The following is a 144,179-nucleotide window of genomic DNA, read 5'->3' on the forward strand; positions in this document are numbered from 1 at the left end:
CTCAGTAGCATGGGACCAAACACTTTCTTTCTCAGAAGCACGATTACAAGCATTATTAATTAGAACTTCAATCTTTGAAAGGAAAGAAGGGATCCAACAGGATCAATGGAACTTGGTAACAGCCACACACAAAAGATTGATACACACTGAACTATATGCAGGTACATTCATAATTGCAGAATTAGTCAGAAGAAATTTGTCTAAGGAGGAACATCAGGCTCTATGGGAGTTACAGGCAGACTATTCTCCCAAAGAATCCCCAGAGGGCTCAGAATTCAAAAGGAACCTCAGAATTCAAAAGGAACCCAGATCAGTCCAGTCTCCTGGGTTTTGCCTTCCCTCCAGCAGATGGAGACAGAGAAGTTTTGACTGACACTGCTACTTATCACGAGGTGCCACCTGCAGTCCCTCAGTATTTTTCTGTCTCCAGCAGATGGTGGAGGTGCAAAACCTGCAGTCTGGAAGATTAAAAAAAAAAAAAGAAGATTGAAGTTCTCTACAGCCTCCCAGGGGGTAGTTAGGTCCTGGGTGGACCATCCCTCCTGGTATTTGAAGCAGAAGGGCTAACGGTTGGGGACCCTTCTTCAGCCCACAGCTCCTTATCACCGGTCAAGGTTGATACCGGGGGTCCCGGCTCACTCACCCCGCAGGGGACGACCAGAGCCTGCTGCCATCTCAGGGAAGTTCTCTGTTTTCTTTCTTATAAAGTTTTACAAAAAAAAATCAAAGACAATTCCTTTTGGGCTACAGCACACTCTTCGGCACGGCTCGCACCCCTGCTTATCCGAGTTGCTCTCCGGATCCTTGTATCTCTAGCGGCTTGTTTTTTGCTCCTGCCCCGCTGCAATTATCCGCCCGGCCATTCAGTGTGGGGAGGGCCCATCGAGGAGTGGAGCAGGGGAGAAATTAGGTGGATACCATGAGCCTGGACAGCTCTCCCCAGCGCTGCATCCCCCTGGGGACCCCTTCCTGCTTAGAGTGGGAACGGAGGCTATTTTGGCTGCCTTTAAGTCTCCTGTGCGGGCAGCAGAGGGGAAGGGGGAATCTCCTGCATCATTATCGCTGCAGGCTGGGGCCTCCAGAGGGGGTCGAATCGCTCAAGGACCTCATGTTACAGATGGGGAGGAATCTGAGGAGGGTTCAGGCTTTTCCTTCTTTTCTTCAGAATTTGCCCTGCTGATTCATAAGGCCTTTAAGGCCAAGAAGTCAGCCAAGCGGCATTTGGACAAGGGGGTCCCCTCCAGATCGGTAAAAAGGCCCAGGGCCCCAGAGGAGGTAGGGGCCCAAGGGCCCCGTGGCTTCTGAGGTCCACACCACCCCCACCCATGGCAGACAGTTCTTCGGAGGATTCGGTTCAGGATGACTCACAGGTGCAGAACCCTCAAGGGGCTGACCCTGATGTAGGGCAATCATGGTCCGGACCAAGCATCATTACAGGGGCCGGCGGTCGAAGGTGATGATCCCACAGAGAGGAGCTGGCCCCTCTTATACCCACGATTTTGGAAGAGCTGGGTATTAACACCTCCCAGGAGAACACCGGGTTGGGAGCAGTGGATCCAGTCTTAGAGATCCTACCAGGTCCTTCCCATTTCACAAATCTGTTACTGACTTCCTCTTCAGGGAGTGGGATACTCTGGACTTGGGATTGAAGGTCAGTCGAGCCATGGACAAGTTATATCCACTGCCCGAAGAGGCACTGGACATCCTCAACGAACAAAAGGTGGATGCTACGGTTTCAGCGGTTACTAAGAAGACGACCATTCCAGTCACTGGGGCTGCCCCACTTAAGGATCTTCAGGTTCAGGAAAGGAAGCTGGAGGTGCATCTCAAGAAGATTTTCAAAGTTTCGGCTCTGGGAGCATGGGCGGCTATGTGTAGCAGTTTGATGTTGAGGGCTGGCTTTCGCTGGGTTCAACAGTTGCAGATGGATAGGTCCTTGTCTGCTAATGGAACTTTCAGATCCAACCATTGCAGGGTGTCACCAACACCTTGCCACTTAATTTTCACACCGTACTTGCTTATTCGCAATTCTAACAGTCATTATTCACCTTTATATAACCGTCTACTGCAGACCATATTCGCTACTAAAGTTCTTTGTAAAAAAGGTTAAATCTGTTAAATGCTATTGTTACATTCTATGTTACTTGTAATAATGTTCAATGGTTTATTGTTATTGTTCCATGTTCTATGTAAAAAAACCCAGGTCTAACTTCCCAGACCAGGGCAACCTCTTTCGTTACTTGTAAACCGGACTGATTTGTATTGCATACAGGAATTCCGGTATATAAAAATTTAAAATAAATAAATAAATACTGAGTCTGTACAGGCCGGCGGTTGGAGGCGGTAGTGGCCTACAGTGCAGATATACTTTATGACCTTCTAAGAACTTCTTCCAGAGCTATAGTGGCAGCAGTTTCCGCTCGCAGGCTCCTCTGGCTGAGGAATTGGTCGATGGGCATTTCCTCCAAGATGCAGCTGGGTTCTCTGCCTTTCAAAGGAGGCTTGCTCTTTGGAAAGGATTTGGAGGAGATGATCAAATCCCTTGGAGAGAATAAGGTCCATAAGTTACCTGAAGACAAGCAGAAGTCAAGGAACACCTTTTCCCCTTGCTCTTTTTTCCGAGGAAATCGGAAGTTCAGGTTGTCTAGATCTTTGGGGTCCTCCTCGAGACAAAACTCCAGTCAGCAGCAGTCTTGGAGTCAGTCATTTCATGGGCACTGGTCAGGCAGAGAAGGCTTGTCCCAGGGAGCAGGGGGAGTTAAATCCTCCCAATGATGTGAGGCCGGTTCACTCCTTGGTTCCAGTAATCGGGGGCCGACTGGCTCTCTTCTAAGAGGAGTGGGCCAAAATCACATCAGACCAGTGGGTCTTAAGTGTAATAAGACACAGTTATGCTTTAGAATTTGCTCGGCCTCTAAGGCCTCACTTCCTGGTCACCCCGTGATCTTACAAGCAGAAGCGGTTAGCAGTGCTGGACACTGTCTGCCACCTCAGCGAGTTGGGAGCCATTATACTGGTGCCCCTGGAAGAGCGAGGGACAGATCGCTATTCCATCTATTTCATAGTGCCAAAAAAGTAAGGCATGTTCTGTTCCATCCTCGATTTGAAAAAAGTGAACAAGGTGCTGAGAGTCCCTCGCTTCCATATGGAGACTCTACGTTCCGTGATTGCTTCAGTGCACAAAGGAGAGTTCCTATCATCTCTGGATTTAACAGAAGCATACTTGTACATAGGAATCTGGTACGATCACAAGCAGTATCTGAGGTTCATGATTCTGGGGCAACATTTTCAGTTTTGTGCCCTGCCCTTTGGATTAGCGACAGTACCCAGAACCTTTACCAAGATCATGGTCATGGTGGTGGCAGTTCTATGGAGAGAAGGGATCTTGGTCCACCCCTATCGGGACAACTGGCTGATTCAAGTAAAAGCAGCATCCCTGTGTCAAGCGGCCGTGGATTTTGTCCTTCAGCGTCTGAGATTGCTGGGGTGGATAGTCAATCTGGCCAAGAGTCACCTGGTTCCTTCCTAGAAGCTGGAGTTCTTGGGAGCGTTTTTTGACATGGCGGTAGGAAAGGTTTTTCTTACCGAATACAGGATTTCCAGGTTGCAAGCTCATGTTTGAGCACTACTGGAAAAGCAGTTACCCAAGATCTGGGATTACTTACAAGTGCTCGGATCTATGGCTTCCACCTTAGAGTGGTGCCATGGGCGTTTGCGCAAGAGATCTTTGCCAGGCATTACCATTTGGATGTCCATGTCCCAGACACTATGGGGTTTGGAGAGTGTGCTTTGAGTGGGACTCTCAAGGTCCCATCCTGGGTAGGGAAGCTTTGGTACATCCCAGGAGTCTGGACTGATCTGGGTATGTACAGGGAAAGGAAAATTGGTTCTTACCTGCTAATTATCGCTTTTGTAGTACCACAGATCAGTCCAGAGTCCCGCCTAGTGGGAGATAGGGAGGTTAAGAGAGTCTGCTCGATCCTTGTTTTCTGTATCTTTTTTCAGTGTTTTCTCTGAAGAATGGTACAGGTTCTTGTTGGTTCTACTCAGGGTTTTATTTGAGCTTTAATGGTTCCTCTCCCCACTGTTCCATCTGGGGGGCGGGGGGGGGGGGGGCTAACTGCTTATTACCCTTGTCTGGCTTAGATACATTTCAATACTGAGAGACTGCAGGTGGGACCTCGTGATAAGTAGCAGTGTCAGTCAAAACTTCTCTGTCTCCATCTGCTGGAGGGGAGGCAAAACCCAGGAATCTGGACTGATCTGTGGTACTACAGGAATGAAAATTAGCAGGTAAGAACCAATTTTCCTTTATATAGCAAAGACTAAGAATTTGTTCAAAACTGGAATAAAATCCTCAATAAGTGTTCACTGAATCTTATGATCCTGATTATTGAAAAAGCACAAACAGTGGCAGTGCAATTGAAAGTGGATATAGATATAGCTTTGAATGATCTACAAAAACAGGAAGGAGGAAGACATCTATAAGAAATCTTTTGAGAGCCTTCATATCCAAATGGACAAATTCAGAGAAGAGATTAAGACAGCTAAAATTGATCAAATTTCTACGAAATGAGGTAGACTATAAAAGAGGAAACGTATACATTTGGTCATCAACAAGAACTCAGAAGTTAAAGAAAAATCGAGTGATGTTTGCTGGGTCTTCTGACGATTCCTCAGGAGATGAGGTTCCTAAGCATTATCAGGAGACAACAGATACAGACATGATGGGGGCCACTTCTAATGTCTGTATAAACACAGTCCCATAATCGACATTTTTTAGGTTTGGGACATCCACCCAGAACCACCAGGTGACAGCAAGATACTGCTCCATCAGGCCATCGGCCCTATTTAAAGATGAGATAAACATGGAATCGGTAACATGTGAAGGTGAGCCCATGGAATTGGCAGTGATAAATCTTTCTAGGAGACCTTTAACTCCAGCACAAGAGTCACTCCTGAACAAGGGTCTTTCTTTTGCACCAACAAACACTTATTCAGGTTTTGAATAGGAAAAATGTTTACAGAGATTTATTAGGCAACTATGTTTGAAATTGTTCTTTTCCTCACAACCAGAGACAACAGATATGTCAGTAGTGTCCAGGCCTTCCAAGTGGGTGCCACCGGGCACAGTGGACGCAGCTATTTCCACATTTGCAGAATTAGTCAGAAGAAATAGCTTTTACCCCTGTGGTGGGCGGCTTTAAAAGCACATAGTAATTTGTCTAAGGAGGAACATCAGGCACTGTGAGCATTACGGGCAGACCAATCTCTTATTATAAAACCAGCAGCTAAAGGGGGTTCAGTAGTGGTCCAGTATATATAAGATTACACTGTAGAGGCAGAACGACAACTTAATATTGACACTTTCTATTAGAAGTTGTCTATTTTATTTATTTATTTAGGCGTTTTATATACTGTTGTTCCAAAAGAAGATCTCAACAGTTTACAATATCTGCATTCATATTCACAGTCAACGATCACATACTGCGTGTTAACATTCACCTTCTAGTTCAACACCACAGCATAAGAACATAAGAAAATGCCATACTGGGTCAGACCAAGGGTCCATCAAGCCCAGCATCCTGTTTCCAACAGTGGACAATCCAGGCCATAAGAACCTGGCAAGTACCCAAAAACTAAGTCTATTCCATGTTACCATTGCTAATGGCAGTGGCTATTCTCTAAGTGAACTTAATAGCAGGTAATGGACTTCTCCTTCAAGAACTTATCCAATCCTTTTTTAAACACAGCTATACTTACTGCACTAACCACATCTTCTGGCAACAAATTCCAGAGTTTAATTGTGCGTTGAGTAAAAAAGAACTTTCTCCGATTAGTTTTAAATGTGCCCCATGCTAACTTCATGGAGTGCCCCCTAGTCTTTCTATTATCCGAAAGAGTAAATAACCGATTCACATCTACCCGTTCTAGACCTCTCATAATTTTAAACATCTCTATCATATCCCCCCTCAGCCGTCTCTTCTCCAAACTGAAAAGTCCTAACCTCTTTAGTCTTTCCTCATAGGGGAGCTGTTCCTTTCCCCTTATCATTTTGGTAGCCCTTCTCTGTACCTTCTCCATCGCAATTATATCTTTTTTGAGATGTGGCGACCAGAATTGTACACAGTATTCAAGGTGCGGTCTCACCATGGAGCGATACAGAGGCATTGGTCTTTTACGTTAAATCTAAGATTAAAGTGCTTTAGAAGTGGGTTCGACTACTGCCAAAAAAGGCAATTTTCTTAAAGTGCCATATCCAATGTGTCCAGTTTTCTATCTGATACCAGAGGTGCACAAATCCTTAGTTAGACCACCTGGACGCCCCATAGTAACCTCTAAAGGATCTCTGTTAGAGCCTCTTTCACAGTTCATGGATAAGTTTTTGAGGAACTATATTTCACAGATACCATCATACATATGAGACTCAGCACATATGATCACGATTCTATAGGAGTACCATGGTCCTTTGGAGGACATATTTTTGGTAACTATAGTTATCACAGCTCTATATACCAATATTCCTCAACAAGAAGCCTTAAAAATTGTTTAATAAATGCTATCTGTGGAAGAGGATATTGGTAGAATACCAAAAGATTTTATAGTCCAACTGGCATCCATTGGATTACAAAAAACATCTTCAGTTTTCAAGGGCAGTACTATTAGCAAATCAAAGGAACAGCCATGGGGGCAATGATGGCCCCAGATTTAGCTAACCTTTACATGGGGGAATTTGAGAAGAAGTGGCCACCCGAGAGTCCTTTTAAAAGGAACATACACCTTTGGAAGCGTTTCATGATTGACATCCTCTTGATATGACATGGAAAAGAGGAAGATCTTTGATGTTTTATGGGTTGGCTGAAAACTTGCAGTAAACATTTGCAGTTCTCTTTTAATTATAGCAAAGAAAGAGAGAGGTTCTGAAAGCCAAATTTAGGATTTTAGGTAGGAAACTAAAATCCAGATCCTCCAGGGTGGCATTCTCTGAAATGCTTCCTGTTCCACGTGCAGGTCCCCAGAGGCAGACAGAGCTCCAGAGTTTCAATGCGTGGATGAGACGATGGTGCAGGGAAGAGGGATTCAGCTTTGTAAGGAACTGGGGAAACTTTTGGGGAAAGGGGAGACTTTTCCGAAAGGATGGGCTCCACCTTAACCAGAGTGGAACCAAGCTGCTGGCACTAAATTTCAAAAAGGAGATAGAGCAGCTTTTAAACTAGAACAAGGGGGAAAGCCGAAAGTCACTTAGCAGTGCATGGTTTGGAGAAATGTATTCTTGAAGGATACTAATGAAACAGGAGAGTTAGGGCATCCCAACAAAGAGGTTCCATTAAAAGCAAATATAGTCCATGTGCCTATATGTAAAAAATCACCGAAGCTAATGATTTCCAAATTATCCCAAACAACTGAAAAGCAGGTTGTTAAAACAAACAAAAAACACACTTTGAAATGTCTGTATGCCAATGCCAGAAGTCTAAGAAGTAAGATGGGAGAGCTAGAGTGTATAGCAGTAAATGATGAGATTGACATAATTGGCATCACAGAAATTTGGTGGAAGGAGGATAACCAATGGGACAGTGCTATATCAGGATACAAATTATATCGCAATGACAGGGAGGATCAACTTGGCGGGGGTGTGGCGCTTTATGTCCGGGAGGTTATAGAGTCCAACAGGATAAAGATCATACAAGAGACTAAATGCTCAGTAGAATCTATATGGGTAGAAATCCCATGTGTGTTGGGTAAGAGTATAGTGATAGGAGTATACTGCTATCCACCTGGACAAAATGGTCAGACAGATGATGAAATGCTAAGAGAAACCAGGGAAGCAAACCAATTTGGCAGTGCAATAATAATGGGAGATTTCAATTACCCCAATATTGACTGGGTAAATGTAACATCAGGACTTGCTAGAGACATAAAGTTCCTGGATGTAATAAATGATTGCTTCATGGAGCAATTGGTTCAGCAAGAGAGGGAGCTGTTTTAGATTTAATTCTTAGTGGAACGCAGGATTTGGTGAGATAGGTAACGGTGGTGGGGCCACTTGGCAACAGTGATCATAACATGATCAAATTTAAACTAATAACTGGAAGGGGGACAATAAGTAAATCTGCAGCTCTAACACTAAACTTTCAAAAGGGAAACTTTGATAAAATGAGGAAAATAGTTAGAAAAAAACTGAAAGGTGCAGCTGCAAAGGTTAAAAGTGTTCAACAGGCTTGGACATTGTTTAAAAATACAATCCTAGAGGCGCAGTCCATATGTATTCCACGCATTAAGAAAGGTGGAAGGAAGGCAAAACGATTACCGTCATGGTTAAAAGGTGAGGTGAAAGAGGCTATTTTAGCCAAAAAAAATCCTTCAAAAATTGGAAGAAGGATCCATCTGAAGAAAATAGGATTAAACATAAGCATTGTCAAGTTAAGTGTAAAACATTGATAAGACAAGTGAAGAGAGAATTTGAAATGAAGTTGGCCATAGAGGCAAAAACTCATAATAAAAACTTTTTTAAATATATCCAAAGCAAGAAACCAAGGGAAGTCTTGCCTAACAAATCTGCTTTATTTTTTTGAAGGGGTGAATAAACATGTGGATAAAGGTGAACTGGTAGATATAGTGTATTTGGATTTTCAGAAGGCGTTTGACAAAGTCCCTCATCAGAGGCTTCTAAGAAAACTAAAAAGTCATGGGATAGGAGGCGATGTCCTTTCGTGGATTACAAACTGGTTAAAAGACAGGAAACAGAGAGTAGGATTAAATGGTCAATTTTCTAAGTGGAAAAGGGTAAACAGTGGAGTGCCTCAGGGATCTGTACTTGGACCGGTGCTTTTCAATATATATATATATATATAAATGATCTGGAAAGGAATACGACGAGTGAGGTTATCAAATTTGTGGATGATACAAAATTATTCAGAGTAGTTAAATCACAAGCAGACTGTGATACATTACAGGAGGAACTTGCAAGACTGGAAGATTGGGCATCCAAATGGCAGATGAAATTTAATGTGGACAAGTGCAAGGTGTTGCATATAGGGAAAAATAACCCTTGCTGTAGTTACACGATGTTAGGTTTTATATTAGGAGCTACTAGGGATGTGAATCGTTTTTTGACGATTTAAAATATCGTCCGATATATTTTAAATCGTCAAAAATCGTTAGAGCCGCGATACAATAACAATTCCCCCGATTTATCGTTAAAAAATCGTAAATCGGGGGAAGGGAGAGGGGAAGGGGGAGGGCAGGAAAACCGGCACACTAAAACAACCCTAAAACCCACCCCGACCCTTTAAAATAAATCCCCCACCCTCCCGAACCTCCCCAAAATGCCTTAAATTACCTGGGGTCCAGAGGAAGGGTCCCGGTGTGATCTTTTACTCTCGGTCCTCCGTGCTTTGTAGAAATGGCGCCGGCGCTACCTTTGACCTGTCATATCAGGTCAAAGGTAGCGCCGGCGCCATTTTGTTTTTTTGTCCCCCGACGTCAGGAGCGTAGGAGATCGCTCCCGGACCCCCGCTGGACCCCCAGGGACTTTTGGCCAGCTTGGGGGGGCCTCCTGACCCCCACAAGACTTGCCAAAAGTCCAGCGGGGGTCCGGAACGATCTCCTACCGCGAATCATTTTTCCGTATGGAAAAACAATTCGACTGCAGGAGGTCGTTCCGGACCCCCGCTGGACCCCCAGGGACTTTTGGCCAGCTTGGGGGGGCCTCCTGACCCCCACAAGACTTACCAAAAGTCCAGCGGGGGTCCAGAACGACCTCCTGCAGTCGAATCGTGTTGCCATACGGCCGGCGCCATTTTGCGCAAAATGGCGTAGTATGGCAACACGCCATTTTGCGCAAAATGGCGCCAGCCGTATGGCAACACGATTCGACTGCCGGAGGTCATTCCGGACCCCCGCTGGACTTTTGGTAAGTCTTGTGGGGGTCAGGAGGCCCCCCCAAGCTGGCCAAAAGTCCCTGGGGGTCCAGCGGGGGTCCGGAACGATCTCCTACCACGAATCGTTTTTCCATACGGAAAAACTATTCGACTGCAGGAGGTCGTTCCGGACCCCCGCTGGATTTTTGGCAAGTCTTGTGGGGGTCAGGAGGCCCCCCCCAAGCTGGCCAAAAGTCCCTGGGGGTCCAGCGGGGGTCCGGAACGATCTCCTACCACGAATCGTTTTTCCGTACGGAAAAACTATTCGACTGCAGGAGGTCGTTCCGGACCCCCGCTGGATTTTTGGCAAGTCTTGTGGGGGTCAGGAGGCCCCCCAAGCTGGCCAAAAGTCCCTGGGGGTCCAGCGGGGGTCCGGGAGCGATCTCCTACGCTCCTGACGTCGGGGGACAAAAAAACAAAATGGCGCCGGCGCTACCTTTGACCTGTCATAGCGCCGGCGCCATTTCTACAACGCACGGAGGACCGAGAGTAAAAGATCACTCCAGGACCCTTCCTCTGGACCCCAGGTAATTTAAGGCATTTTGGGGGGGTTCGGGAGGGTGGGGGATTTATTTTAAAGGGTCGAGGTGGGTTTTAGGGTTGTTTTAGTGTGCCGGTTTTCCCGCCCTCCCCCCCCACTGGACCCCAGGTAATTTAAGGCATTTGGGGGGGGGGGTTGGGAGGGGGGGGGATTTATTTTAAAGGGTCGGGGTGGGTTTTAGGGATGTTTTAGTGTGCCGGTTTTTGATTTACACGATTTACACGATTTACACGATATTTAAAAAACCCAAACTGCGACGATCCGATTCCCTCCCCCTCCCAGCCGAAATCGATCGTTAAGACGATCGATCACACGATTCACATCTCTAGGAGCTACCACCCAGGAAAAAGATCTAGGCATCATAGTGGATAATACTTTAAAATCGTCGGCTCCGTGTGCTACAGCAGTCAAAAAAGCAAACAGAATGTTAGGAATTATTAGAAAGGGAATGGTTAATAAAACGGAAAATGTCATAATGCCTCTATATCGCTCCATGGTGAGACCACACCTTGAATACTGTGTACAATTCTGGTTGCCACATCTCAAAAAAGATATAGTTGTGATGGAGAAGGTACAGAGAAGGGCAACCAAAATGATAAAGAGGATGGAACAGCTCCCCTATGAGGAAAGGCTGAAGAGGTTAGGTCTATTCAGCTTGGAGAAGAGATGGTTGAGGGTGGATATGATAGAGGTCTTTAAGGTCATGAGAGGTCTTGAACGAGTAACTTCCATGAAGTTAGCAAGTGGCACATTTAAGACTAATCGGAGAAAATTCTTTTTCACTCAACGCACAATAAAGCTCTGGAATTTTTTGCCAGAGGATGTGGTTAGTGCAGTTAGTGTAGCTGGGTTCAAAAAAGGTTTGGATAAGTTCTTGGAGGAGAAGTCCATTAACGGCTATTAATCAAATTTGCTTAGGGAATAGCCACTGCTATTAATTGCATCAGTAGCATGGGATCTTCTTAGTGCTTGGATAATTGCCAGATTCTAGTGGCCTGATTTGGCCTCTGTTGGAAACAGGATGCTGGGCTTGATGGACCCTTGGTCTGACCCAGCATTGTAATTTCTTATGTTCTTTGGCAAGCACCCAAACACCAAGAAGATCCCATGCTACTGATGCCAGTAATAGCAGAGGCCATTCCCTCTGGGAACACCAAGATGCTTTGCTGCAAGATCTGCAAAGGTTCGTGGATCATTTTAAACAAACTTTTGACGAACCGGCTCGCCAGACTACCGCCACTACTGAAATTCTACAATTGAAACAAGGGCCTCGCTCATTAGCGGACTACGCTATTGAATTCCGCACCCTGGCTATGGAGCTAGAGTGGCAAGATGACTGATTGCGAGGCATATTCTTGGAAGGTCTCGCAGGTCGCATAAAAGACGAACTGATGACTCGGGATATTCCTACTACCTTGAACGAGGTGATAGACCTGGCAGGGAAGATCGACCGACGCCTACAGCAGCGAGCCAAGGAGGGCCGAACGCTTCGGTGACCAGTTTCCCTGGCACCCACCTTTTCAAGACCTCTGACCTCGTCTCATAAGTCACCATCCACTCCCACTCATAACTCCTCTGAGGAGCCCATGCAAATTGGGCGAACGCCGTTAACCGAAGAGGAGAGGAGGCGACGGCGCACCCTAGGATTGTTTCTGTACTGTGGTACCAAGGGTCACTTACTGGCTCAGTGCCCCGCGAGGCCGGAAAACGCTCGCGCCTAGGGAAGAGGGAAGAGATCTCTCTAGGTTGCCTTAATCCTGCTCCTCAATGTACGGTACCTGTCACCCTGGATTACCCAGGAGGCTCCTTCCAGTCTCTGGCGTTCATCGATTCCGGAGCTGGGGGAAACTTTATCTTCAAAGAACTGGTCTATCAACTGGAGATTCCCACCATACCCCGAAAGCCTCCGCTCCGAGTCACCTCTATCCAAGGAACTCCGTTACCGGGAGACATCTCGGAGGTCACTGGACCCCTCACTTTTCGGACTGGGACGCTCCATACCGAAAGACTCTCCTTCATGCTGTTGGAGAGATCAGTGCATCCTATAGTCTTAGGCCTTCCCTGGCTGCAACAGCATGCTCCGGTCATTCACTGGGATTCTCTTCAAATCGCCCAGTGGAGCTCCTACTGCTTCCAGAACTGTTTGAACTTGCCTCTGAGACCGACTGTTCCTCTCTGCCAGGCAGCCTTGGAGCTTCCTGCTCCCTACCAGAACTTTGCGGATGTATTCTCTAAACAGAAAGCGGAACTTCTCCCTGCTCATCGACCTTTCGATTGTGCCATCGATCTGCTTCCAGGCACCACTCCTCCGCGAGGCAGGGTCTAACCCTTGTCTATACCTGAGACTCGGGCGATGTCGGACTATATCACTGAGAACCTTGCCAAGGGCTTTATTCGGCCTTCTCACTCGCCGGCTGGAGCAGGCTTCTTTTTTGTGGCCAAGAAGGATGGCACCCTCAGGCCATGTATTGATTATCGAGGATTGAATACTATCACTAAAAAGGACCGGTATCCGCTTCCTCTAATACCTGAACTATTGGACAGACTCCAAGGAGCCAAAGTACTGTTATGAGAAAGTCTGTTTAGTGAACCCTTGGCCCGACTGTCTGGACAGAGGAATCCAGACGATGGAAAAGGAGCCAGGAGGCAGAACGGATCTGGCGTGAAGGAGGAAGTGTTCGCCCTGGAAACCCGAGACCCCCCCCAGGAGGAGCCCGTAGGGGTCCGGGTCGCTGGGACTTAGGAGGTCCGGTGGTCAAGGCTGGCTGAAGACGAGAAGAGTCGAGCAGGGGTCAGAGGATCAAGGCTGGCTGAAGACGAGAAGAGTCGAGCAGGAGTCCGAGGGTCTAGGCTGGCTGAAGACGAGAAGAGTCGAGCAGGAGTCCGAGGGTCAAGGCTGGCTGAAGACGAGAGGCTGGAAAGGCAGGAGCGGAACCACAGGAACAAGGACTGGAACAAGCAGGAACGGAGCACGGCAGGAACCACAGGAACAAGGACTGGAACAAGCAGGAACGGAGCACGGCAGGAATCACAGGAAAAAGGACTGGAGCAAGCAGGAACGGAGCACGCTGGATCCAGAAAGGCAACTAAGTACTCACAGGAGCGACCTCGTTGCAAGGCAAGGTAAGAGAGACTGAGGCAGGTTTATATAGCCAGCCGGCCTCCGACGTCAGAAAAGGGGCGGTTCAGCACTTCCGGGTGCTGGACCTACAAGTACCTCGTGGAGACGCCGCTGCCATGCGGCTGCACAGGCCTGAAACTTCGGTGGAGCACGGCAGGAACGGGAGCCTCGGCACGGAGGTAAGCGCCCGGTCGCTAGCCTGGCGACTGGGATAGCAACAGTACCCCCTCTCTTACGCCCCCTCTTCAAAGGACCAGGCTTGTCAGGGTGGTCCAGGTGGAACTGTCGCAGGAGAGATTTGTCTAAGATGTTACGAGCTGGCTCCCATGTATTGTCTTTGTCTCCACAACCCTCCCATGCTAGCAAATACTCCCAATGTCTATTAACAAAGCGAGCGTCTAGTACCTCATGTACTTGAAAGGTGGTATCTTACCGGTTACGACTACCCACTTCCCTACGCATTCACAATGTCTTTCACGTCTCTCTACTGAAGCCAGTCATACTCTCAAAATTTCATCCTAGGCCACCTGATTCTTCTCCGGCACCCACGGCTGAAGATCCCACCTTTCAAGTACGTGAGGTACTAGACGCTCGCTTTGTTAATAGACATTGGGAGTATTTGCTAGCATGGGAGGGTTGTGGAGACGAAGACAATACATGGGAGCCAGCTCATAACATCAAGTAATTTACACAAAATTATTGTTCCTTCTCTGGTGTTTGGACAATGTACTGACTGTATTTATTGATTTCCGCATTCAGCTCTCCAGCCCCAGAGGCAGACACCAATCGTCAAAACACTGCCAGTATCGGGCAGACATGCATTTAACTTCTATTACAGCTGAGAAGTTCTTGATAGGAACAACAATCACTCATAGCGTTAAGCGAGTTAAGTTCAATGATTTTCATTTGTTAAAAAGTTAAGCAAGCTCACATTGGGGAGTTGTGGCAGAAGATTGACCAACATACAGTCATGAAAGATTTTATATGCATAAAAAAATATTTAAAAATATCAAAAAGTAAGAAAACATATTAAAAATAAACAGCTGCATATAAAGTAAAAATAGTAGAGCACAGCTTGAGTTATAACCAGAAAGATGGTTATTACCCATAAAAGCAGTACCAGACACCGGTGTTTGGAAATTAGGATTTGTTCTCCATCTTGTTGCTTATTGTTTGTTGTAGGGGGATTCACAATAGAGACCTGGATTCATTTATAAGTTTTGAGAGTGACAATTGTTAAGACCTGCTAGCTTTATGTCTGGAACTTGCTTGATGTCAAGTGATTGTTTTTGCTTTGCACTGTTCTTCGTTGTTTCTGAGATACCTGAAGCCAAGGTGAGCTGCCTGAGTTGTTTTGTTTAGTTGTCCACTGTACTTTTCTTTGTTTTCACTGTAAATAAGCTGCACTTAAGGAACAGCCAGAGTCTGCCTCCTGCTTTCCTCTGGCTGTCCCCAAGCTGCTACCGCTCGAGTTACCATACAGGCTCTTGTTCGGTCATTGTAAATCCAGAATTGGTCTCAATTCCCTGACTTCTTGGGGATAAGGAAATAGTGGGACTAGAATCCCTTGCTCTGTTCTTTGGGAGGGATAGGTCTTATCATCTGTTGGCTGAGAAGTGACTCCACTGAACAGAGCTAGGTCAAGGGAGACAGATGAATATTAATGCTAAATATTCATGCTGCACTGAAGGATTAGAGAAGCACAAACAATAACCAGATTCCACAATTTTGAGGATCCTTGGTGATCTGCCACTCTTCAATGAACAGGTGAATACTCCTTCCTCCTGGAGTTGCTGCAGATTGAGAGCCGAGTTTTGTCAAAAACTAGGCCCTGGTTTAGGCTGAGCCTGTTCGGGTGTCTAAGGCTGACATTTCTCACGTGGCTGTACACATGCCAGAAGTTGCTGCTGCGGCCGATCAGGTGGGGTGCGATACCACTGAAATTGGCAGTATGGATGTCTCTGGAAAAAGAAGCACTTAAAAGCAAAGTAAGGATGTTTAGAGGAAGAAGGCTGTTCAGCTCCTGCCAACAAGGACTGAATTGCCATATGCTTGCTGCTCCATAATCTGGGCTACAGTTTCCCTGACCTTGTCTTCAATGAGATAGTCCCTGCCTCAAGGGATGGATGCTGACTTGTCATGAACGTCCTCCCGCAGAATGCTGGCCTCAACCAGGCCATCCGGGGTGCTCCAATAGCTGCTGCAGATGATCTTGCCACAGTGCCAAATGCTTCAAATATCAACGAGCATCCAAGGGAGCCTGCTGCTAACCTTCCTGTTCCCTGTCCAGACTCTACAAGAGGAACTCGGTATCTAAGTCCAATTTCCTGCTTATCAGGGGACAGGAAACCAGGTTCTCATTTGTAAATCTTGCAGAATCTGGTGGATTGGGATCACTCAGGGTTGGTGCAAGAGTATTAGGTGCCCTAGGTGAACCTAAAAGCCTCCCCCCACACACAATTATACTTTCAAATTTCAGTTTTCTGAGATAAAAATAACACTTGTAATATGCTTATTATAGCTGCGTGCACTGCTGTGATGCTAACCAGAAAACATTGCAAAGAAAAAGTATAAAAAGACACCTGGAACCCATATGGTATTAGGCCTATTGTCAGAGCCCCCAGTTTGCTGTAGCAGATTTTTCAATATTCTGTGGCAAATACGTGGCAAATTTGTATAATTTTGTATATATTTACAATAATGTAATTTTGTTTTACTTAATAAAAATAAAATCATTTTCTGATATTTCTGTATACAGTTAATTTATTTGATTCTTTATTAGAAGAAAAGGAATCTTAATGATTGGAGCTGGAAAGGAAGGAATGGAAGGGATCTGGGAATGGGAAGAGAGGTGATCACAGAGGAGGGAAATGAAGAAGGAATCTTAGGCAGTAGGGGTAGCAGGATAAAGGATGGAGGAGGATAGAGACACAGGGACCAAGAGAAGAAGATGGGAGATTCAGGGAGGATAAGGAAAGGTAACGAGAGGGGAGGGGAAGGAATTGATTAGGAGTGAGGAGGTGGAAAGAAAGGAAGAATTGGGGATAGGCTGGAAGAGGAGGGAAGATTGGGATGGGGTGAAGAAGGAAGCAAGGAAGCCACAGGGCCCCTTTGAGTCCCTCACCCTCCTTTTTTCCCTTCTCCACCATCCTCTCACTCTCCCTCAAGCACTTCTTCCTCCTTTCCTCCCTCCCACGTACCTAACAAACCCTGATCCCTTCCCTCTCCCTCCCAATAAACCTCTCCCTCACCCTGGTTCATTGCCTTACCCAGCCCATGAACCTAGGTTCATTCACTCCCTGACTACCCTACCTTGATACCCAGTTCATTCACCGCCCTCTCACCCTCACAATAATCCCAGGTACATTCACTTTCTCCCTACTTCCCCCCATGGTGATCCCTACTCCATTCACTCCCCAGTTCATTCATTCCTTCCCCCCCCCCCCCCCCCCCACACACACATAGATATCCAGTTCATTCACTCCTTTACCCCTTCCCAGTGTTCCTCAGTTCTTTCACTCTTCCCTCCCTCCTTTAATCCCCATTTTATTCACTTATCCCCTCTCTGCCCCTCTCCCCTGCTGATAGGATGACTCCTTCAGGAGCAGGGTTCCAAGCTGCTCTGCCTACTGCTCCTGCTGATTTCTTCCGCCACACAAGCTGACTCTGCTCTGTCAAGACTCCTCCTCCTTTTGCCCATGCTGTGGATGTTGTTCTGCTTGCTGCTGTGGGGTCTCCTCTTTTTGGCCAGCATGGACAAAACTGCTGTGCCTCCTGCTCTTTTCAGCCTGCTCAGCTGATGCTGCTCTAAGGCTTCCTCCTTTCCACCACATGGACCCATGTTGCAGTTGCCACTTCTGGCAACAGCATTGTCTTCTTCCTGCCAATGCCAGGAAAGAAGTTGCCGTTGCCACTTCCCCCAGAACTGTGGAGCTCCAGGAGGCTGCCTAGTCCACCTAGTTCTTCCACCAGCCCTGGGATCGCTGCTGGTTTGAAAGGCATTTCTAAAATTCAAAGTAGTATGAAGATGTCAGTGAGGGGATCGTTGTCCCTGTGGACGTTGACCCCGATAGCCTTACCTAGCTTTTGCAGGAATTTAGAGTACAAGAAGTATTCTGGTGGAGATGAATGCTCCAGCAGGTCACATAAAATGTCTGAGGGAATCCCCATAGACCTTTCCTCTGAACTGAGCGGTGGAAGGACACTGACCCATGACCCTGATGAAGATGATGACAATCTTGGCAGGATCCTTGATCACCTCAGACAGGAATACTCCTGCAGTATGCTCCAGATGGTATTATCACTGCTTGATCCCTCCACAGAAAGGGATGGTTTGTCCAAGTGATGAGGGCTAGTTTCCACCACATGAGATCTGATGGGAGCTCCTGAGCCATGAAGGCAAAAGGGACTTCTCCTTGGGGGAACAAATCCAGTATCCTGGATGGGAGAGGTTGAAGGGTGCCCTCCTTATCACTGGCCGCCAATGAGATAAAGAAAGCACCAGTTCAGTCACCTGGTGTATGGACTATTGTGTCCTTTGACCCAGATTCAGGGACAAGAAATCCTCCTCTGAAACTAGTGCAAGGTCATTCTCTTGACTCCAGAAAGAGAGTCCCTCTTGGGCTAACTGCGCTGATGCCCAGTGGATCATATCGGATCTCGTGTCTCCAAATGAAGCCCAAGGATAGATGACAGAGAAGGAGTTCTGGAAGGTCTGGAATCTTGAAAGAGGATGCAAGATTGAGATAAGGGCACAAACATGTAGGAAGGTTTACTTCAAGCAGTCTCCTCCATGTTCACCAATGCCTGTTCCTGTACCAATGGCACTAGGGACTGGTGCATTGATGGCTCTAAAGGTTGCTACATCAATGGTGTCAAGACCTGAAGCATCAATGGTGCTGAAGGCTGGTGTATCAATGAAATCGAGGCTTGATGCACCAATGATGCATGCTTCAGCACCACCAACTACACCGTTGGATCCAATGAATGCACTAGTTTTCTGCGCAGATGAGCCACATGAAGAAGGGGAAGCAATCCATGAGTACGCCAAGGAGCTCACTGGCTCCTGCACTCAATGGTTACTTATCTTGCTTGACCGCTGAATTGTAGTGGATTTGGAACTTGGCATCGCAGTCAGGGGAGCTTTGCTCAAGGAGCTCCTGCTTGACTTGGTGCGGAGGGAGTCCAAGTAGTCCCCGCTTGAAAGGAGGAAGGGCTCTGAATTTTCATCAATCTGTGAAGTGTCTCCTTCTTCAAGGCCCTGTTCTTCTGGGCAACATCTGACCACAGTCATAGCACTCAGCTGAGTTGTGATCAGGTCCCAGGCACCTGAAACAGATATTGTGGGTGTTGTTAATGGACATCTTGAGGCTACAAACATAGTCCTTGAAGCCACTGGAAGTGATCTTTTTGGAGCTGGATATCTCAAGTTAGTCACATTTTGGGGGGAGGGGTAGCACTGAAAAGTGCTGTTGAAGGGCTGCTGAGGCAGTAAGGCAACTCAAAAGGCGTGTTAGTGTTTTGAAGAAAAACTTCAGACACTAAGAAATAAGAAAAATGACGTAGAGAGAGACAGAGAGAGAGAGAGTGCAGGCACAAACAGAAGCGCGGTCAAAAAAAGACTGAGGGGTTCACAACACAGCACATGTGTGGGAACTACCACTCATGCTCAGTATTAAAACTGTATTCAGCTACAGAGATGGGTTTGCTCGGCGCCGTCAGATGATGTCACTCCATGTGTCCTGGCTAATTCAGCCCTGCTTGTCAACAGAAAAGATTCCCTTTTCCTTTGTTGGTGGACAGTGAGGCTAAAATTGAGATAGATACAAAGGTGAGACAGGAAGAGCTAAAGACATTTCTTCTTTCTCCTAATCTTATTACTTTTCAGCTAAAATACATCAGAAATCTTCCAAATGAACTGTGAAAGTGGCTGTACTTTATTTTACAGACTTGTTAGTGTAAAACAGTACAGGAATTTGCAGACGCACAGAATATTCTATTCCTAAGGGACAAGTATCTATTTCCAGGAACCTGGTATTCTCTATAAATAATTGTATTTTTTTTTAAGCTTGATGTTCTGACAGCCTCTTACTTTCCACGCTTTCACTCAGACACGTACTCCCCATAGCTTTGATAGCTTTCCCCATTTGCTCTCTCGCTCTCTTTCTCTGTCACCTCTGCTATTTCTTCCTTTCTCTCACCCTCTCTCGATCTCGTTGCCTCTCCTGTACACAGTGAAGTGCGGGAGGGAATTACTGGGGCCTCTTGATATACCCTTGTTAAAATTAGTATATGAAAAAAGAGAGTTACTCATCAAGTGCAGCAGAATGAACCAGCACCCCTTCATAAACTATTGGTAGCACATTACTGCTTATACACTTCCCTATTGTACTTGATAAATGCCATAGCTGCTCCTCTAGGCTACCTGTACAGCATACTTTATCCAAGCTTTTCTAGACAGTTTAATATGAGATGTTTACGCCTCAGCTGAGAGGTGGCCTGCCGTGACAGGTTCTGCCCGAGTCAAGGTGCTCATTTATAATTGTTTTTAGCTTAAATCAGCAAGCAGCCTAAAAGAGAGAGGTCTCAGATGAAATGCTGGGTTATTCCTGAGGTAGAATGTCATTTAAAATGATATTTGTATCAGTTGTTAATTTTAGCACTAGAGACACAATACTGAAAACAGAATCTCTCACACCTCAAAGTCTGTATCCCATGTCTTACTAAGTGCAACTGAAATTCTGCTGAAGAGTGGTCTGACCCAAAGTAGCACAGTTCCACCCGGAATCCTGCTTTGTCATGTGGCACTAGTGCAGCCAGGGCTGGTGCAAGGGCATTAAGCACAATAGGCCAACCTTACAGTCTTGCGCACATGCCTCATGCCCTGGCCTTACTCTCCCCACACAGAGAGTGCCAACCAGAAGACTCTGCAAAAAGACACTTGGAACCCATATGCTATTAGGCCTATTGTACTGCGTTTTGAGTGTGGGCTTGACCCTCAGAAATCCATGAGTAAACTGAATTACAATTACAATATAATAAACTTCCCATAGCAAAACAGCACTATCTCCAGCACTCAGACAGGAACAACATGCATATGAAAAGATAACAGTGCAAATATTATATCAGGCCCTAAAACACCAATATTCCTCCTATTAATAAAACAGAACAAACCAGGCTGTTATAGATCCCTACATAGAAACTACATATTAGCAGAATATCTCACTTCAGTCACACATGCAGAACATAAACAGACTCTCACCAAATACAGAATAGGGAGATCATAAAATATAACTAGAAACATGCAAACAAAAAGTGAACTGTAAACCACCACAAGCCAGATTAGGTGTGCAATACAAAAATGGAAAAACAGAAACATCACCATTCCTCAGAACATCAAAACAATAAAATCAAGAAATACAAAACATCAGTCATAATAGTAAAACCATACTACTAAAAATATTATTTCAAAATGACTGATGAATAGAACATCCACTAATAAAAAACTTATATAAAGTTTTTTAAAAATTTCTCAAACACCAATAAAATATTTCTTAGCTTCCAGTCAGATGAAGCTAGAACAAGAGAGTTATCCATCTCTACCAGCAGATGGAGACAGAGTAAACTGATGTAACAGTATATACATCTCTGGAGTGACATCAGCCTGCCAGTATTCTCTGTCTCCAGCAGATGGTGGATATGCATCTCCCTACTGGGGATTGCTTCAATTTGAAAAAGGAGAAATAAGGAAAATAAATTTGCCCCACTCTCCTGCGGTGATACCAAATGGTCCCTCCCACAGTTGAGAATTCCTGAGGTGATTTCCATGGTAGCTGGTTTTCCAGCAAGCATGGACTTAGCTGTTTTAGCAGCTGAAAGGCAGCAGGTGCAGGAAGCCGAGTGTGCCAATGATGCATTGGCCTCTCCCACCACAGCCGGAGACTGTCTCTGTACTCAGCCAGGTAAGGCTGAGCTCAGGTAAGGTTTAATTAAAAAAAAAAATACAGAGACAGAGATGGAGTGTTTTTTGGTGTAAGGATTTCTCCTTCCCCCAGTCTCTGTTCTCGGCGTGCCGTTCCAACCTTCATCCCGCTCCATGGGAGATCTAGGATGTGGGTAGCCTGGTGGGTTGAGCAGCCTCTGTAGGCTAGGCCCCAATCTGAGGCTTTCTCACTGCACACCACGTGGTAGGCCTCAACAGCATTTTGCATGCTTTCTTTAGGCTGCCCTCGATAGGATTCTTGGATTGGTGTGTAAGTCTAGTGTGTCCAGGCTGTGTGTCCAGTTTTTAGACTCTTAGTCGGGCCTCGTTTAGTGCATACAAGTTAAGCAATGACTTTAGTGGCCACACGCTTACCTATGCGCACAAGTTGAGCATTGCTGAACACTTACATTTATGGTGGCGCCTATCACAGGGACGCCTAAGTTTTGGACGCCCAGGTATTGGGACGCCCAGGTGTGAGACGCCTAATGGTTGGATGCAATTTTTTGGATGCCTAGGTTGGATGCCTAGATTTATTTTTTTTTGGACAGCTTAAAAAAAATTTAAAAAACAGCTGGATGCATGCCTTCAGTCACCGCTCAGTGCACTGTCGGCCTAACGGTGCCTATACCTAAAATTCTAAGCACCTTTCTCTTTGCGCTGCTTGTCATATTCGGGCATCTTAGCCTGGAGTGCCTGCTAACTTATGTCAGCGCTGTTTGAAGGCTCAGGGATAATTATCTTCCTCAGATTTCACTAAGCCTGGCTCTTTCCAGCTGGATGTGGGCCTGGGTAAAGACATGTCAGGTGGGCCACCAGATTTTGGAACTCCCCTAACTGGTTCTTCAGCAGGGGAAGGTAGTTCAGTGAGTACACCTTAGGTACCTCCTGGTTTTGGTATGGATACTTCTACTTTTTCATGGGTAGAACTTTTCCAGGGATCGCAGTCCTTTCTTCAGGCACAGTCCTTAGCCCTGTCCAGGGCAGATTCTCAGGTAAGAAACTTGCCTGGACCTACTGTTAAGCTCCTGAATTCACCTCGATTGGCAGCGGCACTGCCCAATAGGGATCCAGATGGCACGGATGATGAAGCTGATCCTTATACTCTAGAGCAGGGGTTTTTAACCGCTGTGTTGTGACACACCAGTGTGTCGCCAAGTACACACAGGTATGTCACCACTCTTCCCGGTCCCACGCTGACCCAACTGCTCCCCCTGCTCCAGCGAAATCGGAACTCTTCCTCCGCCCGGGCTTAAAATGCTGATAGTCCAGACGGAATGCGGCAGGAGAACTGGAGTCAGTGGCACCAGCATGGTCTCTTCTTCCTGCCTCCCCCACGGCCCAGAAGAGGAAGTGGTATGCAGTGGCGCATGCACGGGAAAAAGAGACCAAGCTAGTGTGTGCAGCATCGGCCTGAAGAAGAGAGGCATGGCCTGAAGAAGAACAATGTGGGGCAGAGCAAAAGAGGAGCAACGACAGCCCCCTCATTGAATGGGACTCCTTTCTTGAGGCCGCAAGGGCGGGAAGTGGAGGAGGCTGCTGCTGCCGCTATTTCGGTAGGGGGAGATAGTGAGTGAGTGAGCAAGCATATATGTTTGAGATCCTATGTGAGTGTGTGTGTGTGTGTGTGTGTCTGTGTCTGTGTGAGAGAGAGAGAGAGACAGCATGTATGTAAGTGAGTGATTGAAAACCTGTTTGTGTGAAAGAGAGTGTATGTGATTGAGAGCCATTGTGTGAGAGAGATAGCATGAATGTAAGTGTATGATTGAGAACCTGTATATGTAAGTGAGAGAGATCATGTATATGTATGATTAAGAGCCTATGGGGCGGATTTTCAGAGCCCTGCTCGCGTAAATCCGCCCAAAACTGGGCGGATTTACGCGAGCAGGGCCCTGCGCGCCGGGAAGCCTATTTTACATAGGCCTCCCGGCGCGCGCAGAGCCCCGGGACTCGCGTAAGTCCCGGGGTTCTCGGAGGGGGGCGTGTCGGGGGCGTGTCGGGGGGGCGGGCCTGGTCGTCGCGGCGTTCCGGGGGCGTGCCGGCAGCGTTTTGGGGGCGGGTACGGGGGCGTGGCTACGGCCCGGGGGCGTGGCCGCGCCCTCCGTACCCGCCCCCAGGTCGCGGCCCGGCGCGCAGCAGGCCCGCTGGCGCGCAGGGATTTACGTCTCCCTCCGGGAGGCGTAAATCCCCCGACAAAGGTAAGGGGGGGTGTAGACAGGGCCGGGTGGGTGGGTTAGGTAGGGGAAGGGAGGGTAAGGTGAGGGGAGGGCAAAGGAAAGTTCCCTCCGAGGCCGCTCCGATTTCGGAGCGGCCTTGGAGGGAACGGGGGGAGGCAGTGCGGCTCGGCGCGCGCAGGCTATACAAAATCGATAGCCTGGCGCGCGCCGATCCAGGATTTTAGTGGATACGCGCGGCTCCGCGCGTATCTACTAAAATCCAGCGTACTTTTGCTTGAGTCTGATGCGCAAGCAAAAGTAGGCTGATCGCGCTTCTTTTAAAATCTACCCCTATGTGTATAAGTAATAGAGAGAGCATGTGTGTCTGTGTGTGACTGAGAGCTGGTGTAGATGAGAGAGCATGTGAGAATGAGATTGAAAGCCTGTGTGTAAGTGAGAGAAAGAGAGAGCATGTGTATGAATGAGGCGTGGTCAATGTTAAAAAATACCATCCTAGAAGCACAGTCCAGATGTATTCCACACATTAAGAAAGGTGGAAAGAAGGCAAAATGAAAACCAGCATGGTTAAAAGGGGAGGTAAAAAAGCTATTTTTGCCAAAAGATCTTCATTCAAAAATTGGAAGAAGGATCCAACAGAAGAAAATAGGATAATGCATAAATGTTGGCAAGTTAAATGTAAGACATTGATAAGACAGGCTAAGAGAAAATTTGAAAAGAAGTTGGCTGTAGAGGCAAAAACTCACAGTAAAAACGTTTTTAAATATATCCGAAGCAGAAAGCCTGTGAGGGAGTCAGTTGGACCGTTAGATGATCGGGAGGTTAAAGGGGCACTTAGAGAAGATAAGGCCATCACAGAAAGATTAAATGATTTCTTTGCTTCAGTGTTTACTGAAGAGGATGTTGGGGAGGTACCCGTACTGGAGAAGGTTTTCATGGGTAATGATTCAGATAGACTGAACCAAATCATGGTGAACCTAGAAGATGTGGTAGGCCTGATTGACAAACTGAAGAGTAGTAAATCACTTGGACCGGATGGTATACACCCCAGAGTTCTGAAGGAACTAAAAAATGAAATTTCAGACCTATTAGTAAAAATTTGTAACCTACCATTAAAATCATCCATTGTACCTGAAGACTGGAGGATAGCTAATGTAACCCCAATATTTAAAAAGGGCTCCAGGGGCGATCCGGGAAACTACAGACCAGTTAGCCTGACTTCAGTGCCAGGAAAAATAGTGGAAAATGTTCTAAACATCAAAATGACAGAACATATAGAAAGACATGGTTTAATGGAACAAAGTCAGCATGGCTTTACCCAAGGCAAGTCTTGCCTCACAAATCTGCTTCACTTTTTTGAAGGAGTTAATAAACATGTGGATAAAGGTGAACCGGTAGATGTAGTGTACTTGGATTTTCAGAAGGCGTCTGACAAAGTTACTCATGAGAGGCTTCTAGGAAAAGTAAAAAGTCATGGGATAGGTGGCGATGTCCTTTTGTGGATTACAAACTGGCTAAAAGACAGGAAACAGAGAGTAGGATTAAATGGACAATTTTCTCAGTGGAAGGGAGTGGGCAATGGAGTGCCTCAGGGATCTGTATTGGGACCCTTACTTTTCAATATATTTATAAATGATCTGGAAAGAAATACGACGAGTGAGGTAATCAAATTTGCAGATGATACATTGTTTAGAGTAGTTAAATCACAAGCAGATTGTGATAAATTGCAGGAAGACCTTGTGAGACTGGAAAATTGGGCATCAAAATGGCAGATGAAATTTAATGTGGATAAGTGCAAGGTGATGCATATAGGGAAAAATAACCCATGCCATAGTTACACAATGTTAGGTTTCATATTAGGTGCTACTACCCAAGAAAGAGATCTAGGCGTCATAGTGGATAACACATTGAAATCGTCAGTACAGTGTGCTGCGGCAGTCAAAAAAACAAACAGAATGTTGGGAATTATTAGAAAGGGAATGGTGAATAAAACAGAAAATGTCATAATGCCTCTGTATCGCTCCATGGGGAGACCGCACCTTGAATACTGTGTACAACTCTGGTCGCCGCATCTCAAAAAAGATATAATTGCGATGGAGAAGGTACAGAGAAGGGCTACCAAAATGATAAGGGGAATGGAACAGCTCCCCTATGAGGAAAGACTAAAGAGGTTAGGACTTATGTTCTTATGTGTGTGAGAGAAAGAGACAGCATTTATTTGTGTGATTGAAAGCCTGTGTGTGTAAGTGTGAAAAGACTGATAGCATGTGTATAAATGTGTGATTAAGAGCCTATATAAATGAGAGAGAAAAAGCATATGTATATGTGAGCGATTGAGAGCCTATGTGGGGGAAAGAGAGAACATGTGTATATGTGTGTGATTGAAATGTGGCAGAGAGAGGAGAAAGTTGCAAGCAACCATCCCTCCTCCTGCAAATTCAAACCAATCTCAGGGCACCTGGATATCAAACGTTTCCAGGTATGCAAAGCATTTTTTTTATCCTTATTTTACATTATTGGGTCTTTGTGTCTGCTATTTTTAAATATTTTATTGGTATCTAGAAAACTTTGATGTGAGTTTTTAATTATTTGCTATGCCATTCATCAGTTGTTTTGAAATAATCTGTTCTTTTTGTTAGTATGGTTTACTGCTATTGATTTTATATTTCTTGATCTGTTTTATGAGGCCTGGTAATGTTCTCTTTTTCCTTTCTTACACACTGTATGCAGTCTTTTTGGCTTGTTGCGGTTTCCAGTTCAGTTTTTGTCTGCATGTTTCTATTTATGCTTTATGATCTCTTTATTCTTTGTTAGGTGAGGGTCTGGCACATGTGACTAAGGTGAGGTGTTCTGCTGGCGTGTAGTTTCTGTATAGGGCTCTATAGCAGCCTGGCTTGTTCTGTTTTCCTAATAGGAGGTGTATTGTTGTCTTAAGGCCTGGTGTAATATTTTCAGTGTTGCCTTTTCTTAGGTAAGGTGGTTACTGTTTGAGTGCTGGAAATTGATGCTGTTTTGGTATGGGATGTTTACTATTTATGCAATTTCTGTTCAGACAGAGTACTTGTCTTTCCCTTGTGTCATTCTTAACAATAAAAATAATACTGGACCTTTATTTATGTATTTATTTATTTATTTAAATTTATATGCCGATATTCTGATTCAATCATACCGGTTCACAGCAACGTATAAATACAATTTAAAACATACATAAATAACATAACATCGCTTATATGATATCTAAAAATATCATCAGATATTTAAAATCTAAATAACATAAAATTTTAAAATAAACAAAATAAAATAAAATGCTTCAATGTAATTCTGTCATGTATCAAGATGGTGTGCTCAAATTAAAATGCTCAAATTTGTTCACTCTCCAAATGCTTGTTTAAACAACAGTGTTTTTAAGTTCTTAAAGGTTTGAAAATGAACTTCCAATCTCAGTTCCACTAGGAGTGAATTCCACAATTTGGGACCAGCCAATTACAAGGCTCTTTCTCTTACTTTATTCAAATGTGCTGATCTGAGTGATTGGATAGTTAAAAGACCTTTATTACCTGACTGTAGGTTACGCTGTGGGATATGAATATGTAAAGATGCATTTAGCCATTCATTATTTTCATTATATAATGATTTATGAATTAAGACATTTTGGATAATTTTCCTTCATCCTACTGCCCTCAGAGGCAATGAGTATGGGGACAGTTCACATTTTGTTCCTGCATTGGTGTTTGCTAAAATCCTGCTGCCATAACCAAACTTCCCGAGAGAAGGCAGAGAGCAGCCAGGACTAAGCAGCACTCCTTGCCTTCATGCTGCAGGAATGAAATGATTTCTTTCTGTTCTTCCTTTCTGCATTAGTGTTTGCTCAAATCTCTTTTGCAGCACCCACCAGGTATTCCAGTTTTTAGGGCAAGCTTTCACTTTACTTTTTATTTCCGCCGTGAATTGGAAGGAGCAGTGTGTCACACACAGCGTGGTCTGTCAGGTGTGTCACAATGGGAAAAAGGTTGAGAACCACTGGGTTAAAGCTTTCAACCCACCAACCAGGAAAAAAAGATGCAAGTCTTAGCTATGCAGGAATTCAGTACAGCCAAAGAAAGCCCATCTCATTCTCCTTTCACACATTAGAGAGAGAGGCCAAATCAGCTATCCCTTTCAGACTCAAACTGCATCCCCTCAGGAAGGAGGAGTCCAATATTTAAAAAAATTAGCTGGATAAATGGCACCACTGAATATCCTGCTACGGCCAGCAGGCACCACTTAGCCAGATAAGTGACTTATCCGGCTAAGTTTTTAGTTGGATAACTCGGAGGCAGAGAACGGTCGGATCGGGGAGGAGTCGAGTTAGTCAGGTAACTTATCTGGCTAACTCTGGAGGGCCACAGGACTGTCCTAAAGTTAGCCAGATACATTTATCTGGCTAACTTTAAGATAGCTGGGTATATTCAACACTGCTGCTGCAAGCCCTGAATATTCAGGCTAAGTTAGCTGAATAAGTGTATCCGGCTAATATGCTGAGCCACACAACAGCTTAATATGGACCCCCAAAATAACTAGCAACATATTTCCACAAGGGGTAGTTAGTCTGTGTGCTACCCATGGACGTCCTACAAGACAGCTCTCAGATTCTGCTTTATATACGTGAAGGTCACCTTGGAGAAGGTAAGATGACTTTTATGGATGCATTTCACTGGGCATCGGAGATCATGGATCTCAGCCTTTTTGAAAGAGGTTGCAAACGTTGGTGTAGCTGAGTTTTCCCCAGGCTGGCTGAAGGCCTGACATCATCACATATATTTCTGCTATATCAGGATACTATAAAAAAAAATGGAAACAGTGCAACTGAAAACAATCAAGTAACTTGACTTCCAGACCAGGCAGGCTTGTTTTATTTTGAGGTATATAAGTTAGAAAATAATGTTCAAAGTACAGTCTAAGAATCAATATAGTTTCAATAAGATTGAAAACATCCAATGGCAGATTCTAAGTAGCAGCCACTGATAAATTTAAGCAAGTAAAGTCCAGTATAAATCTAATGCAAAAGGTTTAGGCCTTGGGTGTTGCAGTTGACTCAGATTTCTCATCTTTGATATATCTGACCCATTTTTGAATAAGTGCTTTCCAGTAGTATCCACTCCAAGCCGTTAACTCTAGGAACTAATCACAGCTGGGACAAACCCTCCAGTGTTTTGAATCTTCATCTTCATCCAACGTAAACATAGCTATAGATCAGGTGTGGCAAACTCCGTTCCTTGAGAGCCACAAACAGGCCGGGTTTTCAGGATAACCACAGTGACTATGCATGAGATAGATCTGCAGGCACTGCCTCCATTGTATGTAGATCTATCTCATGAATATTAATTGAAGATATCCTGAAAACCCGGCCTGTTTGTGGCTTTTGAGGACCAGAGGTGGCAACCCCTGCTACAGATGGTTCAATCCCATCCCATAAAGGAATTCTAATTCCTGAGACCATCAGGTGATTGGGGCAAAGGATGATTGTAAATGAGAATCTCTGCTTCTGCAGTCTCCAGAATTCTTGGACATGACCCTTTTCAGATAGATTATTACAGTTTATTAGCTTTGCCAGTAGCACAAAGATAGTCTCTCTTTGCCATTTAACTGGTTCCAGTTCAAGTCTGGATTCACTGCAAAATTTCAGTTCAAACAGAAGATCTATCCTCAGACCAAACCACTCTCTCAGTCACACTCAACAGAAAGCAGACCAATACTGACTTTCTGAGCAACAAATGTCCTCATACTGGCAGTATATATCAGTGGTTAATAGGGGGAGTTCTGAGTTAACTTATAACACTTTTCCAGTTTTTAAAAATGATAGGCAAGATTAAGAATCCCTCCACTGGGGAATGCATTTTCTTGTGATAACCTAAAGCCCTAGTTCCTAACAAAGGGTCACATAATGGCAGGCTAGGTCAATTCAATTCATCCCCAGACCTTGTTCCTTAAACTAAAAGATAACTTGGTGAGATTTATCCAAGATACATTGAATAATTACCACTGGAAAACCAGCAGAAAAAGAAGACAGACAATGGAGGAGGTTGTACTGATTCTTCAGCGCTGGATGTGGATGGTACGTCGGGGATGATTTTTAAAATCTTCTCCATGCAGTCTCCAATATTTGAGTCTCCACTGCTCAAAAGCCTTCAATTTTCAATGTGTGCTCACGATTCTGCAGTACTCTTATCTTAAACGGGTAGAACTCTTTATCCATACTTTCTGTAATACATCTCCTAAAGCCTCTTCTATCTCTTGGCCTGTATGCACCTGACTAGATTGTAAGCTGTCTCAAACATGTATCTGGCCAGGTGGCCTACATCTAGTAGTGATCTATAAAATATAAGTAGTAGTATTAGCTGTAGACTATATGTTGACTGGAATCCAACCACCAAGCAATATAACATCTGCTTTTCAAAAATGAAAGCTCCAGCCTACTGAAGAAGGCTTCTTTTCATCAGTGGGAATGCCTCCCAGGAGACCACAGTATGTAACATTAACATGCCACTGTTAAAAGAAAACAGACTTGGCAACTTTTTTCAAATACTTGGGTATTAATGTCCCTGGTAATTCAGGTGACATTTACAGATTGAATTATGCCCTGGTTGTAACCAAGATTAAGTAAAACTTACAGGATTGGAAGGGTCGTTAACTCTCCTGGGGTGAAAGGATCAATACGATTAAAATGAACATCTTGCCTCGATTATCTTATTTGTTTCAGCATATTCCATGTTTTCTCCCAAATGTTTTTTTCTCCTCTCTTAATAGTGCTCTCTTAGAGTTTTTATGGGAGGGGAAGGTTGCAAGGGTTGGTATGCAAGCGACAATGTTATCAAAAATGGATTACTGCAATTCCTTACTTCTAGGCCTTCCCTACTCTACTATTAGCCCCCTGCAAATGTTACAGAATGCTATGGCAAGAATCCTTACAAATATACGCAAAGCCGAAGTCCATTACCTGCTATTAAGTTCACTTAGAGAATAGCCACTGCCATTAGCAATGGTTACATGGAATAGACTTAGTTTTTGGGTACTTGCCAGGTTCTTATGGCCTGGATTGGCCACTGTTGGAAACAGGATGCTGGGCTTGATGGACCCTTGGTCTGACCCAGTATGGCATTTTCTTATGTTCTTATGTTCTTATCACCCCTATTCTTAAGGAACTCCATTGGCTTCCCATCTCCTCACACATCAGATACAAAACACTCACCATTATTCACAACTCCCTGCACAATCACAATCACTCCTGGCTTGAGGATGCTCTTCGATTCCGCTCCTCCAATCGTCCTATTAGAACCGCACTTTCAGGAACCCTCTACACCCCTTCTCTTAAATGTGCTCAACACACTTCCACCAGAGAAAGAGCCCTATCCATTTAAGGCCCCTCCCTCTGGAGCACTATACCACTTAAGCTCAGACTAGAACCATGCATTTGGAAATTCAAAACAAGGGTTAAAACATGGCTCTTTAAAATGGCCTACCCTGATCCAGATCCTACGTAGTCCCCCTGCTCCCTCTACTCCTTCAGAGAAAGAGACTTTGTCTTTAACGTACTCATAGCCTTCTCCTTTATTCCTTTAATTATACTCTGTTTTGTCTCCCATTTCTTTGCACCTCCTTATATACCTCCATTTATACCCCTTTCCCCCTTCCCCTGTCCTTAAACCCTACCTTTTTCCCTACAGTAACCCTTTTATTCCCCTCTTATTTACCCCCTCCGCTATCCTTTAAACCTTACTTTTCCCTATAGCAAGTCTATATATAGACTGCTAGTCTATATATAGTTGCCTTTCTGATCGCATAATTTGTAATGTCATATATAGTGTCTGTATGTACTAGTTAAAGATAATGTATATTATTGTTTATAATACTTTTTGTTATTACTGTATATAATACTTTTTGGAGTGTATAATGTATATAAGGTTAGCCACAGTGTATAAGGTTATACACGGTCCCTTACTGAATGTATAATTTTGCAATGCTACTTATTATGTTCTTCTGTTGTTTTCCATCAGGTACTGTTCCTTTTCTCCTCTTCCTGTTTTTACCTCTCTTCTCTCTTCTCTCGCCCCTTCTCTCTTCCTATCTGCTCCTTCTCCCCCCACCCTGGTTTTTTGTAATTTCCTCCTTCAGTTGAATTGTAAACCGGCATGATGTACTCATGAATATGTAAAAGCGAATAAATAAATAAATAAATCCAGTGCAGACCCAAGGAGCGAGGTGGGATAGCATTCCTGGACCTGCAGGCCTATTTTTGGGCAGCCTGTTTATCTGGCATATTCACGTGGATATATCGGGATTTTACCACGCCATGGCTTGCTCTTGAGTGACATCTGGTGGAGGGCATGGATCTTGTCTCCCTTCTTTCTGGGGGTCCCATCATGGCCGGGGGCAGGAGAGCTTGTCACAATTGTCCCCTTATAGCATATACTATTCAGATGTGGAGGGCAGTATGTAAGGGATTACATATTAATAGGCGGGGGCCCTTGGCCTTCTCTCTTCTCTGGAAAAAACCTTCTCTTACGATCCACTCCTTTAGTGGTGCAGCTAAACAACAGTGGGAGACAGATCTACATTGTTTAGGTAATGTGTATGTGTTATGACTATGGACCCTTGGACCGGGACGAGGGTTAGCACTACCGCAGAGGGATGGCCCTCAATGGTTCTCGTCACCGGCTGGTGGTACAGGTGAGGACAACCCGGCTGGAGCTTCACCTATACCAGCCCTCGTTCCCCGCAGGTTGAGCCCTTGGGTGTTGGGGCCGGCAGGTCTTAGGTGTGGGTCGCCTCGATGAAACAGATGTGACGATGGGTGAAGGCAAGGTCAAGAGTCCGGGTCATGGCTGGCAGCAGAGGTGCAGAACGAGTGTCCAATCTGAAGATCCGGGGAAGGCAGCAAACAGGCGAAGATGAAAGAACCAGGCCAGAGGTCAAGAAGGGCAGCAGACAAGCGTGGATAAGGGACGAGCCGAAGTCAGAACCAGGAGATCAAGCCAAGAAGGAAGCACAGGAACTGGAGGACAAGGAGAGGAACAGAGTCAGGAACACAGGCACGAGCACGAAAACAGGAACTGGAACACCGGGACAGGACTTCAGGAACGAAGGACAAGAACAGAGCAGGATCAGGACCAGGATCAGAATCAGGAACAGGATCAGGAACTGTAGGCAAGAACCAGAAAGCGACTGTTATAAATCTGCTGCTCGGAGTTAGCAATCTGTTATCAAGCTCCTCCTGGAGAGGGAGGAGTTAGCAATCAGTTATAAGTCCGCCAGGGAGTTAGCAATCTGTAGAAACTGCTCCCCAGGTGCGGAGTTAATCTGTAATAAATCACCCCGCCAAGGGGAGGAGTTGGCAATCTATTATAAGTCTTCCAGGGACTTATAATAGTTAGCAATCTGTTATGGATCACCCTGCCAAGGGGAAGAGCTAACAATTGTAATACTCCGAAGGCGGAGTTAATGATCTGTGGTGGGTTGGCTTCCCACAGAGTGGCTGCCTGTATAATACCGCTCTAGTAGTGTAAGGAATGAACACTTAAAGTAAATTGGAGAATCCCTGGGCCGATGGCAGATGACAGCGCCCCCAGGAGGATATCCTGAAAGGGACCACCAGCTAGGCTGGAGTATGGAGACAAACACAGATAGTTCTTTATTAGACAGGAAGTAGAACCACCAGAGGTGGCAGTAGTGAGCTGATGTGCCCGACAGGGCTGAGGTCCCTCAGATACTGGAATTGTAGTCTCTGGGTTGCTGAGCTGTAGAGAGAGACTATAGGTAGTGAGTAGACAGGGTAGTAGATAATACACTCACAAAATGGCACCGGCCGTATGGCCGGCGCCATGCAATATGGCAATACGGCCATACGGCCGGTGCCATTTTGCAATACGCCCAAGTGCAGGGAGGGTCGCTCCCGGACCCCCGCTGGACTTTTGGCAAGTCTTGTGGGGGTCAGGAGGCCCCCCCAAGCTGGCCAAAAGTCCCTGGGGGTCCAGCGGGAGTCCGGGAGCGATCTCCTGCGCTCGTGACGTCGGGGGACAGGAACCAAAATGGCGCCGGCGCTACCTTTGCCCTGTCATATGACAGGGCAAAGGTAGCACCGGCGCCATTTCTATTAACGCAGCCGTGGCCCAAGAGTGGAAGATCACACCGGGACCCCCCCACTGGACCCCAGGTAATTTAAAACATTTTGGGGGGGTTCGGGAGGGTGGGGGATTTCTTTTAAAGGGTCGGGGTGGGTTTTAGGGTTGTTTTAGTGTGCCGGTTTTCCCGCCCTCCCCCTTCCCCTCCCCCCTCCCCCGATTTACGATTTTTTATGATAAATCGGGGGAATTCCTATTGTATCGCGCCTCTAATGATTTTTGACGATTTAAAATATATCGGACGATATTTTAAATCATCAAAAAACGATTCACATCCCTAGTTTGCACTGTGGAGACCCACAGTGAGTGTCACAGCCGGGAGGCGGCGCTGAAGAGAGACTTCAAAGAAGGCTTCACCACTAGAAGACCGAGGTCCCCCCAGGAGGAGCCCATAGGGATCCGGACCTCTTGGACTTAGGTGGGACCTTATGCGACCAAGGATCCAGGAGGCGGCCGAAGAGATGGTCGATGAGGAAGGCAGGGCCCAGGAGGCTGGAGAGTCTTCACCCTCGGAAGCCCACAGCTCCCCCGGGAGGAGCCCGTGAGAGCCCAAGCCGCTGGGACTTAGGAGAATCCTCTGGGCCAGCAAGAACCGATACCTGTGGAGGCGGATGAAACTGAAGTCAAGGTCCAAGAATGAAGCCGGGTCAGAAGCCAGAAGTCAGAGATCTGAAGCCAAAGCCAGGGGCGGAAGCTGGAATCAGAGTTGTTGGACGGAGCTGGGTCAGAAGCCAGAAGTCAGAAGTCCGAAACCAAAGCAAGGGGCGGAAGCTGAAGACGGAGTCAATGGACGAAGCCGGGTCAGAAGATAGAAGAGACGATCCAAGATCCAAAGCAGCAATTAGAAACTCAGTGAACTGAGAGAACCTCTTTGCAAGGCACTGAATATGTCCAGAAGCAGGGTTTAAATACCCTGATAGCGTCTGACGTCATCCAAGGCAGGGTTTGAGTTTTCCCGCGCTGGCCCCTTTAAGAGGGACTCCTCCCCGCGTGCGTGCGAGCGTCTAGGGGCGGGGCCAGCTGCAGCGGATTGACAGCATCTCTCCCAAGGAGGGAGAGACGCGCAGGAGGCAGTTCAGGCCAGAGGAGGCCTCGAAGCGGCCCAGGCTGTCCCCGAGGTAGGTGGAGGGACCGGGGCACAATATTTATGTACAATGCACTTTAAATTGAATATGTTGGGGAATCGGTACCCAGTGTAGGTCATACAACACCAGAGTGATATGGTCAGAACTCTTTAAACCTGGGCTGTCATATTCTGAAACATCTGCAGTCACTTAAGTGCAATCCCTGGCAAACCCTAATATAACACATGACGATAACAAAAGCCCCTACTAATGTCTTTATGTCCTGAATAGGCAAAATCTGACGCAATATACGGATCAATCACAAATAGCCAAAGGAAGCCCGAACTACTTTAAAAATCTGAGTATGCATGAATAACTGTGTATCCAGCAAGTCTCCCAAGCTACAAACCATTCACTATTTCATAGTTCAATTCCTTGAACCATTGGGAAAACTGAAAGGGCATGATTCGTCCTGCTGAATCATAGTAATTCTGATTTATCTGGGTATAGCTATAATTTTTGTCTAAACAATCAATAGGCTATTGTTTTCCAACACTATTCAGATTATTCATGGCCCCAACTTGATCTACTCCCACATTTACCAACAGTTATATGTCATCTGCAAAAAAGAAGCATTGAATGCCAAAACTTTGAAATAATGATGCTAAGGGAGTTAATTCCATATCAGATGCTGGCTGAGTATAGCAATTTTTGAATCACGAATTGGTGAGGTATTATAATTCTGTATCACATCTTGGCTGGTTTATAGCAATTTCCACATCACATGTTGACTGGACACACTTGATCTGTTTGGCTTGATACACAATTCTGGATGCTTGTAGTTATTTTGTACCATCTGTAAGCTGTGATTTTGAATCAGATGTTGGCTGATACATATATTCTGTGTTAGACATTGGACTGATATAACTGAGCGATGGCTCTTAAAAGGAGGATCTCTTCAGTTCAGGACTTTGGTGACCTGGAGTGGCAGCCACAGACAGGAGGCCTGTGATCTGCTGCTTAAAATTTATATATCATATATTGACATGCAGTATTCTTTCCTGCTTAACATGCTGGTGGTGGGAGTCTCATCCCAGCGTATCATATATGCTCTGTCCCTCTAGCATGTGAGTACAGTCACTTCAGACAACCTTCACCATCTGCATCAGGAAGTCACTCCTACTTACCTATATCGCTGCCACCAGATCCCTCTGCTCTCTTTCAACAACCTCCTCAAGGAGCTCCCAGGGGTCTTAGGTCAGAATGACTCAGCTTTGTGTAGGTCCCAGCACTTCATGAACCTCAGTGCCAGACTTTTCTGTATTGCTGGCCTAGTGTCTCTCTCATAAAATACCAAAGAGACCAGTGTTGTTTCCCATCAGCAACCACCAATGATACACCATCCAAACTGCCTTGCAACAATAATTTAGGGTTTTGTTGGCACCAGTAGACGCTCTCTATATAAATATAGCCTCTAGCTCCTAAGTTTCATCCTGAAAACATATTACTGCCAAGGTATCTGTAAATTGTAGAAATTCTTTTTCTTGGATTTTTTTGTTTTTTTTTTTAAATGAACTGAGATGATTCAGAAAAAAGTGACATAAAACTCTAAGGAAACCTAGTCTACGTCAATAATGTAAAAGCCATGGGTATATGAATATCCCTTGTTATTTCTAGTGGCACATCATATGCATACATATAATAATGTATCTAACATAGTAACATAGTATTGATGGCAGAAAAAGACCAAATGGTCCATCCACTCTGCCCAGCAAGTCTCCCATGGCAGCAACTGATGCTCCATTCAGGTTAACCCCAAGCCTTATATAGTAACATAGCAACATTTTTACTGGGTTAGGAGCCTTCTTGAAAATTTGAACACAGCTACTTAACGTGCTTTGCTTAACGTGTTGTAATTGCTTTTGGACAAAGCCATAGAAGCAGTCCTGTGCTTTTTTTCCTTATTACTGTGTATCAGTACCCCATAACGTGTTGGTTGTCGTCTGAAATCAAATCCTCTCCCTCCCCCACCATCAAAGCAGAAAGCAATGTTGCATTTGTGTCAAAAGCATCAAGAATTTTTGGTTAAGGGTGGTAATCCCTATGCACAGTGTTAAGAGTAATAACCGCTACTGAGCAGGATACCCCCATGCACTCATTTCTTCATTTCCGTCCTTCAATCTTTAGGGATCCACAATGTTTATCCCATGCCCCTTTGAATTCTTTGCCTGTTTTTGTGTTCACCACTTCCTCCAGAAGGGCATTCCAGGCATCCACTGTCCTTTCCATGAAGAAATATTTCCTGGTGTTGGTTCTGAGTCATCCCCCCAGAAGTTTCAATTCATGACCTCTCGTGCTACTGTTTCCTTTCCAACGGAAAAGGTTTAAAGTTCGTGCATCATTAAAATCTTTCAAGTATCTGAAGGTCTGTATTTTATCTCCCCTGCACCACCTCGCTTCCAGGGTATTCATATTCAGATCCTTCAGCCTCTCTTCATAAGTCTTCCGATACAGACCCCCACACCATTTTGGTCACCCTTCTCTGGACTGCCCCATCCTATCTCTATCCTTTTTTATATATGGGCTCCAGTACTGAATGTAGTACTCTAGATGAGGCCTCAGCAAGGTCCTGTACAAGGGCAACACCACCTCCTTTTTTTTTTACTGGTTATTCTTCTCTCTATGCAGCTCAATATTCTTCTGGCATTAGCTATTGCCTTGTCACATTGCTTCGCTACCTTCAGATCATCAGACACTATCACACCAAAGTCCCTCTCCCAGTCAGTGCACATTAGACTTTCACTGCCCATCACATAAAGCTCTTTTGGATTATTGTACTCTGGATGCATGACTCTGCACTTCTTGGCATTGAATCCCAGCTGCCAAATCCTAGACCAGTCTTCAAGGTTTCTTAAATCACTTTTCATTTTCTGTATTCCTTGAGGGGCGTCTACTCTGTTGCAGATCTTAGTATCAAACAAATAGACAAACTTTACCTTCTATTCCTTCCGCAATGTTGTTCACAAAGATATTGAACAGAACTGGTCCCAAAACCGATCCCTGTGGCACTCCACTTAACACCATTCGTTCTTCAGAGTAGATCCATTTACCATTACACACTGTCTCCTGTCAGTCAACCAGTTTGTAATCCACGCTACTAACTTGGCACCCACTCCCAAGCTTCTCGTTACCTGTTTGATAATGTAACCTGCATTAAAATCAAATTACTTGAGCTCTGCCATCATTAAAACTAGCACACATAAATACCCCCTGTGTGTTGATCGGAAAAGATTCTTCTTCCCCTCTCCTGCACCTCCACCTGCATCCAAACCCCTTCTTCCCTGTAATGCTACAGTTCCTTTGGTTAGGAAAGTTCTGGTGCAGGCTGAAGCTTAATGAGGTTCAATATCCAGGGAGCACAACCTCACACATCACAAAAAAACAAGAATAGTAACTTTCAGTTTAAAGATAAAAATCTAGCACTGCTCTGTCAGGTGGCTATGGCTGCCTCGGGGTCAGAGTCCATCAAATTCCAATTGTGTCTGGGATTCAGTTAGGAACTTCAATGGATTGTATTTATTTTTTCATATTTTATTTTAATCTTGCTTGCTATAAACTGGCTGCTTATCACCTGCACATGTCTCTTTTGCCCCCAGGACAGCAATGCAGGCCTTGGGCAAGGTATTAATGGGCATACACTGCTTCCACTGAGCTAGCACTAGCTTAATGAGAGAAGGTTGGAGGAGGGGAAGCCCCAGCTTGCAGTAGGTGAAAATGAAATCTTCAGATAAGAAGTAGCATCTTTGCATAAAAGCAGAAAATAAAAAAAAAAGAAAGGTGGACAAAGGCGGTAGGGGGAGAAGTTCAGAAAGCGAGGAGGAAAAGAAGTATCGAAATTCAGCCCTACTTATGTGCGAGGGATTTGAACAAGAAAAGTTTGCATAATTCAGCAAATGTGATCAATTCTCCCCTTTCTTTCTTCCGCACTGCAGAAGATTTTATTTAATTTTGATTGCCAATCTCTGCAAGGCAGGCTGCTCCATGAAAGAAGAAGCCAAAGCGCTGTCCTGCATGGATTCTGCTTCGTCTGCACAATGCAAGGCTCCCATGTTCTGCTGGTCCCTGATAAAAGCGCCGAGTCTGTTGGCGGGAGGAAGCAGGGAATAGCAGCTCCAGGCACTGAAATGCGAAGAGTTGCAGGTGGGTGTCTTTGGGGGTGGGGGACGGCGAAGCAGGAGAAAAATGCTTTCAGAAGACCAATTTGTCTCCTGTTTACAGGAGAAAGCCCAGATTCCTGGAACGCAGCAGGGAGCTGGGGCATAAATCAGTCCCCACTCACAGGCTATTTGTCTGAAATGTGGCACCACTGTATTTTATGTTCAAATCTAGATTAGGCAAGAAGCTGTCCAGAATGAAGTAAGTGGAAAGTAACTTTTGTGGACAAAGTGCAGTTTCATTTTCTTTCACCGGTCAGATGGTGGGCCTGCCTGGGGGAGCAGCACTGCTGAGCAGAAAGTCTGGGATCCTGCTACTCATAGATAATGAGCACCCTGCTGTTTTCAAGGAGACACACACCCATGGATCCTGCGTCATTCAGACATCAGTAGTGAAGATCCTGATAGTAATCGGTATTGTGCAGACCTAGGAACTTTGGATGTCCACTCATCCTGAGACTGTCATGGATTGGGGGCGGGGGGGGGGGGGGGGGCTGGAGAGGAGGAATGGGCCGCAGCAGGTGCACAGTCTTTCACTCATACACACACATATGTTCACGCCCATACTCTTTTTCACACACATACAAGTCATTCTAAACACACGCTCACTCTCACTGCCTCTCATTTTTCCACATGCACACATATACATGCACACTCACACACATGCACACACACACAGTATCATTCACACACATGCTCACTCATTCTCTCTCCTACCCCATACCCACCAATGACAACAGCCACCTCCTCCAGGTTTGCTGGATCTCCTACTTCCTTCCACTGACCTAGGCCAAGGGATCTCCTCCTGTTTCCTTCTGCCCCTCAGGGCTGACCAATGGGGCAGTCTGATCTCCTCCTGCTTCTTCTGCCCCAATCTCCTCCACTTTCCTTCCCACGCAGCCCATGTATCTTCTTCCACCATTGGGGCCTGATGCTCCTCCTCCTCCTGTTCCCCTCCCTCCACATGCAGCCCAGGCAACATTTTCTCTGGGCCTGTTTCTGCAGAAGTATCTAGAGTTTTAGTAGGGGGGGTGGGGGGGGGAGTTGGATTAAGATTGAGAATGTGTATACTCATTGTTACGCTCCATGGCCGCAGACGGCTGCAACCGCTGCTGCTCACCTCTCTTTGCTGCATTAGCTCCGTTGGGTGAACTCACGGCCTCTGCTAGCCACCTGTTACGGTTTTGAGGTGTTTGAGTGGATTCTTGGGTACTGTGGATGATGACCACGCCCATGGGGAGGAGCCCCATGGGGAGCCACAGTACTGGGCTAGACTCAGGACGCACAAACACTGAATTGTCTTTTATTATACAGCAGATGTAAGCCACCAGAGGTGGCAGTAGTGAGCAGGTCCTGAAATAGCAGTCCAGGGACCCTCAGCAGAGGGGACCCATCTCACCAAGGTGGTATAGGGAGGTTCCGGTGTAGGTTCCCCAGCACGGCAAAGCTATAGATGTGACAGACTGAGAATTAGATTACTCACTAGATGGTAGCTGTAATGTTGAAGGTTTCCACCAGGCAAAAGTAGATGGCTCCAGGCACCAAGGCATGGAGAGCAGGCCCTCGAGGAGCGAGTACCTGATCCCAATAAAGCACCTGAAAGAAAAGGAAGGGCCCCCGAGGAGCGGGTGCCCAGGTTAGCAGTTACCCCAAAGGGCAGAGAGAGAGCTTCCAGCGGCAGCACGGAAGCGGCAGAGCAGCGTAGACTGGACGAATCCAATCCTTGCTAACTCAACGAGCTAGCAAACAAGTGAAGGCTAAATACCCGGATGTTGTGACGTCACTCGAGGGGGACGTCTCCGAGGTTCGCACTGTAGCTGGAATAAAGATGTGGGTAGCGCACGCACATGCGCACATCCTAGGAGGCCCTTGGGAGGAACATGGCAGAAGACAACCCCATAGCCATTCCGGGGATGCCGGAGAGAGCAGCTAGCAGACGCGGCGGTGGCCATCTTCCCAAGGCTAGCGGAGAGAGCAGAGAAAAAGGTGAGGCACAAGGGTCGAAGCTGTCTGAGACCGACGGACGCAACACCACCACCGGCCTTCCGGCCTCCATTCCTGGGCCTTCCTGGGCAGCATGGACGCTGCCGACCGCCATCTTCCCCTCAGGGTTCCCTAGGCACGCGCGCGTCCTGACCAGCTTTAACCACGTCATGGCGGGAACCTCAGGGGCATCCCCATCTGATGACGTCACTCTACTTCGGTATTTAAGCTCACCAGCCCAAACAGCTGGCAACTTGGCAATGAGTTCATTTGCTGCATTTACCTACTCTCTTTCAACGTTGTTCCGGTTCCTGCTCTGTGGTGTGAGACTTCCAGGTACCCGCTCCTCAAGGGCCTCCCTCGTCTCTTGGCTATCCGCTCCTCGGAGGGCCTCTCACCCAGACTACTGCCTGCCTCACTTCCTGAGGCTTTCTTTGGAACTTCTATTCATCTCCAACCGCTGTGAGTACTGCACTGTGGACCCTCGCTTGTGTAATCTATGTGGGACTTCCCTCCAGTGTACTCCACTCTGCGGACCATTGCAGTGACTACTAGAGGAATGCTCTCCGGTGTACCCCACTCTTCGGACCATTGCCATGATTACTGGAGGAACCCTTGCCGGTGTACACCGCTCTGCGGACCACTACCGTGATCTTCCACCGAGGAACCCTCTTGAGTAGCATTCCTATGGACCCAGTGTATCTACAGTAACTGTAACATCCTCCGACACCCCCGCTCCTCGGGTAGTGCCACAGACATTTGCCTGACTCCAGTTTCCCGAGCTGAGTCTGACGGCAGCATTAGCGCTGCTGCTCCGTGGCCTGCCTCCTGGGGTCACCCTCTCTTTCTCCATCAACACATCTGCTGTAAATCATCCCGCCGCTGAGACTCCGCCTCCCGACGGTGAGGCTCAGTGGGGCTCCTCCCCCTGGGTGGTACCACCTCTCATCTCGGCCAAAGGGTCCACACTCTTACAAATCCTAACACTCATCTATCCAGGTTGGGAGAGATCGAGAAAAGAAGACAACAATAACTGACTTGGAAAACAAGCAATATCCTACAAGCACACAAGCTTCTATGACTAACAGCTGAGATATATCCTTAGCAGTGTGGAAAGGAATAACTCGGCAGACTGGCTGGGACAATTGGTCTTTTTTTGGCCATCATATATAGTGTTCTTAAGTATGGTCATGAAGACAGAGAGACAGTGGATGTCCTGCAAGGGGCTCTGTTCAAACAAATGGCAATGGAACCCACGAGGGAGGGAGCTATACTCAATTTAGTGCTCACTAATTGGGATAATGTCTCTAATGTCCGGGTGGGTGCCCACCTCAGCACCAGTGATCATTAAACAGTATGGTTTGATATTGCAAACAGGATACGGAGAAGTCATACGACGACCTGAGTTTTGCATTTCAAAAATACGGACTTTGTTAAAATGGGGACGTACCTGGAGGGAGAACTAAAAGACTGGGAGAAAATGAGAGAGGTGGAACAGTGGGCCAAACTAAAAGAAGCAGTTACAAAGGTAACAAATCTATATGTTAGAAAAGTAAATAAAAGTAAGAGAAATAAGAAACCTGGACCTAAAACGGGCCCTCCGGAGGGGAGATCCAAGATGGCTGACCGTTAGGAGGTTGGCGTCGGTCGTCCTCTCTTGCATTTGCACCAGATCAGCATTCTGATACTGGACGCATTTACCTGAAGTTTCCTGCGTATGGGGAGGAAAAGGAAACCTAGGGTGCCTTTCCCCGTGACTCCCTCGGGGTAGACTTTCTCCGGTCCTATGGACGCCCATGTCACCCGCAGCAGCCCGATACCAGGGAGACAGTCGCTGGATGGAGGGGGAGGAGAGTGTGAGCTCCCTTCTATCCTTGGCTCCATGTCACCACTGAGCCCGGTAAGAGGAACGCCTCCTAGTAATCTGGCAGCTGAAAGAACCACCCCAGAAGCTGTGGAAACGCCGAGGACCCAGGAGGATGAGTCGGTGAGTTCAGTGGGGAACAGCGGGGTGGAGGAGGAAGCTGTAAGCCTGGTGGCCATCTCGAGAGGCACGGATGGGAGGAATATTCAAGACGGAGATGGGGGAAATACAGAGAGAGCAAAGCAGGAGTCATCGTGGTCTGATTTACCAATTCCAGAGCTGCCTCCAGTGCAAAGACCTGGTGAGATCTCTTTGATATCTATATGGGAGGCAATTGCTGAGTTGTGGAGATCTATAACACAGCAGTTATCACCTATTGTAAAGAAGTATAATGAGATGGGTCAGAAAATCTCCACTATGGAAAATTTTTCAGCAGATATGACTCAACAAATTTCAAATCTTTGGGTTCAAATGAACTCCATGCAGCAGTCCCAACATTTGCTGGTTAAAGATAATGCTAACTTAGCTTTAAAAGTGGAAGCCCTGGAGAATTTTACCAGAAATAAGAACTTGAGGATTATTAACTTCCCTAAAGTTCCATTAGTCCCTCCAAAGGATATGTTCAAAAGATACTTAATAGAAATATTAAAGATACCTGAAAATGCTATACCTCCAACTTCTAAAGTATTTTATTTGCCACCTTATAGAAGGGCGACGGGCTATCAGAGAGAAGGAATGGATATTCTGCAGCCTACTGAAACACCAGAAATGGATTTAACAGCAATTATTGAGACTTCGGATTTGGATATTGCAGTTCCCGCTACATTGATTGTCTCACTAGTCTTAGAGCCTGATAGAGACTGGCTATTGAAATTGTTTTTCAGGCATAGATTAGAAATGTTTATGCAATTTAGAGTAAATATGTTTCCAGATGTATCGCGTCACACGCAAAAAAGACAAAAACAATTCATATTAATGAGATCTAGGGTACAACAGTTTGGGGGTTTCTTTATTTTAAAATTTCCATGTAAATGTTTGGTAAAATACCAAAATGTTTCCTTTTTTTTTTGAGACCCACCTCAGTTGTCCCAGTTCCTTGTGGGGAAAACTCCTGTGTCTAACTCTGGTGAAATTCCCCCAGCCATGGAAACTTGAAAACAAAAGGTTCCTTAGTGTTTAAATTGCTTCTGCATCCTAACAGCTATATTTGCCATTTCTTTTGAATATATATGGAAATTACTTAGAATTGTGTTTTGGTTCTCCTCCATATTGAGGACTTAAGTGTGCAATGCTTATTGGACTTGTTCGGTTTTTTTTTTCCTGCTTTATTTAACTTGTGCATTAGAAATATTATATAAGCATTACTGATTTCAATCAAGAGTTTTCTTGTAAATATATTAAAATTCAATAAATAAAAAATGGAAAAAAAAAAGAGAAATAAGAAACCTATCTGGTTCTCAAAAGAAGTAGGTGATAAAATAAAAGCAAAAAGAACAGCGTTCAAGAAATATAAAGGATGCCAAAGGGAGGAACACAAGGAAGAATATCTGGTGAAACTGAGGGAGATGGAGAAAATAATCAAGAAAGCAAAATGTCAAAAGGAAGAAAGGATTGCCAAAGAGGTAAAGCAAGGTGACAAAACATTTTCAGATACATCAGAGAAAGAAGTGGACATTCCAGAAGGAGTAGAGAGAATAAGACGTGATTTAAGGAAGCTTGAACAGTTGTCGAAGGTGTTGTTGAGAACGGCCTCGAAAGGGCCTGCATTCTGTTATACTCTGGTGGTTTAGTGTGCCCATGGGCCTCAGCCCGACCCCGACCTTCAGGACCGAGCCAAGGGTTGACGGTGGCCCCGCATGGCTGACGGTCTACCCTCCGCCAGGCCGGCAAGCTCCCATGACCAAACATCCTAGGATGTTGGAAGGTGAATGGTCCTCCGACCATTCCGGGCCCTTTCGGACCTGCTGCGAGCAGCATGGAGCAGCAGGCCTGGCCTGAGGTTGAGGGCAGACGGACCTTGACATGAAGACATGACTGTGGATTGATGCGACGGCATCCAGACAAAGACACATGACTGATGCAACGGCATCCAGGGACGAAGACACATGACTGATGCGACGGCATCACGAGGCACGAAGACTAGGGGTTGATACAACGGCATCCATGGCGAGGACACAAGGCTGATGCAACGGCATCCATGACGTAGACACTTGGGATCGATGCGGACGGCATCCAGACGAGACTCTTGACATCCACAAAGGCAACACGAGGCATGGACATTGGCACTGTCTCTCAGGGCGCCCTACTCAGGCCACCCGCGGGACTGAGTCGCGGACCACCCTGTCCGTTACGCGCCCTACACAGCCCTTGCAGACTGGTCACGGACCACGACAGGAGCGGGACAGCACAGGAACACACATCAGGACTAGACGGCTCAGGAGCACAGGACAACCATCCACCAGCAGGCAATCCACCGAGGAGTACTGCATCTGAGGGACCCCCGGCCTACCGGTATCAGAAGGCTCGAGAGCAAAGACGAGGCATGGCGTAGGAAGGAACATCAAGGAAGGCAGGAACACCAGGACGTAGAGGATGAAGACACCTGGATGAGGACCTCAGGCACGAAGACATGACATGGAAGAACAAGATGACATCATGATGAGGAGCTCCACGAGAAGAAGACCTTACACAGGCTGTGGCAGGCAGGAGCCTCCAGAGTGAAGAGACGACGACAACGCAAGGCACTGGAGAACTGACGGAGCAGCCCTTTATAGGGCTGATACAGGAAATAGTCCCAAGGTGGGGCCCAGACACTTCCTGTGTCTGGCCCTTTAAATGTAGAGAGAAGACGTGGCCGCGCGCCTAGGAGCAGGAAACAGAGGCTGTGCAGGACCATGGACAGCGGCCTGCACAGCGTCTGTGCGTCAGACGCTGAGCAGGGCCTGAGGAGCAGGCCCTGACGTCGGCAGCGGCTCCAGCCGCTGCGGGGAGCCCCAGGGGCGGCTCCAGCCGCCAGATGACACCGGGGCTTGCGGCCTGACGCCGCGAAGAAGGAAACAATGTTGGGGGCACTTCCAGCCCCGAAGAAGGCCGCGGCTCTGACCGCGGAGCAGAGGATGAAGCAGGGCGGCCTCCTGGCCGCGTGGGCAGGCCGACAGCGGCGTCCTGCCACGTCGGCGAAGAAAGCTGCGAGGGTAAGTGGCCTGCTCGCGGGGGGACCCGCGGGCAGCGGTGATTCATAACAGGTGTGGCAGCTGGGATTCAATGCCAAGAAGTGCAGAGTCATGCATCTGGAGTGTGGTAATCCTAAAGAGCTGTATGTCTTGGGGGTGAAGGGCTGTTGTGTACAGAGCAACAGAGGGATCTTGGGGTGATAGTGTCTAGCGATCTGAAGATGGCAAAACAATGTGACAAGGTGATAGCTAAAGCCAGAAGAATGCTGGGCTGCATAGAGAGAGGAATAACCAGTAAGAAAAAGGAAGTGATAGTCCCCTTGTACAAGTCCTTGGTGAAGTCTCACCTGGAGTACCGTGTTCAGTTCTGGAGACCATATCTCAAAAGGGACAGAGATAGAATGGAGGCAGTCCAGAGAAGGGAGACAAAAATGGTGGGGGGTTTTCATCAAATGACTTATGAGGAGGGGTTGAAGGACCTAAATATGTGTACCCTGAAGGAGAGGAGGTACAGGGGAGATATGACACAGACCTTCAGATACCTAAAAGGTTTTAATGATGCACAATTGACAAACATTCTCCATTGGAAAGAAATCAGTAGAACTATGGGTCACGTAATGAAACTCCAGGGAGGATGACTCAGAACCAATGTCGAGAAATATTTCTTCATGGTGAATGCTTGGAATGCCCTTCCAGATGAGGTGGTGAAGACAAAAACCTCATCTCAAAGGGGCACGAGATAAACACTGTGGATTCCTAAAGGCTAGAGGATGGAAATGAAGAAAAGAATGCATGGGGGTAACTTGCTGGTGTGGCAACCTTAACCAATATGCCTGAAAGTTTGGATGCAACTCCAACATTGCTCTCTGATTCAACAGCAAGAGGTAACAAGGAATTGGACTCAGACAGCAGCCAACAAGGTCCTGACTTTGATGGTTTGGGAAAGTAATTATGGAGGTGACCTGTATGGCGCAGCAGATTCTACCATAAGCTTGCTGGGAAGACTGGATGGACCGTTTGGTCCTTTTCTGCCATCATTTTCTATGTTTCTATGATTTCCTATTCTGTTTTTAGAAGACTATTCTGTTATTATTCTATCTTTATCTTGGGGATTTGCGCAAGCACTCATAAAACTGAGGAAAAAATGGAAATGAGACATAGAAAGCAGCATTAATTCAGCTTCTAAGGAAGATCATTACTGTAGGTACTGCCATGTCTTGTGCCATTCAGAAGGTGGGGACCTGTATTTGGACCTACTCTAAAAGGTGAATTTTAAAAGCCCAACATGCACATTAATTAGGGGATGTGCAAATATGTTGGGCTCTCGCTCTGAGCGGATTTTAAAAGCTGCCCCGATATGCGTGTAAATGCAACAGTGCACATATCTTGAAAATTTTCAAAAAGGGGCAGGGCATGGACGTTTCAGGACGTGAGCCTGAGATGTGCGCGTAAATCCTTAAGCTATCCGGTGCATGCCAAGTCTCCCTGCTATGGATGCCGCGTAAGATAAAATAAAGATAAATAGGCAGATTTGCGGGTTTTAAGGATGAAGGATAACTGAAGGGAGTGAAGGCTATTAAACTAGGGGGGCGGGGGGGGGGGGGGTTGGAGGACCTATCTCTTAACTGGACAAATTAGGGACAAACTGGTAAAACTGGAAATGGCGTTGGCATGCGCTCTTCTAAAATCCCCTGATTTAAGCAGTAGAAGTGGCATTTGCGTGCACTTGCGCATGCCCACTTAAAATTTGGCGTGAATGTGCGTGCGGCCAGGCTATTTTTTAACATACGTACATATACACGCACAATTTATAAAATAGCCGTGTCCCTGGGTGCAGGTCGACGAACATGCACACATGTGTGTTGGTTTGAAAGTTACCATCCCTGTATGTTAAGCCTACTGCCTTGCTTGAATATTTTGACTACTGTCACCAGCACAACAGTAGCCATATGGGGATTCCCCCACCAGCATACAAAGGCAGGTAGCAGCAAAGTTATGTGGAAATATTTTAGAACTCCTATAGAAATATGACTGAGATGAGTGAAGAAAGAATCAAGGAAATGAAGAACTTTTTAACAATGAAATTGAAAGCATCATGAAATAAAAGCCAGCACATTTTCTGACACTTTTGGGGGCCTATTATCAACTCAAATACCATCCATCAAAGTCTCTTTAGTCTTTTATTTATGCATTTCTGTTTTAAGCTAATGTTTCATTTCTGAACACTGTGAGTGGCCAAATGCAACAGATGAGGCCATGATTGTGATTTATGTCCTGCAGGTTGATGCAGCAGCTGCTTCTCCACTCACTGTGCAACGTGTTGAGAGATGAGCAAAGTCTCTGGCCTAACAGTTGCCGGCAGCCTCTGCAAGCACTGAGATTTTGGGAGGCACTGGGAAGGGGGGGGTGCTATCTGCCCCACTGGCAGAGAGGTTTCTCGGCCTGTCATCAGTAGGGTAACCCAGGCTCCAACAGCTATGAAGAATGGGAAATGGGAGGAGAGTTTCATTGGAGGAAAGAACTGATTAATCCCTGGGCTGGGTTCTCCAACAAACACAAGCTGAGCATCAGTGGTCAGAACAGAATTACTTGTCTTTTATTTATTTTATTGTTCTCAGCCTTTCCAAAAATTGAAACCCACTCGGCACAGAGCACAGAATTTAGTAACTACACAAAAGTACAGTATGGCAGTTGATACAATATTATGATAAAAATGAACACATATAAAAGGAACAAAATAATTAATAAAAGCATTAAACAATTCATACAAATACACATCGATAAAACACCGTAGTACGATAGAGCAATTCATGCATGCATTCCTCCCTCACTCTCTGCCCTTCCTTCTGTCTCACTCACTCATGCTTTCTGTCTGTTGTTGGCATTGTCAGGGAAGCACTACCAGCAACACTGTTTTGGATAATTCAGTTAGCAGTTAAAATGATCAGAATCATTCATCATGTTAATTTTTATTTAATTTCTAAGGCACTACTGAGGTTTAAAGCTTTTGAACGCTCTCCCACCCTTTGCTGCTCCCGACACTATCCACCCTAAGAGAATAAGAGCCAATGCTATCATGCTGATCCTCAACAGAAGAGGAGAGAGAGGAGCAAAGGAGAGTCTTCTCCTGATAACCTGTGAAGCAAAAATGCAACGTGAGCAGCTGACCTGCGTAGTAAGAGAAAGAAAAGTATGGAAACATTAAAAAGGTGGATATTCTTTATTCTACAAAAGTGTGCAAATATTAGACATATTTTAGGACACATAAAGAAAGGGACTGAGGAATAAGACCAAGAGAGGAAGTAGCAGCAACAAGAAATAGAAACATTTTGACCAACTGAAATGGTATTACTGCTTTCAGGGGGTAATTTTTAAAATTCTCACTTGGGTGCAAAGTCACCCATGGATCCTTGTACCTAATTTTCAAAAAGGAACATATGTACAAACTTTCAGGTCGATGGAATAGAATGCGCTCAGCTGTAAGGGGATTAGCACATCCAAAATGCACGACCAACCCCCCACAAAGGTAATATCCCTCATCATATGCAAATACGCATTGATGAGGCTATTAGCTATTCTCTCCCAAGTCAAAAAAAAAAAATGTGCACCCGACACGCAGATTTTAATCTGCAAAAATTAACGTCTGCCCGAAGCAGGCGTTAATACTTGAGGTGCCCAAAAAAAACCCAGAAAAGCAGAAAATATTGCTTTTCTATTCCTTTTTTTGGTTCCTCTGACTTAATATTGCTGTGATATTAAGTTGGAGGAACCGAAATAGGAGAATTAAAAAAAAAAAATGTGTGCCAGCGGGCCAGGTTAGGAAAAGGGACCCTCAATTAACAAGCGTCCATTTTCCTAATCCATGGCTGTGCACAGGTTAACTGGCTGACAACCATCTCTCCTGGGTGCCCACTGCCAAGGAGGTGCTAGGGACACGCAATTTACCCTAGCTCCTCCTTTCTACTGTGGCACCTGATTTAAATATTAGATCAGGTGCCCGGGAGAGGTGGATCGGTGCATGTTAAGGGAGCAGGCGCTCAATCATGAGTGCCCGGTTAATGTGCACTGATACTGCATTTGCCTGTTTCTCAGGTCGATACAGTAAAGTGTGCTCCGTCGGAGCGCACTGTCAGCCTGCTCTGGACGCGTGTTTTCCCTTACCCCTTATTCAGTAAGGGGAGGAAAACACGCGGCCCACCCGCGGCACCTAATAGCGCCCTCAACATGCAAATGTATGTTGATGGCCCTATTAGGTATGCGCGCGGGATCCAGTAAGTAAAATGTGCAGCCAAGCCGCACATTTTACTCTAAGAAATTAGCGCCGACCAAAAGGTCGGCGCTAATTTCTTCCGGCGCCAGGAAAGTGCACAGAAAAGCAGTAAAAACTGCTTTTCTGTGCACCCTCCGACTTAATATCATAGCGATATTAAGTTGGAGGTCCCCAAAAGTAAAAAAAGTAAAAAAAAAATAAAATTTGAATTCGGCCCGCGGCTGTCGGGCCGAAAACCGGACGCTCAATTTTGCCGGCGTCCGGTTTCCGAGCCCGTGGCTGTCAGCGGGCTCGAGAAGCGACGCCGGCAAAATTGAGCGGCGGCTGTCAAACCCGCTGACAGCCGCCGCTCCAGGCCAAAAGGAGGCGCTAGGGACGCGCTAGTGTCCCTAGCGCCTCCTTTCCCTCGTTTGCACCGCGTCGCCTAATTTGCATACTGGATAGCTCGCACCGGCAAAGGGCCGGTGCGTGCGCCGGGAGAGCGGGTGTTCGTCCGCTCTCCCGCGGTTTTACAGTATCGGGCTGTATGTTTGAAAACTACCATGGGTAGTCTTTTGCCCGATTTGTTCAGCTAAAATTTTAATAAAAAATAAAGCATCTGGGTATGTAATCAACGTGCATTACTTCCCGATCCTGCCCAAAGCACCTCCCCCTAAATCAGTGCTTCTCAACCCAGTCCTCAGGACACACCAAGCCAGTCAGGTTTTCAAGATATCCACAATGAATATGCATAAGATAGATTTGCATACAATGGAGGCAGTGCATGCAAATCTATCTCTTGCACAGGGCCGGTGCAAGGGAATTAGGCACCTAGGCACCTTCTGCCTTGCACCCACCCTCTCCCCACCCCCCCTCCGGTCACGCCGCCACTCCCCTGTCTCTGCCCTGACTCCTACCTCATTCTCGATCGAGCCTGCCGATTGTGTTGTTTTCTGGGCAGCTAGCAGCCCACCAAACCTCCACTCCTCTTTGCCGCTGCTCACGACCCCACATGGCTCGCGCCCTAGGCCTAGGCCTAGTTCGCCTGGTACTTCCGCCAGCCCTGCTCTTGCATGTTCATTGTGGATATCCTGAAAACCTGACTGATTAGGTGTGCCCTGAGGACTGGATTGAGAAGCACTGCCCTAAATGAGGCTCAAAGGTACACGCTTTAAGGAATAGTGCAAGGATGGCTAACTCCAGTCCTCAAGAGCCACAAACAGGCCTGGTTTTCAGGATATCCACCATGAATAAGCATGAGATCGATTTGCATAAAATAGAGGCAGTGAATGCAAATCGATCTCATGCATATTTATAGTGGATATCCTGAAAACCAGGCCTGTTTGTGCTTCTTGAGGACTGAAGTTGGCCACCCCTGGAATAGCGAGTGTGCTTTTAACCACTTAGAGGGCAGGGGGGCAATTTTCACACAAGCAATTAATTTACCCAGGTAAATGGCTTTGAACACTGTCCTCGCAAATAACTCTTCAGAAGATGAGCAAAAACCATCTTATTTTATGGTGTGAAACAAGATTTCAAAAGGAAGATTATTTAATTTCACTGACAAGATGGTGTCTGCCCCTTTCACCCTAGGTATGCCCCCATTAAAGACTGGAGGAGCAGAGTGGGTACCTGGTTCCTACATTCTTTTGCTTTCTGATACGAAATCTGAGCACTAACAATCTGTTTGTCTCATTCGGATATATCACTGGGGAAACATTACATAATCTGATTTTAGGTCTCTGGCCAAAGAATTTCAACCAGCAAGATACAGCTGCAAGAGGCTCAGAGGCTGCAGTAAACAGGAGGAAAAGGTGAAGTTAAGTCAAGCTCAGTTCACAGGTAATACACCTGCTTCTGATTCAGGCATTTTTGTGCATGGAAAATAAAACAAAAACTCCAACAACTAATACAGTTTCTCCTCTTCTTTCTGTACCTCTCATGCCTTGCCATACACACCTTCTGCAGGTACTCGTTTTCCTACATTTGATCACAGCTCTCAAGTCTGTCTGCACCTAACTTGGATTAGCCTCAAAGGCTTTTTCTAAGAAACCTTCACCTGCTACAAGTGTAAGATGACATCAACTTGTCCAACTCCCAGATGCCACCTCGTGGTCACAATGGTCTATATGTACTTTCCCCTCAGGCACAAAATGGCAGAACACCCTTTGTACCTCTGGCCGAATGTGAGTTATCAAAGTCAGAGCTGGGTGATAGAGAAGATAAAGAGCCACTGTTGATTTTGAGCGTGGGGAGGAAGCAGAGGAGAGGGTTCAGGCTGCTCAAATGCTGCTCAGAATTAGGCTTGTTAACTGGCTCCATTTGTGCTGGTTATGCTGATCCAATCCTGGTTTTATCCCTCTGCATGCATGGAGAAGTAGTTCCTGCTTTCTTAAGGCAATCAGAATTGCAAGCCTAGGCATGCAATGCAGTAAAACCAGGACTGACTCACCCTGATTGGCAGGAATGGAGCCATCTGGCAAGCCTCTTTAGAATCCTAGCATAAGGAAGGATTTTTTAAAATTTTTTCAGCAAGTCTGCTTCCTCTTTCTAACTCCACCTCAGCTTTAGCAACAGGTCTTGCGCAAATTTGCAGATTCAGATTAAGCTATAAAAAAGATGAGCAAGAACCATAAGAGGCTGAAAGATTAATCAGCTGTAAACAGATTGAATCTGGAGGCAAGGAACCTTCCAAGAAGAAACAAGCACCAGAATGTTTCACCATTAGAAACAAATGCCTCTGAAATGTTGATTCTGCCTCCCTCCACTTCTCTCCTAGAGGAGAGGGGAGGCCTGTACCCTGAAACCCAGAGCTGGGCCTAGAACAGTGTGAGAAGGGTGCCCTCTCATGGAAGCTAGATGATCAGATAATGATAAGAATATGATTGCTAGAGCCAGCACAGGAAATGGGCCATCCTCCTCCAGGAGCAGGGCTGCAGTGTGAACATAGGATTGGGAAAGAAGTTAACAGAGCCTAAAGGAAGGCTTGACAAAACACTTAAGACAAATTTTCAAAGGCGTTACACACGTAAATGTAACATGCTGTCACAGCTTTTTTCAAAAGCCTATTTACATGCTTAAAGGTGAATTTTAAGAGCTGCGTACGTAAAAATGAGCACATGTGCACGCAAATTGCACATATTCGCACAAGTGTTATTTTATAAACCTCAAACATACACAAGCAATGCCTCAATGCATTTGCTCATATAAAAAACGGGGGGCAGAGACGTTCCATGGTGGGGCCCCCATCTACGCATATATAGGTGAATTTTAAAAGCCCGGTGCGTGCCAAAATCGGGAGATGCGCACGTAAGTCAGGCTTGCGGACACTGACTGAATTTTAAAAGTTGCCCAGATGCACGCACATCTCCCGCTGGGCACACATCTGATCATTTCAAAAAGGGGTGTGATGTGGGTGGGGCATGGGCAATTCAGGGCACGGCCAAGAGATGTGCACGAAAATACTCATGCGCCCCAGCGCGCACCCAGGTACATAGCCACATAGGTTTACTGCTGCTTTGGAGGAGGTGTAACTTAAAAAAATAAAACAAATTAGTCATTTCAAATGGGTTTAAAGGGTCGGGGGTAACTGTGGAGCGTGCAGGCTATTAAACTGGGGGGGAGGGGGGGGGGGAGGGTTGGAGGACCTAGCTGTTAACTGGGCGAACTGGTGTACAAACTGGTAACTACCCTTCCTAACTATCCTTCCTAACTTTTCCCCTCTCCTCTCCTCTCCTCTCCGACCCCCAAACCCACCCTAACTAATCACTGCCATTAGCAATGGTTACATGGAATAGACTTAGTTTTTGGGTACTTGCCAGGTTCTTATGGCCTGGATTGGCCACTGTTGGAAACAGGATGCTGGGCTTGATGGACCCTTGGTCTGACCCAGTATGGCATTTTCTTATGTTCTTATGTTCTTAACTGGCAATGGCATGGATGCGTGCCTGTTACAAAATATCCTGACTTATTCAGTAGAATTGGGATTTCCACATCTAAGCGCATGCCCATTTAAAATTGGGTACATATGTGCGTGTCCAGTGTATTTTATAACATGCATGCATGGTATAAAATTGCTGCATCCCCGGGCACACGCTCCGATGCACACGCATCTATGTGCACTTGTGCGCTGCTTTCAAAGTTACCGTCTTAAGATGCTGTTTCAAAACCTGCGAACACAACCTGCATACAACTCTTACCTGTGCATATTTACACCTGTATATCATCTGGTGGATGGCAGAATAGAATTCTTTATAGCCAAATGACAATGGTGTGAGGGGTCTGGGGTAAAGTTGGGGAAGTTCCAGCTGAAGAATCTGGGGGTCTTGAAAACTTAGAGATAGACTGGGCAAACTGGTGGACTAATTGGTAAAACTGGTCATTTCCTTCACACACGCATGGTATAAAATTTGATCATTTAGACATTTAAAAGCCAAGTACTAAGGAAAATACGCGAGTTAAATTTCCTTGTGTAAATGATTAAAATTAGGAGCACAAAAATGTGTGTATAGCAGATGTCTGCCACTTATCTGGAAAATTTTTTACTTAGCCAGCTACATAGCTGGATAAGTAAGATAGCCTTCAAACGCTAGTTATCCATCTATCTTACTGATCCGCCTATGTAGTATTTTTCTTTTACTTCTCTGGCTATTTTACTTAACCAGCTAAGTCGTCATAGAGCTACTTAGCTGGATAAGTCAAAACTTATGCGGCTATGTTTTAAATACATGTCGCACTTTTTGAGATACGCAAATAAATTACTGGGCAAAATTATTCATAGAGGTAGATTTTAAAAGCCTGGCGCATTCATCAATTGGCGCCTGTGTGCACAAGTCGGGCTTGGGTGCGCCGACCAAATTTTAAAAGTTGCCCAGATGTGCGTGTATCTCCTGCTGCGTGCACATTTCACTTGAGTTCAATAAGGGTCGTGGTCTGGGCATGGCCAAGAGATGAGAAAATAAATACGTGTCCCGGGGTAGGGGTGTGCATTCGTTTTGAACTTAAATGTAAAACGCAACTTTTTTTTTTTTTAACTTAAAAAAGTGATGAGGCGAAAACGATCGGATTTCCAACTTATTCAACATAGCTATGTTGAATACGTTGGAAATCGCGATTGTTGATCCTAAATAAAAATTTAAACCCCTCACCCTCCTTAATCCCCCCCCAAGACTTACCAAAACTCCCTGGTGGTCCAGCGGGGAGTCAGGACGCCATTTCTGAACTCCTTTGCGAGGAGCACGTGACGTCGGCGACACGTGATTCCCCGCGCGTTCGCTCCGGGACCCTCGTTGCACCCAAAAGTTCCTTTTGGGTGCAAAGAGGGTCCCGGAGCGAACGCGCGGGGAATCACGTGACGCCGCGTCACTCCGACTACCCTTCCTAACTATCCTTCCTAACTTTTCCCCTCTCCTCTCCTCCGACTACCCTTCCTAACTATCCTTCCTAACCTTTCCCCTCTCCTCTCCTCTCCGACCCCTAAACCCACCCTAACTAATCACATTTTTTTTTTCTTTTTATACTTACTTCTGCTCAGCAGCTGAAGTAAGCTGCGTGCGCCGGCCTGCTGCCAGTGCACACTTCCCCAGGACAGCGCAAAATGGCACTGTTCGAGCTGGCCCCCACCCAGACCCCGCCCCCAGCCCACCCCCTTTGAAGAACCCGGCACTTCTGCGCATACCAGGAGATACGCATATGACCAGGCTGTTTTTAAAATGTGCTTGGCCTGGCCACACGCGTATTATTGCGCACGCAGAGTTTTTAAAATTTACTTGTAAGTGCGTAACTGGGATTTTGCAAATTGCTATGATATGATGTTACATTTACAAATATAACTCCTTTGAAAATTACTTCCATAAGGACTATGTTTCAAAAGAATTTACATGCATAAATGGGCTTTTAAAAATTGCTATGATATATAATATTCAATTGTCATTAGGTCTTACGTAAGTGCATTTTACGAGTGTAAATGGGCTTTTGAAAATTGTTACAGTATATGCTACTTTTACATGTGTAAATCCTTTTGAAAATTACCCCCAAAATAACAGAACACTTTTTGTACATCTGGCTGAATGTGAGTTATCATAGCAGTACAGATACAGCGGAGACTTACGTTTCAGTGTGTCTCTCCATTGCCTGTTGATAAATATTCCAAACACAGATAATGTTGTTCTCAGCTATATTATTTTTATTTATTTATATATTTAATTGAAATAATTATAGTCTGCTCATGATAATAAAATCATGCTAAGCTCATAACTGGAGATATACATATGATACACAAAAGGGAGTTGCAATTAGCTTGCCTGCAGTTTTTTAAATTTTTCTCCCAGAAGCAAACTTTATGTGGGGGGTTTTTCTAGCAATCACATTTAGACTCATATTCAGCAGTATTTAGCCAGATAACTTGTGAGTTATCTGGTGAAATGCCAACTTTTGAATATGTTGGGCACTTATTCAGCTAAAGTTTCGCTGGATATCTCATTATCTAGCTAAAATATCCTACCTAATAAACGAAGCTTGACCGACGTGCCGCAAATGCGCAGTAGAGAGCAGCTCTACCGCGCATGCGAGCATGTCGGTCACAGTGTGCCTCTTAAAAATAAAAATGGCGCTGTAGGAGCGGCGGCCAGAAGACCCAGAGCGGCGGGAGCGGTGGCGGCGGCACCGGCCCGAAGACCCGGAGCGGCGGCCCGAAGACCCGGAGCGGCAGGAGCGGTGGCCCGAAGACCCGGAGCGGCGGGAGCAGCGGCGGCGGCACCGGGCCGAAGACCCGGAGCGGCGGCCCAAAGACCCGGAGCGGCAGGAGCGGCGGCCCGAAGACCCGGAGCGGTGGGAGCGGCAGCGGCGGCCCCGGCCCGAAGACCCGGGCAGGAGCGGCGGCAGCGGCGGCCCGGAGCGGCAGGAGCGGCGGCCCGAAGACCCGGAGCGGCGGCGGCATGCGCGCGAGGGAGGACAGTCTTCCTGGAAGTCTGTCCCTCCCTCGCGCGCATGCCGCCGCCGCTCCGGGTCTTCGGCGGAGATCGACTGAAGGGAGGAGGGAGAGAGGATGACTGGGGGGAGGGAGGAGGAGGGAAGGGGGAGTGACTGAGGGGAGGAGGGAGGGGGGAGAGAGGAGTGACTGAGGGGAGGAGTGACTCAGGGGAGGGGGGAGAGAGGAGTGACTCAGGGGAGGAGGGAGGGAGGAGGGGGGAGTGACTGACTGAGGGGAGGGGGGAGGGAGGAGTGACTGAGGGGAGGAGTGACTCAGGGGAGGGGGGAGAGAGGAGTGACTCAGGGGAGGAGGGAGGGAGGGAGGAGGGGGGAGTGACTGACTGAGGGGAGGGGGGAGGGAGGAGTGACTCAGGGGAGGAGTGACTCAGGGGAGGGGGGGAGAGAGGAAGTGACTCGGGGAGGAGGGGGGAGTGGACTGACTGAGGGGAGGGGGGAGGGAGTAGTGACTGACCCGGGACGGGGGACCCTCCGGGAGTGACTGAGGGGAGGGGGAGGAGGAGTGACTGAGGGGAGGGATTGACTGAGGGCACCGGTGAGGGGAGGAGTGACTGAGGGGAGGGGGGGAGGGAGGAGGGACGCGGGGTAGGAGGTAGGGGGGAGGAGAGGAGTACCTGGGGGGAGGGGGAGTGACTGAGGGATGTGACTGGGGGAGGGGAGATAGGAGTGACATGCGGGAGGGGGAGTGACTGAGGGGAGGAGGGAGGGGAGAGAGAGGGAGGTGACTTGAGGGGAGAGAGTGGGGGAGGTGGGAGGGAGAATGAGGGGGAAGGAAATGATCCAAAAAAAATGTTAATGTAGCCCGTTTTAACGGGCTTAACGGCTTGTAACTATATAATGCAAGGATGTGCTGGGGCATTTCTGGGTGGAGATAAGTTAGCCAGGTAAGTTATCTGGCTAACTCCAATATTCAGAATTAGCCAGATAACTTATCTAGCTAACTCTGGCTGTGCCATAGAGCAGTCCTAAAGTTATCAAGAAAAATGTTTCTGGCTATCTTTGCAATCCAGCCAGTGGCTGAAAATGGACCCCAAAATGGAGAATACCCTTTATTACATAGGCCCCTTAATCCTGGAAAATACTGCCCATCAGGGGCAGTTCTATAATGAGGCAGGGTGAGGCAGCCACTTGAGGTGGCATAAAATGCTCCTCTCAGAACACCAAAGTGGCATCCAACTCACCTTGCCTGCCCCTGCCACGGCTGCCCAGGCCGACCCAGGCCAGCAGTGGCAGAAAAGAGGAGGGTCACTGTTGCAGGCCGCTGCCGCCGGAGGCCAGGCTGGCGGCATGGAGGAGGGAGGAAGGACGCCGACACCAGAGGCCAGGCGATTGGCATGGAGGAGGGACGACAACACCAGAGGCCAGGCCAGCGGCATGGAGGAAGGACGCCGACACCAGAGGAGGCTCGACAACACCGGATGATGGTGCCAGAGGCCAGGCCGGCAGCATGGAGGAGAAACAACGACGCCGGAGGCCAGGCCGGCAGCATGGAGAAGGGATGACGCCGCCGGAGGCCAGGCCGGTGATGTGGAGACGGGAGGTGGGGGGGGCAGAGTGAGAGGGGGTGGGGAGAGGGGGCACCATCTCGTCCCTAACAGATTGCCTTGAGCCGCCCCTGCTGCCTGTTGGATGAAAATATGGAGTTTGGTAGACACAGGCAAGAGAGTTCAAATTAGTCAAACAGATCCCTCTCCCATCCTTCCTCAAACACATACCAACCATATGTAATTTTGAAAGCATCCATTTTTCCATGGTTTTAGCACCACTTAATATCGGAAGCAAAAATAACTAGAACTACAGGGATAATGCTGAAAAGAGAGGTATCCTACTTCATGTTCCCTTCACCCATCTTCTCCAGCCCTTCACTAGACTTTATAAATCTGGATCAGCACAGCAACTTTTTTCCTTTTTCCTTACTCCCTATCCACTCCCCTCCGCATCTCTATTCTTTATAATGTGCTAATCAATGCTAACTTAGATGGGAGTGAAAGATGAGTGCAAACCTCAGCCTATGACATAACGACTGAAATACAAAGCATTTTCCCATACACAGAAAATGGAGAAAAAAACAGTACAATTAGCCCTGCGTAGATCGTGATAGAGGGGGAAGAAATCAATTCAAAGAACTTTTACGAGAGTGACATCCAGTGGTAAAAAAAAAAATATATATATATATATACTAACAAAAATAGGCAAATTGTTAATTGCTCCTTCTTGGGTGTTCTACCATGTTATAAATCACACACACACACACACACACACACAAAAACCAACCAAAAAGATCCACAAATAAACTTATAACTAATTATTGAAACTAAATGACTCCATAGAACCCAAGGACAAAAACTGCCAGTTCATAGCTCCACATATAAGTGATTGAGCAAATGTCTTATTTCACAAATGACTCCCAGTTTTAGCAGATGTTTATAATCATAACTGCCTTATAAAAAAGTTTACATATTTATTTTTTTTATTTATATAGATATATATATATATATGTGTGTGTTTCTTATATGTTCCTACCATGTTTTTAAAAGAATGAAAATCTCATGAAACGAGCATCACCATGATTTAAAATCCTTAAAGTCTCTTATAAAGTATATGTTGCACCAAACATCAAAGTCTCTTGTAAAAAATATTTTGCACCAAAGGGTGATGAGTAGTATTCCTCCGATGGACTCATAATGTTATACTGACATTAAACCGTGTATGTCTATATATAACCTCTACAAGAGGCCTCCATTTCGCTTCACAAAGTAATTTCATCAGGGGGCAGTCTTACATGTTAATGTTTCTGATTTAAATATCAATACTCATAAGAAGGAATACTGATCTTGGTTTGCAGTCCAGGCTAAAATGAAGAACATGGAGTCATTCAAAAGAAGTTGTTTCAAAAAACAGATAGTGTGTCAAAGTTCTGCTTTTTCTGCCAATGTATGGCACACATGCACACCGGGCTTTTTATCAGATGAGCCTCATGACCCAGGTCAACTCTGATAGTCTGATGTCGATGATTATGTTGCCCTTGTGGATTTTGTCTTGATTTGTTAGGTGGTGTCTGACCGCTATGTGGATTTTATTATTGCATTATTTTAATTTATTATTGCATTAATTTATTTGTGTATTCTGTAACTCCCCTTGAGCAGAAGACTTCATAGGCAGAAGAGAAGTATTACTAAGTATATAATTCAGGCCTGATTATGCCCTATTGTATCCATGATTTGTAGTCTTTACCTTTCCCAGAGAAATTGGAACTACAAGTTCATAGATCCAGTTGGGCAAAACCAAGCTTGGATCATCCTGTCAGGGTCAATTACTTATTTCAATATTTATCCCACCCTTATGAAACTGCTCAGGGTGGATTACAATAGAAATATAAAAATTACACTGAATACTAATGGCCCGATTTTAAAAGGCCCATAGGGGTAAAAAAAAACCAGGGGGTTACATGCGCAGCCATGCCCTGCGCATGCCATGCACATTTTACAAAAGGCCCAGCCATGCGCGTAACTCCCATTATGCGCAGAAGTGGATAACGGGGGTTACATACTGCTGAGGAGCAGTAAGTATCAAAATTTAAAAAAAAAGGGGGAAGGTTAGGGTTACTTTAGGGGTCGGGGAGGAGAGGAGAAGAGGGAGGAAGAATAGGATTGGGGTAGGAAATTAAACAAACAAAAAAAGTCACCAATATGTGAAGGATAGGGAACTGAAATTAGCACCAGAATTCTAATGACAGGGGAGTGGGGCATGCAGACAATTTTCCACAGGGCCTGATTTTCAAAAGCCTTTACGTACATAAAACTGAGTTTTACACATGTAAATGCACTTTACTTATGTAAGTGGGCTTTTGAAAATTGCTACAATAGCATGTTACATTTATGCGCGTAATTCCTTTCAAATTCATCTGTTAGAGTTCAGCAGATGTAATCAACACATCTGAGATATATGCTGTGTGTTTGTTGGAAGAGAGAGGTGTGTGTGTGTGTGTGTGTGTATGTGTGTGAAAAATTCTGCAGGAAAGAATAGCAATAAGAAATAGATGTAAAGAAGCTCATTAAAATCATTCCCAAGAGCTTCTGGGCCCAAAGAACAACTATTTTGCTACTGCACATCCTTCGCCAAAGTGATCCCCTTCCATCCAGCTCAGGAAACAGATGCAATCCCACTGCCGCCATCCCCCCAAAACTCCCTCCTCACAGGCTGCCATAGGAAACTTTTCTAAAGAAAAACAACAACAGCAAAAAGACCAAGACAAAATGAGGTTTGGTTCTTCAGGAAACCCGGACATGATACTCGTCTCAATCATAAGCAACTGGGGGCGGCAGAGGGAGTCAGGTATGCTCCTGCCCTGCCTGCTGTTCACTGGATTAATCTCATAGCACTATCGGGACTTGCCACGTTTAGATGGCACTACCACAAGCGTGCTGATGAGATATTATACTATGAGCAATGTCATCACACAGTCGGGTCTGCCAATACTTCTATTGTGATATTTTGATGATATTTCACAGAACGTTTTCTGTATGCTCTCATCACTGTGTGTACTAAGTCTCCATATGGCTATGTGCCATTCAGAAGCTAGAGTCTATTCATCTCTCTTGGGGGAGGGGTTAAAAGTGCATTTAGGGAAGATAAGGCTGTCATAGAGAGACTGAATTCATTCTTTGCCTTGGTGATTATTGAAGAGTATGCAGGGGGGAGATACCCATGCCAGAAACTATTTTCAATGGCAATGATTCAGAGGGACTGATTCAAATTACTGTGAAGTTGGAAGATGTAATAAAGCAGATTGGCAAATTAAAAAGTGGCAAATCACCTGGGGATATACTCCCCAAAGTTCTGAAAGAAATAGAAAGTAAAATTGCAGATTTGTAACCTATCGTTGGGATCATCCGCCATGCCTAAAGTATGGAGGATGGCCAATGTAACCCTGATTTTTTAAAAGGGCTCCAGGGGTGATCCGGGAAATTATAGACCAGTATGTCTGACTTCAGTGCCGGGAAAAATTGTGGAAACTATTCTAAAGAACAAAATAACCAAATATATAGAAAGACATGGTTTAAAGGGACACAGCCAGCATGGATTTACCCAAGAGAAGTCTTGCCTCATAAATCTGCTACATTTTTTTGAAAGGGTTAATAAACATGTAGATAATGGTGAGCTGGAGGTTATAAAGTATTTGGATTTTCAGAAGGCATTTGACAACATACCCCATGAAAGTCTCCTGAGAAATTAAAAAGTCACAGGATAGGAGGCAATGTCCCATTGTGGATTACAAACTGGTTAAAATATAGAAAGCAGACAGTAGGACTAAATGGTCAATGTTCTCATTGGAGAACGGTAAACAGTGGTATGCCTTAAGGATCTGTACTGGCACCAGAGACTTTTAATATTTTTATAAATGATCTGAAAAAGGAAACAACTATTCATGTGAACAAATTTGCAGACGATACAAAATTATGCTGAGTTGTTAAATAACAAGCGGATTGTGAAAAATTGCATGAGGATATTATGAGACTGGAAGACTGGGCATTTAAATGGAAGATGAAATGTGATGTGACAAGTAAAAAGTGATGCACATAGGGAAAAGCAACCCACACTGCAGTTACATGATGTTAGGTTCCATATTAGGAGTTACTGCCCAGGAAAAGGACCTGGGCATCATAGTGGACAATACTTTGAAATCCTCGGATCAATGTGTGGCGGCAGTCAAAAAAACAGAATGTCAGGAATTATTAGGAAAGAAATAGAAAATAAAATAATGAATATCAAAATGCCCCAGTATCGCTCCATGGTGACACCATGACTAGAGTACTGTATGCAGTTCTGGTCGCTGCATCTCAAGAAAGATATAGTTGCATTGGAAAAGGTACAGGGAAGGGTGACTAAAATGATGAAGGGAATGGAATGGCTCCCCTACAAGGAAATGCTAAAGAAGGTGGGTCTGTTGAGCTTTGAGAAGAGATGTCTGAGGGGAGATATGATAGAGATCTATAAAATAATGAGTGGAATTGAATGGGAATTGTAAATTGGTTATTTACTATTTTAAAAAATCCAAAAACTAGAGGGCACTCCATGAAGTTCGTAAGAAGTTCATTCAAAACAAATCAGAGAAAATTCTTATTCACTCAGTTAAGTTCTGAAATTAATTACCAGAGGATGTGGTTAAGGCAGTTAGCGTAGCTGGGTTTAAAAAAGGTTTGGACAAATTCCTGGAGGAGAAGTTAATAAGCTGTTGTTAACCAATAGACTTAAGAAATAGCCACTGCTTATCACTGCACAATAGTAGCATGGGATCTATTTGCTGTCTGGGATCTTGCCAGGACTTGTGACTGTTGCATCCGTCGGTCGCAGACGGCTGCGACCACTCTGCCTCACCTCTTTTTTGCCTTTCTCCGCCTCCATGGGAAAAGATGGCTGCCTCCTGTGCCAAGTGCCGAAACCCTCAGCGTCTCCAACTCAGCATGGGCGTCCCCGTCTGCCATGCTCCTTCCCCTGGTCTCCTAGGGTACGCGCACGCATGCTGCCTACGCTTATCTACACGTCATGGCGAGAACCTCGGGGGCGTCCCCACCGCATGATGTCAATACCTCAGGGTATTTAAGCCTCCGCTCTGCTCCTAACAAACGAGTTAGCAAGGAATTCGGTTTAGCTACTGTGACCGCTTCTAAGCTGCACGCTTAGACTCCACGCTACCCTCCGAGGTATCTCGCTCCTGAAGAAGCTCTGGGCACCGACTCCTCGGGGGCCTCTCGCTTCCAACTACCCTTCTGGGTTTCTACCACTAATTAGACAACCTCTCCTCAGGGGTTTTCTTCTCTTTTCAGGATCATCTGCGTTTCCAGGTACTCGCTTCTTGAGGGCCTATCCAGCTCAGAGTATCCTGCACCACAGATCTCGGGTTCCACCTTCACCATCTACCAGGAGGATTCCTGCACTACTCTTCAGTGAGTACCTCTATGATCCAGCTCTTCATTTCCACCCACCAGGTTCGGCTTATCCCACTCTGCGGAACACTACCAACCTTGTACATCTGGGTGAGACTCAGTCATCTGAGGCTGTCTGAACGTATTGGCACCTTGCTGGACTTCAGTGCCATATCTTCCTGCACCATTACCATCTATCTTCAGCAATACAATAAAGCTTTCCATCTCCAGTGTCTGCTCTCTGAGTCTAGCCTATCGCAGTGGTTCCCCATGGGGCCCCTCCCCGTGGGAGGAGTCATCACCACTGCGACTAAGAGTCCACACTATGCCTCAAACCCAACAGTGACCTGGACCCTCTCTCTGATCCAGTATTGCAATATCTTATGTTCTCATTGGCTTATTTATTATAACATTAGCCAATAGAGATGTGAATCGGAACCGGAATCGGTTCTGATTCCAGTTCCGATTCACATCGTGGGGTTTTTTCATCCGGCCCGATTGCGGTTTTGTTTATTGGCTGCACCCAAGCCGATATGCAAGTTCAAGGCCAAAGCCTTGAATTTGCATAGGCCAAGGCCATGGTAGGTCACTGCAACTTCAGCCTTGGGCCTACTTAATATCGACACCTGGGCCTCAGCGTAAGCCGGAACCTATACCCAGCCCTGATGCTTCGGCCCGGGCCATAAGCCAGGTCCTGATGCCGGGGCCACAGCCCGGAGCCAGGCCTGAGGCTGGGACCCAGCTCGGAGTTCGGATTCTGATGCCTGGGCTTGACCTAGGCCAGAACTTAGACCCAGCTTGATGCCGCAGGCCAATCCGGAGGCTAAGTCCCAACAGGACCTTGACTGGACACAGGCTTGACACTGGAACCCGGCCTAGAGGTCGGGTCCTGATCCGTGGGCCAGAGCCTGAACCCATATCCAACGTGGCAACCTTGCCGAAGCCTCGATCCATACCCAGGCCTGATGCTGATACCCAGCTCAGAGGCTGGGTCCCAATGCCTGGGCCTTGGCCTAGGCCAGAGCCTGGACCCATGCCCAATGCAGCAGCCTGGCCTGGAGGCTGGGTCTCGACACTGGTGCTTAGGCCTGGACCCGAGCCTGATGCCAGCACCCAGCCAGGAAGCTGGGTCCCGATGCCTGGGTCTCGGTCTAGGCTGTAGCCTGGACCAGGCCCAACCCTGCGGCCCAGCCTGGAGGCCATGCACCAACACCAGGCTTCAGTTTATGCGGGGGCCTGGACTGGGACCCAGACCTGATGCTGCAGCCTGGCTTGAAGACCAGGTCTTAAGCCAGGGCCTTGGCTTAGACCCAGGCCTGATGCTGGGACCCGGCCTGGAAGTTGAGTCCCAACTCCTGGGGCTCAGCCCAGAACCAGGCCCAACAGTGGGATCTGGCCCAGAAGTTAGTTCCCGATGCCTGGGCCTCAGTCTAGGCAGAAACCTGGAGCAAGGCCTGATGTTGCAGCCTGTTCAATTGCCATACAGCAAAATGGTGCCATTTGCTGGGGTGCATGTACCAGAGTTAATGATGCCAGCTCATGATGTCAGAAGAAAGAAGACAAAGAAGACGGTGACTGCAGAGCTGTGAGGCTTAGGCTCTGAGCCTGGAACTGACTCTAGGTCAAGGCCCAAGTGTTGGGGCCTGGATATGGGCTCCAGCTTAGGCGAGCCCCAAGTTTCGGGATCTGGCACTGGGCCAGGCCCTAGCATCAGGACTGGATCTGGGTCGAAGCCAAGGTGTCAAGACCTTGCCTCCGGATCGGGCTGAAATTTTGGGTCTGAGCCCTGGCCCTGGCCTAGGCCAAGGCCCAGCCATTGGGACCTGGCCTCTGGGCTGGGCCTTGGCATTAGGCCTGGGTCCGGGCAGAGTTCTCAGCATTTGGACCTGGCTTCCGGTCGTGCCACAGTGTCGAGCCTGGGCCCTGGCCCTGGCCCTGGACTAGGCCGAACCCCAGGCATTAGGATCTGGCCTCTGGGTAATTCCCCGACGTCAGGCCTGGGTCCAGGTCGAGGCCCCGGCATCATGGACCCAGCCTCTGGGTAATGCTGCAGTTTTGGGCCTAGGCAAGGGCTCCAGCCTAAGCCAAGGCCCAGGCATCAGGACCTGGCCTCCGGGCCGGGTCCCAGCATCGGAACTGGGCTGACTTCTGGCCTAGCTATCGGATACCTGATGGATCAGTTAAGAACATATTCATGGGTTTGGGTCTCGACTGATGCCCCCATGTCGGCCTGGGCCTCGGCGTCGCACTCAGGCATAGGCCTTGGGCCCTGTTTTGGACCTTGGCCTATGCCTTAGGTGAGGCCCCGATGTATTAATTTCAAATGAATATAACAAATAAGGTTTGTTTCATTCAGGGGTCTCCTGATTCGTTTCGCAGTCCGCCAAATGAAACAAATTGCTCTTATTTGTTTTTGAAATTCATTTGAATCAAATGCACATCCCTATTATAAAAAACTAACCCAGATCTGCTCACAGCCATAAACGCGCATATACATGCATTTGCCACACGTAAGTCTTAACTCTGCCACCCCCCCCCCCCCCCCCTCATTTCAGGAATGCTATTCCCCAATGTGCATAAAAGTATAAGCAAAATCAGGTGATATGCCTACTTTTACATGCATTGAGCCCCGGGCTAGTTTTAGAACAGCCATTTAAATTACTTTGAAAATTCATCTCATATTCTTTAACCTATAATTGGTATTGTATATCCAGCTGCTGGTACAACTTAACAGCTTTGTGATCTTACCACCTTTATTAAAACTGCTCTGCCTTTGGCTAATAGGGATGTGAATCGGGCTTCGGATGATTGAAAATATTGTACGATATTTTCAAAATCGGCTCCCTCAAAACGATAGGAAAACCCCACGAAATTGTTCGTGGGGGTTCTCTTATCGTTTTGGGGGAGGGCGGGAAAAACGGCACACAAAAATAACCTCTAAACCCACCCCGACCCTTTAAAACTAATCCCTTAGCTTCCCCCACCCTCCCGACCCCCCCAAAAACTTTTTACAGGTACCTGGTGGTCCAGTGGGGGTCCCGGGAGCGATCTCCCGCTCCCGGGCCATCGGCTGCCACTAATAAAAATGGCGCCGATGGCCTTTTGCTCTTACCATGTGACAGGGTATCTGTGCCATTGGCCGGCCCCTGTCACATGGCAGGAGCACTGGATGACCCGCGCCATTTTTATTAGTGGCAGCCGACGGCCCGAGAGCGGTAGATGACTCCCGGGATCCCCACTGGACCACTAGGTACCTGTAGAAAGTTTTTTGGGGGGTCAGGAGGGTGGGAGAAGCTAAGGGATTAGTTTTAAAGGGTCGGGGTGGGTTTAGGAGTTATTTTTGTGTGCCGTTCACACAGTCCTTCTCCAGGTCATTGAGACTCTCCTGGTTCTTCAGCCTGAACTCCACCCAATTCATCCAGAGTTCCCACCCTGTCAGTACTACACAATAAACACGTTTAATATCAACATTTATGCCAGATAATTAGCAGGTGTAAATTTATGCAAGTACGTTGGTAAATCATACAGGGGAATTTTCAAAGGAGTCACACATATAAATAAAACAGAATATCATAGCAATTTGAAAAGCTATTTACCCGTGTTAAAATGCACTTAACGCAGTAAAACCTATTGACAATTCAATGGCATTTATTGTAGCAATTTTAAAAAGCATACTTACATGATAAAGTGCATTTATACATGTAAAACCCAGTTTTAAGTGTTCAAATACCTTTGAAAATCAGACCCTGCATGTGTACCTTTTAAAATAGCAAGTTTCACGTGTAAATGTTGGCCCTGCCCTGGAATGCTCCAGGCCGCCCCGTTTGTACACATGTATATTTGCACATAAAAGTGAAAATTCACACGTATTTTTAACTTTTATAAAATGAAGAATAAAGAAGAATTTTAGACTTTATAAGTGAAGAAAATTCTAAAAAGAGTTGATTTGTACACTACAGTCTGTTATGTGAAAGGAGGCCTTGAGAGGCCTTTGCCCTCTGTTGTGCGCACGCAGGCTTTGGCTAGACGGAGCAAGAGATGCCATGAGCAGCTGCTGCGCGAGAATAGGAAATGTGTGCCTTTGGACCTCGGTGAACCCAGAGGGAAACACCGAGGCTGGTGAGACAAATCCGTGTCTGGGTCGAGACCAAGCCCAGGCCCCTGCCGACCTGCATACCTCAGTGAAACCAACCACCCTTGGTTGGTCTCTGAGTGGTTCTCCGACTACTCCAAGCCCTTTCGGACCTGCCACTGGGAACGGCAAAGGCAGCAGGCCAGACAGGAGACGAGGGCAGACGAAGGCTCTGGAACATGAAGACTGAGACAGGAGACTTGGGGCGTGAAGACTCAGACGAGAAGCTTGAGATGTGAAGACTCAGACAAGAAGCTTGAGCACGAAGACTCAGGATCAAGGTTTTAGGAACAAGTACTGGTTTGAGGTTGCAACGCAGCGCACCCTACACAGCCCACAGCCCATGGACTGGTCGCGGACCACGTTTGAGTGCGGAGCAGACTCCAGACGAATACATGGTAGTTGAAGCCGGAACATGGCGAAGATTCAGTAGAAGCCTGTACCAAGGCGCGCCCTACACAGCCGCCCATGGCTGGTCGCGGACCACGCTGGAATGGCACAGGTTCAATCAGAGTCTTAAGCATGGACGGTGCAGCCACCAGAACATCCGAGGGCCAAGACAAATTCCAGGGTTAGGGACCAAGACAAGACCTGGCTTCGAGCAAAGGGAGGGGGGCCAAGGCGAGACTTGGCTTAAGGCATGAAACATGGGACCAAGACGAGACTTGGCTTAAAAGTGAAGATGACCCTCCGGAGACTAGTGCTGCGAGACAAGAAGGCTGGCCCATGCCACGAGGTGATGAGACATGACATGATACGCCAGAGAAGGTGGCCATGAGGAACCAAGGGTCCAGGAAACAGAAACAGAGAAGAGGCATCAGAAAGGAACCCAACTGACTGAGGCTCCAATGTCCAAGAACAGGAATAGAACGAAACGGATTTACCCTCGGGATGGACATCTGGAGGACTCGAGGAGCTGGAACATCACAGGAAGACCACGAGACATCAGGAAAACCACGTAACATCAGGAAGAGACCAGGAACATGGAGAACGATGAGGGATCCCATGAAGAACAGGAAATACCAGCAGGAGTGAAGACGAGAAGTCCTTGACACAAACTAACTCCTTGCAAAGGCCACTAAGGACTGGAAGCTGGGCCCTTATATAGGGCTGAAGATCAGGAAATGCTCTGGGAGGAGTCCAGGTGGGGTCAGGAGGCTGGCCCTTTAAATCTCTGAAGGAGGCATGGCCCGCGCCCTAGGAGACAGGAAGCAGGAAGTATGCAGAACCATGGCCAGCAGCCATGCTGCAGGAGCAGTGTAGGGAGAAGCCGGGACTCTACACAGGCCCCGATGTCAGCAGCGGCTCCTGCCGCTGCTGGGAGCACCGAGGGCGGCTCCAGCCACCAGGAAAGCCTGGGGACTGCCGCCTCCAGGCCATGAAGCTGAAGAGAGCGTTGGCGGCACTCCCTGCTGCAAGAGGGTCCCGATAGGCGTGGCTGCAAGCCGCGCTGAAGATTAAAGTCCACGGCTCCTGCACTGCGGAGGTAAGTGCAGAAAAGCAAGTTTGCTTACCGTAAACGATGTTTCCGTAGATAGCAGGATGACTTAGCCATGCTGTCATGGGATCTGTCAATCAGGCCCGGGAGGTGGAGCTTGTTAAAGCAGAGAACAGAGCTTTGCTCTTTGCGGCTGCGCGTGTGTTCCCACGCAGGAAAGTAACGGAATCTCCTCAGTCTGTGATTAAGTATTATTGTAGTCGAAGACTTGGTGACTGTCAGGGAGGAGGGTGGGTCAGCATGGCTAATTCATCCTGCTATCTACGGAAACATCTTTTACGGTAAGCAAACTTGCTTTTTCCCGTCGATAGCAGGGCTGAATTAGCCATGCTGTCATGGGAGTCCCAAGCTCCCGATCACGTCATTTATGATATATATGTTTGTACGTGATCTTTGACAGTGTGGCAGTCACCGTGGACAGGAGGATAGAGAATGCAGTATTGCTTGCTCTGTCTTCGCATCAGTGGCTGCTTGTTGGTCAAGGCAGTAGTGAGATGTGAAGGTATGAAGCAATGACCATGTAGCTGCCTTGCAAATGTCTATGGGTTGTACATTCCTTAGGTGTGCCAAGGAGGCTGCTACTGCACTGACTTGGTGAGCTTTAGGAGTAGAAAGTAATTGTAAATTCTGTTTATCATAGCAGAATTTGATGCACTGTACTATCCAGCTGGAGATGGTGCGTTTAGCAACTGGTAATCCAGGTGCCTTCGGGTCAAAGGAGACAAAGAGTTGCGAAACACTGGAGTCCGAGTTCATCCTTTCTTTGTAGTGTGTTAAAGCTCTTTTACAATCTAGTGTGTGCAGTAGTTTTCCCCTATCATTTGCATGAGGGGTAGGGAAAAAGGTGGGTAATTCCATGGTCTGATTGAGATGGAATTGAGTAACCACTTTCGGTAGGAAGGATGGGTGAGTTCGGAGAACTACCTTCTGGTGATGAAATTGCAAATATGGAGGGTAATGGACCAAGGCCTGCAACTCACTAACTCTTCGTGCTGATGTTACTGCAACTAGGAATACCACTTTCCAAGTGAGGTATTTAATGTGTGCCGAATCCATGGGTTCAAATGGGGAAAGCATGAGCTGTTCCAGAACAATGTTGAGGTTCCATGGAACTGGAGGTTTAGATAGTGGAGGACGAATGTGAGTTAATCCTTTGATGAAACGAGACAGTAATGGGTGATTGGATATAGGAATATTGTTAACTGGTCTATGATAGGCGCCTATGGCACTGAGATGAACTCTGATGGATGATGTTGCTAGACCAGCTACATATAGTGTATGAAGATAATCAATGAGCAACTCAGGTGAGCAGTCCAATGGTGGCACACCTTTGGAGGTGCACCAGGTAGAGTAACATTTCCATTTATAACTGTAATTTTTCCTTGTGAAGAGTTTCCTGGATTCCAACAAGATGAATTGTGCCGAGGTGGAAACTCCCTGTTCTGTTAGAAGGAGCCGCTCAATCTCCACGCTATCAAGTGGAGAGATGAGTGTAGCGGGTGTAGAAGTGTCCCTTGATCTTGGTAGAGAAGATCCTGGCGATTCGGTAGCCGAATTGGGTCCATGATGGATAGCTGGAGAAGGAAACTGTACCATGGTTGCCTCGGCCAGGCCGAGGCTATGAGTATCAGTTGAGCTTTGTCCGCTATGCAGTTTTGCATTGTCCTTGTTATGAGCAATATTGGAGGAAAGGCATACAGGAGGCCTGTCGTCTACGGGATGAGGAAGGCATCTTGAGCGATCCTGAATTGGCTTGGTCTTATCGAGCAGAATTTGGGAACTTGAGCATTGATCTCCGTTGCAAAGAGATCTATTGATGGTGTCCCCCACTGCGTGAATATGTGCTGGGCTATTTCTGTATTGAGTGCCCATTCATGAGGATGAAAGATGCGACTTAGCCTGTCCGCTCTTGTGTTTGCAACTCCTGGTAGATAAGTTGCTTGGAGATGTTTGCAATTTCGGTGAGCATGCTCAAAGATTGTCAGGGTCTCCTTGCAAAGGGACCATGAACCGGACCCTCCTTGTTTGTTGATGTAAAACATTGTGACTTAATTGTCCGTGTAGATAATGACTCTGCGTCCTTTCAGGTGGTCTTGGAACACTCGTAATGCATTGCGAATTGCTCTGAGTTCCAATAAATTTATTTGCAGGTTCTCCTCCGAGATTGTCCATAACCCCTGTATTTCATAAATCTCGAGGTGTGCACCCCAGCCCTTGCAAGACGCATCTGTGGTTAGGACTGCGTTGTGAGGAGGGGGACTGAACAACGCTCCTTTGGACAGGGTGGAGTCTAGAAGCCACCATGTTATATCTTTTTTCATTTCGGCGGTCAGCGATACTTTCTGCGTCAGTGGTTGTGAATATTGTTTCCATTGGCGTTGTAGTCCCCATTCCAGGCGCCTCATGTGTAGCCTGGTGTTGGGAACTGTGAAAATCACTGCCGCCATGTGGCCCAGGACTACCAAGACCTGTCTCGCTGACGGTCTCTGAGTATGGTTCAAGATATGTAGAAGGTGACGGAAGTGTGATATTCTGTTGCCTGGTAGGTATGCCCTGTTGCACGTAGTGTCCAGGCATGCACCTATGAACTGTAACTGTTGTGTTGGTTGTAGGTGTGATTTCTGGAAACTGATCACTAATCCTAATTCCTGTAAGCATTGTATCACCCGATGGAGGTGACCTAGTAAGATGTTGGGTGTTGAGGCGATTATGAGCCAATCGTCCAGATATAGAAAGATGATTATACCTTGTTGTCTGAGATGAGCCACCACCACTACCATGCATTTGGTGAACACCCTGGGTGCAGCCGATAGTCCAAAGGGGAGAACTTTGTACTGGTAGTGTTGATGTCTGTAGTGAAAGCATAGGTAACGCCACGAGGATGGATGGATTGGAATGTGTGTGTAAGCATCCTTCAGGTCAATGGAACACGCCTGCACATACCTCAGAGAGACCTGAGATCGGCTAATAAGGGCTTGTTATCAATTCCCAATATTAAATCGGCAAGGCTTACACAGGTGAGGGAACGCGTACTGTCTGTTGCTGGAGCTAAATTGTGGAACTCTTTACCATCATCCTTGAGGTTATGTACCGAAAAAAAACAATTTAAAACTGATCTCAAGACTTGGCTTTTTAAATGTGCTTTTACTGAATATGAGCTTTTAACATCGAACACCAAATAAGGAAGATCGGAGTAAGATACAAATAAGAAACACCAATTATATCACTAGGCTGAGTCTATATATGGTTTGTCTGCTGTTTGTTTTGTTTTTTGAGTATTTGTTTTAATCTTATATTTTATTTGATCTATTTTACTTTTACTGATTTTAATAACTAACTTATTTCATACTTTTAACAGAGTTAGTTATCACTATTTTATAAATGTATTGTATTTATTATATGTTTTATATTTTGTAAACCGTTGTGAAGGTACGTCTGATGCGACGGTATAGAAATACAATAAACTAAACTAAACAATAAACTAAACTAAACATCCAATCATTGGTTTGAATGAGAGGAAGGATTGACTTCAACGATACCATTTTGAATTTCTCCTTGATGAGAAATTTGTTCAATTCCCTTAGGTCTAGTATGGGACGAAGGCCACCCGAATTCTTGGGTATGAGGAAGTATGGGGAATAAAATGCTGCTGATTTGGAGCCTGGGTGAATTTGTCAAATTGCTTGTTGTTTGCAAAGCAAAGCAATTTCCTCCCCCAGTTGTGGTTGGGGTTTGAGAATTTTGAGTGTGGAAAGATGAGGCAATATGGGTTTTGTGGCAAATTGGAGTTGGTAACCATGACGTACTATGTCCAAAACCCATTGATCGGATGTTATTTTTTTATTTTTATTTATTTATTTGTGTTTTTCTATACCGGCATTCACGGCAGTTCGTATCATGTCGGTTTACATAAAACAAGGGGTGAGCAATACATTATAACGTACATAGCTAAAACGTAAGAGTATACATTACAAAAGTATAACAAGTGCGTAGAAGAAAAAGTTACAATAAAACAGGGGTTATTCTAACTGGGATTAGAGTTAGAGGAGAGATAAAAAGTTTAACAAGAAGTAAAACATTGTAGTGATTGGTTGGTATTTCCCAGGCTTCCAGGCAAGAATGAATTCTGCCTGGTGAAGCTTGATGTTGTGGTGGTGGCTGAGTAACTAAAAAGATGAAGCCGGTTTTGCTGCAGAAGTCGGCTGTTGTGCCTGTTGTCTCTGGTTACGGGGTTTACCTCTACGTTGATTTTAGGTATTCTGTTGTGGAGCAGGATGCTGGTAGGAAGGGTATGTTTGTGTACGAAAAGACTGATAAGATCTATAGGGTCTTCTGGCGTATGATTGTCTTCGAGTAGATCTCATATAACGACGTGTGGTTGAATAATTAGGATGTGATGTCAATGATTGTACTGCTAAAGCTTCTTCCTTCAATTTACCTACTGCGTCCTGGAATCTTTCTCCAAACAAATTATCTCCTGTACATGGGAGGTTTGTTAGTTTCTTGTGCAAATCTTCACGTATTGAACTTGAACGTAACCATGCTAGTCTGCGGGCTGCAATGGCTGTTGCTGATGCCCTAGATCAGGGGTCAGGAACCTTTTTTATCTGAGAGAGCCATAAACACCACATATTTTAAAATGTAATTCCATGAGAGCCATACAATATGTTTAAAACTAAATACAAGTAAATGTGTGCATTTTATGTAAGATCACACTTTTAAAGTACAATAAGTCTCTGAAAATATTACACCAGGCCTTAAGACACCAATACATCTCCTATTAGGAAAACGGACCAAGTCAGGCTGCTATAAAGTCCTACACAGAAACTACACGCCAGCAGAAAACCTCACCTGAATCACGTGCTGTCCCTCACCTAACATAGAATAAAGAGACCAAAACACATAACAAGAAGCATGCAGAAAAAACGGAATTGGAAACTGCAACAAGCCAGAGTCTCTGTATGCAGTGTAACAAAGGAAAAAAGAAACATCACCCATCCTTATAAAACAAATCAAGAAATATAAAATCATCAGCAGTAAAACTGTACTAACAAAAAGAACATATTTCGAAACAGCTGATAAGTGGAATATCCAATAAGTAAAAACTCATATAAAACATTTCCAGATACCAACAAAATATTTCAAAATAGCAGACACAAAGACCCAGTAATGAAAAATAATAAGGATACAAAAATTTTTTTGCTCTGCATACCTGGGAACGTTTGATATCCAGGTGTCCTGAGATTGTTCTGAATTAGCAGGAGGCGGGGTGGTTTGCTTGGAACTTTCTCCTCTCTCAGTCACATACCAGCACTCTCTCTCACACTGGCTCTCAATGACACACCTATACACACATGCTCTCAGTACTCACATATACACATGTTTTTTCTCTCTCATTTATATAAGCTCTTAATTACACATATGCTGTCTATTTTTTCACGCTTACACACACACACAGGCTTTCAATCACATAAATACATGCTGTCTTTTTCTCTCACACACAGACTCTCATTCACATGCTTACAAATATGTCCTCTCTTTCTCTTATTTACACACATACTCTTTCTCTCATTTACACACATACTCACATGCTCCCTCACCTAAATCAGCTCTCAATCACACACAGACACACATGATCTCTCTCTTACTTATACACACAGGCTCTTAATCATACATACACATGATTTCTCTCACACACAAAGGATCTCAATCATACACACATACTCTTTCACACAAACAGGTTTTCAATCACAAACTTACACATACAGGTTCCCAATGGTAAACTTACATTCATGCTCTCTCTCTCACAGGCAGGCTCTCAATCACAGACATACTCTCTTTCACATATACAGGCTCTCAATCATTCACATACATGCAATCTCTCACTCACACACACAGGATCTCAAACACACATGCTTGCTCGCTCATTCACTTTCTCTCTCCCCCACCCCCACCCCAGGATCTCGCGGCAGCAGCAGCAGCCTCCTCCCAACGCTAACCTCCTTCATTTTCAGCCCTCGCGGAGGCAGAGTCCCATCGGCCGCGGTTGAAGCTCTTCATTTTCCTCCGAACCGCGTTGCAGTCTTCTTTTCGTCGCGCATGCACCCGATGCTCTCCACTTCCTCTTCCGGGCCGTGGGGGGGGGGGGGGGTAGGAAGAAGAGACCACACTAGCGTGGTCTCTGCTTCCCACGCAGGCACCCAATGCTCACCACTTCCTCTTCCGGGCCGCGGGGGGGGGGGGGGGCGGGAAGAAGAGAGCACGCCGGTGCCGCTGACTCCAGCTGTCCTGCGGCGTTCCGCCCGGGCTGACAGCATTTTAAGCCCGGGCGGAGGAGGACCGGGGAGCAGCTGGGACAGCGGGGGACTGGAAAGTGTGGCGACACTTGTCTGCGAACCAGATGCAGCCCTCAAAAGAGCCATATCTGGCTCGCGAGCCATGGGTTCCCGACCCCTGCCCTAGATGATGTTTCAAGTGCTTCGTAGATTGACCTGAAAAGGTGTCGAGAACACTCTTCCATGTCATGAAGAGGCGGAGGTGTATGATCTGCCGTAGAGGAAAGCATACCCTTCATAGCTTGCATGCACTCATATAGGTATTGTACCATATAGAATTGATGGTGCATAATTCGGGTAGTCAACATTGAGTTATGATATATCTTTCTGCCGAACTCATCTAAATACTTGGAATTAGGAATGAGATTTTGTTTTCTTAAATCTTTGCATCGCTGATTCCACCACTATCGAGGTATGAGGTAATTGTGGTAGAGTGTACGGTGATGTTTTCCTCATACGAAATTTTATGTCTTCTTTTTTCCTGGAAACGGCTGCGATTGCATAAGGCACATCCCAGGACTTCTGTAAGACTGAATGCAGGAGTTCTTGTGGTGGAAGAGATGTTGGTTCCCCTGGAGTATCAAAAATCTTTAGGAGACCCAGAGTTTCTGCCCTAGGGTCTGTTTCTTTTTGGACCTCTAGATGCAGTATTGTACCCAATTTATTTAGGAATTTTGGGTATGTGAGGTCTTCTGGAGGGGAGTACGGTTCCTGAGGTTGTTCTTGGGGATCCGATGGGAATCCCGTAGATGATGATGGGGATGTATGCATTGAAGGAGAATCAAAAGATCTATCCTGAGTATGAGTTGGCAAGGCTGGTTGATTTGTTTTGGGAGATGTCAGCAGTTCCACCGACGGTTCTCTAGTGAGCTGTGCTTTGTGTTCCGGAGAACTGTCATCAGCAATATTAGTCATTTTGAACGAAGACTGAAGAGTTTCATAAAAACCTGCTAAGGATTGAGACAATTGATAAAAAGCCTCTCTTGTATGAGGGGGCATTGTTTTACGATGATCTGGTTCTGCTGATGCCCCTGCTCTAGGGTGCATTGGGATATTCTGAGGTGAAGTATCAGATACCTTTTTGTCATTTCGTATTTTATTGTCCGTTATGTTCCTCGAATCTTCTGAATCTGTAGAAGTGTCAGAGGAAACCACCTGTATTACTTCTCTATGTGAGATGGTATTGGAAGGTGGTATATGAGATGATTTAGAAGTCGAAGGGCTTATTTCCCATGTAGCACTCCTCTTTGCCAGTTTTTTATGGTGAGAGTGCCGTGAGTGCTTATGATAATAGTGAGACGACGAGTCTGTATGACTTCTACTTGAAGAAGGTGATCGTTTCCTATGTCTTATTGTAATTTCTTTGGTATCAGTGCCCGAAGAAAAGGAGATATCTGAACGAGGTGAAGTTAATGGTGAAGAAGCTGAAGAAGAGCTTCGTGAAGGGTAACTTCGTCGTTTCAACTCATTCTGTAGCATCTGAGATGAGTGATTATGTCTCTTATGCGCAGATTTAGATTTAAGCGCGGATTTAGAACTGTGCGCGGATTTAGATTTATGCGCGAACATAGATTTGTGCGCTGATGAAGATTTATGCGCAGATCTAGATTTATGCGTGGAAGTAGACTTGCGCGCGTATCTGTCTGATTTCGTGTGCGCAAGAGTTATCGGCGCCGATGTCTTCGGCGCCGCCCACATAGATTCCAACGGAGTTGAGCGCGTAGGTGTTGTCGGCGCTGTACGCGCAGATGTCGACGGCGCCATGTGCGTATTTGCTCTGCGCGCAGCATTCTTCTGCGCCGTGCATGCCGGATTCTTCGGCGTCGTACGCGGAAGTGTCTTTGGCGCCGTGTGCATAAAAGAATTGTGCGCCGATCCATCTCTAGGCGCCGAAGTATTGTGCGCCGATACTTGTTTGTGCGCATTCGGTGCAGTAGGCGCCGAAGTTGTAGGCGCCAAGGTTTCTGGCACCAGTAAGTCCTGTTGCGGCGCTTCTGGCTCTGTGGATTTCCTAGAATCCATTGGCCTTTGTCGTTTTGAGCTCTCCTTAACTCCAAGAGTGGAGGATTGAGGATCCGACGAAGATTTTCTCTTTTTCGAAGGAGCTGACGAAGTCGGTGGGCCAGGCGATGAATGAGCCTCCAATGGTTCCCTTGAGGCAAAAAGTTCCTGAAGCCTGTAGGCCCTTTGTTTTAGTGCTCTTGGTGACATCCTGGAGCAAAATTCACAATCTTCCCGATTGTGATCTGGTCTTAGGCATCGGTAACATCGGTCATGGCCGTCCGTGACCGACATTACTTTGCCGCAATGACAGGGTTTAAACCCCGATTTTGACATTGTTTACTTTAAAACACTGAGGAGAAGAACAGCTCCGCGTGCGAACCCGCTCGCGGAAAAAACAGACTGAGGAGATTCCGTTATTTTCCTGCGCGGGAACACACGCGCAGCCGCAGAGAGCAAAGCTCTGTTCTCTGCTTTGACAAGCTCTGCCTCCCGGGCCTGATTGACAGATCCCATGACAGCATGGCTAATTCAGCCCTGCTATCGATGGGAAATCATAACACAGTCTCTGCTAGCTGCGATCTACAAATCAACTCCTTTTCATCACTTATAAGGTCTAAAATTCTTTAATGATGTCAATTTTACAATGAATACCTCTAAATGTGTCTAACAACATCCCCCAGTCCCAACCCACCTCCCAAAAACTCACCCCGAATGAAAGTGCCTCTTACAATGGTCTGTATATAGAGTATCAGATTGAGCCCTATAAAGAGGTGTGCTCTCTCTCTCGCTCATGTTCACCAGACTCCTGTGTCTAATAGGGAGCTGATGAAATGTTTGAGTTATGCATGTCAGTCCTGGCCTTGCCTCTGGAATGCCTTTTTCTGGCTATTTTTTCTGGGCACACATACCTCAATGTACGCGTGCCATTCCTGGTTATTTAAAATTCACTTAGCTCCCGCTCGGGCCATTTATACGCATACGTGGCTGTTTTTGTGCACAAGGCTTTTAAAATCTTCCTTTACGTGAGTAGAGGATACTTAAGTGCATATATGCTCATTTTTACATGCGTAATGTTTTGAAAATTTACCTCTAAGCACATAAGTTCACCTGCATGACTTACATCCTTAATAGACTTCTAAGCACTTGCCCAGGAATTTTTCAAAACAAACATGTGTGCATAAGTTTGCTTAAAAAATGTCGAGTAAAGTCTGCGTGTAAAAGTTACCTGCAGATTTCACCCCTACCTGCACAGTAGTAAAATTATCCTCCCTAATTGCCTAATTTTAAAAAGAAAGCACATGCGACCATAAATGCATGTATCAGCATGCGAGTGAAGATATGCTGCAATTTTATATCGTGCGCGTATCATTTAAAATTCCCCTACCATGCTTATGTGTGCACGTGATCTTAAAAGGTGGCTTGAGTAAATGTCCCACACATATTGCCACCAGGGCTTTAGCAGCTTTACACACATATGTTCACACAAGGGGAAAACCGTTTTTTTCATGATCTTACGGCAGAGAGTGAGAGAACTGGAAGAGAGACAATATGACACTATGGGGTAGATTTTCAAAGGGTTACGTGTGTAAGATATGCGCATAACCCCCGAAAACCTACCCCTGCACGCGCAGAGCCTATTTTGCAGAGGCTCAGCGTCGCGCGCAAGCCCCGGGACGTGCGTTTGTCCTGGGGCTTTCGAAAATGGGCGGATCGGGGGCGGGGCGACGGTATGGGGGCGGGGCCGGGGGCGTTCCAAGTCCTCCGTCACAGCAGCTGTGCCGAAGGTTCGCGCACTGGCATCTGGCCGGAGCGCACAAGTTACGCCTGCCTCGGGCAGGCATAACTCGCCGAAATAAGGTAGGGGGGGATTTAGGTAGGGCTGGGGGGTGGGTTAGATAGGAGAAGAGAGGGAAAGGGAGGGAAAGGTGGGGGGGGAGGTGAAAAAAGTTCCCTCCGAGGCCATGGGGGAAGGAATGAAAGGAAATCAGTTATTTACACTTTCGAATAATAGAAGGACTAGGGGGCATGAAGTTAGCAAATAGCACATTTAAGACTAATCGGAGAAAATTCTTTTTAACTCAATGCACAATTAAGCTCTTGAATTCCTTTCCAGAGGATGTGGTTATGGCAGATAGTGTAACTGGGTTTAAAAAAGGTTTGTATAAAGTTCTTATGATTCAAACCCCCTCAGAGCTGAAAGTGCCCCTCTTAAAGTGGTAGATATATATACAGTGGACTGTTGACTTACGAACTCAATTGGATCCAGAGGGCTGGTTGTAACTCAAGTTGGTTGTAAGTCAAGACAATTTTTTCCATAGGAAATAATGGAAATACCCATAATGTGTTCCAAACCTCCCAAAAGTACCCCTTACCTAACCATTTCTATAATAAAAAATGGTTGTATAATGTCTGTAATGACCAGAAACACCAATAATTCCATAGTGTACTCACCAAAAAGTTATAAAATATGTTTAGCCTACCAGAAACAATAATTCAAGTTTATTATATATTTATTTACTAGCGGTACCCGGCCACGCGTTGCAGTGGCAGAGTCAGGTTCATTACCCTCCCTCCCCCTTCCCCTTGCTCATTTACCTCAGTCACTCATCCTCCTCCCCTTTGGTCACTCACCCCCCCCCCTTCCCTCCCCTGTCCCCACTCCAACTCTCTCCCCTCACACTCACCTCTCCCCTCATTCTCCCTCCCCTGACACTCACCTCCCCCCTCATTCTCCCTCCCCTCACTGTCACCTCCCCCCGCTTACTGCCTACCCTTCAGATCAGAAAACCTTTGTCTTTCTATTTCTGTGGGAACCCCCCTACCCCCCAAAAAAAAAACCCAATCCCAACCCTTTAAATCAAATAATAACCCCCCACCCTCCTGCCCCCTCCCAAGACCTGGGAAATTAAAATTGTTGGTGTTACATGTGGTCTGTCCCTGGGCGTCTGTGCGCGTTATGTAGCCAAATAGGGGAGTGCCTAACCAAATTTGCACTTCCAAATTTGTAGAGATGTGAATCGTGTGCCCGATCGTTTTAACGATCAGGTTCGGATGGTGGGAGAAAAAAATCGGATCGTTAGAGATGTGAATTGGAATCGGTTCCGATTCCAATTCACATTGTTAATTTTTTTAGTGAGGCCTGAGCAGATTAAAAAAACCCCACCCCGACCCTTTACAAATGACCCCTTTGCTCTCCCACCCTCCCGAACCCTCCCCAAAATGTTAAATTACCTGGTGGTCCAGTGGGGGGGGGGGGGGTCCCGGCGCGATCTCCTGCTCTCGGGCCATCGGCGCCATTTTGGCTACCACTGATAAAAATGGCGCAGATGGCCCGATAAAAAAAAACCCACCCCGACCCTTTACAAATTTCCCCTTTGCTTCTCCCACCCTCCCGACCCCCCTAAAAACCTTTTACATGTACCTGGTGGTCTAGCGGGGGGTCTGGGAGCCATCCCTTCAATCATACCCTCGGTGCCGGTGCTGGAGGTTTCAAAATGGCGCCAATCGCCTTTGCCCTCACTATGTCACAGGGAGCGACCGTCGCTCCCTGTGACATAGTGAGGACAAAGGCGATCGGCGCCATACTGGCAGTCGATCCGTGAATGCCTCTGTGGCTACTGCCGCTCCGTGCAGTGTTTGAATGCCTCTGTGGCTACTGTCGCTCCGTGCAGTGTTTGAATGCCTCCTCTTTATTCACGCCCTCTAGACTTGATGGATCCACAGTGTTTATCCCACGCCCCTTTGAAGTCGTTCACAGTTTTAGACTTCACCACTTCCTCCGGAAGGGCATTCCAGGCATCCACCACCCTTTCCGTGAAGAAATACTTCCTTCAAGAACCAATGTCAGGAAGTATTTCTTCACGGAAAGGGTGGTGGATGCCTGGAATGCCCTTCCGGAGGAAGTGGTGAAGTCTAAAACTGTGAACGACTTCAAAGGGGCGTGGGATAAACACTGTGGATCCATCAAGTCTAGAGGGCGTGAATAAAGAGGAGGCATTCAAACACTGCACAGAGCGGCAGTAGCCACAGAGGCATTCACGGAGCGGGATGCCAGTGGCCAGTAGTTGGTGTTCCACCTTCACGGAGAGGAAGGATGGAGGGCTGCTATCTCCAAAAAAAAAACAAACAAACAAACAAAAAAATAAAAACAGGGGTGGGTAAGAGTATGGGGTAAGGGTGTGGCCTGCTTGTTACAGCGGTTGCTACCCCTAATTGAGCTGGACGTTAACTTGGATGCAGATACGGCGCTGCTCTCTAAATTGGTGGTGGGGTAGAGGGGAATTAGGGCTGGAGGGTACTGGAAGCCAATAGTAACAGGTGGGAAAGAAAAAAAGGGGAAAAAAATGGATAAAGTGCGTAGCTTGCTGGGCAGACTAGATGGGCCGTTGGTCTTCTTCTGCCATCATTTCTATGTTTCTATGTAATGATAATGTCATGTCATACTACAGAACAGTGTTGAAGAAAAGAGAACATAAGAACATAAGAAATTGCCATGCTAGGTCAGACCAAGGGTCCAACAAGCCCAGCATCCTGTTTCCAACAGAGGCCAAACCAGGCCACGAGAACCTGGCAATTACCCAAACACTAAGAAGATCGCATGCTACTGATGCAATTAATAGCAGTGACTATTCCATAAGTAAACTTGATTAATAGCCGTTAATGGATTTCTCCTCCAAGAACTTATCCAAACCTTTTTTGAACCCAGCTACACTAACTGCACTAACCACATCCTCTGGCAACAAATTCCAGAGCTTAATTGTGCATTGAGTGAAAAAGAATTTTCTCCGATTAGTCTTAAATGTGCTACTTGCTAATTCATGGAATGCCCCCTAGTCCTTCTATTATTCGAAAGTGTAAATAACCGAGTCACATCTACTAGTTCAAGACCTCTCATGATCTTAAAGACCTCTATCATATCCCCCCTCAGCCGTCTCTTCTCCAAGCTGAACAGCCCTAACCTCTTCAGCCTTTCCTCATAGGGGAGCTGTTCCATCCCCTTTATCATTTTGGTTGCCCTTCTCTGTACCTTCTCCATTGCAACTATATCTTTTTTGAGATACGGCGACCAGAATTGTACACAGTATTCAAGGTTCGGTCTCACCATGGAGCGATATAGAGGCATTATGACATTTTCCGTTTTATTAACCATTCCCTTCCTAATAATTCCTAACATTTTGTTTGCTTTTTTGACTGCTGCAGCACACTGAGCCGATGATGCCTAGATCTTTTTCCTGGGTGGTAGCTCCTAATATAGAACCTAACATCGTGTAACTACAGCAAGGGTTATTTTTCCCTATATGCAACACCTTGCACTTGTCCACATTAAATTTCATCTGCCATTTGGATGCCCAATCTTCCAGTCTTGCAAGGTCCTCCTGTAATGTATCACAGTCTGCTTGTGATTTAACTACTCTGAATAAATTTGTATCATCCGAAAATTTGATAACCTCACTCGTCGTATTCCTTTCCAGATCATTTATATATATATATATATATATATTGAAAAGCACCGGTCCAAGTACAGATCCCTGAGGCACTCCACTGTTTACCCTTTTCCACTGAGAAAATTGTCCATTTAATCCTACTCTCTGTTTCCTGTCTTTTAACCAGTTTGTAATCCACGAAAGGACATCGCCTCCTATCCCATGACTTTTTAGTTTTCATAGAAGCCTCTCATGAGGGACTTTGTCAAACCCCTTCTGAAAATCCAAATACACTACATCTACTGGTTCACCTTTATCCACATGTTTATTAACCCCTTCAAAAAAATGAAGCAGATTTGTTAGGCAAGACTTCCCTTGGGTAAATCCATGTTGACTGTGTTCCATTAAATCATGTCTTTCTATATGCTCTACGATTTTGATCTTGAGAATAGTTTCCACTATTTTTCCCGACACTGACGTCAGGCTCACTGGTCTATAGTTATCCGGATCACCCCTGGAGCCTTTTTTAAATATTGGGGTTACATTGGCCACCCTCCAGTCTTCAGGTACAATGGATGATTTTAATGATAGGTTACAAATTTTAACTAATAGATCAGAAATTTCATTTTTTAGTTCCTTCAGTACCCTAGGATGCATACCATCCTGTCCAGGTGATCTGCTACTCTTTAGTTTGTCAATCTGGCCTACTTCCAGGTTCACATTAAGCAAGTGAATGCAATGATTGGCTTTTCCTCTGTCTGGGTGGGTCTTCTCTACAAATGTTTGTAGCTCTGTCCATTTTTTCAGGATTTCCTTAATTTCAGAAGAGGAAATTTGCTGCACTGATTGTTGATCCTCCTCCTCTTCAGAAAGCTCCTCGGCTGCCATTCTTTGTTGCTTAGCCAGAAGTTGCTGAAGTTCCTCTGTAGACAATTCCTCTGAGTGTTCCTCCACCAGTTCTTCAACATCAGCACTGTCTACGTGCAAGCCTATGGACTCGGCTATAGTGACAATGTCATTAACCACAGGTTCAGTTGCAGGCTCAGGCTCCTCTACAAAGCCTTCGAAGTCTATCTCTTCTATAATTTTAGGCCACACTTTCTTCCAGGCAGATCTCAATGTCCTTTGAGAGACATTGGCCCAGGATTTCTCTATTAACCCCACACATGAAAGGATGTTGTAATGTTCCTTCCAGAATTCTTTAAGGGTTAAATCCATATCTGAAATCATCTGGAAGCACTTCTGGAACAGTTCTTTGGTGTATAGCTTCTTAAAGTTAGTTATGACCTGCTGGGCCATAGGCTGCAGTAGAGGAGTTGTATTAGGTGGGAGGAACTCTACTGTGAACCATGGGAATTCTTCAGCGAACTCGTTTTACAAGTCTCGTGGGTGAGCAGGAGCATTGTCCATGATGAGGAGAACCTTGAGTGGGAGGCTTTGTCCTCAAGATATTTCTTTACAGTAGGACAGAAAACCTCCCTGATCTACTCAAGAAAAAGGACTCTTGTCACCTAGGCTTTTCTGTAAGATTTCCACATGACCCCTAACCTATAGAGGTGTGAATCATTTTTACTGTGAGTTTTTGCCTCTATGGCCAACTTCTTTTCAAATTCTCTCTTCGCCTGTCTTATCAATGTCTTACATTTAACTTGCCAACGCTTATGCATTATCCTATTTTCTTCTGTTGGATCCTTCTTCCAATTTTTGCATGAAGATCTTTTGGCTAAAATAGCTTCTTTCACCTTCCCTTTTAACCATGCCGGTAATTGTTTTGCCTTCTTTCCACCTTTTTTAATGTGTGGAATACATCTGGACTGTGCTTCTAGGATGGTATTTTTTAACAATGACCATGCCTCTTGCACACTTTTTACCTTTGTAGCTGTTCCTTTCAGTTTTGTTTCCCTTTGAAAGTTTAGTACGAGAGCTGTGGATTTGCTTACTGTTCGCCTTCTAGTCATTAATTCAAATTTGATCATATTATGATCACTATTGCCAAGCGGTCCCACCACCATTACCTCTCTCACCAAATCCTGTGCTCCACTTAGATCTAAAATTGCTCCCTCTCTTGTCAGTTCCTGAACCAATTGCTCCATAAAAATGTCATTTATTCCATCCAGGAACTTTATATCTCTAGCATGTACCGATGATACATTTACCCAGTCAATATTGGGGTAATTGAAGTATCCCATGATTACCGCACTACCAATTTGGTTAGCTTTCCTAATTTCTCTTAGCATTTCACTGTCAGTCTCACCATCTTGACCAGGTGGATGGTAGAATACTCCTATCACTATAGTCTTCCCTGACACACAAGGGATTTCTACCCATAAAGATTCAACTGTGCATTTAGTCTCATGCAGGATGTTTATCCTGTTGGTCTCTGTGCCATCCCGGACATAAAGTGCCACACTGCCTCCCAGGTGCTCCTCTCTGTCATTTGTACCCCGGTATAGCACTGTCCCATTGGTTGTCCTCCTTCCACCATGTCTCTGAGATGCCAATTAAGTCTATGACATCATTCACTGCTTTACATTCTAATTCTCCAATCTTACTTCTTAGACTTCTGGCATTAGCATACAAACATTTCAAAGTTTGTTTTTTGTTTGTATTTTCATTCTGCTTTTTAATTGATAGGGATAATTTAGAGGTTTTTTTAGCTCAGGTGAGTTTTTAGTTACAGGCACTTGGACTACTTTTTTTATTATTGGAACCTCACTGTGGGGATGCCCTAATTCTAATGCATCATTAGTATCCTTTGAAGATACCTCTCTCCGAACCATGAGCTGTTAGGAACATGGACCCTTGAGTCGGCTGAGACGGATGGTGATGCACTGTGGGAACCCACAGTGGACGTCACAGCTGGGAGGCGGTGCTGAAGAGATGGCCCTGGAAGGCTTCACCCTTGGAAGCCTGCGGTTCCCCCGGGAGGAGCCCGTGAGGACCCGGACCGCTGGGACTTAGGCGAGATCCTCTGCGACCGAGGACCAGAAGAGATAGGCCAGGGAAGCAGCCGTCACCCGGAGGTCAATGAAGACTTCACCCTTGGAAGCCCGCGGTCCCCCCGGTAGGAGCCCATGAGGACCCGAGCCACTGGGACTTAGGCGAGGCCCCCTGGTGGGTGAAGAACCGGATACCTGTGGATGAAGAGAAGCCAGAAGCCAGAGTCCAGCCAGGAACAGAAGCTGAAGCCAGAAGTCAGTGGACAAGCCAAGGTCAGAAGCCAGAAGTCAGAAGCCGAAGATAAAGCCAAGGATGGAAGCAGAATCGGAAGTCCAGGGAAGGAAGCCAGGAGTCAAAAACCAGAAGTCAGAAGCCGAAAACAAGATCAGGGATCCAAAGCAGCAACTAACAACTCTAACCGAGTGAACCTCATTGCAAGGCATTGGACAGGCCTAGCTGCAGGGTTTAAATACCCCGCAGCGTCTGACATCATCGGAGGGCTGTCCTGATTTCTCCCACGCTGGCCCCTTTAAATCTAGGGGGCGGGGCCAGACACATTGGGCCGGCGGCGTCTCCCTCGAGGAGGGAGTGCCGTGGCAGGGCCAGGATTGTGCCATGTCGACCGAGGAGAGGTTCAGTGGCCTGGGCCGGCCGTGAGGTGAGTGGGAGGACCCGGGCTCAGCCCGGGACCGTAACAGTACCCCCCTCCTACTCCCCCTTCCCAGGGGTCTTGGTTTAGCTGGATGATCCACATGGAACTGATGGAGGAGGTCCTTGTCCAGGATGTTGGAGGCTGGCTCCCAGGAATTCTCCTCAGGACTGTAACCCTGCCAAGAGAGAAGGTACTCCCAACGTCTGAGGTGGAATTGGACATCTAGTACCTCTTTAACTTGGTAGACTGTATCCTCGTGTGCCTCAGATGTGGCCGGTGCGGGGGTCTTCCTATGGAAGATGGACAGAACCAACGGCTTCAGCAGGGAAACATGGAAGACGTTGTGGACCCTGAGCGTAGGCGGGAGGCGAAGGCAGTAAGAGAGGCAGTAAGAGAGGCAGTAAGTACGTCGGTCTGTTCTCCATGATGGAGAACAGACCGACGTACTTTGGGGCTAGGCGCATGGGGCTACATTCAGGAGGGAAGCCGCAAGTGAAGATGTTTCGTACTTAACCATACTTTATCCCCGGGAGAAAGGATGGAGCTGGACGTCGTAGACGGTCTGCGTACTTCTTAGTGATAACCGCAGTGCATTGAAGCTTCTGTCGGGTAGAGTTTCAGAGACAACATAACTGTTGGGCCATGAGTGTACGGCTGGAGATGGCACTACCAATGGCAAGGGCAGAACTGCCAGTGGCAGAGTGTTTGTGGTGGTTGTATGAGAACTCCACCCATGGGAGCAGGGCCACCCAATCATTCTGTAAATCTTCCACGAATGACCGGAGGAAGGTTTTCAATGTCCGGTTCATGCGCTCCACTTGGCCGTTAGCTTGAGGGTGGAAGGCGGTCGTGAAATCTAGCTGGACCCCAAACTTTTTACAAAGCGCCCTCCAATATTTTGCCATGAATTGTGAGTCCTGATCCGAGGAGATCTGTCGGGGGAGTCCATGAAGGCGAAAGATGTGGTGAGTAAACAGGTTCGCGAGTTCAGGTGCTGAGGGCAACTTAGCGAGAGGGACGAAGTGGGCCATCTTGTAACCCAGATCACCATCTTTCCTTCTGAAGAGGGTAGATCCACAATGAAGTCCATGGACAAGTGGATCCATGGCTCGGTGGGGATAGGCAGTGGCTGAAGAAGACCCCAGGGGCAGCTGGTAGGAGTCTTCTGTTGAGCACAGGTCGGGCAGGAGCTAACATAGAGCTGGACGTCCTTCTTAAACTGGGGCCACCAGTAGTACTCGGAGAGTAATTCCTGGGTTTGTGCTACCCCTGGGTGACCTGCGGTCAGGGAGTCATGGGCCCAAGACAGTACCTTCTTCCGAAGGCGAACCGGTACAACCGTCTTCCCCATAGGAACCACATTGGATGCCGCGAGAAGCACCTTGGCGGGGTCGAGTATGTATTGAGGTGGATTAGGGGTATTCTCTATCTCCACCGTGCAGGAGAGGGCGTCCGCCCGGATGTTCTTGGACACTGGCCTGTAGCAGAGGAAAAAGTTGAAACGGCTAAAAAAGAGGGACCACCGAGCTTGTCGAGGGTTGAAGCGCTGGGTGCGACATAAGCATTCCAGATTCTTGTGATCCGTATAAACGATCACTAGGTGTTGGGCTCCCTCCAACCACTGGCACCATTCCTCGAAGGCCAATTTGATGGCCAGAAGTTCCTTGTCTCCTATGCCATAATTTTTTTCTGTGGGTGAGAATTTCCGAGAAAAGTAAGAACACGGCAGGGATCTACCGTTGCTGGATATTTGACTCAGGACGGCTCCGACCGCCATGTCGGAGGCGTCAACTTCCACAATGAACTGACATTGGGGGTCCGGATGGTGGAGACATGTGTCCTGAATGAAGGCTGTCTTCAGTTCTTGGAATGCTCGTAGCGCAGCTGCAGATCAGTTTCTAGTGTCGGCCCCCTTCTTGTTGAGGGCCGTAAGCGGAGCCACCATCCTGGAGTAGTGGGATAGAAATTATCAGTAGAAACAGTGAGGGCAAAGGTAGCGCCGGCGCCATTTTGAAGATTGGCAATACGGCCCGCGTGCAGGAGGTCGCTCCAGGACCCCCGCTGGACTTTTGGCAAGTCTTGTGGGGGTCAGGAGGCCCCCCCAAGCTGCCCAAAAGTCCCTGGGGGTCCAGCGGGGGTCCGGGGGCGATCTCCAGCAGGCGTGACGTCGGGAGCCAGGAAACAAAATGGCGCCGGCGCTACCTTTGCCCTGTCACATGATAAGGGCAAAGGGCCACCGGCGCCATTTCTCAACGCAGAAGAGAAATGAGGGAGATCGCGTCGGGAACCCCCAATGGACCCCAGGTAATTTAAAACATTTTGGGGGGGTTCGGGAGGGTGGGGGATTTCTTTTAAAGGTTCGGGGTGGGTTTTAGGGTTTTTTTGGTGTGCCGGTTTTCTCGCGCCCTATTTAACGATACAATACAAATGCCCCTGACGATAAATCGGGGGCATTTGTATTGTATCTGCACTCTAACGATCTTGGACGATTTTAAAATTATCTGACGATAATTGTAATCTTTTAAAAACTATTCACATCCCTACTACCTTCTCCATGAGTTTTGCAAGAAAAGGGAAATTAGAGATGGGACGGAAATTGGAGAGTTCTCTTGCGTCCAGGTTGGGTTTCTTCAGAAAGGGTTTGAGGGAAGCAGTTTTTAGTCTGTCAGGGTATATTCATTGGGATAGAGATAAATGTATTGGTAAATTCACTGTATGTCTAGTAGTGGCGTACAGGGGAATGATCAAACTCTCAATAAGGTTTTTTTTTTGGTTTTGTTTTTTTTTTTTTAAAGTGGCACCTGTCTATAAATTAAAGGATGAGCTAGGGGTGGGAGGGGTGGGAAGTACAAACAGTCTAATTTCAGTTAGTCAGTCAGAGTGATTCATTGCTCTCTTGATTAACAAATGTTGGTACCTAATCAAACCAAATTACACTACCTCGACACCTTTCCAAGGTGAATAACTGAACTGAACTTTTCAACCTTTTTACTTAGGAATAGACTGCTCCTAGCTTATTTCTTGCTTCTGGCTACTTTTTTCTTTTTTAGTTTTTAATATACAAACACTCTAACTTCTGCTTACTAGCTGCCTTACTGACTATTTAAAAAATACAAACAGTCCAACTTCTGTTTATTCACTGCCTTACTGACTATTAAAAGCACAAACTCACTAAATAATACTAGCAACTGTACCTCTTCTACGACCGGGCGGCGAGCCTTTTTATTGGCACATCTGCTCTTGTTTTGAGCCGAATTTACCTAGAAATTCACTGTAAGAGTGTCCCTTCCACATACACAAACCCTCATACAGGCTCCCTCACTCTCTGGCACACACACACATCTCCTCATATAGGCTCCCTCTCTGAAACCCACAGTCAAGAATTCCGCGTACTCCCCCTCTTACCAACCAAGCTGTCTCTCGCAGTCCCCCACATCCCCTCTCCTCTCTCACACACATTCTCTCTCACCGGCATCTCCCTCCCCTCATATAGGCTCCCTCTCTCTGAAACCCACACTCAAGCATCCCCCCACCCACCTTCTCTTACCTCCCATGCTCTCTCTCACACCCTCCCCACCCCCTCTCACCAACCATGCTGTCACCCCCCTCTCCACACATACACATTCTCTGTCAACGGCATCCCCCCATGCTCTCTCTCACACCCTCCCCACCCACCATGCTCTCTGTCACCCCCCCCCCCTCTCACACACACATTCTCTCTCACCGGCATCCCCCCATGCTCTCTCTCACCCCCTTCCCACCCCCCTCTGACTAATTTCAGTTAGTCAGCCAGAGTGATTCACTGCTCTCTTGATTAATAAATGTTGGTACCTAATCAAACCAAATTACACTACCTCGACACCTTTCCAAGGTGAATAACTGAACTGAACTTTTCAACCTTTTTACTTAGGTATACACTGCTCCTAGCTTATTTCTAGCTTCTGGCTACTTTTTTCTTTTTTTTTTAGTTTTTAATATACAAACACTCTAACTTCTGCTTACTAGCTGCCTTATAGACTATTAAAAATGAACACATTAACTACTGCTTACTAGCTGCCTTACTGACTATTTAAAAATACAAACAGCCCAACTTCTGTTTATTCGCTGCCTTACTAACTATTAAAAGCACAAACACACTAAATAATACTAGCAACTGTACCTGATCTACGCCTGGGCGGCGAGCCTTTTTATTGGCACATCTGCTCTTGTTTTGAGCTAAATTTCCCTAGAAATTCACTGTAAGAATGTCCCTTCCACATACACAAACCCTCATACAGGCTCCCTCATTCTCTGGCACACACACACATCCCCTCATATAGGCTCCCTCTCTGAAACCCACAGTCAAGAATTCCGCGTACTCCCCCTCTTACCAACCAAACTGTCTCTCGCAGTCCCCCACATCCCCTCTCCTCTCTCACACACACTCTCTCACAGGTATCCCCCTCCCCTCATATAGGCTTCCTCTCTCTGAAACCCACACTCAAGCATCTCCCCACCCACCTTCTCTTACCTCCCATGCTCTCTCTCACACCCTCCCAAACCCCTCTCACCAACCATGCTGTCACCCCCCCTCTCTCACACACACATTCTCTCTCACCGGCATCCCCCCATGCTCTCTCTCACCCCCTTCCCACCCCCCTCTGACCAACCATGCTCTCTGTCACACCCCCTCTCTCACACACAAAACCACCTCTCATATAGGCTCCCTGTCTCTGAAACCCACATTCAAGCATCCCCCCACCCACCCTCTTACCTCCCATGCTCTCTCTCTCAACTTCCCCACCCACCTCTCACCAACCATGCTCTGTCACCCCTCCTCTCTCACATACACATTCTCTCTCCCCGGCATCCCCCCCCCCCCCCCATGTTCTCTCTCGCAACCTCCCCACCCCCCGCTCACCAACCATGCTCTCTGTCACCCCCCCCCCCCTCTCACACACAAATTGTCTCTCACCGGCATCCCCCTATGCTCTGTCTCACACCCTCCTGCTCTCTCACACCCCCCCCCTCCCCGACAAACATTATTTCTCACTGGCAAGCCGCGGGACCTGCGCCATTTGCGGCGAAGATGAAGGCCTGGCACGCCGTTCATGGGGAAGATGAAGGCCCGGCACGCCATTCGCAGGGAAGATGAAGGCCCGGGCGCGCCGATCACGGCACACGGGGGCCCTCCATTTTTGCCACGAACGGCGCACCGGGCCTTCCTCCTCGCTGCGAACGGAACATGAGCTGTGGGACCTGCTCCATTCGCGGAATGCCAGGGTCTCCTCTGCTATATTCTGCCTCTCCCGCGATGGCCACTGTCCTTCCTACCTGTGCTGTGTTTGAGCCACCTGTGCCATCTATCAGCGGGCTGAGGAACATCTGCGATCACTGATGGACACACTCCAAGCCCGATATATTAGGATTCCCAAATAGTTAACTTTGCCCCAATACTTTTAAAAAAGACAATGTCCCAAGCAAAAACTTACTGATTCCTTTCAGCCACCAGCAAGGTGATCCTCTCCTCTCAGTGCTCCCACCATCATCTTTTGGAAGACTGCCGGGGAGTTACATAACCCGAATGGCATCACAAGGTACACATAATGCCTTGTGTTAAAGGTCATCTTCCATTCATCGTTGGCCCAAATGCGGACCAGGATGAAGCCCCCCAAAGGTCCAATTTGGTAAAGATCCTTGCCCCTTGCAGGCGATCGAACAACTCTGAGATTAAGGGCAATGGATATATTCCCCACTCCCCTAATATCCTCTATCAGACTAATATTCCCCCCTTGGTGTCCTATATTGCTGAGAAATTATGTACATGGCGGAGTTTGCCGCTCTCCTTAAGTGGTCGAGTTAACATGTTCAAGATGAACCTGTTACTAAATTGGCTTTATGTTCTCTCAACTTTGCCCTTATTTCTTAAACGTAAAGGTTTGCTACATTTGGATAAAGAACTACGGGCCTTCCTATGGCGAGGTGGTAAATCTCTCATTTCGTTAAATACCCTGAGGGCCCGCTGGGGAGAGGGAGGATTGGGAGTACCTGATCTAGGGCTATACAATCTGGCAGGTAATCTTCATGTTATACGAGATTGGCTTCTAGAACAATCCTCATTTGTCCAGGTTCCTGCTGAGCAAACTCTGGTGGCCCCCCTGGATTTAAAATATGTGCTGCAGTCTGTCTCGCCTTCCCTACCATCCTTTTTGGTCCAATCCTTGTCTGTAGCACCCCTGAGAAAGACTTGGGTAGCAGTGACCAAAATCTTAAAAGACCCTCGGGTATGAGCTTACCTTTTGCCGATACAGGGGAATTTAGATTTTAAACCAGGTTCCCAGACAGAGGGCTTTAGATTTTGGAGAAGATGGGGCATAACACAACTGGGGCATTTGCTTAATGGGGAAGGACAGGTGTTGCCCTTCTCGGAGATACAGACTTTGCACCACGAGAGGCCTAACCAGGTATTCCCATATTTACAAATCCAACACTATATCCGATCCTTGCCCTTAGACACCTTGAACCCCATGGTATTCCATTCATTAGATAAACTATTCATGTTGGAAGGCAGTCAACCTCCTTCTATGTCCCGCTATTATAAAACTCTTGTGAAGCACATCGAACTGGAACAAGGCACTACCCAGCCTTGGTGGATCGCTGGAATAAAGATGGAGTGTTTGTGGTGACTGTCTCCACCCTCCGAGCATGCTTTCAGCGAGTCTCCCGCATCACAGTGAGTATGTACTACCGAGAAATGCAGTACAAATTTTTGCAACGAGCCTACATGACTGCGCAGGTAGCATACCACTCTCAAATTACAATATCTGACATTTGTACTAGATGTCAGCGGGCCCTGGGCACATTATTTCATTCTTTTTGGGCATGCCCACCCATTCAACAGTTCTGGGGGCGCATTGCACGCTATCTTATGGCACTGTTCGGATTTACTTTGCCGGTTACCCCCATGTCTTTTTTATTTGGCTGTTTACCCAAATTACCTGTGAGAGGGGGAGGTCCCCATCTGTTCATTCTGAAGGCATGCTTGGTGGGGAAGAAGGTGATTTTGTTACATTGGAGAAGTACTGAGAATCCCTCATTTTGGGCTTGGCGGAACCATCTTCACCAACTGCTGCATATGGAGGATATGGGGTCACGTGCTACTCCACAGAAACGACAACGATTTCTGGAGGTATGGGACACTTACAAGTCCAGGAGTTTGATTCTTAGTGATTGACTTGTTGACTATATTTGAAATACATGACTTCAGAGCTCCGGATGGGAGTACCCTCTACGTTCTGACTCACAGCATGAACTTGTTGGTTATTCTTGTGCCTGGTTTGGGAAAGGGGGGGAGGGGAGGGAGGGGTGTGTTGACTTTCTGGATGATTTGAGTTATGTTTCAATGGAGGGCCAATGGCAGTTCAGAGTACCCCCTCTATTGGCCGGGGTTGGTGTACTGCTTATTTAAAACAATAAAAAACCTTTACAACTAAAGGCAATGGGTATCGGTCCTTCCTGGTGACTGCATTGAGGCCCCAGTAATCGATGCAGGAATAGAGTGTCCCATCCTTTTTAGCGACAAAGAAGAATCCTGTGCCTGCCGAAGATGTGGAGTGGCAGATGAACCCCCTGACCAGATTCTCATAGATGTATTCCAACATCACCTTAGTCTCTGGGAGTGACAGTGGATATACGATGCCACATGGTGAATTGGCGTCAAGCAACAGCTTGATAGCACAATCAAACTCCCTGTGAGGGGGTAGGCACTCTGCCTTTTTCTTAGAGAAGACATCTGAGAAATCTATGTACAATGGAGGAACACTGGGCACCGTGACTGCCAAAGGGAGACATGAAGGAACCTCCACCTTTTCTAGGCAGGAGTTGTGGCAGTTGGGACCCCATTTGAAGAGTTGCAGAGAGGTCCAGTCAACCTGCAGAGAATGGAGTTGAAGCCATGGTAACCCTAGTACCATGGGATCAATCGCCTTGTCAAAGACATGGAATGTGATCTGCTTGACGTGTAGCATGCCAATGCACAGGATTACGGGTACTGATGTGAGAGTAATTTTCCCAGGTAACGGGTCTCCATGGAGGAGATGACCAGTGGAAACTTCTTGGAGACAGTTGGAATGTGCAGATGGTCCACCAAGGTTTTCATATGGAAGTTCCCACCGGTGCCAGCATCCACAAGGGCCAGAACAGGGAAGCTAAGGTCAGCTGTGGTGATAGTTATGGGACGTGTCAGTTGGGGAGCCAGAGTCTGTACCTAGGGTCAGCCCCCTTCTGGACCTTAGGTGCAGAGGTTTCCCGGCAGGATCAGGCACTGTGCTATATAGTGCCCCACTCCACCACAGTAGAGGTATTATCCAGCCTGACGACACCGTAGGCATTCCTCTGGAGATAGGCGACCACATCCCAGCTACATCGGCTCCTCTGCAGTCCCAACTGGGATGGACCCGAAGTGGGTGGCATCAGTGGTGGTGAAGAGTGGGGGCTCGAGGTGACAGACTTACGAAATGGGCGGACCTCTCAGACATGCTCCTGGAGGTGGTGATCTATCCTGCTAGCCAGGTCGATAAGGGCCTCCAAGGATTCTGGGAGGTCTCGAGTTGCCAGCTCATCCTTGATTCAAGAAGAGAGCCTCTTGAGAAAAATGAGACACAGGCAATCCTCCCTCCAATTTAATTCCATTGCTAAGGTTCAGAATTGGATTGCATAATCCATTAGGGACCGATTCCCCTGGCGTAGGTGGATGAGGTCTGCGCTGGAAGCAGCCTGGCGGCCAGGGTCATCAATAAACATTTTGAAGGAAGAAACGAATTTCTGCAGATATTGAAGAAGTGGGTTAGCGCGTTCCCAGAGTGGTGATGCCCATGCTTGGGCCTTACCATCCAGACTAGAGAGAATGAAGGTGGTCTTGGTGGCTTTGTCTGGAAATAGAGACAGCTAGAGCAAGAACTGCATGTAGTACTGATTAGTAGAGATGTGAATTGTGTCCTCGATCGTCTTAACGATCGATTTCGGCTGGGAGGGGGAGGGAATCATATTGTTGCCGTTTGGGTGTGTAAAGTATCGTGAAAATCGTTAAAATCGTGAGCCAGCACACTAAAACCCTCCCCCACCCTCCCGAACCCCCCCCCCCCCCCAAATGCCTTAAATTACCTGGGGGTCCAGCGGCACACTAAAACACGGCAACTAAAACCCCCTAAAACCCACCCCGACCCTTTAAATTAAATCCCCCCCCAAATGCCTTAAATTACCTGGGGGTCCATAGCGGCGGTCCATAGCTTAAATTACCTCCGTAGCGGCGGTCCGTAGCTAAATCGGGGGAAGGGGGAGAGCAAGAAAACCGGCACACTAAATCGTGTAGTCTTCAGCCGGCGCCATTTTGCAAAATGGCCGCCACAAAATGGCAGCGGCCATAGACCAAAACGATTCGACGAAGGAGGTCGTTCCGGACCCCCGCTGGACTTTTGGCAAGTCTTGTGGGGGTCAGGAGGCCCCCCCAAACTGGCCAAACATTCCTGGGGGTCCAGCGGGGGTCAAGGAGTGATTTCCTGCCGCGAATCGTTTTCCGTACGGAAAATGGCGCCGGCAGGAGATCGACTGCAGGAGGTCGTTCAGCGGGGGTCAGGAACCCTCGCTGAACGACCTCCTGCAGTCGATCTCCTGCCGGCGCCATTTTCCGTACGGAAAACGATTTGCGGCAGGAAATCGCTCCTTGACCCCCGCTGGACCCCCAGGAACTTTTGGCCAGCTTGGGGGGGGCCTCCTGACCCCCACAAGACTTGCCAAAAGTCCAGCGGGGGTCCGGAACGACCTCCTGCGTCGAATCGTTTTGGTCTATGGCCGCCGCCATTTTGCGGCGGCCATTTTGCAAAATGGCGCCGGCTGAAGACTACACAATTTAGTGTGCCGGTTTTCCTGCTCTCCCCCTTCCCCCGATTTAGCTACGGACCGCCGCTACGGAGGTAATTTAAGCTATGGACCGCCGCTACGGACCCCCAGGTAATTTAAGGCATTTGGGGGGGGGGTTCGGGAGGGGGGGAGATTTAATTTAAAGGGTTGGGGTGGGTTTTAGGGGGTTTTAGTGTGCCGTGTTTTAGTGTGCCGCTGGACCCCCAGGTAAGTTAAGGCATTGGGGGGGGGTTCTAGGGTGTTTTAGTGTGCCGGTTTTCCTGCCCTCCCCCTTCCCCCGATTTACAATTTTTTGATGATAAATCGGGGGAATTGGTATTGTATCGTGGCCCTAACGATTTCTGATGATTTAAAATATATCGGACGATATTTTAAATCGTCAAAAAACGATTCACATCCCTACTGATTAGTAAAGCCCCAACACTGCTTCGGCTCCCTGGTATAATGGAGAGGAGCCAGCAGAGGAATAGAGGGGCGACTTGGAGCTGCAGGGGCGGAAGGAATCGCTACTGGTGGCAGCAGTGCAACATGAATTGTCGTAGCATCCAGATGGGCATTGAGGCATTCCATAGAAGCTGCCAGAGCCTCGAGGAAGCACTGCTGTTCCTGAATCTTGTGGGCTAGGCCCGGAATTGGTCTGAAGGGTATTGGCCTCTGCAGGTCCATGGCCTTGGCAATCTGTTGTGAATGTGGACCCTTGGACCAAGGGGGAGTTGGTGCCTCCTGCGAGGAGGAGTCCTGCGGGTCTCCACGTCGGTAGGCAGAGCTGGCAAAGCAAAGGCCCAACTGGAGCTTCACCAATACCAGTCCATGTTCCCCTTAGGTTAAGCCGCTGGGGCCACCTGGGGCCACCTGGTCTTAGGTGGGGGCCTCTGCGATGATGGGTCCAGGCAGGCAGGAAGCGCTGCAGGCCAGCACACAGAGGGAGCAATGGGATGACAGGCCAAGATCAGGTGGAGAGCAGGGCAGGCGGAGCACTAGCAACGTAGGTGTCCAGGCAATGGTTGAAAGCAGGCAGAAAAGAATTGAGGTCGGTGTCCAGGTAGTGGTCAGTGGCAGGCAAAGAAGAATCAAGGTTGGTGACCAGGAGGTGGTCAGTGGCGGGTGGAGTTCAAACAGTGTCAGAGTCTGGTCCAGGGTCAAAGCCAGATCAATCCATGGAGGATGACAAAGAGGAGGAGAATGAGGACATAGGAACACGAAGAGATGCTGGAGACAGATGAGAGGAAGACTGAACACAGACGAGGAGATCTAAGGGCAACTAGACGATTGGAACTATAGACAGCAGATCTAGACACAGGAAACCATAGTGAAGGCAGGAAACAGAAAATGAAGGCAGGAACACAGGCAATAGACTACTCCAGGAGGAGTCGACCCATTGCCAAGGCACTGGAGGAGCTTGTGGGTGTAGCCTTATATAGGACCCAGCCTGTGATGTCATCAGAGGGTGCCACCTGGCTGTTCCTGTTATTGGCCCTTTAAAAGAGGGGAAAATCAGCTGCATGTGTGCCTAGGGAGGCAGAAGAGACGGCTTCCGGGAAGGTGGCCCAGGCCCTCCAGCTGTCCTCTCCCAGCAGCGTCCTGCTGCACTGGGGATGGGACAGCTGGAGCAGTGCCGCGTGACTTCCTGCCATGCTCAGAGGAGGATGCTGCATGGAGTCCACCGAAAACAGCAGGGGAGACGCAGCATCGGGAGGCCATGCGACCAGGCCCAACCAGCAAGTGGGGTGGTCGGCCACAGGATGGGCCCACAGTCTGCCGAATGTAACAGTCTTTTCTTCCTTCAACAAAGGAAAGGGAATGGCCTCCATCATTCTCTGCATAAATGCTTTGGAAGGGACTTCCTTCTTTCAGATGGAGGAGAGGGCTTGGAGAGATCTGTCAGTTCCTCTCCTTCAGAGACATCTCCATTTCTGTAACCACACCACAGAAATACTCTGAGTTAAAACCTGACTGGTATGCTTGGTGGCTAAGGATCAGATGGTGCCTCAGAGCGAGAACACTTATCTGATGGGGCCTGGAATCTGAGGAACTCCTGTGTCTCAGAGAAGCGTCCTTCCCTGATGGACTGGAGATCATCATTGAGACAGCCATAGATTCCCCTCCAGGAACCAGTATCCACACTGGCACTAGCACTGGTACAGTCGATGCCTGGTACAGTCGATGCCACTGGTACAGTTGATGTACACTGGTCTGGTGCACTGTTCATGTGCAAGGGTGAAAGGAAACTTAGAAAATAACCTAAAGACACTAGAAGAGGTACAAGAAGACCACAGGGCCCCGCAACAAATGATTCCTGACGAAATCAGAACTGGAAAAAGCCCCGAAAAACAGAAGATCACAACCAGTGGACTCGACAGAACAGAAAAGCCTGAAGGGACCCCCAAGTGAACGTGTGGCATAACGGTATGCTGAGCATGCCCAGTGAGGTCAGAGTTATTTTAAGAACATAAGAACATGCCATACTGGGTCAGACCAAGGGTCCATCAAGCCCAGCATTCTGTTTCCAACAGTGGCCAATCCAGGCCATAAGAATCTGGCAAGTACCCAAAAACTAAGTCTATTCCATGTTACTGTTGCTAGTAATAGCAGTGGCTATTTTCTAAGTCAACTTAATTAATAGCATGTAATGGACTTCTCCTCCAAGAACTTATCCAATCCTTTTTTAAACACAGCTATACTAACTGCACTAACCACATCCTCTGGCATAAAAATTCTGGGTTGGGCTTCACCAGATGATGCATCCACTTGTGAGGACTTCCATCCTGCTTATCCTCAGAGAAAGATAATCCTAACTATGGTGGTAATTTTGTAACATTGTGCACAAGTTAACTAGCAAATGTGCCCATAGGTTACACCAATTCTCATAGTGGATTTCTGTACATAAGTCCATTTTGAAAACTACGCATACACAATTACTCCTACTACTTAGTGTGCCTAGTTTTTCTAAAGGAATTTATGCACAAAATAAAAAACGTTGGCTATGTCCCAACCCTACTCAGACTCCACTCCTTAAAACCTCTCTCCTATACTTATAAGTGTATTAGGGATGTGCTTTTGTTTCAAATACTAAACATGTGATGAATGAAGCCATGAACTGAAAATGACTTCTCACAAAAATCCCTGAAAATGTTCAGGTATTTTTGATTATCATCTATAAAAATGGCCTCACTGGGCCTTCCACCCCTTAACAAAGACTTGGGGTCTGGAGTGAGCCCAGATGGGGCCTACCAGGGCCCCTCCAAACCCTCCTGCCAGCAAAAGCAGTTTCGGAGCCCGGGTTTACCCAGCTGGGCTTAGCCATATCCAGCTGGGAACTCTTCAGGCCCCTCTTACCCCTTCACCCCAAGAACCAAGCAGTGCCAGGACCGGATACCACCCCAGCACCCACGTCCCTCTTCCATGGGGCTCGGCTGTAGCACATAATGCCATCAGTCACACATAAGACAGGCACAAAAGTGACATTGCTTTGACACCATCTTCCAGGCAATTGGTACCATTTTTTGAGGCAGGAGCTAGGGGAATCACTCATGCCCCGTTCTGGGTGATCCCTACTCAATGGAAGGGCTGGCAAGGTCCTGACCCCAGAATGGGAGAAGTTGGAGAGGTCAGGGAAGGTCCCAGCTGGGTACGGCTCAGCACAGCTGGGTACATTTGGGCCCCCAAAGGTGCTTTTACTGGCGGGAGATGAATCAGAGGGGCCTGGGCAGGCCCTGGCTGGGCTTTGCACAGGCCCTAAGTCTTTGTAGAGGGGTGAAAGGGGATTAAACCTGACTGTTTAGTTTGGGAAATGAACTCAACTCAAAAAGTACATTAAACAAAAACAAAACATCCTCCTACCCTGAAACAATAAAAAAACAAATCAAAATGAAATTATTCATCCTGCACATAATTTTATGCATGTATCAGTCATGCAGTTTTCTAAAAGGCCATTTCTGCAGGTAATGCACTACTTTACCCATTTAAGTCACTTTGAAAATTTCCTTGTCTGTATATACAATGCTGGGTTCCACATTAGGAGTTAGCAGAGGACCTTGGCAGCAGTCAAAAAAAGCAAATAGATTAAGAGTTACACCGAAAGGAAGAGAGAATAAAACTGCCACTATCTGTGAAAATCAGTGGTGCAATCTGTATGCAGTTTAGGCTGCCCCCTCTCAAAGAATATAGAACTGAACTAGAAAAGATGCAAAAGGCAACCAAAATGATGAAGAGTCTGAAATCACTCCCTTATGAAGGCAAAACAGGTTAGAGCTCTCCAGCCTGGAGAAGAGGCAACTGAGAGGAATATGATAGAGGTTTATAAAATCATGAGTGGGGTGGAACAGGTAAATAGGGAGGAATTTTTACCTGTTTGAATAGTGCTAGGGGACGCTCCTTGAAACTAGGGGACGCTCCTTGAAACAAGTAGCAGATTCAAAACCAACAAAAGAAATTATTTTTTCAGTCAGCGCACAATTCAGCTGTGGAATGTTTTGCCTGAAGATGCTGTCAAGACTTAAAGCAGAGACAGGTTTCAAATAAGTTTAGACAAGTTTCTGGCGAACAAATCCGTTCCTGACTATTAGGGGGACATCTGAAAGCAGCAGGGAAGGGATCTTCCCATTAGGATCTGCAGGGGTAATTCCAAGTGACTCCGATTGGCCAGTGTCAGAGAGAGGATGCTGGGCTCCATGGACCTTTGGTCTAACCCAGCGTGGCATTTTTAACATTAGGCAGCCCAGTTTCATACCTCATGTAATGCCATAACCCACAGCTGATCTCTGGCTTTCCCCACAACTACGGCTCCTCTGGGCTTATCCCAGGCTTTCTTGAATTCTGTTACCGTTTTTTGTTTTTTTTTTGTCTCCACCATGTACAATGAGAGGCCATTCCATGCATCCACCACCCTTCCTGTGAAGAAATATTTTCTAATACTATTTCTGAATCTGCCATCCTGGACACTTATACTGTGACCTCTTGTTCTAGAGCATTTGTTTCTTGTGCCTGCTTTAGACCTTTGAAATTTCTGAATATCTCTATCATCTCCCCCATTCCTCCTGTTCTCTAGATCAGTGGTTCTCAACAGGTGTGTCGGGACACACTAGTGTGTCGCGAAGTCCCAGGAGGTGTGTCGCAGAGCCAGCAGAAGACTGATCTTTCCTCATCAGTCTGGGCAGGAGTTGGCTGACTTCTCTTTTATTGGATGTGATAGGAAACTGCTCTTGCTTCCTTCTCCTCTTCCTGGCCAGTGGGAGGTTGTTCCCTCCTCCTTCACCAGATCAAAGCATGATATCGCCAACTCCTGTTCATATGGGCCCGGCAGGACACTAACTTTATCTTCCTCTGCCTGGCCTGGCAGTGAGGCTGCTGATGCTCTCTTCACCCCTTGGGGCATGGATATGAAAGCAGGAGCATAAGGGAGAAAGGTGAATGCTCTGTAAATCCGCTGCTGCTGCTGCCTCCTCATCTTCCTCTCCTCAATGCTTCTTGCCCTCATCTGCTGCTGATAAAGAGGTGAGGGAGACTCTGGATTGCATTGAAGGCTTTTCTGCTCACTGGAAGCCAGGAGGAGAGGAAAATGTACTGTGCAGAAAGGCTTGGGGAGATAAGGAATCGGGGATGGGGGAAAGGAGGTTGGGGTTGTTGGGTAGGGAGAGGTAGGGAAAGGTAGAGGAGGAAGGGGTTGGGGGCTGCTGGGCAGGGAAGAGAGATGGAAGTGGAGAAAGAGGTGTGGATTTGCTGGGTTGGGGAGAGGGGAGCGGGGAGTGGGAGATGCTGAGCAGGAATGGGTAGGAAAGAGATGATCAGAAGAATTCTGGGTAGGGAAGGGCATAAAGAGTTGAGCAGGGGAGAGAGGGAGAACGGGGAAGAGGATGTGGGGTGGGAGGTGTCGAGAATTTTGGACAGGGATATGAGCATGTGAAGGGATGATTGAGCAGTTGGGAGAAGTGGTGGGTGATGGGGCATGGAGGGGAGTGACTGGATACAAGGGCCATACTATGTCAGTTTTGAGAATATGCATTTTCCTACCGATAGCAGGGCTGAATTAGCCATGCTGTCATGGGATCTGTCAATCAGGCCCAGGAGGCAGAGCTTGTCAAAGCAGAGAACAGAGCTTTGCTCTCTGTGGCTGCGTGTGTGTTCCCGTGCAGGAAAGTAACGGAATCTCCTCAGTCTGTATTTTCCGCGAGCGGGATCTCACGCGGAGCTGTTCTTCTCCTCAGTGTTTAAAAGTAAACAATGTCAAAATCGGAGTTTAAACCCTGTCATTGCGGCAAAGTAATGTCAGTCGCGGACGGCCATGACCGATGTTACCGATGCCTAGGACCAGATCACAATCGGGAAGATTGCAAATTTTGCTCCAGGATGTCACCAAGAGCACTAAAACAAAGGGCCTACAGGCTTCAGGAGCTTTTTGCCTCAAGGGAACCATCGGAGGCTCATTCATCGCCTGGCCCACCGACTTCGTCAGCTCCTGCAAAAAAGAGAAAATCTTCGTCAGATCCTCAATCCTCCACTCTTGGAGGTAAGGAGAGCTCAAAACAACAAAGGCCAATGGATTCTAGTAAATCCACAGAGCCAGAAGTGCCTCAACGGGACATACTGGCGCCAGAAACCTCGGCGCCTACAACTTCTGCACCTACGGCGCCGTATGCACACAAACAAGTATCGGTGCACAATACTTCGGCGCCTAGAGATGAATCGGCGCACAATTCTTTTATGCGCACGGTGCCGAAGACACTTCCGCGTACGAAATACGAAACGACAAAAAGGTATCTGATACTTCACCTCAAAATATCCCAATGCACCCTAGAGCAGGGGCATCAGCAGAACCAGATCATCGTAAAACAATGCCCCCTCATACAAGAGAGGCTTTTTATCAATTGTCTCAATCCTTAGCAGGTTTTTATGAAACTCTTCAGTCTTTCCATCGGATCCCCAAGAACAACCTCAGGAACTGTACTCCCCTCCAGAAGACCTCACATACCCAAAATTCCTAGAAAAATTGGGTACAATACTGCATCTAGAGGTCCAAAAAGAAACAGACCCTAGGGCAGAAACTCTGGGTCTCCTAAAGATTTTTGATACTCCAGGGGAACCAACATCTCTTCCACCACAAGAACTCCTGCATTCAGTCTTACAGAAGTCCTGGGATGCGCCTTATGCAATTGCAGCCGTTTCCAGGAAAACAGACATAAAATCTCGTATGAGGAAAACATCACCGTACACTCTACCACAATTACCTCATACATCGATAGTGGTGGAATCGGCGATGCAAAGATTTAAGAAAACAAAATCTCATTCCTAATTCCAAGTATTTAGATGAGTTCGGCAGAAAGATATATCATAACTCAATGTTGACTACCCGAATTATGCACCATGAATTCTATATGGTACAATACCTATATGAGTGCATGCAAGCTATGAAGGGTATGCTTTCCTCTACGGCGGATCATATACCTCCACCTCTTCATGACATGGAAGAGTGTTCTTGACACCTTTTGAGGTCAATCTACGAAGAACTTGAAAAATCATCTAGGGCATCAGCAACAGCCATTGCAGCCTGCAGACTAGCATGGTTACGTTCAAGTTCAATACGTGAAGATTTGCACGAGAAACTAACAAACCTCCCATGTACAGGTGATAATTTGTTTGGAGAAAGATTCCAGGATGCAGTAGGTAAACTGAAGGAAGAAGCTTTAGCAGTACAATCATTGACATCACATCCTAATTATTCGACCACACATCGTTATATGGGATCTACTCGAAGACAATCATATGCCAGAAGACTCTATAGATCTTATCAGTCTTTTTGTACACAAACATACCCTTCCTACCAGCGTCCTGCTCCACAACAGAATACCTCAAATCAACGTAGAGGTAAACCACGTAACCAGAGACAACAGGCACAACAGCCGACTTCTGCAGCAAAACCGGCTTCATCTTTTTAGTTACTCAGCCACCACCACAACATCAAGCCCCACCAGGCAGAATTCGTTCTTGCCTGGAAGCCCGGGAAAGAATAACATCCAATCAATGATTTTTGGAGATAATACGTCACGGTTACCAACTCCAATTTGCCACAAAACCCATATTGCCTCATCTTTCCACACTCAAGATTCTCAAACCCCAACCACAACTGGGGGAGGAAATTGCTTTGCTTCGCAAACAACAAGCAATTCGACAAATTCACCCAGGCTCCAAATCAGCAGCATTTTATCCCCCATACTTCCTCATACCCAAGAAGTTGGGTGGCCTTCATTCCCATACTAGACCTAAGGGAATTGAACAAATTTCTCATCAAGGAGAAATTCAAAATGGTATCGTTGAAGTCAATCCTTCCTCTCATTCAAACCAACGATTGGATGTGTTCCATTGACCTGAAGGATGCTTACACACACATTCCAATCCATCCATCCTCGTGGCATTACCTATGCTTTCGCTACAGACATCAACACTACCAGTACAAAGTTCTCCACTTTGGACTATCGGCTGCACCCAGGGTGTTCACCAAATGCATGGTAGTGGTGGTGGCTCAACTTAGACAACAAGGTATAACCATCTTTCCATATCTGGACGACTGGCTCATAATCGCCTCAACACCCAACATCTTACTAGGCCACCTCCATCGGGTGATACAATGCTTACAGGAATTAGGATTAGTGATCAATTTCCAGAAATCACACCTACAACCAACACAACAGTTACAGTTCATAGGTGCATGCCTGGACACTACGTGCAACAGGGCATACCTACCAGGCGACAGAATATCACACTTCCGTCACCTTCTACATACCTTGAACCATACTCACAGACCATTAGCGAGACAGGTCTTGATAGTCCTGGGCCACATGGCGGCGGTGATTTTCACGGTTCCCAACACCAGTCTACACATGAGGCGCTTGCAATGGGGACTAAAACGCCAATGGAAACAACATTCACAACCATTGACGCAGAAGGTATCGCTGACCGCCGAAATGAAAAAAGATATAACATGGTGGCTTCTAGACTCCACCCTGTCCAAAGGAGCGTTGTTCAGCCCCCCTCCTCACAACGCAGTCCTAACCAAAGATGCGTCTCGCAAGGGCGGGGGTGCACACCTCGAGATTTACGAAACACAAGGGTTATGGACAATTTCGGAGCATAACCTGCAAATAAATTTATTGGAACTCAGAGCAATTCGCAATGCATTACGAGTGTTCCAAGACCACCCGAAAGGACGCAGGGTCATGATCTGCATGGACAATCAAGTCGCAATGTTTTACATCAACAAACAAGGATGGTCCAGTACTTGGTTCCTTTGCAAGGAGACCCTGACAATCTTCGAGCATGCTCACCGAAATTGCATACATCTCCAAGCAACTTATCTACCAGGAGTTGCAAACACAAGAGCAGGCAGGCTAAGTCGCATCTTTCATCCTCATGAATGGGCACTCAATACAGAAATAGCCCAGCACATATTCACGCAGTGGGGGACACCATCAATAGATCTCTTTGCAACGGAGATCAATGCTCAAGTTCCCAAATTCTGGTCGATAAGACCAAGCCAATTCAGGATCGCTCAAGATGCCTTCCTCATCCCATGGACGACAGGCCTCCTGTACGCCTTTCCTCCCATACCACTCATAACAAGGACAATTCAGAAGTGCATAGCGGACAAAGCTCAACTGATACTCATAGCCCCGGCCTGGCCGAGGCAACCATGGTACAGTTTCCTTCTCCGGCTATCCATCATGGACTCAATTCGGCTACCGAATCGCCAGGATCTTCTCTGCCAAGATTAAGGGACGCTTCTACACCCGCTACACTCATCTCTCCACTTGATAGCGTGGAGATTGAGTGGCTCCTTCTAACAGAACAGGGAGTTTCCACCTCGGCACAATTCATCTTGTTGGAATCCAGGAAACTCTTCACAAGGAAAAATTACAGTTATAAATGGAAATGTTACTCTACCTGGTGCACCTCCAAAGGTGTACCACCATTGGACTGCTCACCTGAGTTGCTCATTGATTATCTTCATACACTATATGTAGCTGGTCTAGCAACATCATCCATCAGAGTTCATCTCAGCGCCATAGGCGCCTATCATAGACCAGTTAACAATATTCCTATATCCAATCACCCATTACTGTCTCGTTTCATCAAGGGCTTAACTCACATTCGTCCTCCAGTATCTAAACCTCCAGGTCCATGGAACCTCTACATAGTTCTGGAACAGCCCATGCTTTCCCCATTTGAACCCATGGACTCAGCACACATTAAATACCTCACATGGAAAGTGGTATTCCTAGTTGCAGTAACATCAGCACAAAGAGTTAGTGAGTTGCAGGCCTTGTTCCATTACTCTCCATATTTGCAATTTCATCACCAGAAGGTAGTTCTCCGAACTCACCCATCCTTCCTACCGAAAGTGGTTACTCAATTCCATCTCAATCAGACCATGGAATTACCCACCTTTTTCCCTACCCCTCACGCAAATGATAGGGAAAAACTACTGCACACACTAGATTGTAAAAGAGCTTTAACACACTACAAAGAAAGAACGAACTCGGACTCCAGTATTTCGCAACTCTTTGTCTCCTTTGACCCGAAGGTAAGGATTACCAGTGGCTAAACGCACCATCTCCAGCTGGATAGTACAGTGCATCAAATTCTGCTATGATAAACAGAATTTACAATTACATTCTACTCCTAAAGCTCACCAAGTCAGAGCAGTAGCAGCCTCCTTGGCACACCTAAGGAATGTACAACCCATAGACATTTGCAAGGCAGCTACATGGTCATCGCTTCATACCTTCACATCTCACTACTGCCTTGACCAACAAGCAGCCACTGTTGCGAAGATAGGGCAAGCAATACTGCAATCTCTATCCTCCTGTCCACGGTGACTGCCACACTGTCAAAGATCACGTACAAATATATTGTCACGGCTCACCGTCCTTGGGGCCTCGGGTATCGCCCTTCCACCTTCCGTCCCAGCGAACGAGGCCTCGAGAGTTGGACGACTCACGCAAATCCCTGGGTCCGTGCTTCCGCTGGCCCTGGTTTGGCGGGGCTCCGAGGCTCCCTTCAAGCAGGATTGGGGGTAGGTGAACCCCTTCCCCAATCCCCAAAGACAACACAGAGAGCTCGCTAGTTCCTTTCAAGCACTTTATAACATAACACAAACCTGTACATGAGGCTTCCTCCCATCCCCTTCCAGCCCTCCGGTTTTCTTACCAGCAGGCCTCTTAGGGAGTAACCATTTGTTTCTTATGCCTGGCGCTTATTACCAGATCTAACATAACAGGCCCCTCTAGAGCCCTCCTCCCTGGCCTTCCCTTTAGCCTCAGGAGTGTACTTCCCCTCCCCCAACTTACTCAGTATCCATATACGAACTGGAGGACTCTTCTCCCCCTGAACCTACCTCCATCTCTTCCTCCTCTGACTCCCAAGAGTTGGGCTTTTGTGGCCATTCCCACCAAGTGGGCACACCCTCTTCCTCCACTTCCATGAACTCATCAGTGTCTAGCTCATCATGGTCTATGTCTAACACCTGTTCACCTTCAGGCTCTCCTCCCAAGTCAGGTGGTGTTTCAGGAAACCTGGGATTCGTAGTTCTTCTCATCTTTCCCTGCGCCCCCTGCTGTCTGGGTTTGGTACTCGCGTTGCTTTTAAGGTGGCTTGGCAGCTCCTGCCTGCGGCCGGGCTGCACCACATCACACACCCCCCCCCCTTAAAAAAACCCTGGAACTCTTGGTGACAGGCGTTCCCACCCCCTCCCCCAGGCGGGAAAGAAAGTCCGCATTGACGTGGTCCTTGCCCGCCCTATGGCGAACCTCAAAGCAATACGGCTGTAGCGCCAAGTACCATCTGGTTAGACGTGCGTTAGAGTCCCTCATGACATGGAGCCATTTCAAGGGGGCATGATCCGTAACAAGGATAAAGGGGCGGCCAGCCAAATAATACTTCAGAGAATCGATCGCCCACTTCACTGCCAAGCATTCCTTTTCAATAGTGGCGTATTTGCGCTCATGCTCATGCAACCGACGGCTAAGGTACAGTACTGGGTGTTCGTCCCCATATTCACTTTGGGAGAGAACGGCCCCTAATCCCGTCCCTGATGCGTCCGTCTGTAATACGAAGGGCAGAGCAAAATCCACGGCTTTCAATACCGGATCCCGGCATAGGGCTCCCTTAAGGTACTCGAACGCGGAGGCGGCGGGCTGTGCCCAGCCCAACTGATTCGGGGTTCCCTTCCTTAGCATGTCATTTAAGGGACATGCCCGGTCAGCGAACCGTGGAATAAAGCGTCTGTAATAGCCTACCAGACCTAGGAAGGCCCTCAACTGCTTCTGCGTCACCGGCCTAGGGTAGTCCCGAATACACTGGATCTTGTCTAGCAAGGGTTTGACCACCCCCTTCCCCACTACATGCCCCAAGTACTTGACCTCTCTTTGGGCCAGGCGACATTTCGCCGGGTTAACCGTCAAACCCGCTTCCCTTAATGACTGGAGCACCGCTTGGACTTTCACGAGGTGGGAGGCCCAATCAGTGGAGTGAATTATGACATCGTCCATGTATGCCGCAGCATAATCCAGGTGTGGGCGTAGCACTATATTCAAAAGGCGCTGACAGCTGGCAGCAGCGCCCTGCAACCCAAAAGGCATGCGCACGAAGTGATATAGGCCCACCGGGGTGGCGAATGCTGTTTTTTCCCGGGACTCCCGATCTAAAGGTATTTGCCAATACCCTTTTGTGAGGTCTAGGGTGGTTAAATAGTGAGCCGTCCCCAGCCTTTCCACTAGCTCGTCTACTCGGGGCATAGGGTATGCATCAAAACTAGAGATGGCATTTACCAGCCTAAAATCTATGCAGAAGCGCAAGGTCCCATCGGGCTTGGGTACCAGGACTATGGGGCTACACCATGCGCTGCTAGATTCCTCAATAACCCCTAACTGTAACATCTCCTCTACTTGCTTTGTAACTTCCGCCTGCATAGCCTCAGGTAACCGATAGGGCCTCCTTCTGACCACCTTCCCCATTTGGGTTGATATGCTATGGGTGACAAGTGTTGTACGGCCCGGCAATGGGGAAAACACATCCCCCGCCCGGCTCACTATCCTCTCCATTTGGGCCCTTTGTAAGGGGGTCAAGTCCACCCCTATGTTTACTCCCTCCTGAAGACCCAGATCCCGCACCTGGGGTCCCAGTTCCTCTTCATCCTCGGGCACCCGACCCGCTGACAGACTCTCCCTCTCTATCCATGGCTTGAGCAAATTGACGTGGTAGACCTGCGGGCGTTTATGACCCACCCTGACCCGATAGTTCAGGGGTCCCAAACGTTTTTCTATGACCCCTGGGCCCTTCCACTTGGCAAGGAGCTTATTGGGGGACGTGGGCACCAGTATCAAGACTTGATCCCCTTCATGGAATTCGCGCTCCCTTGCTCCTCGGTCATAGTACTGCTTCTGCTTCTCTTGAGCTTGCAGTAAGTTATCGCGAGCCATACGTAAAGCCACCTCTGCATGTTGCCTCAAGCCGGCTACGTAACTTATTACGTCTTGGGGCTCTGCCTCTTCCCCACTCCATTTCTCCTGAATGACGTCCAGCATACCCCGGGGTTGTCTCCCAAAGATTAGCTCAAATGGGGAGAACCCCGTAGAGGCCTGGGGTACCTCCCGTGAGGCGAACAATAAGAAGGGGATAAGCCTGTCCCAGTCCCCAGAATCCCTCTCCAAACAAGCCCGCATCATAGCTTTTAGAGTTTGATTATATCGTTCAACCAAGCCATCTGTCTGGGGATGATACGCCGCGGTGCGTGTATGCTTTATGCCAAACTGGTTCCACAAGGCCGCCAATTCCCGTGACATAAAGTTGGTACCTCGATCTGTTAGGACTTCCCTGGGAAACCCGAACTCGCAGAAGATGCTTACTAGCGCGGGTGCCACCACGGAGGCTCTTGTGGACCTCAAGGGGATGGCCCAGGGATACCTAGTGGCGTAATCCAAAACCACCAGAATGTACTGGTGTCCCCTCTTGGTCTTTTCTAATGGGCCAATCATGTCGACCGCTATGCGGTCCATGGGTGCCTGTACTGTGGGCAGGGGTACCAGTGGGGTGCGAGCCGGGGTTCTTGTTGAGACTAATTGGCAATTGGGGCATGAAGAACAATACTTCCTCACAATCCTGTATATGCCCGGCCAAAAGAACCTCCTCTTCAGCCGAGCTAGAGTACTATGTATGCCCAAATGGCCCGCCAGGGGATGTTCATGGGCCAGGGCCAGGACATCGTTCTGAAAGCACATGGGCACCAACAGCTGTTTGTGAGCACCTTGCCCTACCAGCCCTTCTTCTACCCTATAGAGTAAGCCTTTTTCCACCATGAAATAAGGGTACAATGTATTTCCTTTATTAGTCACAGGAGGTGTGGGCCTTTTCGCCTGTTTCCACGCCTCCTTAAGCGCCGGATCCTGGAGCTGTTCCTCTCTGAACTCGGGAAACCGTCCCAACAATGTCCCCACTATCTGATCCGTGCGGGGCTCCTCTTCTCCCTCCCATATGTCTACCTGCCCTCGCCTCTCCTTCTTTCTCTCCGCGCGGGGTCTACGACCTGCCCCTGGTTCCTCCACTACTCCCGCTTCCTCGAAAGGAAATACCTCCCCGATCCCGGGTTCAGCGTCTGAGGTGCCCTGCGCCTGGGTCTGGGCTCTAGTAGTCACCAGGGCTTGTTTATCAGTTAATACCGCTGCGAGCGGCTTCCAGTCGCGCCCCAATAGGAGGGGTACAGGTAATGCTTCGGCCCGGGCGACTTCCAACCTATCTTCATAAGGGCCCCACTGTAAAAGGACCTCATACACCGGATGCTTTCGTACATCCCCATGTACACAACGTATCTGCGCTTCTCCCTTTGGGACCTGTGATGCCTTCACCCCCACTTGCGCCGCAGTTTTCCCCGAAATCAAGGACTGACTTGTGCCGGTGTCTAGGAGGGCTTGCACTCGATGCCCATTGACCCTAACCCATTGAAAATAGGGGGCCGGTTCCCTGGAGACCTCCTCCCCACTCAACCTCGGGGGTTGCACATAACCCACCGTCCCATGAGGGCATTCCCTTTGGAAGTGCCCCGGTTCCCCACAATGGAAGCACTTGAGAGTCCCTGACCTCCTAGGGGTTTCCCAGCCTCGACCCGGCCCCTCGAGCGGACGAGCCGCCCCCTCTGGCTTCAGGGATCGGCTTCGTACGGGTACAGGACCCCCCGAGCCTTCTCCCTTTTCTCGAGCTAACTCCCTAGAGGTTTTTATTTTTGTTAGGGTGGGGCTAACGGTCACTGCGGCTTCAGCCTCTAAGTACCTCTCCGCATTCACAATGGCCTTCTCGAGCCCAGTTACCCCCTGACGCACCACCCAACTCCTCATCTGGGCAGGTAACGCGTCTATATATCGCTCTACAATAATCATGTCCATTATCTTTGTTACAGTCTTACCCTCGGGCTCCAGCCACCTATATGCCAAGTCCTTCAGATGCTGAGCTAGGGCCCGAGGGCGATCCATGGGTTGAAAACATGTAGCCCGGAATTGCCGGCGATACCAGTCTTGGGTTACTCCCAGCCTGTCCAATATAGCAGCCTTCAAGACCGAATAATTGACAGCTTGTTCCGGGGCCAGTGCCCTGTAGGCGGCCTGTGCTGCACCCGTTAAACAGGGTGCTAGTCGGGCAGTCCACTGTTCGCGGGGCCAACCCGCCACGCTAGCCACCCTCTCAAAGGTGACGAGGAAGGCCTCAGGATCATCCCCAGGCCCCATCTTTTCTAGGTGAATGTTCAAGGGGGGTTCAGTCCATGCGAGCCCCCGAGCACCTGGAACTGGCGGGGAGGTACCTGAGGGTCCTGTGGTAAGCTGGGCCGCCCATAGCTGCGTGACCTTCCGCTGCTCCTCCAGAAGTTGTAGAAGTGGTCGCTGCTGCTGCTGCTGTTGTTCCATCATATGTTTCATCAGTTGCTGCATGCCCTCCTGCTGCTGCTGCATCTGTGCGGTTAGCCACTTTAATACCTCCTCTGACGCCATCTCTGGAAGACAACAACAGCGAGACCCAAGTGCGGCCGCTCAACACTCTAGCCCCCCCCTCCCCAGGGGAAGAGAGTGAGAAAAACAAAAACCAAAAACAAACCCTTTTTTTTTTTTTTTTTTTTTTTTTTTTTTTTTTTAGCGCCCCTGCAAGGGTTTAGGATACGTCTCCCCACCCCCCCACAGGCAGTCTATTTTAGCGCTGCTGAGGTACTATTACCTTCCCCCAGGTTAATGAGTGCCTGGGTATATCCAACTGCCCCTTCGCGGTCCTCCGGGCAGCGAGTTCCGTGGATCCCACTGCTGCCACCATGTGTCACGGCTCACCGTCCTTGGGGCCTCGGGTATCGCCCTTCCACCTTCCGTCCCAGCGAACGAGGCCTCGAGAGTTGGACGACTCACGCAAATCCCTGGGTCCGTGCTTCCGCTGGCCCTGGTTTGGCGGGGCTCCGAGGCTCCCTTCAAGCAGGATTGGGGGTAGGTGAACCCCTTCCCCAATCCCCAAAGACAACACAGAGAGCTCGCTAGTTCCTTTCAAGCACTTTATAACATAACACAAACCTGTACATGAGGCTTCCTCCCATCCCCTTCCAGCCCTCCGGTTTTCTTACCAGCAGGCCTCTTAGGGAGTAACCATTTGTTTCTTATGCCTGGCGCTTATTACCAGATCTAACATAACAGGCCCCTCTAGAGCCCTCCTCCCTGGCCTTCCCTTTAGCCTCAGGAGTGTACTTCCCCTCCCCCAACTTACTCAGTATCCATATACGAACTGGAGGACTCTTCTCCCCCTGAACCTACCTCCATCTCTTCCTCCTCTGACTCCCAAGAGTTGGGCTTTTGTGGCCATTCCCACCAAGTGGGCACACCCTCTTCCTCCACTTCCATGAACTCATCAGTGTCTAGCTCATCATGGTCTATGTCTAACACCTGTTCACCTTCAGGCTCTCCTCCCAAGTCAGGTGGTGTTTCAGGAAACCTGGGATTCGTAGTTCTTCTCATCTTTCCCTGCGCCCCCTGCTGTCTGGGTTTGGTACTCGCGTTGCTTTTAAGGTGGCTTGGCAGCTCCTGCCTGCGGCCGGGCTGCACCACATCACAATATATATCATAAATGACGTGATCGGGAGCTTGGGACTCCCATGACAGCATGGCTAATTCAGCCCTGCTATCGACGGGAAAAAGCAAGTTTGCTTACCGTAAAAGATGTTTCCGTAGATAGCAGGATGAATTAGCCATGCTGACCCACCCTCCTCCCTGACAGTCACCGACTGCAATAATGCTTAATCACAGACTGAGGAGATTCCGTTACTTTCCTGCGCGGGAACACACGCGCAGCCGCAGAGAGCAAAGCTCTGTTCTCTGCTTTGACAAGCTCCGCCTCCCGGGCCTGACTGACAGATCCCATGACAGCATGGCTAATTCATCCTGCTATCTACGGAAACATCGTTTACGGTAAGCAAACTTGCTTTTCTTCTCTCTTTGAACTTTGCTTAGTTAGGAGGAAATATTTTTCTGTTTCTAGCCTCCAGTTTTGTACTGCATGCAGAAGGTGGTTTTGGGGTTTCCATTCCAGGTTTTGTTTGCACATTTGTGATGTGTGGTCTTTTATTCTATAATTGGTGAAGGCAGGTCTGTCTGTGTTCTGTGGGTATGTGACTGAGATGAGGTTCTTTACTAGAGGTTTGAATCAGCTTTAACAAAACTTTAACAAAAATCATTAACCTAAAGGAAGGAAAAATGCCAGACTCACTAAAAGAAGCAATAGTAAAACCAATTCTAAAGAAAAAATACAGCGACCATCTAATCCTGAGCAATTATAGACCAGTATCAAACCTACCCTTAATTGCAAAATTAATAGAAAAAACCATACAAAAACAATTAGCAGAACACTTAGAGGGCAATAATATTAGGGATGTGAATCATGTGATCGATCGTCTTAACGATCAATTTTGGCTGAGGGGGGGGGGAATCTGATCGTCTTAGTTTTTTAGTTTAAAAAATCGTTTTATCGGGGGAGGGGGAGGGCGGGAAAATCAGCACACCAAAACAACCCTAAAACCCACCCCGACCCTTTAAAATAAATCCTCCACCCTCCCGAACCCCCCCCCAAAATGTTTTAAATTACCTGGGGTCCAGTGGGGGGGCTCCCGGCGCGATCTCCCGCTCTCTGGCCACGGCTGCATTAAGAGAAATGGCGCCGGTAGCCCTTTGCCCTTATCATATGACAGGGCAAAGGTAGCGCCGGCGCCATTTTGGTTCCTGTGACCCCTGCTGGACTTTTGGCAAGTCTTGTGGGGGTCAGGAGGCCCCCCCAAGCTGGCCAAAAGTCCCTGGGGGTCCAGCGGGGGTCCGGGAGTGATCTCCTGCACTCGTGACGTCGGGTCACAGGAACCAAATGGCACCGGCGCTACCTTTGCCCTGTCATATGGTAAGGGCAAAGGGCCACTGGCGCCATTTCTCTTAACGCAGCCGTGGCCCGAGAGTGGGAGATCACGCCGGGTCCCCCCCACTGGACCCCAGGCAATTTAAAACATTTTGGGGGGGGTTCGGGAGGGTGGGGGTTTTATTTTTAAAGGGTCGGGGTGGGTTTTAGGGTTGTTTTGGTGTGCCGGTTTTCCCGCCCTCCCCCGATTTACGATTTTTGACGATAAATCGGGGGAATTGTTATTGTATCATGGCTCTAACGATTTTTGACGATTTAAAATATATCTGACAATTGTTTTAAATCGTCAAAAAACGATTCACATCCCTAAATAATATTCTGTACCCATCACAACACGGCTTCCACAATACTTCAGCACTTCGACAGCGGTAAACGGTACATTTTAGTAATGCTTGACCTATTAGCGGCATTCGACACAGTAAACCATGACATACTACTAAATAGATTAGAAGAAATAGGATTAAACAACAAAACACTCAAGTGGTTTAAATCATGCCTAAATAACAGATACTTCCAAGTACAAATCAAAGACGTAATGTCAGAGAAAATAAACATGCAAACAGGGGTTCCGCAGGGATCTGCCCTATCTGCCACACTATTCAACATATACATGCTGCCTTTATGTCACCTGCTAGCTGGGTTAGGAATTTCGCACTATATCTACGCTGGCGATATTCAGATAATACTTCCAATTGATGACACAATTGAGAAAACACTAAACTTAGCCAACATGTACCTAGGTATAATAAAACAACTTCTAAACCAAATGGAACTAGTTATCAATATAGAGAAAACTGAATTCTTACACCTTGAACGAAAAAAAATAGCGATCATTCAGAACCCAATTACACTCAATAACAACCAAAAAATACAACTAGCTGAGAAAGTACGAAACCTGGGGGTGATAATCGATTCAGAACTAAATATGAAACAACATATATCTCAAAAAGTAAGAGAGGGATACGCCAAACTTATGACTCTTAGAAAACTAAAACCACTACTAACGCCTACCAACTTCCGCTCAGTATTACAAGCCTTAATTTTTTCCAGTACTGACTACTGTAATGCCCTCCTACTGGGCCTACCATACACCACAATATGTATGCCCTCCTACTGGATGTACCATACACCACTACAGATACTACAAAACACAGCTGCAAGAATTTTAACTGGTAAAAATAAGAGAACATATCACCGAAACTTTAATAGAACTACATTGGTTACCCATTGAACAAAGAATACGATACAAAACTTTATGTACCATACATAAAGTAATACACGACGAAAAAGCAGAGTGGCTGAACACAGCCCTCCGTTTACATACCCCCCACAGAAACCTGAGATCAGCGAACAAAGCACTGCTAACTATTCCCTCAGTTAAGACGGCCAGACTAACTCAAGTAAGGGATAGGGCCCTATCCCTAGCAGGACCCCCAATATGGAATAATATACCTTTAGAAATCAGATTGCAAAGAAACATCAAAACATTCAGAAAAAGTTTAAAAACATGGCTATTTAAGCAAGCATACAACAAAGAGAATTGAAAGGAGAACCCAGGGAAATGTTGGTTGCGGTCAGTCCACCCCCCCCCCCGCCCCCCCCACACACACACATATTTTTTCTTAATGTGTGTGTTTCTCACTTCTGTATATTCTAAATTCTTTCTTTTATTTTGAAACAACAAAGAACCAAAGTTAAGTAGTACTTTTAAGAATCGGGTCCCTGTGCGCGCGCTCGCCTAGGGGGCAGGGCCAGCTCCGAAGTGTCGGCTACGTCTCCCTCGAGGAGGGAGCGCCGTGGATCGAAGCCAGGCAAGCCTGTATAGGCTGAAGAGACGCTGTAGCGGCCTGGACCGTCCCCGGTGGAAGGACCGGGGCATGGCTCGGGACCGCAACAATCACTCAGGCTGGGAAAAATGTTTAGTGCATATGGTTCTCTCTGTGTGATATCCCCTGCTCATGTCCCTGCTCAGTCCCTGTAAACACAGACATGAGCTTTTAAACTTTTTCTGAATGTTTTGATGTTTCTTTGCAATCTAGCTGAGACAGAGAAAACTGGACATGACTTATATTACCCACCAAATAATATTTATTATGATACTATGTTACAGTAATTTGATGGCACCTGTTTAATTGTTAGAATTCTAGACACTTTATACAACATATAGTTATGTGCCTTATTGTGAACCGTTGTGATGGCACCTGCTTAACGACGGTATAGAAAAGTTTTTAAATAAATAAATATAGAAACATAGAAACACAGAAACATAGAAATGACGGCAGAAGAAGACCAAATGGCCCATCTAGTCTGCCCAGCAAGCTTCACACATTTTTTTCTCTCATACTTATCATTTTCTCTTAACTCTTGGTTCTATTTCCCTTCCACCCCCACCATTAATGTAGAGAGCAGTGATGGAGCTGCATCCAAGTGAAATACCTAGCTTGATTAGTTAGGGGTAGTAGGGGTAGTAACTGCTGCAATAAGCAAGCTACACCCATGTTTATTCCCTTTACCCAGACTATGTCATACAGCCCCTATTGGTTGTTTTTCTTCTCTCCTGCCGTTGAAGCGGAGAGCCATGCTGGTTATGCATTGAAAGTGAAGTATCAGGCCCTTTTGGTTTAGGGTAGTAACCGCCGTAACAAGCCAGCTACTCCCTGCTTTGTGAGTGCAAATCCTTTTTTTTTTTTTTTCTTCTCCCCTGCAGTTGAAGCTATTCTGGATATGCGTGAAGCCTCAGCTTTTCTTATTCCCCTGCTGTTGAAGCAGAGAGCTATGCTGGAAATGCTTGATGTATCAGCCTCTCCCATGCCATGAAGCAGAGAGCCATGCTGGATATGCATCGAAAGCGAAGTATCAGGCACATTTGGTTTGGGGTAGTAACCGCCGTAATAAGCCAGCTACTCCCCGCTTTGTGAGTGCGAACCCTCTTTTCTTCTCCCCTGCCGTTGAAGCAGAGAACTATGCTGTATATGCTTGGAAAGTGAAGTATTAGGCTTATTTGGTTTGGGGTAGTAACCGCCGTAACAAGCCAGCTACTCCCCTCTTTGTGATAGCAAATCCTTTTTTCCACATTTCCTCTTGCCGTTGAAGCTTAGAGCGATGTTGGAGTCACAGTAAGCATCTGTATGTTTATTTAATAAGGGTATTGTCTCCGGGCAGTAGCCATCGTTCTGGTGAGCCACCCACTCTACATTGGCGGTCTCTTGACTTTATGGATCCACAGTGTTTAAGCCACGCCCCTTTGAAGTCCCTCACAGTTCTGGTCTTCACCACTTCCTCCTGAAGGGCATTCCAGGCATCCACCACCCTCTCCGTGAAGAAATACTTCCTGACATTGGTTCTGAATCTTCCTCCCTGGAGCTTCAAATCGTGACCCCTGGTTCTGCTGATTTTCTTCCTACGGAAAAGGTTTGTCGTTGTCTTGGATCATTAAAACCTTTCAAGTATCTGAAAGTCTGTATCATATCACCTCTGCTCCTCCTCTCCTCCAGGGTGTACATATTTAGATTCTTCAATCTCTCCTCGTACGTCATCCGATGAAGATCCTCCACCTTCCTGGTCGCCCTTCTCTGTACCGATATTGCACTGGTATTGCACTGGTATTGCACTGGTAGAGATATTGCACTGGTAGAGATATTGCACTGGTAGAGATATTGCACTGGTAGAGAACTGCTGCCTTTTCATGGGTAAGGCTATTGCTGTTTCATTTCTGGGAGTTAGTGCTGCTGAGGTATGGCAGGTTTGATAGACATGTTCAGAGTGGGGTTTGTTTGTATTAATTTACAATGCACCTGGTAGTAGAGGGAATTTGTGATGCTGTTAAGATGACACCAAAATCAGAATATCTTTTTTGTACGGTGAGTTGTATAGGCAAATGTCTTAGTTCTGCTCTGCACCCATTGTTAGGAAGCGGGGGACTCCAGTGGATGCAGAGCATATGCTTATATTAAGTCCCATGATGGTCATGTGTTCAGTGTATCACGCATGTGAGCATCATCTCTCAGATGTGTTCTGATAGAAAAAAGGTTCAGAACGAGTGCTCTAGGGTATACAATGTAAATCCATAAACCTCATCTCGTGTGGCCTTGGTGTAAACCATGCACCATTTTGGGTAGGGGAGCAGATGGGAGAGCTAGATGTAGAGGGCTTCCAACATTTACATTAGGTATGCTCTGTGCACACTGGATGTTAGCACATCAGTCACGGATGCCTTTATGTCCTCACCATGTGACAGCTTTCACCACTTACCGTGCTGTCAGCCCACAAGAGACATGCCATATCATCACAAAGTCCCTGTAAACACAGTTATGAGCAAGGGATATCACACAGAGGGGATATGCACTAAACATTTTTCCCAGCTCTTAGCCTGAGTGATTGTTGCGGTCCTGGGCCATGCCCCGGTCCCTCCACCGGGGTCAGTCCGGGCCGCTACGGCGTCTCTTCGGCCTATACAGGCCTGCCTGGCTTCGATCCCTGGCGCTCCCTACTCGAGGGAGACGCAGCCGACACTTCAGAGCTGGCCCTGCCCCCTAGGCGAGCGCACGCGCAGGGACCCGATTCTTAAAGTGGCCAGCGCGGGAAAGCACAGCACCTCCCAGGAGTGACGTCAGACACTCCCAGGGTATTTAAACCCTGCACCAACTCCACTCCTGGCCTTGAAACGAGGTTCACTCGCTTTAGAGTCTCAAGTTGCTTCAGACTTCGGCTTGTTCCTGACTTCTGACTTCAGCTTATTCCTAGCTTCTGACTTCAGCTTGTTCCTGGCTTCAGACTTCAGCTTGTCCTTCAGTGTCCTGCTTGCTCCTTCCAGGAGGCCTCTCCTATGTCCAAGCGGCTCGGGTCTTCACGGGCTCCTCCCGGGGGGACCACGGACTTCCAGTGGTGAAGTTCTAGTCGGCCTCCTGGCTTCAACTTCCTTATCTTTACTCTAAGGAACGTCTTTTCAGACACTCGCTACAGGAGACCTCTAATAAGTCCAAACGGCTCGGATCCTCACGGGCTCTTCCTGGGGCGATCTCGGGCTTCCAGTGGTGAAGATCCTTCAGGTCTCCTGCCCCATGCCACCTCCTGGCTTCGACCTCCACTGTGGGCCTTCCCACGGTGCGCCATCATCTGTCTCAGCCGGCTCAAGGGTCCATGAACTTAACAGTGATCCCCTACCAACATTATCACTTTACACAGTGGGGAAAGAATATGTTCTGCACATAAGAATGAGTGAATCAAAATATTTACCAGTGCAGTATACAACCATTCTTAAAATGGATATATGCTTTAGCAAATTATAAATATTTCCTATCTAAAGAACCCAGTTGTCACGGAACCTATGTCATAAGATCTGCAGCCCATTTTACACAAAATTGTGTCTAATATAAATTAACTACCAGAAAATGTTAAGATTTTGTTTGCACAGCTGTTTCTCAAAGTGCTCTGGCTTCATCCTCCGTTGACTAGATGACAATGAAATTGCAAAAGCTTGAGATGACGTGAAACATTGTTGTAACAGTTTACTTACAATACAAAACTCAAACCTGAGATTTTAAAATCTCAGGCCCCAGGCAGCCATTTTGATGATACTTCTTTTCTCGATTGCTAATGATGGACTTTGCTTACAGCTGTAGAGAGCCTAAAGGATCTCTGCTAAAGAGAATTGTTTCACTTATCACAGGGGAACAGGAGGAGTAGTATTGTGGGTCTCAGTTCCCCTAAGCGAGAGCCTGAGATGTAGGCTTCCAGAGTATATAAACCCCTGCCACCATCTTAGGGTGTGGACTTTTGAGTTATTCTTTGTAGGAGCAGCATGCTACTATGCTGTTCCCTGTTTGATTTTCATAGGGAAGGACCCTTTGTGTCTCTAGGGATTACATTTGGGTTTAAGAAAGTGGAAACGGTGTCTTTGCCTAACCTTAAGATATATCCTTGGGAATTTTTTGCTTTTTGAAGAAGGAAGTCTTGTCCACCCTTCCTCCATTTTTGGTTTCCTGTTTTCTAAGGATTTTTCTTTGAACAACCTGTCTGAGTACCCCAGGCCCATGGGCTCAGTGTGGTGTAGCGGAGAGGAGTGATATCTCTCACTCAGGGAGCACAGATGGACTACTGAAAGTCCTGCAGAGGGATGGATCTGGGTTCTTTTCTGGGGAGAAGGAGGAGAAGAAAATCTATATCACCCAACTCTTATTAACCACATCTATATCATCAAGATGTGGAAGAAAGGAGCACAGAGGTACCAACTAGGTCCAAACATGGAAGTAGGGAAAATGTCAAAACTGGACTAAGGTATGAAATATGGGACTTTGACTTAGAACATTTATGTTGGGAGCATACTATCCTATCCACCACATTCTGCAAGGACACTCCAAAACTACTCCATTAATTGGAATGGATCAGGAAAAAGATATAACCAGACATATCAATTGACATTAATAATGGAATAGAGTAACTGGAAGCTGAAAGTCACAAATTCATTAAAAGAACAAAAGCTATAAAATGGATTTATAAATTACAAGAAATGTAAAATAATCTTTTCATCAAATTTCCATTCTTAATCAGTAAAAATTAAGTTGGAAACCATCAATTGCTTCTAGTGTGATTATTATTGCTTTTTTTCAACAACGTGATTATTAGTCCTGTATACAAGAGACTTTATTATGTGATTTGACTATTGCACAATGCTCAGGACTTAGAAGATTATCTTCCCCTTGACAAGGAGTTCTGGAGTTTCAGAATGTATGATCATCAGGAGAGGACTTTAATAACTTAAACCTTTATTCGAGGAGTAGTCTTTAGGGTCATGAGAAGGGACACTAGCTCAGGGGTTACACAGTATTCAATCCTCCCAGTACCTCCCCAAGCCTTTGATTGCAGTATTCCCCCAAGCATCAGAATGTATCCATTTCCAGCATTTAATTTTGGAACCCTAACATTTCAAAATTCCCTTTCCACCCCAAAAATGTGAGTGTGCCTCTCTGCAGCACAAGAGTGCCCTCACATGTATATGCACATGGTTTTTCACCAACAACCATGCATGCCCCGTCTGCAACAGGTTCCAAAATCCCTTGGTATTGACAACGTGCAACTACTTAGCCTTTCATAAAAGTGTGTCCTCAAGCGAATGACTGTGACTGGTGGCAGGAAGAAAAATGAGCAGCCTACTAACTCCAGGAGTAGTAGATAAAATAGGCTGTAGCATTGTGGAGCACTGCAGCAAAAAGTCAACCATCACATGATCTTTCTCCAAGCACTGAAGTGTGCTGTTCTTGTCTTCCATTCCGGTATGAGAGAATGTGTCTCTCCTCTCCCCCTGCATATCCTTCCCCTGGTAGCAGAACCCAGGCTCTTCCTCCATGCATTCACATACAAGCCCTTAGCAGACATTGTTAAAGTTAGTACACATCAAATTTTATTAAACTAGTAAGAAAAGATCGTAATTGATTTGCTAAATTAATGGCATCCCCTTGCACTTCTCTCTGCTTTTTGCTTGCCCTCCTGTCTTTTTCATTATTTTCCTCTGTACTTACTCCCTTTCTCCTTTCTTTACTCCCAATCATGCTTCTTAGCTCTCAAGGGGATAATGCAGTTAATAAATCAGACAGAGCTGGAATGGACGGCAGTGGGGAGAGAGATTGGAAGCTCACACAGGAAATGTTATGGTCATGAGAAAGAGATTTAGGGGGCAGCCAACAGGCAACTGAATCAGTGCTACAATTGTGTACATCTCCTATGTAACTCGCTGCAGAACACAAATAATTACCAGGAAGCAAAGTACAGGAGGAAGCAAATGTGTCTGTCTGATTTTACAAGCAGTGTTTTGGGTAATTTCTGTCTCTTTTGCTAACATGTCAGTTCCCCGAGCCAAGGTGAAGGAGTCCATAGAAAATAAAGACTTTGCAGTAAAATGTACAATTATTACATGGTGATTATTACTTGTTACCAATGTTCCCTCTATTTTTTCCCAGGGTGTACAAAGGGACCAGTCTTCAAAGAATGTTGTGCACCACCCTGTCCCACTGCGCACCCTACACAGCCCTTGCAGGCTGGTCACGGACCACGAGGAGAACGGGACAGCGCAGGAAAGGTCCAGGCAAAGAGGAACTCCAATGACGAAGCCGGTGTCATCCGAAGCTTCCCCCAAGGCTGGCAGGAACGGAGGCTCAGGAGCGCAGGGACACTTCCCACCTGCAAGCCACTCCATTCTCGGGCATACACCATCCGAGAGAACCGGCTTACAGGAACAGAAGGCTCAGGAGCACCAAATGAAGACACGGGGAAGAACATCCTGGAAGGCAGACACATCAGGAGGTAGACAATCATGACGAGACATCAAACATGGACTGGGACCTCAGGCGAAACACCAAGACATGAAGACGTGGTAGAAGGCAGACGAGACGAGGAGCTCCACAAAGAACAAAAGACCTTACAAGGCTCTGGCAGGCAGGAGCCTCCAGAGAGAAGTCACAATGATGCAAGGCGAGGAACAGACTGACGAAGCAGCCCTTTATAGGGCTAAGGCAGGAAGTCCCATCAAAGGTGGGGCCAGCACACCTCCTGTGCCTGGCCCTTTAAATTCAGTGAAGAGGTGCGGTCGAGCGCCTAGAGGAACAGCAGAAGCAGCAGGAAGCTGTGCAGGACCGCGAACAGTGGCCTGCACCGATGTCATCGCGTAAGACGCTGGCAGAGCCTGGGGAGCAGGCCCTGCTGTCGGCAGCGGCTCCAGCCGCTGGACCAACCTGGGGATGCGGCCTTTGCGCCGCGAAGATGGACATGGTGTCAGGGCAGTCCCAGCCCCGAGGAAGATGTAAGAAGGCCGCTGCTCCGACCGCGGGGCAGAGGACACTCCAGGGCGGCCTCTGGGCCGTGTAGCAATACAGACCACGGTTCAGCCGCATAGAAGGCCCGACGGCGGTGTCCTGCCACATCGGGAGAGGAACAGCAGCGACAGGGTGAGTGCCTGCTCACGGGGAAACCCGCGGGCAGAACAGTTCATAACAGTACCCCCTCCTCAAAAGCCCCCCTCCTCAAACCTCCTATCAACATTTCGAGGGTAAGGGTATTAGTCCATACCAGATGGAGGAATTCGAGGGTCCAAAAAATGGAAGCTGGTAACTCCAGGGACAGCATGAACAGAACAAGGCAACAGAGAACCACAAAAATACAGGAGACACAACGAGAGACCAAGAGCATGAGACCAAGAGCAGACGAGACTGAGGGAACACGGGACCAAGCGACATGATACCGAGGGAGCATTGACCGAGCGAACGGTGACCGCGTGAGCAGCGACCGAGCAAACAGTGACTGCGTGAGCAGCGACCGAGCGAATGGTGACTGCGCGGGCGAACGGTGACCGCGCAAGCAGCGACCGAGCGAACGGTGACCGCGCGAGCAGCGACCGAGTGAACAGAGACCGCGCGACCGACAATCCAAAAAACCCAAAAGAGGGAGCAAGGGAACAGAGAGCGAGGGAGCGGAGAGCAAGGGAACAGAGAGCAAGGGAGCGCAAAAGTGAAAGAGCAAAGAGCGAGAGAGCGGAAAGCGAAGGAGTGAAGGGCGAAAGGGCAAAGAGCGAGGGAAGGGAAATGAGGGAACAGAACGCGGGAACGAGGACGGGGAACACAACCAACAAAGAACAGGACACAACAAGCAACAAACAAGACCCAGGCAAAAAGCACCACGAAACACCAAGAAGACCTGGGGGAGGGAACCCATGGCGGGCAAAACAAAAACCAGCAGCACCAGTAGGGGAGCAGGCGCCTCCTGCAGGTCGTTTACAAAAAAGAAATCCAGACAGCTGGCGCCTCCAGCAGGTCGTAACATGGGCAAAAACTGGCACTGTCTGTATGTTCGTGACCCGCTGCGGGTCACGAACATACAGACACAGCACTACTGAACCAACTCCCACTTGAAAAATATGACATTTTCTCTATACCCCGACCTAAGAAACGAGGAGGTGGCCTCCTCCTAGCCTCCAAAAAGAGTTTTAAAGTAACTAGAAAACCTATCTCCACACCCCCAAGACTAGAAATCAGCTTTTTTCACTCTCACAACCTCCAAATCTGCTTAGTGTATGCCCCACCAGGACTCCTTGAGACTAACCCCTCCCTCCTTATTGAATACATATCCAAACACATAAACATACATGTTCCAGCAATCATCCTTGGGGATTTCAATCTCCACGTCGACAACATCCCCCCCTCAGCCTCCTGTGATTCACTACTAACTGCATTAGATGCACTCGGTTTCAAACAAACTATCACCCAACCCACTCACAAAGCAGGCCACACCCTCGATCTCTTATTCACCAATTCCCAGATCCGTATCAACCCCCCCTCATGCACACCCATCCCCTAGTCCGACCACTATCGCATCGATGCCACATGCTCTGTAACTAAGACCCCTCATCCCATTCAAGGCAAAAAAGTTATACATTTTACACGTAACTGCAAGCAAGAAGAATTAATATCAGCCTTTACCACAGATATCAACGTGCTTGATTTAACAGACGCCAACACGGCACTCACATCCTGGAACCATATCACCAGTATAATCGCCAATAAGATCTGCCCCGTACAAGAACGCACTATTGACACGTCTCAAAGACACAAACAACCCTGGTATACACCAGAATTAAAGAATATGAAATCCAATTTAAAAAAGCTCGAAAGAGCGTGGCGCAAAGACCCCACCTCAACCCAACTAAATAAATTCAAATCCTACATGCACTCCTACCGTATAGCTATCGATAAAACTAAAAGAGATTTCCACTCTCAACGCATACACCACCTACAATTCAATCCTAGAGCCCTATTCCAACTAGTAAATAACCTAACTAAACCCTGTACCCCATCCATACCAGACATAGACAACCAGACTAAATGTGAAGACCTAGCCTCATTCTTCCACAATAAAATCAGCAACATCATGTCACGCTTCCCCCCCAACCAATCATCCAATGAAACGCTACAACACCAAGCTACTACCAATCTCTCTGCCTTCGACACCACCTCATCTCTTGAAATTGAATCTATCCTAAAAAAAATCAGACCCTCCACACACCCATCAGATACCATCCCCACAAAAAATCTCCTCTCCATCCCCGGGATCATCGCCAAACTCATCTCCAACATCATAAACAAGTCCATTGAACTTGGCAGTATCCCCAAAAACCTTAAACATGCCATTGTGAAACCCATACTGAAAAAGCCCTCCCTTGACCCCTCCGATCTCTCCAATTTCCGACCTATCTCCAACCTGCCACTAATCACAAAAGTCCTTGAGAAAGCCATAAACAAGCAGCTATCAGACTACATGGATGAAAACAACATCCTATCCCCCTCTCAATTTGGCTTTCGAAAGCATCATAGTACTGAGACCTTGCTCATTTCAATCTCCGACCACATCTTGAAAGGTCTTGACAAAGGTCTCTCACACATCCTCATTCTTCTTGACATATCCGCTGCTTTTGACACCATTAAACATCACATCCTATTAGAACGCCTGAGCGGCATTGGGATCTCAGGCTCTGCTCTACAATGGTTCCACTCATACCTGGCTGAAAGACAATTTAGCGTACAAATTGGAAACTCCACCTCCAAACCTCACTCCCTCGCGCAAGGAGTACCTCAAGGTTCATCTCTTTCCTCTACACTTTTCAATATATATCTCCTCCCCCTCTGCCATCTCCTTGCTAAACTTGGCCTTCCGCACTTCATATATGCTGATGATGTGCAGATACTTATTCCGGTTAATGACTCAATACACAAAGCCATTGAAACTTGGAAATCCGCACTCTCCGAAATCAGCAGCCTACTATCCAACAACTTTCTCGCCCTCAACGCTGCTAAAACGGAACTCATCCTCATATCACCCCCTAACATCTCCCACACTCTTCTTATGACCCCCTCACTCACACATAACAATGATCCCTCCACTAACATCACCTTCCCAACGCATGTACGTAGCCTCGGCGTATACCTTGACAGTCACCTCAACTGCAAAAAATTCATCAATAACACCCTCAAAGACTGCTTCTTCAAATTGCACACCCTAAAAAGACTCAAACCTCTACTACATCTCAGCGACTTCCGTACCATATTACAAGCCCTCGTATTATCTAAAATGGATTACTGCAACTCCTTGCTCCTAGGCCTGCCTAAAAGCACCATACAGCCGTTGCAACTCCTCCAAAATGCAGCTGCCCAGATACTTACCAACACCCACAAAAATGACCACATAACCCCTGTACTCAAACATCTGCATTGGTTACCAGTAGCATCCAGAATTACCTTCAAGGCCCTCACTCTAATACACAAATCACTTCACAACCAGAACATGCACTGGTACAAAGAACATCTCTCCTTCCACAACAATAATAGACCCACCAGAAAACAATACCTGGCCACACTACATACCCCCTCACCCAAGCTTACTAAGCGCCGCACCACAAACGAAAGGGCCCTCTCCCTAGCAGGCCCTCTCCTCTGGAATAAACTACCCACATCACTCCGCCAAGAAACCTGCCCAAAAATGTTCAGGAAAAACCTCAAGACCTGGTTCTTCAAGCACTCATACACCTAACATACGCCCATTCACCTAACATACACCATACACCTAACATACCCCTTACACCTATCATACGCCCTTTCTCCCTCACTCCCTCTCCAACTACATCCCCCCTTCCTCCCCCTCCCCACCCCCCCTTACTCTTCAAGGCCCCCTCCTTTCCATTGCCTCCTTCCTCCCCCTCCCCACCCCCCCATCCTCCCCCTTGCCCTTCCACTTCCTTTCCACTGTACTTAATTCCCCCTTTCCCTCATATTTTCCATTAAGTGTAAATAAGGACATTACAAAGGACGATATAATCTCAAACTCATGTATATTTACCCCCACCAATTGTAGATATCCCCCCTATATTCAGAATTTTCTGCTCCTCCAAGTTTAGCTAACCCTAATTATATAACCTCCTTACCCATAAGTTACTTGTAAAAACGAAACTATTATATGTAATCACTTTGGATTAACTGTTCCTCATATAATCATGCGTTAATTGTAAAGCCTGTTGCTAAATTTGTGTTCTCTGTAAACCGATGAGATGTTCCCAACGTTCGTCGGTATATAAAAGCCATTAAATAAATAAATAAAGTCCTGAAAACATTTTTCCGGTCCCATAACAGTCCAGGAACATAGACAAGACTCAGGAACAAGGCGGATCCATCAGCGGGGCACCACTGTCGGGCACATGGCCTTGCATTCTGTTAACTCTGGTGGTTTAGTGTGCCCTTGGGCCTCAGCCCGGGCCCAGACCTTCAGGGCCGAGCCGAGGGTTGACGGTGGCTCCGCATGGCTGTCGGGCTGACCCTCTGCCAGGCCTGCAAGCTCCCAAGGCCAACATCCAAGGATGTTGGAAGTTGAATGGTCTTCCGACCATTCCGAGCCCTTTGGGACCTGCTGCGAGCAGCATGGAGCAGCAGGCCTGGCCTGAGGGCACTGGCCTGAGGGCAGACGGAGGCCTTGACACAAAGACAGGACTATGGTCGATGCAGCGGCATCGCAGACAAGACACTTGGTGGATGCGACGGCATCCTGACGAAGACACTTGACAACAGCTGGGTTGATGCATCGGCATCCGGGCAAGGAACATCACAACAACTGGGTCGATGCTATGGCATCTGGGTGAGGAACTTGACAACAGCTGGGTTGATGCATCGGCATCACGGGCATGATGAGGAACTTGACATCCAAACAGGCAAAACACAAGGCATGGACATTGGCAATGGAGGGTAAAGTGACTTGCCCAAGGTCACATTTCTATTTAGACTTTATATGGTTTTATTAGGGAGGAGGAATAGCCTAGTGGTTAGAGCAGTGGCCTATAGACCAGGGTTTGAGTCCTGCTGTTGCTCCTTGTGACCTTGGGCAAGTCACTTTACCCTCCATTGCCTCAGGTACAAAACTTAGATTGTAAGCCCCTTGAGGATAGGGAAATACCTACAGTACCTGAATGTAAACCGATGTGATATCTCAAATCAAATGTCAGCATATAAAAAAAAAATAAATATTCTGTATTTGGTGAGGGTTTGTGTTCTGCATGCAAAGACTGAGATGAAGCATCCTTTTAGCATATGGTTTCTCTGTAGGGATCCGTAGTAGTTTGGCCTGTTCTGTTTTCCTGATAGGAGGTGTATTGATATTTTAGATTCTGGTGTAATAATTTTGGTATTCTTTTTCATAGGTAGGGTTGTTATTCTTTGAGTGTTGGCAGATAGTACTGTGTTGATACGGGAGGACCATGCCGAAACATATCACAATAGGTATGATGCCATATGAATTCAAAGATGCAAAGTTTTCTTGTTGGCATCACAACAATGCATGAAATTATCACAACAATGTGTATATTAATTTTACCTCAGAATGTCATTTTTCATGTAAAATATGTTGTTATAAATGCATAATTTAAAATTGTGTATGGGGAGGTGGGGGGAGGGGGCGCCAGGCTGTAAGGTTTGCCTAGCGTGCCTAATACCCTTGCACCGGCCCTGCTCTCCCCTGCCTCCTTTTCCCCTCCCCCAATAACTGCTTCCCTGTTTCTTTCCCCATCATCTGACTCCTGCTTCTCTCCTGGTATACATATCTGAGCCAGTGGCTCCAGTTAGTTATTTACCTGATGCATGGCCCCTTTAAACCACAGGCCCAGGTCAGCCTGTAAGAAGAAAGCAGAGGGATTCATCAGGTGTGAAGGTCCAGCCTGGTATGATGTTGCTTTTAGGCTCATGGATCAAAACAGCTGTTGATGAGAAGGATTGATTAACTGATTTATTATCCACCCATCTATACAGGCTCACAGCGACATTACAATAACTCACATTAGAATACAGTATAAAATACACTATAGCAAAATATAAAAGTAACCACAAGCCATGGACATACAACAATGTACATATCGATTAAAAAATAATATAGTTGTAATTAAAATATATCTGTCATAGATTGGCCAGCTGTATCTGAGAATTCCCCCTACAGAAACAGAAACATGGAAATGACAGAAGAAAAGGACCAAACAGTCCATCAAGTCTGCCCAGCAAGCTTATGGTAGCAATTGCTGCGCCATACAAGTCACCCCTATACTAATCAGTTTCCCAGACCGTCAAAGTCAGGACCCTTGTTGGTTGCTGTTTGAGTCCAATTCCCCATTATCTCTTGCCGTTGAAGCAGAGAGCAATAATGGATTTGCATCAACAGTATGAAGGCTTATTAGTTAAGGGTAGTAACCACCACAACAGCAAGTTATCCCCATGCACTCTTTTCTTTATTCTCATCTTCTAGCCTATAGGGATCCACAGTGTTTATCCCATGCCCCTTTGAAACCTTTCACTGTTTGTCTTCACCACCTCCTCCCGAAAGGCATTCCAGGCATCCACCACCCTCTCCGTGAAGAAATATTTCCTGACCAAATGAGAAGGTTTTGAATTGTGCAGTATTAAAACCTTTCAGGTGTCTGAAGGTCTGCATCATATTTCCCCTGCACCTCCTCTCCTCCAGCTTTAAAGGGTCTGGGGTAACTGGGAGGGAAGTGCAGACTATTAAACCAGGGGGGTTTAGAGGACTGTTGAAAATGGCAATGGCGTTGAAAGTGCACCCCTTTTAAAATTCCTAGAATCAGGATTTAAGCAGCTAGGCATGCGCCTATTTTAAAATTAGGCACACATGTGTGTGTGCCCAGTATATTTTATAACATACACATATGTGTGTGCAAGTTATAAAATCACTGTGTCCCTGGGCACATGCCAATGCATACTTGCCAAAGTGCACCTGCGTGTCGGTTTGAAAATTACCGTCATATGATATATGCACGTTTTACAAAGTACATGCAATTCTACCACACAACATATATGCGTACATAGATTTACAAGCGATGCATTAAAATGACGGATATGAAATCATTCAGCATGTATGCTTTATCCACCTACAGTGTTATAAATATATGTGCTCATATATTTTATGTGTGAAAGTAAACTAGACTTGCCATTGCATAAAATGGCCAATTTTACAACATGCGCTTGACAAAGAAATTAACCAGTTCGCCCAGTCCATTGAGCCCTTCCTGGTTCTTCAGCCTGAACTCCCCCAGTCCACCCAGACTTCCCACCCTGTCAGTACTTCACAATAAGCACATCTAATATCACTTTTTTTTTTTTTTTTTTAAATAAACATTTTATTGGCATTATACAAGAAAAAGAAGAACATGCATTCAAAGAAAAGATGTCAATTGTAACAGACAGTTCTTAAATTATCAAAACCTTTCCACTGTTTTCAATGTTTTCTCCCTTCTCCCCCCCATACACAACTTAAGAACATAAGAAATTGCCATGCTGGGTCAGACCAAGGGTCCATCAAGCCCAGCATCCTGTTTCCAACAGAGGCCAAACCAGGCCACAAGAACCTGGCAATTACCCAAACACTAAGATGATCCCATGCTACTGATGCAATTAATAGCAGTTGCTATTCCCTAAGTAAACTTGATTAATAGCAGTTAATGGACTTCGCCTCCAAGAACTTATCCAAACCTTTTTTGAACCCAGCTACACTAACTGCACTAACTGAACCCAGCTACACTAACTGCACTAACTTTCACTCAACGCTTTATTGTGCGTTGACTGAAAAAGAATTTTCTCTGATTAGTCTTAAATGTCCTACTTGCTAACTTCAAGGAATGCCCCCTAGTCCTTCTATTATTCGAACGTGTAAATAATCAAGTCACATCTACTCGTTCAAGACCTCTAATGATCTTAAAGACCTCTATCATATCCCCCCTCAGCCATCTCTTCTCCAAGCTGAACAGCCCTAACCTCTTCAGCCTTTCCTCACAGGGGAGCTGTTCCATCCCCTTTATCATTTTGGTTGCCCTTCTCTGTACCTTCTCCATCGCAACTATATCTTTTTTGAGATGCGGCGACCAGAATTGTACACAGTATTCAAGGTGCGGTCTCACCATGGAGCAATATAGAGGCATTATGACATTTTCCATTTTATTAACCTTCCTAATAATTCTCTGTTTGAGAACCCCTTACACCTCTCAGATGAACACTGTGGCTGAAGATTGTTGAATAGCAACCAGTAAAGCTAACACCAAGGCACAAATAATACAATATGGATGACTCTCCTTTCTTTATATATATAGAAAAAGAAAAGAGGAAAGAGGAAAATACAAAACTCCCAGTGAAGGTGTCAAATCTATAGGCAACCGCCCTCTCTATTATGCCATAATAGCTCATAATTGCCTGCTGAACAATTATGGCTAGCTATGTACATAATCCAAGCCTCTAGCCTTCCACCAGTTTAAATATAAGTCCCAACTAGAATGAAAGCATTGTCACTTATTCATAGTACATACATTATCCAGTCTAGTAAGGACTCTTGTCAAAGTAGGAATAAATGGCTGTTTCCATGCTCTAGCAATCTCTAACCTAGTAGCTATGCATGTCTGTTGTTGCGGTGCCAGGCCCCGGCAGGCCTTGGCAAATCCCTCCTACCTGTTCTTCTCGCCTGGCGTGGCACGGTCTCCTCCGTAGCAGGCCGATCACGGCCTGCCGCATGGCTGCGATGGCGTCCTCCTTCCAGCCAGCGGGGGGGCTCTTCCTAGGCGTATGCGTGGGTGCACAGGATACTCCGCCCTTTAAAGGGGCCACGGCGGGAAAACTAAGCCCGGCCCTGGAAGATAACATCACCTAGGAGGGGTATTTAAACCCCACAGCTGCACACTGAAGCTGCAAAGGGTCTTCTCTTCGGAGTGCTTAGTTGTTTCCTGTGATCCTGCGTTGCAGTTCCTGCTCTGCTTCCAGTTCCTGCCTTCGTTCCAGCTCCTTTGATCCTGCCTCCTGTTCCACCTTCGTTCCAACTCCTATTCCAGTTCTTGTGATCCTGCCTCCAGTTCCTGCCTTCCTATCCGTGCCTTGTTCCTGCTTCCAGCCTCGTCTCTGCTCCAGTATCCAGTCCTCGGCTTGATCTTCAGGTTTGACCTCGGCTTGTCTCCTCGTCTCTGCTTGTCTACTTCCCGTCTTGACCTCTGGCCTGTTTCTTCGTTCTGCTTGTCTGCTGCCTGCCCAGATCTTCTGCCTGGACTCCGTTTCCACTTCTTCGCTGCCTGCCCAGACCCAGACCGCTGACCCTGTCATCCTCTTCACCTGCTTCTCTGAGGCACTCGCACCTAAGTCCTGCCGGACCCAGCACCCAAGGGCTTAACCTGCGGGGTTCAAGGGCTGGTATAAGTGAAAGTTCTGCCAGGTTGTCCTCACCAGCACCACCTCCCAGAGATGAGATCCATTGGGGGCAATCCCTCAGTGGTCACCACCACTCGCTCCGGCTCAAGGATCCACAACCGTAACAGTTTGCAAAGGCCATGGACCCGGTGGACTTGTCTGGCCTCCAGGCTATTCCGGGCTTGGCCCAATGACTACAGCAGCAGCAGCAATGTCTGGAAGTCTTATCCGCCATAGTGGAGCGCCTGGCTAGTCGCCTAGAATCCGCTTCTGGATCCGGGGCTGCTGCCCCTCCCCCTGCGGTTCCAGTTGCTCCGACTTCCTTGATCCATATGCCTGCTCCACCTCGATTTGCCAGAGAGCCAAAGCAGTGCCGAGGATTTCTGAATCACTGCTTCATAAGGTTCTCTCTACAGGCCCAGCAGTTTCCGATGGATCAAGTTAAAACGACATTCATCCTCTCCTTACTGGACGGCAAAGACCTGGCCTGGGCATCCCCGTTCTGGGAGCGCAGGTATTCCATTCTCGGAGACCTGCCCCGGTTCGTTCAGACCTTCCACCAAGTATTTGATGAGCTGGGTCGCCAGTCTACTGACGCCTCTGAATTGCTTCACCTCCGCCAAGGTTCACACACGCTGGCTGAGTTTGCAGTAGAATTCCGTACCTCGGCATCCAAACTGGGATGGCATGAGGACAGCCTACGCAGTATCTTCCTCGAGGGGTTGTCCTCACTTATTAAAGATGAGCTAGCCACTCGAGAACTTCCGCATGATCTCGAGGTGCTCATTGAAGTGGCAGGCCAGATTGATCAGTGTTTGCAGCAGCGTGCAAAGGAATTAAAGCCAGTCCATCACACGGTTCCTCTGGCTCCCTCCTTCTCTCGCCCTTTGGTCTCTCCAGCAGCTTCTGGGGCTTTGCCAGAATGCGGGGAGGAGCTTATGCAGCTAGGCTGTAGTCGCCTGACAGCAGAGGAGAAACAGCACCATAGAACTCTTGGACTGCGTCTCTACTGTGGTGGTAAGGGTCACCTGTTGGCCCAATGCCCTGAGTGTCCAGGACCCTTGGGCCTAGGTATCACTGGGGAGCTGACCCTAGGCTGCATCAATCCTGCTCTTCAATGTACAGTTCCTGTTACGCTGCAATTCTCCGGAGGATCCTCCGCAACACTGGCCTTCATCGACTCCAGTTCCAATGGAAACTTCATTCTATTCGAATTGGTATCCAGAGTGACCCGCTCCCGGGAGGGTTACTTTCTGCACTGCTCCAGTGACCCTCCAAACTGGAGTTCTCCACAAAGAAGAGGTGTCCTTTTTTATCCTGGAAAAATCCATTCACTTCCTTGGCTACAGAAACACTCTCCCACCATCGACTGGAAGACTCTACATATCACAGACTGGGGAGCTGACTGTTCTCTACCTGTCTTCAACAAAGACCTCAACCACAATTGATGCTCGCAGCTACTACCCTTCAGTTACCTCCTCAGTACAGTAGCTACGCCGATGTGTTCTTTAAAGAAGAGGCAGAGACCCTTCCGGAACATCGGTCCTTTGACTGTGCCATTGACCTTCTGCCCAACACATTTCCACCCCGTGGACATGTGTATCCACTTTCCCTACCAGAGACGCAGGCAATGTCTAAATACATAAAGGAGAACCTCGATAGGGGCTTCATCCGCCCATCTTCTTCTCCAGCGGGTGCTGGGTTCTTCTTTGTGGCCAAAAAGGATGGTTCATTAAGACCCTACATAGACTATAGGGGGCTCAACGCTATCATTCGCAGGGATCGTTATCCACGTCCCCTGATTCCAGAACTATTGGACCGCCTCCATGGAGCCAAGGTGTTTTCAAAGTTGGACTTTCGTGGGGCCTACAATCTGGTCCAAAAAAAGCCTGGAGACGAGTGGAAGACCGCGTTTAATATGCGTGATGGCCACTACGAATATCTTGTAATGCTATTTGGTTTATACAACACACCTGCAGTGTTCCAAAATTTAATGAACGAGATATTCCGGGACATGCTTCATAAAGTGGTAATTGTATACCTTGATTACGTCCTAATTTATTCCAAGGACCTGAATACGCATCGCACTGACGTTCATCGGGTTCTCCAGCACCTAAGGGAACACCACCTATTTGTGAAACTAGAAAAATGTCTCTTTGAACAGGAGTCCCTGCCTTTTTTGGGCTTCATCGTGTCCACCACCAGCTTCTGAATGGACCTGGACAAGTTAACCAGCATCCAGGAGTGGCCGCAGCCTGTGGGACTTCGTTCACTACAACGGTTTCTTGGCTTCGCCAATTTCTACAGGAATTTCATTCCACACTACTCACACATCGGTAGGCTGAAGCAGTCTATGCCTTCGAAGAATTAAAAAGAGCATTTTTCCAAGAGCCTTGTATCCATCACCCTGATCCAGCTCGCCCGTTCATCGCAGAAGTGGATGCCTTGGACTTCGCGGTAGGGGCAGTACTCAGCCAACACTCTTCCCAAGGGACTCTTCTCCCCTGCTCCTTCTTCTCCTGCAAATTCTCCCCCATGGAGAAGAATTATGGAATTAGAGACAAGGAATTGCTGGCCATCAAAATGGCCTTTGAAGAGTGGAGACAATGGCTAGAGTGTAGGATTCGTGGACCCTTGGGCCGATCGGAGCCGTAGGAAGAGCTGCTGTAGGTGGTAGAAGCAGCGACCCCGACCGGGAGGCGGCAAGGACAGACTGGTGGCAGGTCGAAGACGGGACTCTGGAGGCCCTATGCGACCAAGGGCCCCGGCGAGGATGGAGGTGATGGTGGCGCTGACTCGGTGTTGAGAAAACCTTCGCCCTGGAAGCCGATCCTCCCCCGAGAGGAGCTCGTAGGAGTTCAGCCGCTGGGACTTAGGAGATTCACCCTGGAAGCCGGAGTCCCCCCAGGAGGAGCCCGTAGGGACCCGGCCGCTGGGACTTAGGAGGGCCCGCGGGGCCTGGTCAGCTGTAGTCCAAGGTCGAGAGCCGAAGGGTCGTCGCTCGCCGGACCAGAGTCAGGAACCAATGGATCACCGTCAGCCAGTCCGAGGTCGGGAGCCAGAGAGTCAACGTAAGCCAGTCCGAGGTCAGAAGCCAGAGGGTCAACGTGAGCCGGTCCGGGGTCAGAAGCCAGAAGATACCAAATGCCAGTCCGGGGTCAGGAGCCAAGAAGAGACGTCAGCCGATCCGAGTCAGGAGTCAAGGAAGAAGAACAAACAGAACGCAGCAACTGGAGACAGGAACAACCCTGGAAACCTCGTTGCAAGGCCCTGAGGAGAGGGACTGCAGGGCTTAAATAGCCCTGCAGCGTCTGACGTCACTAGGAGGCAGGAGGCGATTTCCCGCGCCTGGCCCTTTAAGAATCGGGCCGAGACGCGCGCGTGCCCCTAGGGGGCGGAGCTAGCCGCGGCGAGATGCCGGCTGCTCCGGCGGTGCAGGAGCTGCGTGGTGGGAGCAGGGGTAGGCCCGAGTGCCGCGTGGGGACGCGGAGAACGCCGCGGCGAGAGCCCCCGGAGGCCCGAGGAGGGCCGGGAAGCCCCGGAAGCCCGCGGAGGTAGGTGAAGCGGCCGGGGCCGACCCGGAGCCGCAACAGTACCCCCTCTCTTACGCCCCCTCCCTGGGGGCCGTGGCTTGTCCGGATGCTGGAGGTGGAAGTGGTGAAGAAGATCCTTATCCAGGATGTGGGAAGAAGGCTCCCACGAATTCTCCTCCGGACCATAACCCTCCCAAGACAGTAGGTACTCCCAGCGGTGGCGAAGGCACCGGACATCCAAGACCTCCTTTACCGTGTAAGTGACATCCGGATCCGAGGAAACATTGGAGGGCACTGGCGGAGCTGCCTGAAATCGAGAGAGCACCAGTGGCTTGAGGAGGGACACGTGGAAGACATCATGGATCTTAAGCGAGGAGGGCAGCCGCAATCTGTACGAAACCGCCCCTACGCGTTCCGCCACCGGGAAAGGTCCAATGTAACAGGGTGCTAACCTCATGGAGGGAGTCCGCAATTGAATGTGCTTCGTGCTTAGCCATACCCTGGTCCCGGGTAGGAACACCGGGGCGGGTCGTCGAGACCGGTCTGCATACGCCTTGAAGCGAGCTGCAGTTTTGCGAAGCTTCTCCTGCGTGGCACTCCAGAGGTGATGAAGCTGGTTAGCTGTTAGTTGTGCTGCGGGGGACGCGACTTGTACTGGTAACGGCAGTGGAGGTCTTGGGATCCTCCCATAAACTAGCTGAAAGGGAGACTGACTTGTAGCGGAGTGCTTGTGGCGGTTGTAAGAAAATTCCACCCAGGGAAGGAGAGAGACCCAGTTGTCTTGGAGCTCATCCACAAAAGTTCGGAGGAAGGTTTTCAGAGTCCGGTTGGTCCGCTCCACTTGGCCGTTACCCTGAGGATGAAAAGCCGTGGTAAAATCCAACTGTATCCCAAACTTCTTGCATAATGCCCGCCAGTACTTGGCCGTAAATTGAGGACCGCGATCCGACGCGATATGCGAGGGCAGTCCATGTAACCGGAAAATATGCTGGACGAATAGGTCAGCCAGCTCAGGAGCCGTGGGCAGCTTGGGCAAAGGGATGAAATGTGCCATCTTAGAAAAGCGGTCGACAGTGACCCAAATTACCGTTTTCCCCTCAGAGCGAGGCAACTCCACCACAAAGTCTGTGGAAAGGTGGGACCACGGTTCTGCGGGAATAGGGAGCGGCTGGAGTAGGCCCCACGGGCGTCCCGGTGGGGGTTTTTGCTGAGCGCATGTGGGACAGGACTGAACATAGTGCCGGACATCCTTCCTCACTCGTGGCCACCAGTAAAACTCAGTGAGCAATTCAAGGGTTCGAGATATCCCAGGATGGCCTGCCGTCAGGGAGTCGTGTGCCCATGCCAGAACCTTCCTCCGCGAACGAACCGGGACCACCGTCCTCCCTTCGGGCCCTAAGTCTGTGGCTGCCAGTAGGACTTTGGCTGGGTCCAAAATATACTGAGGGGTCTCCGTAGTGTCGTCAACTTCGGTGGTGTGGGATAGAGCATCCGCCCGTACATTCTTGGCTGCGGGTCGGTAGCGAAGCGAGAAGTCAAACCGACTAAAAAAGAGGGACCAGCGGGCCTGTTGGGGATTGAGCCTCTGAGCATGAGACAAGTACTGCAGGTTCTTATGGTCAGTATATACTATGATCGGATGTTGGGCTCCCTCCAACCACTGACGCCACTCCTCGAACGCCAATTTTATGGCCAACAGCTCTTTGTCGCCAATCCCGTAATTCCTTTCTGCCGGTGAAAACTTGCGGGAGAAGTATGAGCAAGGCCAGGTTTTGCCAGTGGGAGAGGTTTGGAGTAGCACTGCCCCTACCGCGACAGCGGAAGCATCTACCTCTACTAAAAACTGGCGTTGGGGGTTAGGGTGCTGAAGACAAGTGTCTTGAAGGAAAGCCTCTTTGAGATCCTGGAAGGCCTGCGTCGCAGCAGGGGACCAGCTTCGTGCATCCGCACCCTTCCGCGTGAGGGCCGTCAGAGGAGCTACCAGGCTGGAGTAATGCGGAATGAAGTGGCGGTAGAAATTAGCGAATCCTAAGAACCGCTGAAGCGCTTTTAGTCCCGATGGTTGTGGCCAACCCTTGATGGCGCTCACCTTGTCCGGATCCATTCGGAAGCCCGTCGAGGAGACAATATATCCTAGGAAGGGTAATGACTCTTGTTCGAACTGGCATTTTTCCAGTTTTGCGTACAAGTGGTTCTCCCTTAGCTTCAGCAGGACTTGCCGCACGTGTTCTCGATGTGTCTGGAGATCCCGGGAATATATTAATACGTCGTCCAGGTATACGATCACAGAAGTGTATAAGAAGTCGCGGAGGACCTCGTTCATAAGGTTTTGGAATACCGCTGGGGCGTTACAGAGACCAAACGGCATAACAAGGTACTCGTAATGGCCATCTCTGGTGTTAAAAGCGGTCTTCCACTCATCCCCAGGGCGTATACGAACGAGATTGTAAGCACCTCGGAGGTCTAATTTGGTGAAGACACGGGCCCCTTGGAGGCGATCCAGGAGCTCTGGAATCAGAGGCAACGGGTAACGGTCCCGGCGAGTGATTTGATTCAAGCCCCGATAATCAATACAGGGGCGGAGAGACCCGTCTTTCTTTCCTACAAAGAAGAACCTGGCCCCGGCCGGGGATTTGGACGGTCTGATGAAACCTCGGTCCAGGTTCTCCTTAATATAGGCTGACATAGCTTGGGTCTCTGGCAGAGACAGAGGGTAGACTCTCCCACGGGGCGGAGTGGTTCCCGGTAGCAAGTTGATTGCACAATCAAAGGGTCGGTGCTCCGGGAGTAGCTCTGCTTTTTCTTTCGAGAAGACATCCTGAAAAGCATGGTATTGTGGAGGTACCGTTAATGGAGCTGTGCAGAGTGCAATAGGTCGCAGTGGGCGTGCAGGAAGGCAATGCCGACGGCACGCAGGACTCCAGGAAGTAATCTGAAGGGTACCCCAATCAATTACCGGAGAGTGTTTCCGAAGCCAGGGCAGGCCCAGGATGACCGGGTGGATGGATTTTTCTAGAATAAGAAACGAGATTTCCTCCTGATGGAGGGCTCCAACCTGGAGCTTCAGAGAACTGGTGCGAGTGGATATTAAACCAGGAAGAGGACTCCCTTGAATGGAAGAAACCCGCACAGGCGGGTCTTGCGGGCGGACCTCGAGCTGAAGTTGTTCAACTAGCTCCCGGAGGACGAAGTTCCCCCCGGACCCAGAGTCGAGTAAAGCGAGGGTATCAAAGCCTCCCTCCGGAAGACAAAGTCGTACCGGAACGGTACATGGGGAGCTGGGTGAAATGTTGCCTAGAGTCAACTCCCCGCTGAGCTCTAGGTTCGGGCGTTTCCCGGACGCTCGGTACAGCGGGCCAAAAAGTGCCCCTGACCCCCACAGTAGAGACACAGCCCCTGGGCACGTCGGCGTCTACGTTCTTTGGAGGATAGAGGACCACGGCCCAACTGCATGGGTTCCTCTGTAGCAGGAGCTGTGGCTGCAGGGGGAGAGGGCCGGACCTGAGGCGGGGTGGATCGCCGAGCGGAGGATCCCTGGGCGGGCCTTTGCTCTCGGAAGCGGCGCTGGATACGCCGGTCCACACGCCCAGCGAGTTCTATGAGTTCCTGTAAATCGTCTGGAAGGTCCCGTGCCGCAAGTTCATCCTGGAGCCGAGAAGACAGACCCTCCAGAAAGATCCCATGCAAACTGTCCTCGCCCCAGGCCAGCTCCGTAGCCAGGGTCTGGAATTCCATCGCAAATTCTTCAAGGGGACGATTACCCTGCTTCAGCTGGAGGAGCTCCGAGGCAGCTGTGGAGGCCCGGGACGGTTCGTCAAAGATCCTCCGGAATGCTTTGACAAATTGTACTAGGTTATTCAAGCGGGAATCTTGGCGCTCCCACAGGGAGGAAGCCCAAGTCAAAGGTTTCCCATCCAGAAGCGAAATAATGTAAGTCGTTTTCGCCCGGTCTGAGGAGAATTGTGCAGGCAGAAGGTCGAACCGGATGTAACAGTGGTTGAGGAACCCCCGACATGTCTTCGGATTCCCCGAGTACCTCGGGGGCGCTGGCATCTGTACAGGGACAGGAGAAGTCGGGTTGACCATAGATGTGGATGCTGCGGAGTGAGCTGCGGAGGTCCCATCTACGCGATCCGCCAGGCGTTGGACGGCTGACATCAGCGTATCCAGGCAAGACTGCTGTTGCTGTAGCTTCTGGGCTATGCCGGGAATGGCCTTTAGACCGGCAAGGTCCGCCGGGTCCATGGCCTTGCAATCTGTAGGATTCGTGGACCCTTGGGCCGATCGGAGCCGTAGGAAGAGCTGCTGTAGGTGGTAGAAGCAGCGACCCCGACCGGGAGGCGGCAAGGACAGACTGGTGGCAGGTCGAAGACGGGACTCTGGAGGCCCTATGCGACCAAGGGCCCCGGCGAGGATGGAGGTGATGGTGGCGCTGACTCGGTGTTGAGAAAACCTTCGCCCTGGAAGCCGATCCTCCCCCGAGAGGAGCTCGTAGGAGTTCAGCCGCTGGGACTTAGGAGATTCACCCTGGAAGCCGGAGTCCCCCCAGGAGGAGCCCGTAGGGACCCGGCCGCTGGGACTTAGGAGGGCCCGCGGGGCCTGGTCAGCTGTAGTCCAAGGTCGAGAGCCGAAGGGTCGTCGCTCGCCGGACCAGAGTCAGGAACCAATGGATCACCGTCAGCCAGTCCGAGGTCGGGAGCCAGAGAGTCAACGTAAGCCAGTCCGAGGTCAGAAGCCAGAGGGTCAACGTGAGCCGGTCCGGGGTCAGAAGCCAGAAGATACCAAATGCCAGTCCGGGGTCAGGAGCCAAGAAGAGACGTCAGCCGATCCGAGTCAGGAGTCAAGGAAGAAGAACAAACAGAACGCAGCAACTGGAGACAGGAACAACCCTGGAAACCTCGTTGCAAGGCCCTGAGGAGAGGGACTGCAGGGCTTAAATAGCCCTGCAGCGTCTGACGTCACTAGGAGGCAGGAGGCGATTTCCCGCGCCTGGCCCTTTAAGAATCGGGCCGAGACGCGCGCGTGCCCCTAGGGGGCGGAGCTAGCCGCGGCATGACGCCGGCTGCTCCGGCGGTGCAGGAGCTGCGTGGTGGGAGCAGGGGTAGGCCCGAGTGCCGCGTGGGGACGCGGAGAACGCCGCGGCGAGAGCCCCCGGAGGCCCGAGGAGGGCCGGGAAGCCCCGGAAGCCCGCGGAGGTAGGTGAAGCGGCCGGGGCCGACCCGGAGCCGCAACATAGAAGGGGCGCAACATCCTGTTACAGTTTACACTGACCATAAAAACCTTGAATTCCTCAGTAAGGCTCAACATCTGAACCTGCGCCAGGCCCGCTGGTCGCTTTTCTTCAGCCGGTTTGATTTCATACTACGCTATCATCCCGCAGCAAAGAACACAAGAGCAGATGCACTCTTCAGACTACACGAGGCTGAGGATGCACCGGATTTACCTCACTACATCTTGAACCCTGCCAAGGTCCTACTGGTGGCTACCAATACCATACCTCAAGGGAAAACTGTGTTCCCCTTTGCCAGCGACCAAGGGTACTAGCTTGGGCACATGACTCCCTTACCGCTGGACACCCAGGCAGAACCCGAACTTTGGAGCTATTGTCCCAGTATTATTGGTGGCCTCGGATGGCCCAGGACGTGAGGTCCTATGTTGATTCCTGCCCGACTTGTGCACAGCAGAAGTCATTGCCCGGTCGGCCCTGGGGACTTCCACAGCCTCTTCCTGCCCCTCAAGAACCATGGACACATATCTCCACAGATTTCATGGTAGAGCTGCCCACCTCCTCTGGCAATCATGTGATCTGGGTCGTAATCGAAATATTCTCTAAGATGGCGCATTTTATGCCCCTACCTAAGCTACCATCAGCTTCTGAGTTGGCACGACTCTTTACGTTGCACATATTTCGGCTGCATGGTCTTCCCCGGCACATTGCATCCGATCGTGGCCCCCAGTTTACGGCCAAGTACTGGCGTGCCTTATGCAGAAAGTTTGGGGTACACTTGGATTTCACTACAGCCTTTCACCCACAAGGGAATGGACAAGCCAAATGGCTTAACCGGGGGTTGAAGACCTTTCTCCGATCCTTTGCAGGAAGCCGCCAAAATGATTGGTCTTCACTGCTGCCTTGGACGGAGTTTTCACACAACTCACACGTCCATTTTGCAACAGGGTCTTCTCCGTTTCAAGTAGTCTATGGGAGACATCCTAGGCCTCCATTACCGCTACCTCTGTCCGCACCTTCTCCCGCAGCTCAACTCACGGCTGCCCAGATGCACGACTTTCATCACAAGTAAATGCCTCCAGTAGGTCTCCATCCCGTGTTTTGATATGAGCTGGTTTTCTTACAAGACTTACATAGAAACATAGAAATGACGGCAGAAGAAGACCAAACGGCCCATCCAGTCTGCCCAGCAAGCTATGCACTTTTTTTTTTTTCCTCTTGTTACGCTTGGCTCTTAGTACCTTTTAGTTTTATTTCCCTTCCACCCCACCATTAATGTAGAGAGCAGTGTTGGAACTGCATCTAATTGAATATGTAGCTTAGTTAGGGGTAGTAACCACCTCAATAAGAAGCTACACCCATGCTTTTGTTTACTCGACTATGTAATTTAGTCCTTGTTGGTTGTTGCTATATATATAGATATTCTTTTCTACATTGCCCCTGCCGTTGAAGCAGAGAGCTATGCTGGCTA

This window comes from Rhinatrema bivittatum, chromosome 8 (assembly GCF_901001135.1).
Source record: "Rhinatrema bivittatum chromosome 8, aRhiBiv1.1, whole genome shotgun sequence".
NCBI classification, from domain to species: Eukaryota; Metazoa; Chordata; class Amphibia; order Gymnophiona; family Rhinatrematidae; genus Rhinatrema; species Rhinatrema bivittatum.